This window comes from Mytilus edulis, chromosome 2 (genome assembly GCF_963676685.1).
Source record: "Mytilus edulis chromosome 2, xbMytEdul2.2, whole genome shotgun sequence".
In the NCBI taxonomy this organism is placed as follows: Eukaryota; Metazoa; Mollusca; class Bivalvia; order Mytilida; family Mytilidae; genus Mytilus; species Mytilus edulis.
The window spans coordinates 59,571,813-59,693,708 of NC_092345.1; the positions used below are offsets into that span (position 1 = coordinate 59,571,813).

Genomic DNA, 121,896 nt, shown 5'->3' on the forward strand with positions numbered 1-121,896 from the left:
GTAATTTGACAGGAAAATAATTTAGTAATTTGCCTGGAAAATAATTAACAGGCCTTAACTTCAAAATAGGTTTTCGTATAATGTCACAGCAAACATTTACAACTTGACCTCGACGCCTATATTTAGATGATTTAACTTTCTTAATATGGCCACACTACGTTAATTGTCCAAATCAAAGATGCAATTACGTCCCGTGTGAACTTTTTTTTTGTCAATTATAAGCATGAAAAAAAATTAACATAAAGGGTACAAGTCAAAGAAAAAACAGTCCAGATAATAATTGATAAGTGTATATACGCAATATATCAAATACTTTATATCAGGATTACAAATTTTGGGATTCGATGAAACAAGGAATATTATATATCTGAGAACAACGCTTAACTTCTTTAGTGAAAATAGTTGCCTGATGAAATTGAAAGATACAACAGATATAATTAAGTCCTACCTCCTATCTTGACTTACATCTAGAAATTGATAATTAATGCAGGTTGAAACAAAAGAGATGATTTCAGCTTCCCAATTGTGAACTTTTCATTTCTATGTAGCAACATTCCAGCCTGCATACTGAGTTGATACAATATTACCGGTCTTGTATTTCCTTTCATGATTTCCTTGATAGAGGGTTGCTGCTAACAAGGAAACTATTCTTGTGTGGACAAAATGCACTTCTGGCGTATTAAAATTTTGAACTTGTTGCCTTTTGTTGGCTGTTGCTTGTGTGTTTCTTTGCCGATTGTGTTCTCCAATTTATTTATATTGTATTCCTGTGGTGTTGAGTTTTCATCTTAATGTTATATTTCACATGGCTATAAAAGAGGGAGGTTTGGCATGCCACAAAACCAGGTTCAACCCACCATTTTTTCCTGTTAAAAATGTCCTGTACCAAGTCAGGAATATGGCAATTGTTATATTATAGTTCGTTTCTGTGTGTGTTACATTTTAACGTTGCGTCGTTTGTTTTCTCTTATTTTTGAGTGTAAATTCACATTGCGATAAGACGTGTCACGGTACTTGTCTATCCCAAATTCACGTATTTGGTTTTGATGTTATATTTGTTATTCTCGGGGGATTTTTTCTGATGCTTGGTCCGTTTCTATGTGTGTTACATTGTAGTATTGTGTCGTTGTTCTTCTCTTATATTTAATACGTTTTCCTCAGTTTTAGTTTGTTACCCCGATTTTGTTTTTTGTCCATGGATTTATGAGTTTGAACAGCGGTATACTACTGTTGCCTTTATTTAAACCAAGAGTTCCAAATGGTGAAGTTGATATATAACCTTCGTATATTTTACCGTAGGTAAACAGAATCAATATGTGAAATAACGTGGGACCAAGGGTCCTATTACAGCGACATAAGCTTCCTTCTGCATATTTTACGGACGACATCACCAGTTGGTTGACCGTTATGAAATAACCGTTTCACAGATGATATCTGAAATGTTCCTTAATTTGTAAGTACAATTCCCTTCACTTTTAACGAATGTGACCTACCCAATTAGACTCTTTACAAGATTTGTTATAACATGAGACGACGGGTGCCACATGTGGAGCAGGATCTGCTTACCCTTCCGGAGCACCTGATATCACTACCAGTTTTTGGTGGGGTTCGTGTTGCTAAGTCTTCAGTTTTCTATGGTGTGTCTTGTGTACTAGGAGCCTCGGTGACCGAGTGGTCTACGTAGCTACTACTGTAAACACTAGCCAGTCAACACTGAGGTCCAATCTAAATTGACTAGGATTGTCAGTTTTCCTATTGAAGGTCGGTGGTTTTCTCTGGGCACTTCCTCCACCAATAAAAACTGGCCGCCGCGGAATAGCGTAAATGCGGTGCTTAAAAGAAGCGTTAAAACACAAAAAAATCAAATCAATAAAATCAATCTTGTGTACTATTATTTGTCTGTTTGTCTCTTTTTTCTTTTTTAGCCATGGCGATGTCAGTATGTTTTCGATCTATGAGTTTGACTGTCCCTTTGGTATCTTTCTTCTAAATTGTCAGTTTTCATTTAATTTTATAAACAAAGTCTAAAATCTATCAAACAAATAGAAAACAACTGTCATATTCCTGCCTTGGTACAGACATTTTCTTACGTAGAAAATATATGGCTTAAACCTAGTTGTATAGCTAGCTAAACTTTTCACTTGTATGACAGTCGCATAAAATTGCATTATGTTGACAACGATGTGTTCATAGATGAACAGATATAATAGGTAAAAAGTCGAAATAGGAGTACAGGCTACAGCAGTCAACATTGTGTTACAATCTTTATCACTATAAAAACAAACAAATACATCAACAAAAAAAAACAAAAAGGCATATAGACAAGCCACATTAGCAAAAACGAAAGACAAGAATACAAAAATTTACCATAGCCTAAAAACACAATGACGGGATGGATTAGTTTGGAGCCAGGTCGAGTGTATATTACCAAAAAAAAAACTAAACAGTAAAAGTAATAATTCATCAAGACAAATAAAGAATCTTGAATTAAAACAACAATAACAAATATACACCAGTTTAACATTCATAGTATTTTTTCTATGTTTTTTTATGTGCGTTTGACCGTATTGACATTTTAAATTAATCTTGAAGGTATACAAAAGTTTATGGAGACATCTTACTTCCTTTTAAAGTGAATTAATATGCCTCGCAGATCTACATATCTTTTTTACATGATTTTTTGTCATATTCATTACTTCCTTAAAATTGATTATTTTTTTATAATCAAAGTACTTTTTATCACTATACTTTTTCTTCTATAGCCATAGATTTACACATGATTAGATAAAGACAACAGTAGTATACATGTGTTCAAAACTTATAAATTGATTGAGAGAAAACACATCAAGGTTACAAACCAAAACTGAGAGAAACACATCAACTATAAGAGGAAAACAAAGAAACGACAGGAGCACCGAAGTACAACAAAAACAAACGTCAACATACAAGGAAATGAAGTATTTAATCACAACTGCCATATACTTGACTTGATACAGGACATTATAAAAAAAGGGTTGAGTTGAATCTGGTTTAATGGGAAGCCATTATTAGAAATTTTCCTTTATGTCAAATTGTTAGCATAATCTGTTATATCTCTGAATAGTTTTTCCACCTTTGTTCCTATTGGTTACATATGGTTAATCAGTCTGAACTGACAGAACTACTATTAACATTATTTCTACCATGTCTATAACTCTCTATATACCCTTAAGCGTTTGATCACATTCGTTCTATGATTCTGATCACATCCTTAACTAGCTACTATTCTACTATTCTGATCACACCTTTTTCTAGCTATTATGAACATTTTTGCTGTTACTTTTGTCAAACTCTTTTACAAGCTATTATTAACATTCTTTTTATGATTCCATTCCCCTCTTTTTTACTAGCGTTGTATTACATTCTTTCTATAATTTTGATAACACTTCCTACCATTCTATGATTCTTATCATACCCCGTACTATGTTTTATTATAGGATTCTGATCACACTTTTTTAATAGCTTTTATTATCATTCTTTCAGCAATTCTGATTACATCCTTTTACTAGCTTTTATAAATATTCTTTCAGTATTTTTGATTACTTCATTTAACTAGTTAATATTAAAATTATTTCTATGATTCTGTTTACGTCCTTTTAGTAGCTACATTGTACTATTGACATTCGTTCCATTATAGTATCACACCCTTAAAAAGCTATTTTTCAAAGTCTTTCTATAATTCTGATTACACCCTTTTACTAGCGTTTGATAACATTCCATCTACGAACCTGATCACTCCCTTTTAAGCTATTATTCTATGAATAAAGGTAACAGTAGCATACCGCTGTTCGAAACTCATTAATCGATTTAGAAAAAAACAAATCCGGGTTAAAAACTAAAACTGCTGGAAACGCATCAAATATAAGAAGAGAAAAACGACACAACAGAAACACAACATTAAAATGTAACACACATTATTATCATTCTTTGTATGATTCTGTTAACAACCTTTAACTAGCTATTTATTGTGATTCTGATTAAATTCCTTTTGCTAGCTATTCCGGTTACTGAGTAGGTGCTATTTCCTCTGCTTAAAATGTTAACGTTTAGTGTAGTGATATTAACATTACCAACTGTTTACCAATTCATGTTGCAACCTGTACATTAATTGTAAAAAATGTAAACAATATAATAATTCTGACTGACTTCAAGATGTATTTGAAATCAACAAACCCATACTACATGTAGTTTGATTAACATATTACTTTCCCTGTGTGACGTTATACAATACTGTTATAATGACGATCTTTGATGGTTCATTCGTCTTTCAATGAGCTCATAATATCGTATTATATGTATACACATTATTTTACCATTGTCTGTCAGTGACTTCTTACGTAAATTAAAAGCACAGTTCGGTAAACAAACGTCTAAACATGTTGTGGTGATGATTATGTTTTTTACATCAAAAGGAAATACGTTATTGAAATAAACTTACCACACATCATGTAAACGTTATATACGTAAAATGAATAATAGTCATCTTGTTATTGACATCCGCATATGGTAGATTTACAAGAAATAATATGAAAAAACACGAGTGATTGTGTAAGCATGTATACTGTATCTTCGGACATTGACACTTCTGTTGCTATACAGTATCTCTCGTCTTAATGTCTTGAGCCATTAATGATGTCTCAATCATCAGCATGTCAAAACTATTCTACAACGGGGCCTATATAAGACACATCAGTAAATTTCCAATGTTCAAATTTGATAACCCATTAAGAACATTTAAATTAGGTGGACAACTGAAAGAAACGCGTGAACATCAACATGAGCATAGCCGGGTACGTCGATACGATGTACATCTCCTGCTATTCATGCATCACCCGCCATTAGATTCCACGTTCTTCAACAAAATATATTACTTTTCGGGAGTGTCACATAATAGGTAAATTATCAGATCAGACAACTGTTATCCAAAACTGTATCTTAATATCAAAGCCTGCGATCACCTGTTGCTAGTTAACTTTGTTTCGGGGGAAGGAGAGCTTAATAAACTTATTGACATATTCATTTGTCAAATCATCACAACTGGTATTTTGGGGGTTTGAATGGTAGAAAATGTGTAAAACTTGACATACTGCATAAAAATTATTTGTTTATATTTGATGTTTCTGTAAAAGATATAGTAAACGAACTAATGTTCACATGAGATTTATTTTGCGATTTTAGCGAGTAAAACAAGTACATTTAAATTGGCCCAAAAGTGTAAAACGTGGATCTTCCCTTATACAACTACATAAAATAAATAAGAAAATAGCGATTCTAAATGCTGCAAATTTGCAGGAAAGGGTTTAACTCGAAACAAAGTATCCAAGAAAATAAATTGGTTTAAAGTAATTAAGACCATGTATAACCTGCATGTGTACAAAAATATTGGAAATCACATTAGCCTCCAACCACCAAATTCTACAGAAAAAGAACAAATTGTTTTACATTTATCATTATAGAGCCTATGCGGTTTGGGTTTTACTTATTGTTGAAGGTCGTACAGTGACCCATAAATGTCAATTTCTGTGTCGTCTTGTTTCTTGTCGAGAGTTGTAATCATACCGCATCTTCTTATGTGTATATTAGCAAACAACAATGAACAACGCATTGTCAAGATATCCTTACTAGGTACATGCTAAATATATATATGTTGGCGTTAACCAGTTGTATTTTATGGGATGGATTTCTATGTTTTTTATATTTTTTTTGATATACCGAGCAATGGAAGAGCAATTGTAATGTTGTGATTCATATTAAAGTCTTGTTGAGACCTGCAACATAAAAAAAAAGATCAAATGTTCATACGTTGGCTTGCTTTTTTCTCATAATTATTCATCACCGAATTAAAAGGGAGAAATTAAAGTCCTTAAACAAGCTTTTAAAACGTGACGTTCATGAACATTTCCCTTGTCACGAACGGTTTAGGGATAGTCTTCATTTATATTCGAAAGTTTTTATCATGAAACTTTTTACCAACAGCATTGAATAAAATGAGAATGCAACGGAATACTCTTATCTTGATGGCTATTTTTTATATGGACAATAACGAACTTACATATAATAATGGACAGACTTTCAAAACTGGTTGACAGATATAATTTGACATTCAACAAGGGTATGTTGTTTTTATAAAACTTACTGAATTTTTCTTACTGTCATTTTCAATCACAGTATTTAAGATTCAACACAGTGCCATTATTATCTGATCCGTACAAAAAGTAAAATAACAAAAATATGGAACTCCAAGAAAAATTCTAAACGGAAAGTTTCTTCAAAAGCTCAAACAAAGGGAAAATAAAACAACTGGGATATTCCTCACTTGGTACATGCATAATGCTTTGGAGAAAATGGTAGATCAATCTGGTTTTATAGCTAGCCAAATATCACACTTGTATTACAGCCACATAAACGTCCATTTCATTGACAACAATGTGTAATTTGAAGAAAAAAAACAGATGTAATATGTTAAAATGTCTTAATTAGAGGTACAGGAATAACATGTGTTATAATCTTATTTTTAATCACTATAAACACACACAATTAGTTCAATAAAGAGATAGCACAATTTCTGAATGTATACCAAGAAATGACACTTGTTTTTCGCGAATACATACACATATATACAACTTTGCATTAGTGATTTTACTTTTAATAGCAACTATGATTTTGAATTGAAATTATGATTTTAGTTTAGATTTTGATTATAGATAAATGGATATACAAGCAGCCTTTGATAGTGATGATACAGAAAGCCATTGTTGGCATTCAAAAGGAACAAGCGCATGGAATAGAATTATCACTGAAGTTTATATTTTGTCATACATAAATAGTAGAGTTTATCTATTTATGGCACTAAAATAAATAATGGCATTGATCAATGAAATTGTCGGAAATAGCCTCTTTAATTTTCACAGAAAACAAATACATGAAATATATGATATATTGTATCATTATCATTATGGAGAGTTTTTTATTTGTAATTGCTGAAAAATGATATTTTCTCATATTATTTTCATGGATCTGTCATCGATACTAAACTGTTAATATAACTAACAGGAAATGGGTAATTGGTATAAAAATGGCGACTGTTATCAGATTTTAGTTATTATACTAACGAGTAAGATTCGTTTAATTAAAATAATTCCAGATTTATGTAAACTCGATATTTTCATTGTCAATATTTCTCTTTGAAAAGAATGTAATTCAAATCTGATGGACGTAATAAAACAGATGAACGAGCCTTAATTACTTGAATTATTTAAATTAAACTGCTCATTGTTGTAATAAAACCTTAATAACGTAAGTTTCTAATGAATATTTGTTTCGTTTTTATGACTATGTTGGGTAGTATCTGTTTTTCCAAGTCCAAATATTAACCTGCTTATTCATTCTGATGTCATCACCATTTAATAATTACATCACAATTCAAACCATACTTAAACTGAGATAATAAAACATGTACTTTGGTTTTATTTATTTGTTATTTTATATTTGAACCGTCAAGAGAACTAATGTCTAAGCACCTGCCAATGTACCCCTTTTTCGTCACAAGCAAAGAGAAAATAGAAGTTTTCAAGACGATTCAAATAGATAATTATTATAGATCTTATTTGACTTTACTGTGGGATATATTAAATTAAATATAGCCTTGTATTGTAAAAGTACATGATATAAAAGCAACTATATTACCTTTGTACTGTATGAAATATTGGAGGCTGTTAGTAACGTATTGTTAAAGGGAGGGACTAATTGGGATGTTTTGTTTTAATTTTCTGATGTTCCCCTTTTGAAATTTTGTTTGAAAATAGAACTTATTAATCAAGAGTTATATAGCAGGGTGAATTGTTTTGGGAAGGGAACAAATTGTGATGATGTAATATGCAATCCAATTTGAACTTTCATGTTCTGAACTGTTCATTCGAATAAACTACATAAAAACCAATGTTATCCTGTTTTAGATGTAAATGTAAATGAACATTTCCTAACTCGTAAAACTAATACGTTTTTGGCATATTAATCTACCAACTTTAAAAGTAAAGTTAATAAAGTCTAAACAAAGTTAAGTAATTGTTGGTGCCCTTTATAGGTTGAGATTAGTCTCTGTGTTGAAGACCATACTTTGGCCTATAATGGTTTGCCTTTACAAGTTATTGCTTGGATGAAAAATTGAATCATTGGCACTCATACCACATCATTTTCATATATCCAATTAAGCCATAAATTACGGATATGGCGTTACAATACTTCAATCTGAAAGCTCTTTGTTGCAGGCAGCAATAATGAATTACGGAGGTGAAAAACAAACAGAAGAAAACTTGTAAAAGAACAAAGGATAATACCTAAAATGGTTTATAATGAAATATGATAATTTTCTGTGTGAACTTACTTTTCTTTTTATTTCCTGCTATATTTAAAATATCTCAGAAACCTGTATCTTTCAGTTTACATTTTTGTGTTTGCCTGCTAAATAATCTTTATGAAATAATAATGTTGAATTACCTGAATATATTTTGGAAAATATGGTCGGTTATCTTTTCTTAATAGTGTGATAAAAGCTACATTTTGACAACTTACAAATAAACATAAATTTCTGTCATTTTTTAAACCCGCCACTGATGAGTCTTATGTAGACGAAACGCGCGTCTGGCACACTAAATTATAATCCTTTGACAACTATCTACTTATAACTTAATATACTGTTTTCCAGAAATTGAATTAACTGATTTATACCATTGTCTCAATGTCTGACCAGTATTTTTTTCACCACGAGAATGAAAAGCTTTTAACAAGTCTGAAAATTCTTGTTATCATATATGTCAATATGTTTTTAGATCAAAATAGATGTTTGAACCTACCATTGGAAAAAAAGAAATGAAAGTTCTGGTCATATGCTATTTTAATTTATCTTTATAGTACAGCAATAAGTTTATGTGTTGACCCAAATATCCTTTCAAAACAACAGTTTACCGTTTTGACCATCTCTATGAATAAACTAATCATAAATACCAGAATTACAAATTTCCTAGCCAAACAAGTCTACAAACATATCAGTGGCGCTCGAATAAAAAAAGTTTAAAAGTTAAATAAAGTTCAAATTTGAAGAGCATTAAGAACCTGAAATTTCGAGCGGTTTTGACAAATACATTTAACGTATTCTATTCATGGGATAGAATATCGTTTGTATTTCGAAAAATTCTAAGTTTCTAAAACTGTTTTTTATGATTATGGCCATATTAATGAAAATTCATGTCAACACATAAATGCTGAATACTCGGTTGGAGATTGGATAGAACATACTTAGTACTTCTAAAAATTCAAAGTTTCGAAAACTGTTTATTTATAATTATTACCAATTATAATTAATGCCATATCTTATTCACTTCAACACCGATAGATTGACTACTGTTGAGACCATCAGGTTGGAAGCCTGATAGAGGGTTAAATCCATTAGTTGTAATATTCATTAATCATGTTAATTAAGGTCTAGAGCTGGCATGTCAATGCTCTGTTTTTTTATTTATCTACGTTGGTGTAAGGTATAGGGGCTGTGGTAGATCTCATTAAACACGTTTATATCCCGCGTTTTTTGTGTGTAGAAGACCAATTAGTTGATTTCGGCTGTCAAAGACAAATCGATATTAAGCCATTGAAATGCATGTTGAACTATTTACATAGGAGCCGAGTTGTTCGCATAAAGCAAATTCTTTTTAATTATTTTTTCAGTCAGTCTTATAATCAAGTTTCAAAATATTTTTTTGAAACCAAAGAAATTGCAGTAAAAACAGTCAGAATACAAAGACTTGTTTTTTCTCTTTAAAATACATTAGTGATGATCGCTCTTTCGGTTGCGTCAAACTTACGAAGCCTTGAAAGACAAACGGTTAAATATATTCAAGTTAAATATTAAAAAGAAAATGTGGTATGATTGCCATTGAGACGACTGTCCACAAGAGACCAAAATGACACAGACATTAACAACTGAAGGTCACCGTATGGCCTTCAACAATGAGCAAAGGCCATACCGCGTAGTCAGCTATAAAAGGCCCCGATATGACAATGTAAAACAATTCAATTCAGAAAACTAACCGGTTTTTTTTATATGAAAATGAACGAAAACCAAATATGCAACACATAAACAAACGACAACCACATAATTACAGGCTCCTGACTTTGGACTGGCACATACATAAATAATGAGGTGGGGTTAAACATGTTAGCGGGATTCCAATCCTCCCCTTCTAGTGAATTTGTTATTAAATTGTGATCTTTCATCAGTTCTGATAAGCAGAGCTCTTTCCTGTTGATTTGTACCATTTGTTTTTGTGTTGTGTTGTTAACAACGGTTACAGGGTAGCAGAGATTTGCATGCTATAATCCAACCGTATTCTTTGTGTTCCTCTCCAAAGTTATTTAACATTCCTTAAAGTCTATTTTATAATGAGAACATGTATCTGAATACACATAGTGCCACATAGTTTGGTTCATTGATGTTGCCAGTCATCTTAGAAAAGAACTCAGATTTGAGGATATAGATAGGGCCTAAGATTAAAGTGTTATGACGTCAAGGGCAATATATTTGAAAAAAAATAAACAGATTTAGGAATGAACATTTATTTGTCTCTTACATATATATAATATATATATTGATTTAATAATATGTTTTATGTCTTTCATATAACCGTGTTGCCTGTTTTCCTCACAAAGTAAGTTCAAAGAATAATTATATTTTTTTTAATATATTTATTCGTCGAGTTTTGAAGTATCAATAATCAATAAACTCAACGGACTATAGGTATGACTGTCATCATTACTTACTAGTCAAATTCAAACATTATGTGCATTATGACTAGCAGCTTATAATCTGTAAGTGAACCTAAGTTTTTTTACATAATAACACGAAAATGATATGAGATATATATTCCTGCCACAATAAATCCAAAAATTAAGGAACTGTGCTTTCATTAATGTTCATATAAAATTTACAGTGAAGCCTTCATCATGGGGCAATATCTCGCACCTATCAGCAAGTGTACTACTACCACTTTGAGCGAAACCCTTTATATGTTTGCATATAAATTAATTCAAGACCGTAAAATTGGTACTCATAAATAGTTATAAAGTAATTAAAAAAAGTTTTCAAAATGCATTTGAAGATGTTTAACTTGAACATAAAAGGCGATTTCTACATAAGGAAAAGCCTGTGCAAGGTCAGGAATATGACAGTTGTTTTCTATTCGTGTGATGTATTATTACAATGGTAAAGTACCTTTGCGACTTTTGGTCCTGTGACTTTTTGTCAATCATCCATTATAAACACACATTTAGCTACCAACTTTAAGGAGCAAAATGAAATCTAGTTAATTTCAAAAAATATAAAGCTATAAAGACGAAACTTCCGTCACAATACTCTAACCTGGAAAGTCTTTGTCAAAGGAAAACATACTGAGAAACCGAGAATTAAAAAAAAAACACGTCTAGACTTAATTAGGACAGAACAATATAACTTTAAGCGCATAATGTTTTATCAGACTTTTCAAATAACTTGTATTATTGTTCTGTCCTTGAAATTGCAGAACTTTATAAGTCTTCTTTTTAAAGATAAGATTTTCAACTGAAATTTCCTCTTTGCTAATGATCCGACCAGATATTGAATAGCTCTGATTCGCTGTCCGGGTTTAGCTTTACTTTTAGTACTTTTTGGGTTCATGAGCTCTTTTATAAAATTTTGCATTATGTTTAAAAATGTTTAGCCTTGACATTATTTGCCGAATTTGATGCAATGTAGTTGCTAATGCTAATTAAACAAGACAAGACAAGACAATTTATTACAACTTAAGCACACGTATGGTGCTACAAGAGGATGAAAATTATACATTAAAAATTACTTATATAACTATACATTTGCAAGCAAGACACAATAAATCAATTAGTGATACATGTATCATATAATGAATTGAAATATACAATATTTGGTTCATTTGTTTGCAAAAAGTAAAATCACAAAAATACTGAACTTAGAGGAAATACAAATAGGAAAGTCCCTAATCACTTGGCAAAATCAAATGCCAAAGCACATCAAAAACGAATGGACAACAACTGTCATATTCCTGACTTGGTCAGGCATATTCAAATGTTGAAAATGGTGGATTTAACCTGGTTTTATAGCGCTAAACCTCTCACTATGTACGACGGTCTCATCAAATTACGTTGTATTTACAATGATGCGTGAACTTAACAGACATAATAAATAAAATAGTCAAAATATGGGTAGTACAGCAGTCATCATCATGTAATATTCGTAATTGAAAGATGGATAAAAAAATATTTTAACGCTACACTGTAATATAATATGAATTATGAATAAACTGATCATTGATACCAGGATTAAATTTTGTATTTAAGCCAGACGCGGGTTTCGTCTACAAAAGACTCATCAGTGACGCTCGAATCAAAAAAAAAGTTAAAAAGGCCAAATAAAGTACGAAGTTGAAGTACATTGATGACCAAAATTCCTAAAAGTTTTATTATTATTTTTCTAAATGTCTTAGAAACGTGCACACTTAATAGAATGTGCCAATACTGAGGAGACGATAAAGATATGAAGAAGATATTCTAGTTCCGGTAGTATCCTTAATCTCAATTTTACTGGAATGTATGAAATGCAAACACTCACTTGCATGTTGACTATCGAGTGACAAGACATTCTCAATATGCTTTAAATGAAATTAAAGAACTGATGCTTTCTGGGCCGCTGTTTTTTTTATTGAAATGATCCTGCTTCATATGAGTAAAGTACAAATCGGCAAGTAGGGGTGCATTATTAGTATTATAAATACCGACAATGTGTTAGCATACTGTGGATTCATTTATTTTTGTGGGCTTGTATGGACAGTTTTTTATTCGTTTAACATTTAAATTCGTGATTCTGCTGTACCCACGAAATCAACAAAAATTGGTACCCAACGAAAAACAATGAATCTACAGTATCAAACAACCAACTCAACATATATATCGTCGACCAAAAAGTCCAGAATTTTGTTATATCATCTTCTGTGTAATTTGTTTAATTATTGTTGTTATTTACAAAGTAGGATTTGTCATGAAACATGTACAGAAACATTGCAATTTATACTGCATATCTTCTACGGTAGCTGAAAATATACTAATATGTTAGAGATATTAGCCATACAATACTTACAGGCGTGTATTATTTTGAGAGGTTCAATACTGCATTGTTATTCTTCATTTTAAATTGATTTTAAACAGAGACTAATTTATGGAACAGCTTGAAAATAGTGTTACATTCATTAAGAATATGTACAATTTATTGTGTTTTGTAAATACACTAGATACCAGTAATTGAATTTTATACGTTGGTTGTGCGTTGCGTCTATATAAGACTATTTCGTGACACTGCGTCTATACAAGACTATTTCGTGACGCTGCGTCTATATAAGACTATCTAGTGACGCTGCGTCTATGTAAGACTATTTAGTGACGCTGGAATCAAAACAATGACAAAGTCCCAAAGGTATTGCAAAATATAGCAAACCCTTATCATTTCGAAAATTTCAATGTAAACAGTTCATTAATATATATGACCATATCAATGATAATTCACGTCAACACATAAATGCATACTACTCGTTTGGTTTCTATAATATGTATTGAATTTTTAAAAAAGGTTTATTGTTTTCTTTTATTACGTATGTCATCAAACATCATTAATTATGTGTTGGCATCAAGTCCCGTAGCATCCATTGACAATAAACACAGTAGTCGTATAATATTGCTTTCCTCGTAACTTAATACTCATATTCAAAAATTATGGAAACTGTGATTAGCAGCTTATAATCAAAATCTTTAATTGAAAAACAATGGATATTGGGTGTTATTATCCTTGACAAAACATCAATACATGAACAGCAACAAATCAAAGGATCAGCGTTTTTATAGCTGCCTTTTAATCTTATCTTTTTCGTGAAAGGTAACCTACGATTGAGGTTTGATTTGTTTTTACATGCTTAAATATGCAGTTCATAAGGGTTTAAACAGTGCATTGAACATGTTTAACTTGAAAATTTCAAGACGATGCACGTTCCGATCCTTCAAGTTACATTAGTCGTCGTCAAAGTCTCTAATGATTTGTTTATATTGAGAAATTATCTTTTCAAGAAACCATTGTTGTTATAACAAGAGTAACCGTATTTGATTTTAATTTTTAAATCATCGTTTGAAATTCATGTAACTATTGTTGATGTGTTGCTGATTTATTATAGTCCAGTCAATTTGTGCAGATTTTTGACAAAATTGCTCAGATTGTAGCAAAAGCATGAAATTTGGCATAGCAGTAGTATATATCATGAACATTTTAAGCTATGGACGCTCTATGAAAGTCGAAATTGGCGGAAGAGGTGGCCATTTTTAAAATGGCGGACGTTTGATCTCTTCAAATTAGTTTTAGAAAATCATGAAAGTTATCTTAGAGAAGATATTGACATGAAACCTGGTGGAATAACAGTGCTGATTTCAATTGCCTTGTTGAACAAAAATGAAATATACAAATGCATTGTATGAGCTATAAAAACAGGACAAAAGCGAATTTTATTTTACAAGCACAAATAAAAAAAAAAACATTTTTGTATACCTGTCATTTATAACAGTTTGCTGATTACATGATAATTCGTTTTGTTGATATTGTTCATTTGAAAAAATCTCTGTCTATCATATTCTATCACATTGTCCTCCACATTTACACAGAATAGTACAACTTAAAATACTGCCTTTACATTGTTAACCGTGTTCACTTTGACTAATTAGTTAAGCGCTTGCTGCATGAAAGTTCGCATATAGTCATATGGTATAGTCATCACAGATGACAAGAACTGTCATCTGAGGACTTCAGATATTGAGTTTTTGGTAGCCATCTTATATGATGATCATTTTGAAAATATGAATTCCCAATATATCATTATTCGCCATTTTTATTAATTTACTGTTTGCATCTATACATTTTTGCTAATTTATATTGGATATGCACAAAGTGGTCAGATAAGGCATGCACATGTTTACGAAATAAAGATATCAGTATCAGAATTTCTGTAACTTACTCGTTTGCCTAAGTATCTTTTTAAAATATGATATAAATTATGACCGAAAGTTGTTGTTGGAAAGGATCAAAATTGTAGATTTTGAAAACACTGGAGCCAGATATCAAACGAACATAATGGACGAATAGACTGGGTGGAATGTATGATACGGCAAGAGAGGATATGTAAGGGTTCGCAAGGCCAAGCAGATACAAACAGAACAGACAAAGACATTTGAGCTGACAATCACTCCTTTGATGCAAGCATACGAAGATTTTGGGGTTTGCATTGATTTTCCTTTCGCTCAAATTGAAACAGTGGAATGAAGGCTACGGAACTGTAGAAGCACTCCAAAAGCACAAGGCAAAATGGCACAAATCCTGTCAAACAAATTTTCAAATCTCAAAATATTTCATTAGTAAAAGCGAAAAAATACTTCTGATGTTGAAGATAAGTTGCCAATTGAAAGATAACAATAAGTAACCAGATACTGTAAAGTGGTACTGGATCAACAAAAACATAGACTGCAGTGTATTTTTTCTGTGGTGATGTATCTGAAGATCTCCATGATGCATCAACAGTGTTATATAGGACAATGACTGTGCGCCTGTACTACAAGACAATGTTTTCTTAGCCAAAGTAAGTGCTGGAGAAGTCAAAACACTAGTATCTTGCTTAATGAGTGATTAAACTTGACAACATAGCAAATAGGCAGGATAAAAGATACAGAAAGAAAGCAAGGAATCTTTTATTGTGCTTTCCAAATAATAAAATACATTGACAGCACACGGTCTGAAAGAGATATTGTACCAATCTCCCAGCTTGCAAGTCACGCAAAATTGTACAGTTAACGCATTGGACAACTTAGAGCTATCATGGAAGGAAGAACTGATACAACGCATCTAACAAAATTGGAATGTAGCTGCTATAGCATCTGCAAGCATACAAGCAAGGTAAATTAGTTCTCTTGATTTTCACCAAAGGTATTCGTGAAGCACTGAAACAGACCTCATAATATAAGGGTGGAAATGAAGGCATCGGCATAGCCATAGCAGGCAAAATATATATGCTTATATTAAGAATAGCTTTACAGGGACGCTAAATGACACCTGTTTACATGAATCAGTTCAACAGACATAAGTTTTCCTTCGTAAAAATGACACTGGATAGCCAAACATCGAGACAGTCCAGTATTATCGTTGATTGACAGACAACACTTATCCTTTAATAGCTATAATAGTTCAATTGTGCATCTCGTTGTCGAAAGGATACAACTACAACTTATCAGTCCTCAGATAAAGAGTAACATGACTCAATGTTTGTGAAACTGATTCAATTTGAAAGCCTACATTGAATGTTCCTACAAATCTTTTAATAGTCGCAAGCCTAACTCTTCAAACTATTCTAGTTACTTTTACTATGATGAGCCCTTCGCCATCAAGACTATAAGACATGGCCTGTTTCAGTACTTCACCAACCTATTTGTTGAAAATCAGGAGAAAGACCAACCTTTCAGGTGTGCTTGCGTATCATCTATGGCAGCTAGTATTCAATTTTTCAGAAGTGTTGTATTAATCATTTCTTCCATGACAACTCATATTTACTAAGAACGTTTACTGTACAATTAACCGATATCAGCAATTTCAAATATTACAACAATATCTGTTCCAGAGTGTGAGCCGTCACTGTTTTCTATCATTTTGGCAAGCCCCATTTCATGGATAACAGACTCGACTTTCCTTCTGTGTCTTTGAATTGTCTTATTACCTTGTCGTGCAGTTTTAACAAACATTTAGCATGCTATCTACTCCTGAAATATTAATCTCCAGTACTGAGTCTGGCTAAAAGAACAATGGTTAGTAGTTCAAGTGACAGTCACGTACTCTATTGCCGATCATAATTGTCGATGCTTCATGGTGATAGTCAGATACTTCATCACAAAAAAAAAGAAAAAAAATCCCTGCAATCATTGTTCTTGTTGATTCATCACAACTGTGTCTGGTTATTTTACTGGTATTTTCAATCAGTGACTCATCTTACACTTTTTTAGTTTTTCCTGACAAAATATATCTCGATCTGAAGATTTGTTTTAACAGTACCTTTTTCCTTGTGATTCTGGAGTGTTTTCCCAATTACATGGCCTTCATCAACTTGGAACACTTGTATGCTTACAAAAAAATGACTGATTACCAGCTCAAATGTCTACATCTGCTCTTTTTCTATTTGTTTGTTAAGTTTGTCAGCTTCATTGATTTCAATACCTAACTATTTTTCCTTTTCGACATAGAGTGGTCATAGCTCATAATGTATACACGCATTTTTTTTGTGGTAAAAACTATATGAGCCTTACATGCTAAACTGCAAGTAAAAGAAATTATGTAATCTTTAGATATATTCATTTTGTCAACATATGCATGCCTTGTTTTAGCACTTGGTGAATATATCCTATATAAATAGTAACAGTCATAAATAAATGATTAGCAAAACTAGTTGTAAATGCATAAAAAAACTTAGTATAAATTCAAATAACAATTTTACGTTTTCAAAATGACCACCATTCAATATGGCCACTAATACTTCAATAGTTCGCAGTTGATAGTCTTTGTCATAAGAATATACGAAAGGTTATCAAAATCGGTAAAGTAATATATTTTTCATATTTTTTTTTAATAATATTTTGGAGATGATTTCAAAATGGTCGCCGAGAGCCGCCATTTCGATTTTTTGAATTGGAACCATAGCTATAAATGTTAGTTATGACCTCAACTAACACTCTGCCAAGTTTGATGCTTTTACCACAATCTGAACAATTGTTTCACAAATCGACCGGACTATTACAGCCAACATACACCTGTTTTCAAAAAAAAAGAGACTGGCTAATAATTTGATAATATTATCAATTACCTTGCACAATTTCTAAAATTGTCCGTTTGTAACTAAGGTTAAAACTCCCTCAGGCAAAGTTGGCCTTACATGGATTTGGCCATTTTATTACGTTATTTTTGGTCATATAGCTCTTAAATTGTTTCGGTTCTTAGAAATCTTTGTCTTTAAAATTTTTGGATTTTTTCCTGATCAATGTAAATACAGAAAAGCACTTCGGATGCATGAAATTAATCAAACGTGTTGTTTTTATTTTTTCATTTTTTATTTTTTGCAGTGATTTTAAATTCAATAGTTTTCGTTTCATCTGGATTTGATCAATACGAGTGTTAATACTCTATTGTGTTTATTTTCATCGAGAACATGAAATACTGGTTCAATTTATTCATACAAAAAGAAAATGACCACTTGACAACCCAATCAAAATCTTTTGAAATATCTGGCGACTCTGGTATTTACACAATAGATATGATTGTCAAATATCTAGTCTCGGTTTAATCGTTTTAATTGTCCTCGATGACAAACGAGATGAACGTTATGTATTAAACTACTTCTTTGTTATTGGCGCTAAGTCAAATAATTTGACGGAATATGATATATCTAAGGTCAGGTTATTCTACACTTATCACAAGACAGCAATTATTTCGTTCTATGACAAATGACGTCAGAACGAAAAGAAATGGATTATGCTGGGATTTTATTCAACGTTGTCCGATTACGGATGTCTTCAGCAGATCTTTTTGTTAGATGTGTCTAGCTGACGCTTTAGGAAATGGTTTAACGAGTTCAAATCTATAAGATAGTAGAATTCTTTCTTTCCTTTACATATTAACCATAATGGTATAAATGTCTTCCGTGAATCATTACTTTTTTTTTTAATTTGTACCATTGTTACATGTTAAACTTGCAAATGAGATAAGGACTTGATATATAGTGTAAAAGAAATATATATAAACGATTATACAAATGTATATAAATCGTCTGTCTGATAATATGTCTTATTGATTATTTTTTTTTTATTTCAAACTAATGATCTGTTTCACTACATGCGTTCATTTTTACCAATATTTCAAATGCCATGTAAATTGGAAGACAGCTTTAAATCATTGGAAGCAAACTGTACATACATCTTTCAAAAATGTTGAAGTTAAATTCTTAGATTATGTATCAAATAACATTAACGGTACCAATTTTCCTGCACCAGATGCGCATTTCGACAATACATGTCTCTTCAGTGATGCTCGTGGCCAAAATATTTGAAATCCAAAGCTTATATAAAAGATGAAGAGCTATAATCCAAAAGGTCCAAAAAGTATAGCCAAAATCCAAAACTACATTCTGTTAATGTGTCAATGAACAAACCATGTAGCATTTTGAAATGAAAAACTGAAAACGTTTATCGCTGCAAAGTGATATGGAAATTCATAAATGGTCAGTTCTATGCTTTCATATAGTATTAAAACATTAAATTTTACTCATCAGAAAACACATTTCTTTTTCTAAATTCTATTTTTTAGGAATCGTCCTGTAGATTACACCGAAGGACGTTGACAAAGATATGTTTACAAATGATACACTACCAAGAATCTTCAAAAAATAAAAGTAAATTGAAAGTGAACATAAAAGTTACGTAAATAATATAGATAATGATTTTCGTCACATAGAAAATAAAACATCATATAGTCATAATGGTCTAATAAACAGGAATATGCAATACCTTACAGAGTCAGAGTCAATGGTTCACTATATTGTTGACACACTTTTTTGTCATAGGTGAAAACAAATTATGTTTGCCAGAGAAAGGAACAGTAATGTTTTAGCACACGAATAATCATCCAACCTCTATTCGGTAACACAAGAAAAGTGTATTACCAATGTACAATCCATTTCATCCCGAACGATTTTGGTTGGAATCAGTGATATTCGAATGTTTGTATTGAAGGAAAGGTGAATCATGAATAAACTCTAGAAATATTTTGGCCGTAAAATTTTACCACTTACAAAATAAAATGAATTACAAAGGTTTCTTGTAGGTTAAAGTTGCATAAATTATCATTCAATGTGTCTTTTTATATCATACATTTACTTTCTATAGGTTGATTACTTCTACAATCTTTCTTCTATTTAGTTTTTATTTAACTGCATACTTGTTTGTTCATTTTTTTTAATCTTTTGCTATATTTATCAGTCTACAGGATCTGTCTGTTGACTTTATTTTGCAAAGTAAAAAAAGCATAGTTCAGTACTTCGGCACATGCTTCTTCAGTAGCTAAATAATTTAAAGGTTTGGGAACATTAAACGCAAAAAAAATCAAATTAGTGAAATCGGCAAATTTAATTTGCCTAGGTCATTTAAAGCTGAGATTTGTTAAAAAAAAAGTTCTTATAAATATATTTTGGACTAGAAAATATACGTATTTATTTATAAGAAGATATGACAATATTAGAATAATTGATTAAGGTTACAGGAAAAATATGAACGGCGTTTTATCCTAGTTTCATCCCTCGTCATCAGTCAGTGTCCATTGATGATTTAGACATTTGGGATTTGACTGTCGGATAGCATTGTCATCAGCAGATCCAAAGTAAATTAGGTTCTCTCAAATCGATGTTTCTCTGATGGAAGCATTTGACAGAAGTTCAATTTCGTCAAAGTTTACATACGAGTCTATTTTATTAGAATATCTACACAACACTTTGTAATGAATTAGCTTATTTCATTCTCAAATTGCAATAGTGCTACTTAAAAGTAGATACAATGCTGATGCACATTTTTTGAAATTTCGGTAGGTTGTTGTATTCATGGATGAAATGTTAAAGATCTACTTAAATACCACTATCTTTTTAAACGAAGTAAAATAATTTGAATTTACATGTATATTATATCGATTAAGTAATGTTATTTTATCGGGATAAAATTTCAAAAGATAAAAAGACTTCATTCAGAAGGAGCAGTGGATTTTAATAAAGACAAATATATGAAAAGTGGGGATTTAAATGCTTTATTTGTTTTCAAATTTTTCAAATGAAGCTTTCGCTTATTTAAACTAAAAAGCAACATAATGAATTTTTGACACATTCCTTCGTGTTGAAATCGTATGCAATCAACAACATCTAATAATCTATCAAATTTGCTATTTTTGGTTAGTACACCAAATATCACCAAATCATATGACATTATCAATATAAAGTAATATAAATCAATCCCATACTATTCAAAATTTATATTCTGTTGCGATGAGGATGGCTTTTATTAAACGTATTAAAAGGATATGGTATCATAAGTACTATAAGTAGGCTGCTGATGTTGCAAAATTGAAAACAGCATTTTGTTGCAAAATTGAAATTGAAGCATTTTATTGCGTTTTATGCATTTCCATGAAAAGAATATTGAATTATAAGTCCTTATAAGCAGTACATTTAGGGGTTTTTTTTATAGAAAATAAACTCAAAAACTTCGCTGACATAATTTGTTTTTATTTATAATTTTGAACAAATCACATCGTTATCTTACAAATAGTAAAGTTCACCGTGATTGCTTTGCTTTTAGGATTTGTATGTGCGTGTAGTGTATTTGTGTTATGGATTGATACACTATATCTTTCTTTTTCATTTAACAATATCAAATAACGTTTCAATCACACCGGCCGGGAAGAAAATATATTTTTCTTTTTAAAAATTCCCAGTTTTACATGACAGCCTAATGTAAAGTATATTTGTGATTGAGGTACTATATTAACGAACCAACAAATACCAGATGGCAAATCAAGACGACGATTTCAATAAACCTAGGATGCATGATGCAAACTATGAAGTAAATAAAATCATACATTCAGATTTTTTCAATTTTGTTGCGACTGACGACTGAAACCAGTCGGGGAATTTCTCAAAAGACCGTCGACATATGTATGAAAAAAGGCACTTGCAATATTTTTTCAACAATTTTCTTTTCATATCTATTAGTTAATTTATGAGTATACATTAATGATTCTTTCAAGCATCATATAGATTTTTGTCATTCTATCTCTCCCTCAATGTCAAACATTGAATATTCAATATGAGAACTAATACATGATAATTTATTATTCTCTTTATTGCTTTTTCTCTAGAAAGTGAACAATAGTTTGCAACGTTTAAGCTTAAAATTCGGGATACATGTTCAAAACTTTCAAATGTAGATAATTTGTTGTCATTCAATAAAGTTTAGAACGTGTCTACGTTACCTTACTGAAGTTGAAACTGTTTACGTCAGTAGTATACTGATGCTCTTAAGTCGTAAATCGATTCAGATAAAAACAAAAAACAAAAAAAAACACGGAGGGGGTCGTATACATTCCTAAATGGTAGGCGTCTCCTGGTATACGTTCATACAATGCCATAAGAATCAAAACTCTGTAAAAATGTCACAATGATTTTTCAACTCGAGTGGTATGAAGCAAAGAATAACCCCAATATCACTTTTCTTATATAAATAAATTATTGTAATCGTGAATTTTGTGAGCTATTTTAGTAATGTTTTAAAAGAGTTTTTTATAATTAAAACCTGCAGTGTCAGCATCTTGACAGTGATGTTTTGTAATGTTGAGCACCATTTGTAACTAACAGATTACTACGTCCTGTTGTTATCGATATTTTTGCATTTTCAATATTATGTTTTTTTACCATATTCTTTCAAATTGCTGCAAAGCTGATTCAGCCTGTATTGTTCTGATGTTTCCATTCAAAATTCGATCAGTCTTTTTTTTCCACTACATTACTGTATCGACTGCAACTGAAGTTTCGGAAGCGTGCGGAATTTACTTCAAGAGAAATATCTGAAATATTACTTATAATGTTTACAAGACTTAAATTTACTATATTTTGACGTTTCAGATCCAATTGAGATTAAAATTGACATTTCGAGATAAATTGGTGTCCTTTCATGGATTAAGATACTATTAACAGTTCGTAAAGCTCAATTTAAAAGAATGAAAAGACGATAAAAGAGGGACGAAAGATACCAAAGGGACAGTCAAACTCATAAATCTAAAACAAACTGACAACGCCATGGCTAAAAATGAAAAAGACAAACAGAAAAACAATAGTACACATGACACAACATAGAAAACTAAAGAATAAACAACACGAACCCCACCAAAAACTAGGGGTGATCTCAGGTGCTCCGGAAGGGTAAGCAGATCCTGCTCCACATGTGGCACCCGTCGTGTTGCTTATGTGATTACAAATCCGGTAAATAGTCTAATTCGGTAGGTCACATTCATGAAAGGGAAGGGGATTGTTGTTACGACGTAAGGAACATATCCGATATCATTTGTGAAACGGTTATTCCATAATGGTCAACCAACTCGTGATTGCGTCCGTAAAATTTACGAAGGTATGATTTCAACTTCATCATTTGGAACTTTTGGTTTAATAGCTTCCTTGTGAGCAGTAACCCTCTATCAAGAAAATTATGATAGGAAATGCAAGCACGGGAATATCGTATCAATTGGGAGATATATACCCCGTATGCAGGTGCTGCTGGAATGTTGCTACTTAGAAATGGAAAGTTCACAATTGGAAAGCTGAAATCATCTCTTTTGTCGTAAAGTTTTGTTTTCAACCGACCCTCATTGTCAATTTCTAGATGTAAGTCAAGATATGAAGCCGACTTAACTGTATCTGTAGTATCCTTTATCTCCAATTCGATGGGATAGATGCGTTCCACATAGTCACCAAATTTTGAATTGTTTAGTGGAAGAACTTCATCTATATAGCGGAAAGTAGAGTTAAAGGATATTGCTAACTTCTTATCTTTCTTCCTAAGAAGTTCCTGCATGAAGTCAGCCTCATAATAATAAAGAAACAAGTCGGCAAGTAGAGGGGCACAGTTTGTTCCCATTGGGATGCCGACAGTCTGTTGAAAAACACGTCCTCTGAACGTTACAAATATGTTGTCAATCAAGAAATCAAGCATCTTGATAATATCGGTTTCAGAGAATTTTTTGTTTGAATCAGAGTGATTCTTTACAAAGTATGATTTATCCCTCCCTAAGACAAGATACTTGTATCTACGTTGGCCATTCTTTTTTATGAAGCAAAGTAATACCAACTCTTTCAATTTGTCTTTTAGTTTGGAATGTGGAATACTTGTGTAAGGAGTAGAAAAGTCAAATGTTTTAATACTTATACAAGATGAAAGAGAGTTAGATTGTATGTACTCTAAAAGATCTTTGGAATTTTTAAGTATCCACTTCTATATTTAGATGTTGTTCTACATTTGTATTACAGATTTATCAAAAAAAGTAATGGTGAAAGAGTCAACCCAGTATTTTATGTCTTTCATTTAGACATTAATAAAGAGATAATGTTTCGAATTATAAATTAATACAAAAGTGTTTACTTCATTATCTAGGAAAGTTAAACGTCGGTATCATGATTCTATTGATCATTATTGGACATTAGCTTATGTGACCTGGCCTACTCTTAGTTCCTGCTCCAAAATATACAGTGATCGCGTTGATGCTTATTTTAATTTTACAATCGAACATGGTTTGTTTGTTAATCGTTAGTAGTAACTTATACTTATGTGCACAAGGCATGTACATATAAGTTGGTGTCCAAGGACCTATTTCTGTTGGCTTGAAATTCATGTCATTACTATCGTTAAAGAAACTCACCATCAATACCAGAATTGAAATTTATATTTGCGCCAGACTCGAGTTTCATCTATAAAAGACTCATCAGTGACCGTCGAATCAAAAAATGTTTTTCGAAGTTGAAGAGCATTGAGGACCAAAAATTCTTTAAAAAAATGTGCCAAATACAATTTAGACTTTTTTTCTTTTTTCGATGAAATCTGAAGTTCATCCGGTCCATCATTAGTTCGACCTTTTTATATATAAGGTTTCCACAAACCATTAGAACAACGAATACTGAAATCTAGAGGCAATGACTATTCATTGTACTAACTTACTATCCTATTTGAGTCATAATGTAATTCCTTGGAAATATACATAGAAAGATTCATTTGGAAAATCTGAAAATTCTCAAGAGAACATCTCTTCAACAAGATTCAGGTAAACAAGTCTATATCAAAATAATGATATTAATCTGGTTTGATTTTTGCTTCTCTTCCTTGTAATTCATTTATACAGTTAAATCCTGACGATACCCTTGACAAATCAACGTATCATAAGTCTTATACATAATTCATCACAACAAAAATGTTTAATTGTTGCTGACATCTTGACGGATAATATAGTCTATCTGATCCGAAATTTAATTATACAGTCGTAAAACAAGTGTGTATTTTAACGATTAAACTAAACAATTCAGGAGGGAATGTTATAATATCTGGTTACATTTGTAAGTAAAAGAGATTGCATGAACCTGATATTGTCTCGTGGGATTTGCCATTGCGTCCAGAATTACACGTGTTTACAATCAAACAATAAATAATTGTGTTTTGCGTAAATACAATAGTGTATCGACAGACAGATTCCATTATGTTATCATAAATCATTATTACATTATCGAGTTTAAATAAATATGTTTTAGGAAATGTTAACGTACATTTGAATAAAATTGTACTTCAGATTACTTGATTGACCTATCACAGAATGCAACTAGATATTTTGTAAAGCATTGCTAAATTAGTGAGTGTATTTTTTAATTTTTACCTCACCGTCTATATTAGGATTTTCATTTGAAAGCTAAAATACATTCTATGCATCGGTAGTTTATAATCTAGTAACACTAGAAAACATATTTTGAACAGAACTTTTATGTGAACTGAAATAAAATGACCAAATATTTATCCGTAAAGTCGTGTTTATTCTACCAGTCAATTTTGTAGACAAATCTTATGTTCTAGATGGTTGCAATATTTGTGTTCAATGAATTATTTCATCAACTAACTTTAATTCTCCCAAGAGTTCTCCCAAGAGTTCTCGATATTGTCATTTTGTCCAATCAGAGAACAATGATGTTCCCGTCAAGTAAAACTACTTCTGAAATGGTCACACAGAAATTAATCACTTGATTTCAGAAAATTCATATGTATTGCCTGGATTTCAGAGTAAGATTAGAAGTTTTGTTGATTTATATTATAACTGTATCGCAGATGAGAGAAGGGTTGAGGACAAACACGTTAGCCACCGACACACAAGTTAGAAACCTAGAAAGCAGTTGTTGTCGTTTGTTGATTATATCATATTTATGTTTTGTTTATTATTTTGTACATATCCAAGCTGTTCTTTTTCTCGTTTGAATTGTTTTACATTTGTCTTGCAGATCCTTAATAAGATATTTATCCTAGATTTAAAAAAGGGAAGGTCAGGATCCCCGAAACTATACAGTGGAGTGGAATATGTAAATAGTCTATCATGAATTAACCATAATTGAAGCTCCCTGTTGTCTATTTTCCCTTCTTAAATCTTTCTTAAAGCAATTTTATTATTTAAACCAGGTGACAATACAATGAAAGTTGTCGTTATTTCGCAAAACTACTCTTTAAAGTTAATAAGATTACAGCTCAATTCATTTATTAATATCGCTTATGGTGGAAAAAATAATTTAAAATTAACACATCTTAACATGGGCTGAATGGTGCTGTTATCACTGTTTGAGAAATTTTACATAAAGTGTATTTTTTCTACTGGTATATCAATTTAGTAGAATTATTAATGCGTAGAATGTTTATAGGACAACCGAAGTCTCAAATGAGCTGCTTGGAGTTTGTTTTTTTTTAAATCCCATGATTCTTCTTGTGTATACACACAAACACGTACATCAATATACATGAAACACACTTCGAACACACTTTTACACACATAAGGGAACTTTTAGATACATTTATTTATCGAACACGATTCAAATTACTAAAATCCTTAAAATTTAGCAAAATAACACTAGAAAAACATATTCAATAATTGTAGCATATATTTATTATAAACTTTAATTACTCATCCCTTTTCAACAGAATTGAATTGTCAAACATTTACTGTTTAAGTACAATTTCGTATAAAGCAGCCATTTGTTTATATCAGTATCCTATATCTGGTTAAACAATGTATGAAATAATCCTTTTAACCGATTTTTTTTTTGTCTTATAGACATCGATAAAGATTTTATTTTTTTATTAAATTATTACAAGTCATACTTTAGGGAATGATGTCGATTTGATTACATAAAGTTAGAAACGTGACTAAAATATATCAGACATTTTCTTTCTTACATGTGTAGTTGAAGTTTTGACAAAACATTAAATATCCGTATGAATACTATCGAAAACACAGACGAAAATATCTGAGTACATAAATACTGATTTCCATATCAACAGATGAAACTTAATTTTTGCTTGTAGTGAATGCACGCAATCGTTTGCAGTAACTATGCAGTGAATTTTACATCTAATATTGACACACTGTACGTCTGGTGTATTAATTTATAAAACTGGTATCTTTAGTGAGTTTTTACATTGTACCAGTGTAACAACTGGTGTATTGCGGATAGGCATATTAAAAGTAAAAAAGTCAAAATCTTCAGTAATCGGGTTATATTTTGCTTGGTTGTAGTTTCTCAATGGTGTAGTTCCCGAAAATATGCAAGCAACGTGATCCTACATTCATCTTCAGAAATCTTTTTTTTTATAAAATGTAAAGGTGTCAAGTTAAAAATATATAATTCTTAATTCCATGATATGTTTGATTATAATTCGTTCATTTATTTTGGCAATGTTCGTTACATATCGAGCTGTTGTTAGTGGTTTCTTTTTGTTCACTTATATATTTTTGAATATATTTACAAAGAAACCCCTCTTAGGCAAAATTTACCTTAGGTCGATTAGAATATATTATTATGCACGTTGTGGTCATATAGCTATTTAATTGTTTCTTTTCTTGTACATCATTGGCTTTCAAATATATATTCGACTCTATTAATTTTTGATAGAGGTATATCCCGGAAAGCTTCGAACACCTGAACGTTATAACGTGTTATGTTCAATTTGTTCTAATCGCCTCTTTTTATATTTTTCACAGCTACATTTTCATACCAAACATAGGAAAAGGAAGAAGAGTCAAGAAAACTAAAGGGTCAAATCCAACCTCCGAAATTAACAGACAGGCATAATACCAAGTTTCGGTCTTATAAGACTATACCTTAATTTCCAAGGAGTTTGAATTCATTTGCAGTGAATTAAATAACTATTTGCGACAAAGGTCATTCATTCAAACATACCATAAAATCATAATATTCTGTATTATATAATCAAATATGCAATTTATGCAATAAATCCAAATCTGAATAAATGACAAAAAAATTAGCAAAGGTGGCGAATAAAAACTTCCAGTATAAAGAATACAATATGTTACACAATAAGAAAAAAACAACAACAAAATATAAACATTTGCTAAAACAATATTTTAAAGGTGTGGGAGGGTGGGTTAACAGAATTGGCTGTTTCTCTTGAAATCACAAAATGGCGTCTAGCAGCTTTCAAAACGAAATCGTAAAAGACCAAGCGTCCCCTCATATGCAATAGTGCTATCATGTGCGGTTTCCTGATTGGTCACTCTAATTATAATTAGCCAATTGCAACTAATATATACCATGATCATGAGATGACCATGTTGACCTTGACTGCATTTGATTAAGAATTGCATAATACATAGACAGTGGCTATGGAATGTTCCCAGTTTCATATTACGATATTGAAAAGGGGTTACGCAGTGTGATGATAAGATTTACAAGAGAACTCAAATTTACTTCCAAAAATCCTTTTCCTTACAATAAAATTATTTTTTGATTAAAACGTTAAAATAGATAGATTTTATTGCCTATTGTAAAATTGTTTGGTTTTATGATTGCGTATTTATTCATATTGCATCATCAAACAAACACCGACACTAATTTCCTGCTTCGTCGTAACAGTTTTATTATTTTGTGTAATGATTTGTATTATTCACAAAAAAATGGTAGATATGTTTCAACCATACAAGATAATGCCAGCATTTTTTGAATTTATCGCATTTTATTGTGTTTTAAGTAATGTTTAACGCTCTAATCGAATTTTATAAAAATATCATTAGAAGTTGTCTTAGTATTTACTTATGGGCATCAGCATTGATATTTTTCGAATGAAAACAGAATAAAACACAACAATTTGCCAGTGTCTGATACCTCGAAATGTTCATTCAGACTTCTTTCAATAATATTCTCTTAAAATAAACGTGAAATAGAACCAGAAATGTTTCCGTCATTATTTGAACTATTACGCATTATCCTATATAAACGTGCAGATACAGGCAGACTGAAACCTTCCATGTGCACATAATCCCGTTAACGTTGATATACGACGATAGATTTACTTCATCGAACCTGTTCTGCATCGTGAAATTTACTTTATATATTAATCTCTTATGACAAGGGCGCATGGCAAAACTATCTTTAATCGAATTATGTTGTTTTTGTTCATAATATCTCCTTAAACAATTACTGTTATAGATCCAGTTACATTACTGAAGATGTTTTAGACAAAAATTGTATGTATTCTACTAAGTTTCACCATAACTGTCAATACTTTTAGTAGATTTTCTTTACTGCCACAATTAAATGTCACGTTTTTATCCTAATATGTACTTTTGTAAATTAACAAGCCGTTTCCTAAGGCTTACACTTTTAGACAAAGTTTGAAATGAACATCTTGAGACCGTAATTAATGGTTAGACAAGAGCTGTGTTATATATTTATTTGCAGTTTAGAGCCATCAAAGAACCATTAAAACATCTTAAGAAAACAGTTTCCTTTTGAAAATATTGCGAAAAACGAATTTATCAGATTGTATGTTACCACGCATATTGTCTTTTTCAATGTAGGTAATGTTTGTTGTTAACTTTTTGCAAAATGGCTAGAGCTCTAAAATATTATGCTTTTAAAGGAGTTTGGATTCTTTTATCAATCTATTATTGAATATTGTCTCTTGTTTTATATTTTAAATCGTTAATACAAAAAGAAGATGCATAACTAATTTGACAACTCTCCACCAGAGACAAATTGATGTCGAAATTTGCAATACTAGTACACAGCATTCATCAATTAGCGAGACCCCCCAAGTACAGTAAGCTATAAAAATAAATGGTCATAAATGACAAAATGTAAAACCGTTCAAATGAACATACATGGAATCCCGCTAACATGTTTAACCCCGCCACATTATTAATGTATGTGCCTGTCCCAAGTCAGGAGCCTGTAATACAGTGGTTGTCGTTTGTTTATGTGTTACATATTTGTTTTTCGTTCATTTTTTACATAAATAAGGCCGTTAGTTTTCTCGTTTGAATTGTTTTACGTTGTCTTATCGGGGCCTTTTATAGCTCACTATGCGGTATTGGATTTGCTCATTGTTGAAGGCCGTACGGTGACCTGTAGTTGTTAATGTCTGTGTCATTTTTGGTCTTTTGTTGATAGTTGTCTCATTGACAATCATACCACATCTTCTTTTTTACATACAAACGACCTGATTATTGTAGAAAAGAATTACGAAACACAATAATTATAAACAACTATATACGACCACAACTGTATTACATGTTCATAATGAATATAGTGTTACAGACGGGAAATGCCTTTTACGAGATTGAGAGCACAACCAATTGAAAAACATACCCCAAATTTAAATTGTTTTTACTACGTATTGTTATTCTGGCTTTGCAGTTTTGCTTAAAATGACTCTTTGAAATCACAACAAAATTGTCACGTTGCAATTATGCAGCGGTACTGATAAAAAATATCAAAATACTAATAAAATTACATAATATCATATTGACAAATATTTCAGCTCAAATGGCCTTCGTAAGTTTTTAATTTGCTTCATAACAATTTGAAAATCCTTTGTGTGTTATTATTTCAGCACAATTCTTAAATAATTTGCTTTTGTCATAGCATCTGCACAAATATTTAGACACGTTCTATTTTTTTCTGTTTGTGCAGTGGTAAATTCTAGACATTCACAAACTCACTTGAGTGTAACATCAAATCTGTAAAAAAAAAAAATCAATCTCAATCTATCGTTCTGTAAGAAAAGAAAACAGTCCTTTAAATTCAAGAATTCAATTTATTAATATGAGATATTTTCAATAGATAAACAAGACGACACATTTTATTTTAAAAAATCTTATTTTGTTAAAACGTATTTAAATCCAAAACGAAGCCAAATTTGTTTTTCTTTAAAACAAAATGAGATTTCATTGTGTTATTTTATTTTCCTCTTATATCCGATATCGTTTTATATACACATGAAGCAGAATTAAAGTTGTTACGCCAGACTATCATTTCGTCCAACGACTCACCAATGGCACTCGAATCAAAACATTTTAAAGGCGAAAATCAAACTGAAGTTACATAGCATTGAAAACTGAAAATTCCGTAAACATTGTTCCAACTACATATAAGTCAATAAATGCATGAGAATTACAAAATCCGTAGTTTTTCGAGCAATTTATATCATAACATTAACTGTCAACTTTAAATGTTTTGATTTATCAATGCTTTTTCGTGTCAGTAGAACAGTGTCGTCTATTGGGATGGTGGTACTCTAGATCTCGATACCGAAACGTTCACCACCAGTGGCATCTACCCATTGGTTTTTAAACTCAAAGAAGATACCAGGTGTATATTTTGTTACGCAAGACTCATACAACGTCTTCATAACACTCGTCAGTGACACTCAAATCAAAACAGTCGGTAGGCCATATCAAACCGAGGTATAGGACCATTAAAACCGAAAAATTCCGAAAGTTATATAGAATGCTTCTTATGCATTATATGCCTTTGTGTAGAATGACCTTAGCAGTATTTCAAGTATACATAAATATAATTATTATTTGAATATACATAAAGTAAACATAACCAACTATGTATTGGCTTCCGAAGCTACACAAAACCCCTTACAAATATAGATTTATTTCGTCTTCAAGCCATTGTTCAACTACTAAATTGTCTATTCTTCTTACCAGCACACTTGGTACAATTAAAAACCTGAAAATAAATTGTTCAAATAAGGCCTTCGAAAATAGTGGAATAAATTACTTTTGGAGTGTCAAGAACTCGTTGGAAGTACTTGATAAATTGCATGCTTATATTGGTGATTTTGAATCTGTTCAAAGTTTTGATTTTTCTACTCTGTATACCACATTGCCTCACATTCTCATTAAGAAAAAATTCACACACCTAATTAAATGGGCATTCAAAAAATCAGAATGTGAATATATATGTTCAAACTCTTTTAGGTCATTTTTTAATAGCAATAAACAAAAAAACTATGTTAATTGGACATGCTTTGATACTATATATGCCCTTGAATTTTTACTAGATAACATTTTTGTTCGCTTTGGGGATTCCGTATATCGTCAGGTCATCGGAATTCCAATGGGGACTAACTGTGCACCACTTATTGCGGACCTGTTTTTGTATTGTTATGAGTTACAATTTATGACAAAAATAAGCAAAGACCCATCGAAACAACATCTGATAAACAAATTTAATAATACTTTTAGATATTTGGATGATATTTTGGCTCTCAATAATGACGACTTCAGTATGTATATTAATGAAATTTATCCTGTTGAACTTACTTTAAATAAAGCTAATACTAACAATGACCACTGCCCTTTTCTCGGTCTTGATATCTATATCACTAATGGAAAGCTGAATACTAAAATTTATGATAAAAGGGATGATTTTTCATTTCCTATCGTTAATTATCCGTTTTTAGATGGTGACGTTCCCTTGTCACCATCTTACGGTGTTTATATATCTCAACTTGTACGATTCGCTCGTGTATGTAACAATGTTTTAGATTTTAACGAGAGAAATTTATGTATTACTGAAAAATTATTACACCAGGGTTTTCGATATCACAAACTAGTCAAAACATTTACTAAATTTTATCATCGGTATAAAGACATCATTCGTAAATATAGCTCAACATGCAGACTTCTAATACGTTCAGGTATTTCACATCCAATTTTTTATGGTAATATTCTTTATAAAGCACAAAGGTGTCAGTATTCACCTCAGAAACTTACAAAACCTTTGAATAGACTTATTAAGAAGGGATATGATTACGATACTGTTGTCAAGTCATTAAAGATTGCATATTTTAGCGTTAATATTGAGTCACTGATAAGGTCTTTGCATCGGAACTAAACACATTTATTCTAAAAACAGTTGTTGGCATGACACGGGTTATGTTCTTCTCATATATGTTATGATGGTATGATACTAAACCCCTAACGGGAAGGATTGTGCCTGCTGTTCATATGATAAAATCATAATCTTTCAGTCAGTTTAATTGAAGTCTGGAGCTGGCATGTCAGTTAACTGCTAGTAGTCTGTTGTTATTTATGTATTATTGTCATTTTGTTTATTTTCTTTGGTTACATCTTCTGACATCAGACTCGGATTTCTCTTGAACTGAATTTTAATGTGCGTATTGTTATGCGTTTACTTTACGACATTGGTTAGAGGTATAGGGGGAGGGTTGAGATCTCACAAACATGTTTAACCCCGCCGCATTTTTGCGCCTGTCCCAAGTCAGGAGCCTCTGGCCTTTGTTAGTCTTGTATTATTTTAATTTTAGTTTCTTGTGTACAATTTGGAAATTAGTATGGCGTTCATTATCACTGGACTAGTATATATTTGTTTAGGGGCCAGCTGAAGGACGCCTCCGGGTGCGGGAATTTCTCGCTACATTGAAGACCTGTTGGTGACCCTCTGCTGTTGTTTTTTTATTTGGTCGGGTTGTTGTCTCTTTGACACATTCCCCATTTCCATTCTCAATTTTATATCAATAATATTCATTATAAAACCTAAAATACAGACAACTGGGCTTGTGACATTGAAATATCTTGATTAATTCATTCGCACTGGCATGTTCACGTTAGACTGGTTTTATTATAAACCAGGTTTGTTTTCAACTTCACAGGTTATTTTTAAGGAGAACTACTCAGATTAGCATACCGTCAATCTTTGTGGTTACTGTCATGCATCAGTGGACCGATATGATAAACTAGTGTTTATCAGATCATGTGAAATGATATATTGCATGCAAAATTCTTATTACATCAAAGAAGTTGTTGGTTCTGAAAGTTCCTTATTCTATCCTATTGTCACATTTATTTATTTTTGTATGACAAATTATTGTGTATAATAGGAGACATTTAACTTGTTTGCGAACTCTGCCTCTTACTACTCAGATTTTAAGATATTCTAATAATTTTCTTTTTCTATAAACGGTTTCACATTCTATTACCGACTATCGATACGGCAGATGCAATAGGTATAATTGATGAATTTATGATTAACACGATTGCAAAATTCATTGTTCCGCAAAGGAAATAGTAAGCAAAAACAGACAACAATTTGCAAAACATGATAGCCAAAACAATTTTTGATAGCAGTATGGAACACAGATCCTTCTGTATCTAGTTCAGCCGTACGGATAGCCGGTAGTATGGTGTTATCTAACCCGCATTTTGCGAAGGACAATTTCTGTGTCAAATTATGAATTTGACGATTCTTTTCTATTTCTAAAATAAACAAATGAGATGCTTATTAAGGTTCATTTTGAACATTGAAATGAAGTTACATCTAGTATTTGTGGCGTAAAGACTAATTCAAGAAACCAAAAAATATTAATTTAGTTACCTCGTTATTGCGTTGAAATAAAGGCTCTATTTCACGTAAACGGGAAATACAGATTTGTAATATGCAGATGTCTACTCACTTTCATTTGCTATAAACAATACTTACAACTAACTGCACAATAGTTCGAGGAAGCTTTTTTAAAGCTATTTACATCATCTCATCAAGTTTTCAGGTTGTTATAATGGAATGAACATATAAAACAAAATATTGTCCCAAATTGATGAAAAATTACAATAATACAAGAATAATCAAGACATTTACAAATTATACATTTGTTTTTAATTTGTTGCCATGGTAGCTAATCATGTGTGAAATTTTTTTAAATCTTTTTTTCATACTGGGCCAAACGTGGGTCTTATTGTCCCTTCTAAGGCAGAATTATTTATAATTAGTAGACGCAATAATATTGGATATATTTATTTAATACTAAACCAATATAGAACATCTAAAATTTCTGCATTCACAACGTATTTTCTAGCAAGCAGGAAAACTAGTTTATTTTAAATACAAGCTATTATTAGAATTGTATGCGACTGTCATACAAGTGAGAGGTTTAGCCAGTTATAAAACCTGGTTAAAACCACCATTTTCTTCATAAGGACATTCTGGTACCTGTCAGACATATGATAGGTGTTTTCAATTCGTTTGATGTGCTCGAGCTCTTGATTTTGCCATTTGATAAGGGAATTTCCCATTTGAGTTTTCCTTGTAATTCGGGTTTTTAATATTTTACATATTTTACTTTTTCTATTTTCTCATGTTATATTTCAAATTTCAACATGTTTTTTTTTTTTTGGTTTTTTTTCCTTTTTGTGTTTGTTTTCATTAAACAGGTTGTTTTCAGTATTTAATTATTATACAATAAATGACCTGCTTTACAAACATTTGAAATTTCAAGATATTGTTTATTTATTATACCTTTAATGATATTCTTTTAAACTGCCTACTAACATTTTTTTAATTTCAAATAAAAATTACATTAATCATCAACTATCACAATGCATATCAACATTCTTTTATTCTTTAGGAACATCTTCTTTTACATTCAGAAACACTATCCAATATTCGTTAATAGTTAAGAAACATTAGCTAATAATATTTCAAGTTTATTATGTGGTTTGGGTTTCTGCTTTTATCTACTTTAAATGCTTCCAGAGGTTCCAACCGTCCAACACATGTACAACTTTGTTTATCTGTTAAGCGCCTGTACATTGTACGAAAATGAAACTAATTGCATAATTTCCCTTATTTTTTTGTCATGTGAAGCAGAGTACATACTCAAATATAGTGTCTTATTGTTCTGTGAGACATTTAAGTACTGTACTCAGAAAGTATGTAATCGTTCTTGATTATTGAAAAGAAATTTACATTTATGATGTTATTGACATGACCAAGTTTCAACAGAAATTGCTCAGAAACCAATGAAGACGTTGTAACGTATGTGATGAAATGTTTTTGATGTTCGATAGGAATCTATTATTTAATTGTGCTGCCTTCATCTTTTTGTAAAGTTGTAATTCCACGTACTAATGGTCCGTAAATCATATATGATTCTATGTTTACTAAAGGGGCTAAACGTAAATTGGCAGAGAAGATGATATCGTCTAATGTTTCGAGGGTATAAAGGATGGTTTAATGCATATATCAAGAAGGACATTTTAACAATATCACTCATTAAGTAATTAGTTTGCAAATTGTTTTTTAAAGTGAATTAGTGTTAGTTTTCCAGTATAATTAGCCACCATTGTGCAATTTTGTTCTATTCTGCTTTTAATTAATGCATTGGTTACTTCAGTTTATGATTCCGTTGGGATCACTAAGAGAGAAATGACTGTTTAAGGAATTGGATTAAGCTTAACAGCAGAAGTCAGTTTACTCTTTAACAGAAAGAGAAGTATGGGGTAATGTAATTCTGAAAAGATTAGCAGAGTGAATGATTGTTAATTTCAGTAATGGAAATCAGTAAAATAAACCATAAATGTAATCAAACTGGAGACATAGAATGCAAATAACATTGTCAGAAAGGGAATATAAAATCAAATGAATAATTAGCATATTAGAAAATGTGCATATGTAACCACAAGCACGTATACTCTTTGTATAAACTAATATGAAAATAATGTGGTGTTCTTGTAAAATCTATCCCAGACCAAAGGAAAAGAGTGAAAATATCAGTAGGCCAATGTTCGGCCTTCAACAAAGTGAAAAGATTCAATGCCATTAAGTAGGTTTTATAAGGCTTTGAGGGAAAAAAACAAAGTTATAACAGCTGATTTACACTTTCACAATTCAATTAAAACAATCATGGCAGATGGAAAATACCAAAAGCCACTAGACTATACACTAAAAATGGTAACAGGTGCATACAAAAATATGGCGGATTTAACTTTGGTATATTATAAAACATAATAAGATTTCTGATGAAATTTTAAAGGCGTGATTTTTTTTTTCATAATTCCATACAAATTTCTTAATAATCTGAAGCAATTTTTGTTAATATTGATCTTTATTTTTCTTTTTTTTTCTTTTTTTTTTTGTCCCGCGTTCAACGCAGCTGCTGAAGCGAGACTTATATCTAGTATTTGTGGCGTAAACACTAGTTTTATGACTATACTAGTTTTGCGGAACAGCTAAGAGAAATGAAGACAATGCTATTTGGTATGCGATTGTATAATCATTGTCATTATTGATTGCCAGGGAAATTATCTAACCCCATCCTCTCAGTCATAGACCATTAAAATTGTTGATTTTATATATTTTACATATTAACGCCTTTGCATATTTTAGTTTAAGGAATAGAACGGCTAGTAAGTCAATGATATTTGGGAAGCAGATATAAAAGTATAAGTTTCTTATTTCAATTAAGATAATAGGACCCAATTCTTTCAACATGTTAAATCATGATCAATTAAATTTGAAACCTTTTACGGACGCAATCACGAGTTGGTTGACCGGTATGGAATAACCGTTTCACAAATGATATCGGATATGTCTCTTACGTCGTAACTACAATCCCCTTCCCTTTCATGAATGTGACCTACCGAATTAGACTATTTACCGGATTTGTTCTAATATAAGCAACACGACGGGTGCCATATGTAGAGTAGTGTTCTCCCCAGGCCCTTAAAGGACCGCGGGCCCGAGATGTATAATTTTCTACCGTGGTGGTATCGTTCTTACCGCGATGTATAATTTTTCACCGTGGTGCTAAAATTTTCGGTAAAAAAAAATCGTAAATCGGTAAACCTTTCCGTGGGGTATTAAATTTCAGAAAATGATTTTACTATAACTAAACGATTGAAAATTTGTGAAACAATTTTAAAATTGCATCATCATCTTAAAAATCAAGTACTTTTCAGATCAAAACGACCATTTCTCTTCAAAGTACATTTATAGTGGATGTCAGAAACGGCATCCCGATTACTGTGACAATTTTTGTGCAGGAACTTCTTTATCCTAGTTTTGTTCCAAAACAGAGCAGTGAATTTTTCCTATAACATACACAGGTAGAAGAAAAGCTAATTAAGTTGAGGTTGGTTCCTCCGGAAAATTCAAATTGTTCCCTCAACTTTTCCATTTGTGATATTAAACTAAAAATTCTAAATATTTTTATAACCAGACATCAGGATTTTTTTATAGTATCGTCATTGCAGCTAGCTTGTCAAACATTGAAGAGTTTTATTTGGAAGGGTGATAATGTGTTTCACCCCTATCCCTATTGGTCATATTTGATAAGAATCAAGCAACATTTCTTATATCGATCGAGTCATTTTGTTTCATTTATGACTTTATCTAATTTCATGTTTACTTGAACATCGAGGAAGTAGCTTATACCACAAAATATCATTTCTCTGCAAAATATCAGGTAAATTGAATCATTCTCCATAAAATGAGAAAATCTTAGTTGATATTGAAATTGCTACCGCCTCTTCCATAAAATCGTTTTCTACAATGTTTTATATTCATGAAGAGTGAAAACAAATTATATAGTGTCCATGTACAACTGATTGCTTATAAGAAAGACGTTTTGTTATTATCGGGCTGAAAACTAGATTTATATATAGAAATGGGTTTAAAATTTAATCAAATCCTACTGGTTTATCTCACAAATCGTTTATACATGTAATGAAATATGTATAGCTTACATTAGAGATAGTTATTTGTACTTTTCTTTATAAGGTTCAATAGGACATAGACTTGTCGTGAATATTAATGTATGAACTATTGAAAACAGTTATGTAATTTCAAAGTAAATGCTAATGTAAAATCAACTGATAGGTTCTTTACAGGTTCTGTTTGAAAACTATTCGAAGTTGAAATCACCTGAAAGCTACTACAAATTTAAGATTCGTTAAATCTAGACCTAAATTTAATGTTAGCACAAAAACTACCTTTGCTGATGATTTCGAAATAGTTCATAATATTATGATATTTGATTGCCATGAATAGCCATGACATATTTTTTTCCAGAAAATTAAGTTAAGAAAAAACAAACATTATCAATCTGAAGATGACAGCGTCACAATAAAGTGTATTAAACATCTTGAAGATTATATTTCCTCCTAGACAGTTTGAATCAGAGTAGACTAGTTGTACTAATTTCAGATTGGGCGTTTTAGAATTTGAACATCCGAATATTCTGCAATTTGAAACACAGATATAATATAGTTCATGTCAAATAATTTAGGTGTTAAAAGTTATCCGATTGTGCAAAATACTTTAACGGGATCCCTCTTGTCTGAATATGCATTAAATAGGAAATTTCACCAGAATTTTATTCAAAAATATTAATTACATCTATATTTTAATTATAATGAGCGGTTTTTATTACAGTAGCTTATTTTCGTTATTTCTTTATGTTAATATGAATTTGATGATTTTACTTCTGGCACTAACTTTTGCAACTAGGTTGTAAATTTTCAAATAAAAGTGTATTAAAAAATAACTTTTGATTCTTTCTACAGTTATACAGCTTAACAAACTAGTCTCAAAAGGGTAGTAACTACAATCATAATTTGCGCGTAAAATGAAGATTTGTATCAGGACTTGATTAATAGCAGAGCTATCGAAGATTTAATGCATAATTGTAAATATAATTTATTAAATAGGTTGCAATAAAATACCGTAATTTCAGTCAAAAAAGAACTGATAATTTGATTTTTTTAAATCAAACCGTTTCCACTCTTTAAAATATAAAAAAATATGTTTTCTGTCAACTTGAAACTTAGCACACATGTTCCCTTTGATATGATCTTTCTAATTTTAATTTCAAATTAAAGTTTTGACCCCAATTTCACGGTCCACTGAACATGGAAACTTATAGTGCGAGCGGGGCATCCGTGTACTATGGACACATTCTTGTTTTATATCTTTTCCCCATTTAAAGGCCATAGGTAATGACACCACACTATGATTCAAAGCACCATTGGTTTTATGTTAAATTCGGCAATTTCAAGCATGTATGGCTACTGTGTCTTAAGTTCAAATAAAGTTTCATTTTAAATTGATGTCAATATTATACCGTATCTCGACGTAAAAACCAACATACCTATAATTCACACTAGAGCGCACCAGTTACCGAAGGTTTGGTAGTACAGAAACAGGTACTAGTACTTCTGAACAGAACAAAAGGGAAAATGTGCCCTTCTATTAAAATTTCATATACTTCTTTATTTTTCGAAAGAAACTTTAAACAACTGTCCTACAGTTATCCCAAGTTCTTAAGCTTTCATTTCATAACATATTTCACATTTTGACAAAGTTACAACTGAGCATAGGAACTATTCTGTTAAAAGTATATGTACTGCTTTTTGTATGTTCTTTCTGATTGAGACCGATTTAGTGGTTCTATACATTAACGACCTTTTAATTGATCTGACAAAAATCCAAGAACTTGAATATTGGTTACAGAGTTATTCAAATGCCAACCGGGATCGCAAAAAGAATCATGTTTAGATAGCGTGACATATACTGTATGTACTACTAACTACAAACGCTTTTTGTTAGTGTCTATCATATTTACTTTTAAATACAAACACTTTTTATAGGCGTCTTAGTCAAATCTACTATTCAATACACCAAATATTCTATTTGCGTCTTTTGTGGATTCATGTATGTTAAGTTAGGATCTTTGTTTAGGTTGTTCCCCCAATTTGTCAGTATAACTAAACTATTAAAAACTGTTATAGCAGTGGGGTTAATGTTAAAATGGGTTGTACAGGTAGTCACTGTGTATGTTAAATGTGAATAATTGTATGTCACCAGGTTGCAAATGAGATACTTTCGTTCCAATGCATATAATTTATATATGTCGTATGCATAATTATGAATGGTGCACACACAAAACATGACAGTCATTTATAATATCACATTTGAATTAACTTCACATTGCGAATATATGTGCAGGAACATACTTTGTGTTGTAAACAGAATCAAAGTCATCATTGTTCTTCAGGTACATCCATGAATGATGATCTTTATAAAAGTATAACATGAATATTGAAACATAAGAAGGACGAAGGTATGTTGAATGAAATACAAATGTATATTAATCATGTACCATCCTTCTGGTTTGCATAATCTGATCATGTTTATACCCGCGTCACACTGTCCCGATTTTTATATACGATGGACACCCGAATGCGAAAATTGTAAGTTCGTACGAAGTTGGTCCTGATCTCGATAAAATACCAAAAAGTGACCGAACTAAGTACGATGAATAACAAAGTCTATACGATGGTGCCAAAATTATATACGATAGCAAAAGATGGATATACGAAGGTTAACCGAAGACGGGTATTTAAGCTTCATATCTCAGCCAAAGCCTACACGATGGATCACGAAGGGTACACGATGGATTACGATGATGTCGTGATGGCCATATGATGTCTAAAAGACGTCGTGTACAGCTTACGATGCATTTTAATTATATGCCGAAGGCATCAAGCGTTTTAAATTGTTTGATCAATATTGAATATATATTATATTGTACATTTACTTTCTGGTTTAATCATAAGACGGGAGACAGTGGGCTTGAAGGGTAAAACTTGACTCTGAGTCTCTGCATATAATGCCAATCAGGGAGAGGGAGAGGAAGAGGAAGAGGGAGGGGTATGAGTCTAGCAGGAAAGTACCAAAAGACCAAAAATAAAATAGATATAGCAGTGGAAAGTTCGGAATCGGATACCCATAGCACAGAGAAAAAGAGACAAAGAACTGGAAGTCCGATTGCAACTGAACAAGAAATCCATAAACAGGACCAAGAGCCCCAAAAGATGGAACAACAAGCGTCGACGCCTCCCCTAACTGATAGAAAACAATCTGATTCTTCTTCTAATGAAAATGGAGGTAAATATATGTTTTCCCCTATTCTCTTTATAAACAAACCAAAACAGAAATGTCGTATTTTTAATGATACATATACATGTTAATTTTACACATTATGAATATGCCTGTCAAAGTTTTGTCTCTTCAAAGATAATAAATTACACGTTGCTCTTTCAGATGGTGAAGTTGTCATCGATCCTTCGACAACAAAAGCTAAAACTAAACCATAGATTGGAAAAGGAAAAGGAAAAAAAGCAAACATCCGGAAGAACTTATAATACAGTGCAGTTTTACAGGGCGGAGGAACAGGAAATAGCTAAGTGGCTGGAAACGAAAAAATTGTTGTATGACATAGAGGATAAAGATTACAAGCAAAGGGCGCTGAAGAGACAATTATGGGAAACAAAAGCCGCAGAGTATGGAGTGAATTGTAAGTCAATAGATTAAATTTTTCCCACTGAAACTAGAATATTTTTGTCAATGGTTATCTCACAAATATTGTATTATCATATAGTTGTCAGGTTTAAAATGTGTATTTAAATATAATTTGCTCCCTTAAGGGGATTTTATTCACAAATTGTTCATTTAAAGATATTCGTTTATATTCAGTATTCGTGACATAATAATATATTCTTTGTAGATGCCGCTATTCAGAAATGGTATCAAACACAGAGAACTCGATTCTCAAAACTACGTGAGGGTCAACCAAAACACAAATCTACAAAACGGTCCGATGATGGTTTTTCGAGTTGTGACGATGAAGATCCAATTCCTCAAGGAGAAGGCAGTGAAAATGATAGTGACCGTGATAAGTTCATTCGACGAATTTTTGCTTTTCTTAGACCACACATCAAGTGAATAAGAAGAATACACCGGCAAGAGTAAGTGTACTTTATAAATATACGTCAAATGGATATGAGGACACTTTTTTCTTGTGTACAGTTATCGCCTAAATTTAACATTTTTAAACCAGATGATCTTTGATTGACCTTAATCACAAAACACACACTGTATCGGTACACACATGTATGATGAAATGCATTTACTATCATTGCAAATGTTCTGAAATTGCAGATTATTAACTGCGTCTTTACAGAGAACGGAAGTCTAGAAGTCAAATTTAAGTGTCCGTCCGACCGTTCGTCTGTCCGTCCCTAAAGGTGCCGTGTTAATGAAATAATTTAAATAACTTCGCAAGGCCGCACATATCTCAAATTTATTCAAAAGATTACAAATATGAATACACTATAAGCTTCCAGATTTTTATAGCTAAATTCCGGATTCACACGTAATGCGAAATGTTTCGCAATAGCGAATGCGTATTTACAAAACTCTTAAACATATTTAACGCTTCCATTCACATTGAACGGTCGTGTGAACGCAGAGACGTCGCCAATTTGCACTCGAATGCGAATTCAATACGAATTTTCATTTTCTGCCCGTGTGAACGCGGCATTTAACTTAACTAACATTAAATCAGACACTTCTGAAACTTGGTATAATCATATTATAGTATCATTATTATAGTAAAAAAAACATAGATAAATATATTATTTGGATATATTTTGCAGTTCAAGGACAAGTTAGCTTTAGCTGAGACAGGAGAACTAGCGGGTAGTGATGATAGTACGACAACAGGAGTTCTCGAACTTGAATCAAAACTGCCCTCAAAAAAGTACTCTGGTTATCATACCCCTAGACAACCATCAAGGAGTAGAAATTCCAAAGAAGACCGACCGGAAACACCTATTGTCGGCATATCTACACCCGGAACATCAAACGAGCTTCAGGACAAGCTGGTGGAGTTCATCACAAGAGATCAACGTATTAACAGGTCAACTCCTTTCTGTAAATATCTCGAAACCGAACTTGATCGTTCGCACGATTCATGTCTTGATCCAGCGTATGAAGAGATTACAACGATGCTTAACCAGTAAGTATATAATAATTCAACATATTCACTTCAGAATGGTATAGTAAATCATGTCCAAATCTCAAAATCAAATAGACTTTTTAGAACGTGGCGAATATTATTATTAGCGCATTTTCTTTACCATGGTATCCTATTTTTGCCTCTAATGATAGATTACCATTTTCTTTTATTAATTACGTCGGTATGTAATCCAATCACCTTCATATTCACATGTTAACAAATGTATCAGTAATTTGATGTAATTTAGAGATAAGAAAGGATATGGGGAGACGTATTAAATAAAAAAAAGCACACAAATCATTAAAACATGAAATTACAAACAAACGTTCACCTAATCTGTCCCAGTCAATGGGATAATTAAGGTCGTCAATCAATGGCCACAACCACACTGTTTTGAATATGATTCTATATAACGCATAACCTTTGTTTTTTGTCTGAGCGTCAATGATGGGTCTTGTGTATACGCAACGCGTCTGGCGTATTAAATTATAAGCCTGGTAGATTTTGATAGCTATTATTTGTGCTTTTCTCTGTCCTGTATGTTCTCCCATTTAATTATATTGTATTCCTGTCATGTAATGTTGTCATTTTGATGTTATATTTAACATTGCATTAAAAGTGGGAGGTTTGGCTAGCCACAAAACCAGGTTAAACCCACCATCTTTTCTTAAAATGTCCTGTACCAAGTCAGGAAATGACCATTGTTATATTATAGTTCGTTTCTGTGTGTGTTGCATTTTAGTGTTGTGATTCTGTTGTGTCGTTGTTTTCCTGTTATATTTGATGTATTTCTATCAGTTTTAGTTTGTAACCCGGATTTGTTTTTGTTTTTTTTTTCTCAATCGGATTATGAATTTTGAACAGCGGTATACTACTTGTGCCTTTATTTATAGGACACTGATTGACGAATTTCAATTACTATTGTAATGATTTAAAGAAGATTAACAAGTTAATTTTAAAAACGTTTGAAAATTTGCAGAAAGATCATATGTAAAAACGTTGTCGAAAATACAACAACAAAAGCTAATAAATACAACAGGTTGTAAATTTCATGTGTCCGATTTGCTTTTCTGAATGTATCCTCTTCAGGAACGCTCAAAGCCGAACATTTGAAAGCCAATGATGTATAAGATTCAAATCATTTGAAGAGCTACATGAACAATATAGGCAACAACAAATACATCAAAGACGCTTATGCAATTTCCAATTTGTTTTACTTTTTGAAAGAGTTTTGTGATTTTCTTAATTGTTTTAGATATTTTTAAAATCAGCTATATTCTTGCATTTTGTACAATTGAGGACAATTTTTAAGACCTGAATTGTGTAAAGAATACAATTGCTGTTCTTACTTTTATTGGATATCTTATTTTAAAGAAAAAAATGATTACAAAACATATTATAATTAATGTACAATTCCTCAAGAGGATTCTCCATAAATATATCATAAGTTAAGTTTGAAAATCATTATCATACAGAATGATTAAATAATGAAAAGTTCATTTCTTTCATTCTAATATGATATTATTGAATGTATTCTAATTAAAATAATTTAACATTCTGTTAATTGGACGGTGCTGTCTGACACCAGATTAAAAGATGATTTAACCTAGATTTAGTGATTGATGGTTATAGTTGGATTTATTTAATGGATGTTTGAAGTTCATCAACGTTATGATTATGTGATATGATGATAAATCATCGTTAGATGTGCATCATTAAGATTTATATAAATTAGAAACAAATGATGTTTTGTCCCTTGACGTTCCTTTAACGTGACATGGTTTTTCTTAATTTTCGTAGAATCAAACGACTTGTAAATGCTCTGTTGTAGTGATAAATATGTTGATGACTAGTTGTGCTATTGATAATCGTATCATATTACAATTCTTTCAAATAATTAGAAAACGACTACTTTAAAAATCCTTTCAAGCGTTCAGAATGTAAGGCGCGACATTTTTCTCAGTGCAAAAAGAAGAGTTACAACAATCGTAAATCATTACAAGATACGATATAAAGATACAGAAAATTAAAAAAAAATAAAAAAGAAGTTATAACGTCTTTCTAAACTGGTGGCTGCTAAATAGTTATCAAAGGTACCAGGATTATAATTTATTACGCCAGACGCGCGTTTCGTCTACATATGACTCATCAGTGACGCTCAGATCAAAATAATTATAGAGCCAAAAAGGTAAAAAGTTGAAGAGCATTAAGGACCCAAAATTCCAAAAAGTTGTACTAAAACAGGACAATATCAGTCATGTTTCGCTCATTATCAAATCCGGAATATGACAGTTGTTGTCCATTCGTTTGATGTGTTTCATTATTTGATTTTACCATTTGATTAGGGACTTTCCGTTTTAAATTTTCCTCGGAGTTCAGTATGTTTGTGATTTTACTTTTTGAATTATGGAAGTCAACTGCCTGCATTGATTGGTTTCACGTCCATATCAATCATTTTTTGAACTACCTCGGTGGGAGTCGAATGCCATGGCTAAGAGTCTCGAAAGACGTTTTTATTAATTAGATATTTGAAGTTATATTTAAGCATACAACTGGTTGTTGTTTAGAAGTATTAAAAACAATTGTTTTTGTATTGAGTCCCACGAGATGCATGTAAAATAAACGACACTTGGCCCGCATATAGCAATAGCTCAAATATAAAATGTATAGTAAAATGATTAACGCAAAAATTAACATCCAAGTTCCTTGACATGACGTTATCTCATTCGCTAGGATTAAGTCATTTGGTAATAAACAGGATTGATGTAATTTATTCTTTTTTGTTTCAATTCAACAAAATTCTTAAAATGTTTTACCAATGACGTAAGATTATACTTTATTGTTTCCTGAATAAAAGAGATGCACAGGCTAAAATCTAAAATGTCATAAAAGAAAATTATTTTGTCATATACAAACAGCAAAATTGTTAAATGTCACATTGCATAATCACATTGTCAATATTTTCTGAAGAGAATTTATTTTATAACATTCCTGAAGGAAATCAAAGACAATTTTAATGTTGTTAAACTAGAGCTTAAGACATCTTCGTTTATGATACTCGGTCTTCGCTGAAAACTATAAAACTGAGTAGGAGTTTTAACATGAAATAAAAACATGCTGAAAGTATACATACTGCTCTGGGTTAATTTTAAATCTGACAGTTACATAGAATGTCATTTCATAATCCTACTTAAACCAATATAATGTCATTTTAAATATAAATCTTAAGGTGCGCCAACAATCCATAGCATATGCTTAGTACATAAAACATTTCAACTCAGTATATGATATGATTGAAAGCACAATGGTATCTCAAAAAACAAAACAATAATGTTGCAATCTGATCTCATTGAACACAACTTAAAAGCACAAGAATTTGCTTTGGGATATATGTACAAAACTCTTAATTTTAAAATAAATGTTGAATAACTGTATGCGTTTCCCACTGCAAATCGTGAAATTGGTCATATCTATAAACGAGGAGAAGATGAACTTGTGCTATCTGCTTAGATTTTTTCTGCTCAGATTTGTAGTCTACATTCTCATCACAAGTTCCAAAGAAATTGCACTCAGAACAAAAAGTAACAAACATATTTGCTTCCTGTAAACTAACTGAATTATATGAAAAAGGAACTTCGTTTCCCATTGCGAACTTGCTTTTTGATGATACACCCATCTTCTTGTGAAAATAACATAATAAATGTTTTGGAAATATTACGGGGGTTGTACAGGAAGTCATGCTCATAAATAAAATTGAGAATGAAAATGGGGAATGTGCCAAAGAGACAACAACCCGACCATAGAAAAAAACAACAGCAGAAGCTCACCAACAGGTCTTCAATGTAGCGAGAAATTCCCGCACCCGGAGGCGTCCTTCAGCTGGCCCCTAAACAAATATATACTAGTTCAGTGATAATGAACGCCATACTAATTTCCAAATTGTACACAAGAAACTAAAATTAAAATAATACAAGACTAACAAAGGCCAGTTAAGTATATCCTGACTCATTCCTTATTCCGGCTGAATAGGAATTTGTTGTTAGAGACAGAAAAAAATGCTAACACAATGTTTTATATGTTTTTTACCAAAAAGCTCAAGAAAAAACTCAAAAATAAAATAAAGAATCATCATGAAAAGTATACAGATCCTCAGATTAATATAACTAACAAGTATCTTAAGTTTTATGCAATAATCATAGACCGTTTCTGAGATACGGCGCGATATGTGAACACCCCCTCCCCCTTTTATTTTACAAAAAAAACTCAATTACTCTAAAATAAAATTTGAATCAACTCCAAAATATATACAGATCTTCAGATTAATATAACTAAGAAGTGTTTAAAGTTTTAAGCAATAATCATAAATCATTTTTGAGATACGGCGCGACATGTGAAAAAAACACCACCCCTGTTTTAGTTACAAAGTCACGTAACTTAAAAAGTTTAAATCTTATTTACACCAAAAAGTATACAGATCGTTTGAACATCATAAGAAACAACTATGTTAAGTTTCATGAAATTTGAATAAGTCGTTCTCAAATTACAGTGCGGCATGTTTACGCCGGACAGACAGACGAACGGATAGACGGACAGACGGACGCTGGACATTTGTACTTGTTTGGCCTTATAACTATTTTGATATGAGCGTCACTGATGAGTCCTATGTAGACGAAACGCGCGTCTGGCGTACTAAATTACTAGTATAATCCTGGTACTTTTGATAACTATTGTATACCATAATATGTCGGGTCAAAATGTTGATGGCCGTATAAAAATTCATATGATTTTGAGATAGATTATGAAAGGTCTCTTTTAACTAAATATCGATTTCTAATATTTCAATTTTAAGTAATGCATTATTAATTTTAATTGTATATTAAACAGAGGAACAAAATTTCCGAAAGACAAAAAAAAAAACAATGTCCATTGCCATACTTCCTTCTTTTTCACTCACAGTTTACCTCATAAATATAGCGATGGGATAAGTTGTACAAATTTATCTTATGAAAAACTATACTTATTAAATATTTCAAAACAATATGTGTATAAGTCATAACCCTTTTATTCATATATCATAACTTGTTACCAGACTATTCGTTAAGCAAAATCCTAGTTTTTTAATGCAACTGTATACGATGCATATCTTGCTGACATATGAAATAACGTTCTTCGTTGCATTTATGATCGTTCCAACCATTATTTTCTAGAATTAAACAGTTTTCGTTGTCCCCTCCATTTGGTTCTCCTGGGTTCCATTTAGTGAAATTCATAGTTGCTCCGGATGACCATATCCAAATACTTTCAATAACATCATCTCTTGCTCCAAGCCAATATACTAAAGAAGACCAAACAAAAGAATATGCTCAATACGGTACATTCACGACTTAGAAGGTTCAGATTAAACTCAGTCAGGTGGTGCTGAAAGGGTGACGTAAAATCCTGACTTTTGAAAAAAACACATAAAAAGTTTAAAAAATAAAAAGGTTCCTCTAGATCTATCGGTAAAACTGTCATTATAAAGATGCTTAATTTCTTGATTGACACCATATTTGTAACGTCTGGGGATTTTTTTTAAAAATTAATCGACATTCGGGAACTCACTGTGCTCCTCTTTTTTCTTTCATTCATGTGTGAACGCTTTCATACAGGAGTTTCTCAGGGAGAATTAAAAGAAGATAGCATATAGACGGTGCTTTTTCACTATATAATCCAAAGTAAAGTGAATACGTTGAATGCATCAAACCCATCGAACTTGACATTTAGTATATCACAGATACAATTAAGTCTGTTTACAACAGAATAGATAGTCTTAAGCCTCATAATTGTGGACACTTAATATGATATTCCGGAGCTTACGTTTCCTACCTTGATTTTCTTGATAGAGGGTTGATACTTGAAATTATTAAAAAAAAAAGGTCATAAGTGGTAAAATTGAAGTCAAAACTCCAAAAGTTTGGACCGGTTTATCTATTCATAGATGACGACGGTATAATTTTTAATTGTAGTAACTACTATCAAATCTTCTTTCCAGCGAATTCGGCATTACCAAATGAGATATATCATGTTTAAGTTACATGACATATATGGAGCAGAATCTTTCTACCCTTCAAAAACACATCTGCTGATTTTTGTTGGGTTCGTATTACCAAGTTGTCGTATTGAGTTTTTGTGCTATAAAATATTGTTTGACCTTTCGTTATTTTTTTTCTTTCTTTTACATGGCGTTGTCTGTTTGTCTTCAACTTATGAGTTTAAATGTCCCTTTATGTAATTTTTTTATCTCTTTATCTCAAAATATAACTCATAATTCAGTACATGATTATCTGATGGATCATATGACTATTGTGAGTAAAACTAAAACAAAAATGTCAAGATTAACATGAAATAACATTATAACGTTTGTACCTTCCTTATTGTATTACATAAATGCACATATATATCGGAAAAAAGTGTCCGAGCATCCCCAAAACACGTGTGCGTGTGATTAAAAAGTACCATTAACCAATGTTTGACATACTTGATTCCTTTTTTCTAGCACCCCATTGGTATCTGTTTGATGACCTGTAGATGTCTTTGGATGTCATTTTATTACCCCTTATACAATTTTTTATAAATATGAAGTGCGGATAGAGATAAAAAAAAAAAGAAAAACACACAATCTTGTTTGAGTTTAGTTGGAAACTAATTCATTGTATATTTTAATGGTAACGAATGTAACTATGATGATGTATATGATGATGTAGTTAGACGTTAAATAGTTATCAAAAAGGACCAGGCTTATAAATTGGTACGTCGGTCACGCGTTTCGTCTAAATAAAACTCATCAGTGACGCTCAGATCAAAATAGTTAGACAGACAAACAGGTATAAAGTTGAAGAGCATTGAGGACCAAAAATTCCAAATAAATTGTACTAAATAGGGCTGAGGAAATCTATACCTTGGATAAGAAAACCTTAGTATTTCGTATAATTCATACTTTTGCATCCACTTGATTTATGAAATAACTTTATAATTGATATTCATGTCAACACCCAAGTGCTGACTACTGGACTGGTGATACCCTAGGTGACGAAACGTCTACCAGCAATGGCATCGACCCGGTGGTATAGATAGTTATCAAATGTACCAGGCTTGTAATTTGATACGCCAGATGCGCGTTTCCTCTCCATAAGACTCATCAGTGACGCTCAGATCAAAATAGTTAGTAAGCCAAACAAGTATAAAGTTGACTAGCAATCACAATATGTTTAGGAGGATCAATGGTTTCAGATTTAAACTGAAATTAAAACAAAACTTTCGTGTTTTACACGTACCTTTATTCGGATTTAGGGATGAATGTTCTAAAGCTTTTTCTTCCAAAGTTGATTTTATTTCTAGGAGACGAGCATCATGTTCTCTACATGAAACCTGTAAATATAGAATAAATATTCAATATGGTTACATCTTAAATCAAAATTACAGACAGTTATCGAACTTTACTTGATTTTTATGTGGAATATGGATCGCAAAGCTCTAACTGACTGGACCGCCCTTCGGAATTTATAGATTAGGGCTGTTTTGATCTATTGTAAACATTGATGCTTTCGCAGACTATTAGTTTCGATTTGATAACACGAAACTTGTTCTCAAATTGTCACCCATTACATCAATACTGTTGATTTATACAACCAGAGCCATGTGTATACTTACCTGGTTCAACTATTTGCGAGACAGGTGTTTTAAACGATCATGAAATTAGAGAAAATACCCGACATGCAAATATTCCACAAATTAAATTTTATTGAACCAAAATATTCAATAAGAAGTATTACCACTGAACATTTCTAAAACATCTTTATCAGTCTGTGTGAGCTGAAAATTGCATTTCGTCGATCAAAGCGCGATAACTGACACTTCATAAGTTTATTAAAATGTTAGTGTGAGGAGGCAAGACCGTGCGTCTAAGTTCCTAAAAGGGAAAAGAAAGGAACAAAATTCTGATCTTTTGATAGCTAGAAGCGGGATATCCACGGTTCGATTCCTGTCCTAGTCAATCCCTTGCCTTGTCATTGTATATAAAATTCTATTGTATTCGATTTGATCGACAACAAGAAATTTTGTTTTCTCGTTTTAGAAATATAACTAAATAACTCACCGCTGATTCAAACCAATCTAATTTTGATCTGCTTACAAAATAGCAGGCATTGCTACTGCGAAACCAGCCAGCATTGCATTTATAAATACTAACTTCTTTAACTCCGACTTCTGTCACTGAAAAAAGAACAATCTTCCGTTTATCACCAGCAGCTCATCGATTGGTTTCCAGTTTGAATGTACATGTCATTCCAGTTTAACATAGTGAAAAACAAGATAACTTATACTTAAATGTTTTAAGTGGACTAAATTTTGGATCAATTGGACAACACACAAGCGAGGAAAATAAGAATCAAAAGCCAGTTGTATTGTCTTCATTTAACCCACATATACAATACAAAACGGAAGTTTAGGGCAATACATACACTTATTAATACTGGAGTCATATTATTGCCAGGAGGATGAATAGTTTTGTTTCCTAGACGGCAGCTTACCGTATAACTTTAAACACTTCAAACGATAAAAACTAACGACCTAATGCATAACAAAACAAAAACGGTGGACGGCAACAAACGAAAGCCGAGTTACAGGCTCCTGACTTTGGACAGGAAAACAAAGAATATGTCGGGGTTATAGTAGAGCGCCTAGAACCCCTTTTCATTCACTAAATATATGCAAGATCTTTTCCTGTACAGTTTTTATTGAATGTTTATGTGTACCTTATGTAAATCTTATTTTAAGATTCTAAAGGTAAACGGAGGTATATAAGTATCATAGTCATCTGAACTCCTCCTGCCCGACTGTAAAACTGTAGAATATGTGTGGAATATATATTTATCTCCTCACTCACAAACATACACACAGTCACAGACTCACAAACGTTAAATCGTAATGAGGATGTTAAATCAAATCCTCGTGTAGAGAGATTACGATGTTCCCTACACAATAAAGAATTCCCATGTATAAAAGAATCGTGACGGTATATGGCTTTTGCAAGGAGTACTTCTGGTCTTATCAAATATACCCTCTTTTTCTTTCGGATCTTCCAAGTTTGCCGAACTTGCTTATTGAACTAATTCATAATCCTAAAAGTCACTGAAATAAACCTACAATACCCAAAATTATCCAATATGTAAGTTTCTCACTATCACATACATGACTAAATGTGAAAATACAAGTACATACCTTTACCAATGTGTTGATCCGGTTTAACACTACTTGGTTCCGGTTTAACACTTATTTGTTCCGATTTAACACTTATTTTTTCCGGTTTAATACTTTGTTGATTCAGTTTATCTCCATATTCATGGACGTTTTTACTATTTTTCGTAATTGCTATAATAGACAAGGTTAAAGATAAAATTGTTAAAGCGCACATAATTTTGAAAATATGCTTTTCCACATATGATGCAACATCCCGGCAATGTGTGCCGGGTAGGCATTTAATCCAGTGAGTATGTTTTCTTTGTGTATTGTGGTATTCCTCTTCGAACTCAGCAGCTGAAGAGAAATTATTGTTATCTTCAAGTGTAAGCATTATACTTCCCATTGATTACTCCAAGTTTTTATATGAGAAAAGTAACGTATACTTGTAAGACTGTGTCGCAGAAACAAGTTAAAGATGAATTTAAATCTGTAATAAAAAGAATATTGTAATTCATATTTTTTCAGCTACAAAAGAAAAACAATTCCAAAGCGAATGATTAGAGGCCTTGGGGACGAAACGACCTATTTAAAAAGCATATTTATTTAAACATAAAAAAATAGTTTCATTCATGTACTTGTTATCACTCACTTCTGGTGTATGTCTACAAATAATTATGCTTAGTACACAATAGCAAAATCTAAATTTTCAAATAAGGAACTTCATTTATTACAATTTGTGATAACAAGATAAAGTGAGGATAGACCTAAAATATAGGAGCAAGATATTTTCGTTTTTCTTCTTTCTTATCATACCATCATTTTCTAAAGCGGGTATTGTATAGTGATTGTGGGTGTCTGTCTATCTGATTGTTCGTCACTCTGTTCAACTTTTTGTTTGTATCCAAAACTGCTTATGAATCGTGTTTTTAAGATTTTTATGAAATTTTCACAGAATCTCTTATATTTCAATTCTCTTTATCTGGATGCTTTCTAGTTGACTTTTGGATGACATTGCAAAATACTTTGTCATATCTGCACACTGTAATACATATTTGATGTCGGTCCTTCTGCATACTCCTGATCATTATTTAATGATATTTCCCAGAACCTCACCATATCATAATGAATACCATTGTGCACGTCCTACCTTATGTTGGTCCGAATTGGGTTATTTTTTTCTAAGCCAAATATGGACTTCGGACGGAGTGGTTGTTTCCTTTTGTTAGCTTTACTCAACAACCTCTAGCTTTTTGGGAGTGTTTTTTGTATAAATAACAGATCTTAAAACTTTTTTTAAAATTGTACTTTTACAACTTAGGCCGCATTTCTTTCTAACCAAACTTTTGTAAACGTTGTGTCGCGTTTGTTGTTGTTTTCTAAACGCTACAAAAGTAGAAACAAATACATCGTTTAATAAGTCTTTATCGACCCTGTTTGAATTTTCAATAATGCATGCACATGTTGTTGGTAAACAGACTTTTTACAAACGTAGAAACAAATACTTCGTTTAATCAGGTTGAAATTGGAAATAAGTGTAGCGTTTGTACGAACAAACGACAAGCGACAAACTGCAGACGCATTTGTAGCGTTTGTATTGCTTGTCAAAGTTTATGTAAACTTTGCAAACTTATGTTAGAAACAAATGATTAAAACATGTGCGCGCTTAGCCGTTTGCATCGTTTGTGTTAGGAAGAAATGCTCCTTTAATTTAAATTGTATGTGTATTTCTGGTCATCAGTTATCGGTAGTTCAAATTCTGATTTATATATTTACATGTATGCTTACCATTGATTCAGATTAATGTCTATATCCTAAATCATACAGTTGAAATCATGACTCATATCAATATGGATAATACACATTTTTATCTCTATCAACATTTCAAGAATTTATTGTGTAGAATGTTTACAGATGATAAAAAAAGATTACTTTTGTTCATTTGATAGTATGTCAAACAACTGCACTTATTTAGATGTGTATTGTTGACTATCTGATAGTATAAAAGGTGAACGGTTATTTTAAGCTTATTTTTTATAAGAACACTTGCTATACAACTAAAATTACGTGACTGCTTATGAACCTATCCGTTTCATTCGATCTCACTTTTGCTAGAGGGAAAACGGTACTTTTTATTCTGTCATAGGCGACAGTACTAACATTTTCTAAATTTACCACTTTTATAATAAAAACCAAGATAAAACAGTTATGTGTGGTGTTAGTACTTTATGATTCTGTTTTAAAAATTGAAGCCAAATAGTATCATAACCAACTTCCAACGGAGGTTGCATATGTTATCCATGCCCGCCGTTATTTTACACCAAAATTATGAACTTATTGAAATCTTTTCAAATAATTCTTTAGAAAATATTTCAATATTTTCAAAATTTATATTGTAAATATACACACTGTAGTTATTCATAGTTATATAAAAACTAGTGTACACAAAAGGCCAACCTAATGCTGGTAACATGTAATAATACCATTTTCCCTATAGAAAGCTCATGAGATTTTTAGTATTTCACTTTTGCGTGGATTGATGTTCGGTAGAACTTGTTACTTGAATATCATAACGAGAACATGAAAAAGTGATTAAAATAGGAACCATGTCTTGCACTTGACAGAAACATCTAGCAGGATTTTGAACTTGCTAGTTTACAAATGTGGCATAAGTGAATGCAGGTGGACAGGTTATGGGTCAGTTATAGCAACAAATGGACAAAAGATAGTTTACTTTGGGAGAAAAGATAATATCCATAGAGGTGTAGCCATCATATTGAATACTAGCAAGAAAGCAAGTAAAGCTTTTATAGAATGGAAACCTATAGATGAGAGAATAATAACTGCATTCCTTTCAAAATATGTTAAACTTACTCTAATTCAATGATATGCACCAGCTATTAAACGAAGTAGACATTGAAACTAAAACCGACTTCTTTGAAAAGCTAAGAAGTGAGATGGAAGGAGTGCTAACCCATGATGTTGTACTGGTTAATGGAGATTTGGATGCAAAAGCAGGTAGTGACAACATCGGAGTGGAGAGAATAATGGGTAACAACGGATGTGGAACTTGTAAGGAAAACGGAAATCTACTGATAGAATTTTGCGGACTAAATGATCTGGTTATTGGTGGTACAATGTTCCAGCACAACGATATACATAAACTTACATGGACATCGCCAAACAGGAGAGGCAAAAATCAAATTGACCATCTAATGATAAATGGCAGATGGTGGCATTCACTAAAAGATGTATCTGTAAAAAGAGGGACATACTGTGGAAGTGACCGATACCTGATTATTGGCAAAATAAAATTGAAGCCCAAGAAAGCTCCGAAGATGAACGAGCTGAGCAGGAAAACATTTGATCTGCAGATACTGAAGGACAACAAAATAAGACAAAAATTTAATACTGAAGTAAAAAAAAAGATACCAAGTACTTCGTGAAATTGATGATAACAATGAATCATGGGTGAAAACATAACTGAAATTTAGGATTATATCAAGGACATTTATACTAAGACAGCTGAGAAAGTATTTGGTTTGTGGAACAGAAAAAGAAAACAATGGCTGTCAGACAAGACCTGGGAAAACATCAAAGAAAGGAGAGCCATAAAAATAAAACTTAATGCAGCTAAATCTAACAGATTGAAAACCAAATTGCAATCAGAATATAGAGATAAAGAAAAAAAAGTTAAAAAAAGGTGCAAAACATGATAGGAGAAACTATGTTGAAGAACTTGCAAATGAAGCTGAAGAAGCGTCAAACTGAGGAGAGCTCAGTGTAGTATACAAAATCACTAGGCAGCTCTGAGGAAAGTCTAGGAATAATGTTGCACCAGTACTATCCAAAGAGGGGAAGCTACTAACTACAGACAAGGAAAAGTTAGATCGTTGGGTAGAACACTTCAAAAATATCCTGAATAGGGCTGAAACAAACGATGATATACCTGGCATTCAACTGTTGGTGGATGAACTTAAAATAGACACAGACGCTGTATGCAAAAACGAAATCCAAAAGGCAATAAGACAACTAAAAAATGACAAAGCACCAGGCATAGATAACATCAGTGCAGAACTACTAAAATCAGACAGAGTCAACAAGCGAGTTACTACATTATATATTTACCAACATATGGATAGATGACGTAATACCAACTGAATGGGACAAAGGCATTATTATAAAACTGCAAAAGAAGAGATACCTGAAACTTTGCAACAACTGGCGAGGAATATCACTACTTTCAATCCCTAGTAAAGTATTCCTCAGAGTCATGAAGAATATAATTACTATTCCATCAACAATAAGCTGCGTGAAGAACAGGCAGGTTTTAGAAATATCAGAGGCTGCATTGACCATCTATTTGACCATTCTACGACAAGTATAAATGTAGTGTATTGCACAATGGACAGCTTTCTGATTGGTTCTCAGTGAATACAGGCGTCAGACAAGGATGACTAATCTCTCCTCTTCTCTTCCAAATAGTTCTTGACTGGTGTATGAGATCAACCATAGGAAATGGAAACACTGGAATAAGATGGACACTTTCTTAATGATTTAGACTTTGCAGCTGACATTTGCTTACTATCCAGCAACAGAACACTAATACAAAAGAAAACTCCTAGAATCAATACTATGTCAAACAAACTTAGGCTCAAAATAATCATCGAAAAAACGAAAGTCATGTCAATCAAAGACCAATCAAATAAAATCCCCAAAAAAGATTGGATCCTAAAACATCGAGGACATAGAAGACTTTACATACCTAGGCAGTGTAATACGCAGTGACATCAAAGCAAGAATGAGTAAAGCTAGGACATCCTTCTGTCAACTCATACCAATCTGGAAATTGTCATCCCTTGCCAGAAACACTAAACTTAAAATTTACAACAGCAGTGTCAAATCTGTACTGCTTTACGGCTCAGAATGTTGGAGAATTATAAAAACTGACTTCAACATATTGGCTGCATTCCACAATACCTGCTCGAGAAGAATATGTAAAATCTTTTGGCCCAACAAAATAACCAATCAGGAACTATTCAAACTGACAGCACAAAGAGACATAAGAGAGGACATAAAAACAAGAAGATGGAAATGGATAGACCATGTCTTAAGGAAAGAACCAGCAAACATCGCTAAAGTGCCACTGAGATGGACTCCAACTGGCTAGAGGAAAAGGGTAGACCGAAAGAAACATAGTGGAAAGCGAGATGAAGGAGGTTGGGATGTCATGGCGAGAAGTAGAGAAAAAGCACATGACAGAGGGTTATGGAGAGAGCTAGTGTCGGCCTTATGTGCATCAAAGCACGAAAAGGATTAAGTAAGTTAAGTAAGTTTACAATTGTAACCGTTTGCAAGATTAGTCACCCTAACAGGACACATAATGTTGACCCCGAGCCTAACGTTCTTTGCTCTTACTTCTAAGTGCTGGGTACTCAGCTGAGAAGCAGAAAAATCCGATTTTTAAATCTTTGGTTTGACATGGTCGGCGAACTCCCAATCTCACTAGATCACTTAGGCGGTTCGTGTGTGTCTTTGTTAATAATGTTCCTGTTTAGCTAACTCAAAGAGCTTTTCTCATCACTTGGCGTCCGTCGTCCGTCGTTAACTTTTACAAAAATAATCTCCTCTGAAACTACTGGGCCAAATTTGATAAAACTTGGCCACAATCATCATTGGGGTATCTTGTTTGAAAAATGTGTCCGGTGACCCGACCAACAAACCAATATGGCTGCCATGGCTAAAAATAGAACATAGAAGTAAAATTAAGATTTTGGCTTATATCTCTGAAACCAAAGCATTTAGAGCAAATCTGATTGGTATAAAATTGTTTATCATGTCAAGATCTATCTGCCCTGAAATATTCAGATGAATCGGAGAACCCGTTGTTGGGTTGCTGTCCCTTAATTGGTAATTTTAAGGAAATTTGCCGTTTTGGTTATTATCTTGAATATTATTATAGATAGAGATAAATTGTAAACAGCAATAATGGTTAGCAAAGTATGATCTACAAATAAGTTAACATGACCAAAATGGTCAGTTGACCCCTTAAGGAGTAATTGTCCTTTATAGTCAATTTTTAACAATTTTTTGTATTTTTTTGTAATCTATTACTAAAACCTTCTCCTCTGCAACTACTGAGACAGATTTAACCAAACTTGTCCACAATCATCATTAGGGTATGTAGTTTAAAAAATGTGTCCGATGACCCTGCCCACGAACCAAGATGGCCAACATGGCTAAATATAGTACATAGGGTAAAATGCAGTTTTTGGCTCATATCTCTGAGACCAAAGCATTTAGAGCAAAGCTGCTGTAGATAATATTGTTAATTAGATCAATCTGCCCTGAAATTTTCAGACCAATCGGGCAACTTGTTGTTGGGTTGCTGTCCCTGAATTGGTAATTTTAAGAAAATTTTGCAGCTTTTGGTTATCATCTTGAATATTGTTACAGATAGAGATAAACTGTAAACAGCAATAATGTACAGCAAAAAAAGAGCTACAAATAAATCTGCATGACCAAATTGGTCAATAGACCCCTTGAGGAGTTATTGTCCTTTATAGTCAAATTTAAAAAATTTCATAAATTTTGTAAATTTTGTAAATTTTTACAAAATATTTTCCATCGTCAAAAATTTCGTAAATTTTTGTAAATTTTTACAAAATATTTTCTACGGTTAAGTTCGTAACCGATAGAGTTATTGTAAGCAGCAAGATTGTTCAGTAAAGTAAGATCTACAAACACATCACCAACACCAAAACACAATTTTGTCATGAATCCATCTGTGTCCTTTGTTTAATATGCACATAGACCAAGGTGAGCGACACAGGCTCTTTAGAGCCTCCAGTTTATATTGTCTTAGACCTGCACAAATATTAAAATAATCAGAACGTGTTTGAAAAAGGGTTGCTGTGTCAGTAGAATAGATATTTAGGTTATCCTAAGCAATTGTGATATATAGTATTGATGTTGCTTTTGTTCTTGTTGGCTGTAATACTGAATTATACAGTTGAAGACTTTTCCCCAGCAGTTTTTTTGTTTTACTTTCGCGTATAATACTGAATATCTCGCCTTGAATATTTGCATAACATTGATACAATGCAACATGAATATGTTGAATGGAAACGGTGTAAGCAAAAATCTTTGTCTTCCTGGGCATTTTTCTGCACCAAGTTTAAGAATACCCACTATAGCTAATTTATAAGCAAAACTAAAGGGTTAAACTTGTGATTTAGGGACAACAAATATTGAGAGAAGCTTAAGTCGAGTGACACATCCGTTATACAGTTATATATGTAGTTGACATTTTACTAGATATAGTGCTGCTGAACATTTTTGCTGTACAATGTTCTAATCTATGCATTGCGTAGCTTTAGAGATAAATCGCAAAACGTTTAAATGGGTAAAACATAATCAATAAAGGGCAAATACTCATAGAATGAGTCGATGGAAGAGTTAAGTCACTATCAAGTATTTTGGTGATATTTTTACAATGTATAGTGTCTCTTTACTATAGTTTCAGTTAAAACAAAAACAATGGCAAAAATAATCATTCAAGAGCAACAACTCCTGTCCTGCCTGTAAAGAGTTAACTAAAGATTTTTTCTATGATGACGGATCCGTAAATTTTGTGCAGCTGATAATTTTCCAGTTCCAAGTATATCTGTTTTTCAATTTTAAAAATTATAGCCAACAAAACACAAAAAAAATGGTAAAAATTGTCATTCAAGGGTCATACATTTGTAACTCCTATAAAGAAAACCATGACGATTTCGGCCAACTGACTTGTATAAATATAATTGTGTTTATTCTTTTTGTTATAAACTTTTTCTCTCCATCCTCTTTAGTTTCTTAAAAACCTACTTAAATTCTTGACTATTGGATACCCTCAAAAGTACTGACTAAAACTTGTCAACTTCATAATTTTATTCAAACATTAAATATAAATTTTCGTTTGTGATTATGATGATAGCGCCATATTATGTAGCCATCTCATTTAATCGTTATTTTCCGACAACAGGAGCATTGGTTGCAAGTTCCTCAGGATATCTGCAGTAAATAGAAGTAAGCAATTGACAAATATTGGCAAAATTTTCAGTGTCATTAGATTTAACCATAAAAGTACGTGACACGCATACTGTACCAAGTCAGGAATATGACAGTTGTTGTCCATTCGTTTGATGTATTTTATCATTTTGCTATTTGATTATAGGGACTTTCCGTTTTGAATTTTCCTCTGATTTTAAATTTTACACAACAATTTGTTAAGTATACTTTGTTACATGTATTACTTATCATTTACTATTTTAATTGTTCAGTATATATGTTAAGATGGAGTGAAAATAATGTTTTATACTTTTTTGCAAGATGTAACACCACCGCCAAATCGTGCAGGTGTGCATGGAAGAGGAAATAAAATGCCATGACTGCATCTGATAAGAGGAGATACGTTGACCTCAGAGGATTTGTTGCTGATCATACATATAAAAAAGTAATTATTTAGGAGGGATCACATTTTCTTTTAAAGTCAATAACTTTATTGCATTTCAATGTCGAATATTTAGTTTAATTTATTTTAACAAGAAAAACTAAAATATCATTTTCTAACTTACTCTTTTTCGCATACATAATTATTTTTTACGTCACATGACTGGTCAGTCCATCCTCCATCAGTGAATACACAATCTTCTGATCCTGCTGGACCACCGTTATTTGGTTCTCCAGGATGCCAGTTTGTATATATAAAGGGTGTTCCGGATGACCATTCAAATGTACCTTCGACAACGTCGTCTCTTGCACCTAACCAGAAAACTGAAAAAGCCATTCTAGCAAATTATTAAGAAAATAGATTAACCATAATCCGCTTACCTCAAACTGAAGAACAAATCATCCAACACTATTATAACTTTAGATGGTAAATAGATAAATGATATGATTGCAATGGGTAGGATCCTGTAGTCTATGCTCTTTTGTGCAGAGACTCCAGCATATTAAAAATGAAATAGTTTTCAATTTCGTTACAAATTATTTCAATTACGTTATAAGCAAAAGACTGATAACTTTGATAGTTTATTTGGATAAGACATAGGATGACAAAATTTTATTTTAAGTAAGGCTGTTGTTCATATTATGATATAAACTGTAAGTGAAAGAACAAATACGATATTTGTGTTGCTCATTGTTGAAGGCCTGTCAAAGACCTATATATAGTCCTTTTCGTCCGCGTCTTTTGGTCTTAGTCTCGGAAGTTATTTATATGAATAAAGACTATAAACAAAATCTAAATGTTTTTATAAGAGTCAAAGTGGAGCTGTTAATCCACTACAGATAACTACTGACGAGGTTGATAACTTAGGGCGTAATTTAACAGTTGCCGAAATAAATCCATTTTTTGTTTTGCCATTATATGTCTTCACCTTTTAATCATGATCAGTGGACAATCAACAATTATTCTAATTTATTCGAATTTCTAATACTATCCATTCATTTCATTGAACACGTAGTATTCTGGGGTTTTTTCCACTAACATTTCATAAGCCCTATGGACTGTGGACAAGCTAGTACTACAAGATAAATTATTTTGATCACTTGCAACCATAAGATTTTAAGGCATTTCCTAAACTTATTTGCTTGAATAAAATTACCAGACTTTATTTTGGCGTTGTTCTGTTGTGTAACACAATCAGAAGTAAATATAAAACAATGTATCTTTAAATCATTATTTTGGCGTTGTTCTGTTGTGTAACACAATCAGAAGTAAATATAAAACAATGTATCTTTAAATCATCAGGGAATAAAAACCGTTAATTGCTGAATCAGCATCGGGCATCATTTGCGCGAAGCAGTTCCACCTCCCGAAAAGGGAAATAACCTGCATCAAATAACAATTTTAAAGTAAAATTAATAACTCCGGAAATGAGTTTCTGTTAAATGTACTCATACATGATCTTAAAGTTTGTGCAATATTCGTAATATATCTATCCTCAGCTTGTGTCTCTATTTCTGCTAGTTGAGCGCCATGCTCTCGACATGAACTCTAAAACATAAAAAAAAATTTGGTATATAAATAATCATAATGAATAAAAGGATTTAGCTGGTACATTTTAATTAAACAAAGCAACCCAACTTAGCAGCAAAACGAAATACATGCATCTAAAGGTTAATGGTAGGATTGGCAATCGCATCCTACTATCAACAATCGGAACTGCGGTAGAAACAGGTAACACAGATGCTCCAAATGCAAAATTTATCTCGGTCCATGAGAGATTCTTCTGCCTTCATTCACACCTTTTAAGTCCATTTGAAGATACATATAGTTCAGTATTTCTCGCAATAACATTTGAATTGACCAATTTAATAAACCAACATACATGTACCACACAAATACTGTCTGACAGTTCATTGCCTAATTATTTCGTTAAAATCTGTTCAAATTGAATCAGCATTGCTGTCAAATCATTTTCAGTGGAAAGTAGAAAAACAAAAATACCGAACTCTATGGAAAATTCAATTCGAAAGTCTCGTATTAAATGTTAAAACCAAACAATTATTCACATAAAACGCATGAAAAACAACTGTCATATTTTTTACTTGATACACAGACATTTTCTTATTTAGAAAATGGTGGATTAAACCTGGTTTTATGGCTAGCTTAACCTCTCACTTATATGGCAGTCACATAAAATTCTATTATATTGACAGCAATGTGCGAATAAAACAAGGTAAAAATGTGAAGAAAAAAAATAGGGTTCAACTTTGTGAAATAATCTAATTCACTATGAAAGCAAACAAATATGTCAACAAAGAAAAACTAATTGGCATATAATAAACAAAGCTCATAAGCAAAAATGACTGACAAGAATACACAAATGACCACAATACAACAACACATTGGCGGGATGCATAAGTACTGAGCCACGCCAAAAGGATAATACCAAAAAATTACTCAACAGTACAGGTTAATCATTTACAAAGACAAATAAAAGAAAATATAGCATGTAATTAACAGGATCAACACTGTCAGTACCAAGAATCTATACTGAAAAACAATCATTATCTGTGAATTTGGTGCTGAATATTTATCAACAAGGTCATGGTATCTTCCGTTGAACTTTTGTAGAAAAACGACGAGATGTTCTTAGACATAGCCCTAGCTGGTTCATCAAAGTTTAAAAAAGTCCGAAAAGCAGCTGAAAGCTCTGAAATAACGAAAGAGTTGAGAAATGTATATTCCATATGCAGGTGACGTTTGAATATTGCTACTAAGATGGGGGCAATTTGATAATTTCAAAATTTAAATCATCTCATTTGTCATAGATTCTGGTTCTGAGATAACCACTCATGTCAAATTATCGGTATAAGTCTAAGAATGAGGCGGATTAGCCGTGTCTGTTGTTTCTTTAAGTTGTAGTTCTGGAGGCTATATTAATGGAACCAATCAGAAATGTCTGGATTTTTGATGGAAAGAACATCGTCAATATATATATATATATCTGAATGTGAAATTAAATGATCTGGCTTCTTTGATCTTTTTCTTTTTTACTAGTGTCTGAATGAACTTCGACTCATTTGAAAATAAGAAGAGGTCAGCAAGGCGAAACGCACGAGACTTCGTTCTTGTAGTCTCAAGTCTACCTCCAAATTCAACGTATATGTTGCTAATAAAAAAAACTCTTGTATACTGATCACTTGTTGCTCTGACTGTGTAGCATGTTTTCCCGTTTTGTTAAATTTTAACAAAATATGCCGTATGGTATCTTTAGGTAATAAATTTATAGCTTATGCTACTATATTTATATTGAAAAACATTGTGGTTTAATTCTCGGTTTAGACGATTTAATTTTCAATTTCACATGTATGTTGAATGATGTTATAGGTAGCGTTGAAAAAAGGAGAAAGATCGAGATTTAAAATTATTATATCCAGAAGTTTCAAAGTATTTATATAGACCCTCTTTCACTGCTGCCAGAATATTTGTCGCTCTAATGGACGAGTCTGTTAAAGAACAAGTTGATGAGGTGGTAATGTACCGTTGTTTATGGATTATGATATTTCTTTTAGACGATTTTTCAATTTCTCATGGGGGAATGGTGTTCAACAGTGTTGACCGTTCAAAGCCTCGCTAATTTATACCGGTTTCTTATTAACTTTATATGCCTTATTTTTGTCCTTCTGATGAGTTAAGCCTTTTTCAACTGATTTTTATAGTTCGTTCTTTATATGTTGTACTGTTATACCACTGTCCCAGGTTAGGGGAGGGTTGGGATCCCGCTAACATGTTTTTCAACTGATTTTTATAGTTCGTTCTTATGTTGTACTGTTATACCACTGTCCCAGGTTAGGGGAAGGGTTGAGATCCCGCTAACATGTTTAACCCCGCCACATTATTTACATGTATGTATGTGCCTGTCCCAAGTCAGGAGCCTGTAATTCAGTGGTTGTCGTTTGTTTATGTGTTACATATTTGTTTTTCGTTCATTTTTTTGTACATAAATAAGGCCGTTAGTTTTCTCGTTTGAATTGTTATACATTGTCTTATCGGGGCCTTTTATAGCTGACTATGCGGTATGGGCTTTGCTCATTGTTGAAGGCCGTACGGTGACCTATATTTGTTAATTTCTGTGTCATTTTGGTCTTTTGTGGATAGTTGTCTCATTGGCAATCATACCACATCTTCTTTTTTTTATATATTCTTAGCCTTGTACATATAACATTCATATTTCGAGACAATGTATGGTTAGTCTATATGTATTATATTGTTATCTTATATTGAAGTGAAATATCACGGATAATCCTGCAATTTGTTATGTTAACTTGACAGGTTTGAGAGCTCATATCTCATGTGAACAAGAAAACAAAGATCACACAATGTTAAGCATTTTTTTAAGCTTGGACACTCCATTTAAATATAATTGTTATTCTGACTGCACGTGGGATATTCATATTTCCTGCAGTGACGAAACCTACTGAGCATTGCGGTGCAGTGGATACAAAACACCGACGGAGCATGACTTTAAGCCCATAATAACTTATAATACTTCAGGTATATAAATTAACATTTAAATATGTATGTGTTACATTATCAGTCATATTAAATTATCGAGGATCAGAGCTTAAAATAACGACAAAAATGCTTAAAAAGTCATAATCCAGCAGTATAGGACAACGACTGTCATTATAAAACACCAGAGGCGGATTTAGGGGGGAGGGGCAGGGAGCCCGCCCCCCCCCCCTTTTTAGGAAAAAATTTGGTTGCTTATATAGGAAATCAATGAAGCGTGACTGGAGCGGGCCCCCTCTTAGGTCACTCAGTGGGCCCCCACTAATGAAAATTTCTGGATCCGCCACTGAACACGGATACACTAGCTTTGATAATTGAAATACAAAACATTATGGGAAATAAAATGAATAAAAATTCTTACTGCTGCGTTATACCAGCTCATCTTTGTGGAACTGAAAAGGTAACAAGAGTTTCCATAATGCAACCATCCTATGTGACATTCTGTCTTAACTGCATCTAACAAAACATAAAAACAATACATAATTACTTGTTATGATTAGTTATCATTGACGATTGATGAATACTACAGCTATGTCAAAGCATTGCATTTAAAAAGGCTAAAAATCGAAGAAAAAATTGAAAGCCCCGGAACACATTTTTATACCCCACCTACGATAGTAGAGGGGCATTATGTTTTCTGGTCTGTGCCTCCGTTCGTCCGTCCGTCCGTTCGTCTGTGCCTCCGTTCGTCCGTCCGTCCGTTCGTCTGTGCCTCCGTTCGTCCGTCCGGTTAAAGTTTTTGGTCGAGGTAGTTATTGATGAAGCTGAAGTCCAATCAACTTGAAACTTAATACACATGTTCCCCATGATATGATCTTTCATATTTCTTTTAATGCCAAAAATGATAGTGCAAAGTTCAGGTTAAAGTTTTTGGTCAAGGTAGTTTTTGATGAAGTTAAATTTACATCAACTTGAAACTTTTACACATGTTCCCTATGATATGATCTTTCTAATTTTAATTCCAAATTAAAGTTTTGACCCCAATTTCACGGTCAACTGAACATAGAAAATGATAGTGGGAGTGGGGCATCCGTGTACTATGGACACATTCTTGTTGAATTTAACTCAGACGAGGATATACTTTCGTATATGTTTGACTACGAAAACTTACCTAGAAACAGTATACCATGACACAGAGTTACACGTTGTTATTGTGCACCAAATAATTATGGACACAAACTTTAAAATGTATGTAAAAGAAATAACATGTATATAGCAAACTCAAGAGTAGGTAATGATAGAGGTATTGGTAAACAAACTTGTAATGACACAAGTGTTATTGACTATTTATTATTGTCATCTAATTTATTTCCAGTTGTTAAAGAGTTCGATATTATGGAATTTGGTCCATTGGTCTCAGATGTCCATTGTCAATTACATTTAGTTATTCAAGCTCCAGTGATTTTATATGATAGTAATGACGAACTCTCACAATTTTGTAGTGAAAAATATGTCAAGTGGAGAAAAGAATTTTTAGATAATGTTAAAAGTTATCATGATTGTCAGAACAAATACTGTTAGAATTAGATAATTTAGAGGTACAACAAGGGATTCATCAAAATGAGATGAACAAAGTTGTAGAGAGAATTAGTAACTTTTTTCAATCAGTTGCTACAAAAACTTTTGGTAAATACAAGCCGTTTAAAAATCGCAAACCAAAAAGCGACAATAAACCATGGTTTAACAAGCAATGTTTTCATAGTAGAAAAAAATTTCATAAAGCGCGGAAAAGGTACAGTTTTATAAACAATGCTGAAAATCGAAAACATATAAAAAATGCAAGCAAAAGCTATAAAATGGAAATTTCTAAAGCATATGAACTGTACCAAAGAAATATTGGAAATAAATTACGCCAGACCAAAAAATCAGATAGTAAAAAGTTTTGGAATATTTTGAATAGTATTGGGTCAAATAAAAAACAAGGCGTAGACCTTGAAATTTCTATTGAAGCTCTCTATGACTATTTCAAAGATATGAATAGATGTGACTCAAATACTGAGGAACCAGAAGTTAATTTTAATGTACATAATTTACCAGATGAATTGTATAACTTATTGAATGGTGCTGTAACCGAAGATGAGATTTTAAAAAGTGTAAAAAAGTTAAAAAATGATAAAGCTAGTGGATGTGACAAAATAATTAATGAATATATTAAATGTACTGTATATGATCTTATGCCAATGTATGTTAAACTTTTTAATTTAGTATTAGGTACAGAAATAGTTCCAGAGTTATGGTCTCTTGGTATTATGATTCCTATTTTTAAGAATAAAGGTTCCAAAGCAGAGCCTGCAAATTATAGAGGTGTAACATTAAACTCTTGTTTAGGAAAGACTTTTTCATCCATAATAAATGAGAGATTAAATAGTTTCTCAGACGAAGTTGAACTTATATCAGAATCTCAGGCTGGATTTAGAAAAGGATTTTCAACTACCGATAATATTTTTGTACTTCATTCAATTTTATCTATATTTTTTTCGATGGGCAAAAAATTATTCTGCACATTTGTGGATTTTAAGAGAGCATTTGACACTGTTTGGAGAACAGGGTTATGGCAAAAGTTACAAAAATCTCACATTACTGGGAAAATATTTACAGTTATTTATAATATGTATCAAAATATAAAGACATGTGTACGATATTGTCACCAAAGTTCAACTTTCTTCAACTGTGGTGTTGGTGTTAGGCAGGGTGAAAATTTTCACCGTTTTTGTTTTCGGTGTTTTAGAATGATTTAGAAAACTTTTTTGTGGAAAATAATGTAAAAGATTTAGAATATATTTCTAGAAACTGTGAAGAATTGTTACAAGTATTAGTTAAAATCTTTGTAATTTTGTACGCAGATGACACTGTTATTATGTCTGATAGTAAGGAAGAACTACAACATGCACTCGATGTTTTTGAACAATATTGTAACATATGGAAACTCCAAGTTAATATAGATAAAACAAAAATTATTGTGTTTAGTAAAAAAAAAAAGGTACGAGACAACTTTGATTTTCATGTATATGGTAATGCTATAGAAGTTGTAGATTCTTACAATTATTTAGGAATAACTTTTAATTATAACGGTAATTTTTGTACTGCTAGAAAAAGGATTTTTGATCAAGCACAAAAAGCAATGTTTGCTCTCTACAGGAAGATAAAACATATATCATTGCCTATTGATATTCAGTTACAACTCTTCGATGCTGTAATCGCACCTATATTATTATATTCATCAGAGGTTTGGGGGTTTGAAAATAAACAGAATATTGAGAAAATGCATTTGCAATTCTGTAAAAATATTCTTGGTGTTCGGAATAGTACACCAAATGTTATGGTTTACGGGGAATTAGGTCGGGTTCCGTTAGATATCTCTATAAAACTTAGGATGGCATCATTTTGGCGCAGAACTATTAAAACAGAGAGCAAACTGTCAAATATCCTTCTAAGACTTATGATTAAACTACATGAAACTAATCCTACCAAATTTAAATGGATTCAATATGTAAAATCTATATTTGATGATACAGGTCTTAGTTTTATATGGAACGATCAATTAGTTGTAAATATTGATTGGTTAAAAAGTATGGTTAAACAGCGATTAACAGATCAGTACTATCAGCATTGGTTCTCGCAGATACATAATGCATCTAGGGGTGAATTCTATTCTTTATTCAAACTCGAGTTTGGTTTGGAACCGTATCTATTGCGATTATTACCCAAGGACAGTTATTACATATCTAAACTTCGATGCTCGAGTTTGAAGTTACCTATTGAGACGGGTAGATGGGCGGGGATCGCAAGGGAAAATAGAAAATGTACATTATGTAATGAGGGAATAGGGGATGAGTTTCATATAGTGTTTACCTGTAAAAATGCTGATGTTTCTGCTCTTAGATCAAAGTTTATACCAAATTACTATGTAATGATTCCAAGCAAGAACAAATTCACTGGCTTGTTGTCTATATGTAACGTACAAGTTCAAAGGAAATATCAATTTTCGTGAAGAAAATCATAAAATACTTAATCTAATTATACCAATTGTCTTTTAAAATATACTATGTATTTGTGTTTCGTTTGTCCTGTCTCGCTATGTATTATCTTAATATGTTTGTATATATTGTCCTCTTGTACACAAGTATGTGTCTGAGGTTATGAATAAAATCTTGAAAATCTTGAATCTTGACAACTAAAGATTGTGAGACATTAACCTGGAAAAAAAACAAGAGATTATTTCTTAATTTACTGGAAGGATTGTTAACAGTTTCTATACTATAATGTATTCACCGGCCGCTTTGTCCATGACTAATAAAAAGGTCATAAATGAAAATGGGCATGTGGCTGCTTTAATCAGAACATATATGTGGTCAACTGTGAGATAGGTTTTCTAACATCATGAACCAAATGATATTGCTAGTTAGCATCCATGACATGTTCGAACAAATTGATTATGATTTATAATTACCTATGTTCGGTAGCTCCCTCGTATGAACATAACTTTTTATGTGACCGGGATCATGAAATTAAACAGGCATAATACCATTGTCGTATATGTATACAGACAAACTGCTCAGATGGTCTAAGGTACGAATATAATTTGCGGGTTGTAGTTATGATTTTGTATAGATTGAGGCTTAATTTCAATGACGGTCAAATAATTTTCATACAGGACTTCTTCCTGACTTTTCAAATTAAAAAAAAATGCGTGCAGTGACTTTTTTTTTGTTTAATTTGTGATCCCCCCCCCCCCCCTTTGAATCTTATATTTTTTTTTATTACCAAATATCCTTCTATCTATTTTTAAATGTCCTAGTTTAAAGACAAATGTCAGAGAATTAGTGTTTTAAGTAATACTTATGATTGTTTTACTAGTCTCAGGTATGGTGACTTCTGAAAGTATTTTATAAAAAAAAAAATCAAAATAATCTTACCTATGAAGCATAGAGTTAATATACTGAAGTACACCAAATTAAACATAGTACAAGTGTTCCTGCTGTTAAAGATACTTTATGTGGTCGCATTATAGATATATGCCTTATCTTTTATCTTTAAATTGATAGTAAATAATCATTAACTTTTTGACGTCTTACTTATACCTGACGGAAATGAGTGACCTCAAGATTTTCCTATTTCTTTTCAAGTTTAAATAGTTTATATAAAAGAGGGACGAAAGATACCAAAGGGACAGTCAAACTCATAAATCTAAAACAAACTGACAACGCCATGGCTAAAAATGAAAAAGACAAACAAACAACAGCACACACGACACAACAGAGAAAACTAAAGAATAAACAACACGAACCCCACCAAAAAACTAGGGGTGATCTCAGGTGCTCCGGAAGGGTAAGCAGATCCTGCTCCACATGCGGCACCCGTCGTGTTGCTTATGTGATAACAAATCCGGTAAATAGTCTAATTCGGTAGGTCATTATATAATTTGCATATCATATTCTGTGACTTTTGGTAAATGCTGCTCCTTTAATTTGCAGGTTTTTGAAATGGTAAATTTCAAAAATGATAAGCCAAGAAAGATCTAAACATAAGTAAAACGGCTATATAAAGAAGTGCCATTGAATGACGATTTTTATTCATTTTTGTATAACTAATAGAGTGACTAAAAATTAACTGAAATTACCAGAAAAAAAGTAAGTCAGGATGGTCGTTCTAAAAAATAATTGAAAGGCTCGAACTTATCTGCATTTGATAAATAAAGCGTATAAAGAAAAGGATGATATGTGATTAACAGTACCATAATTATAACTGTTGTGTGACTGTTCAAAATGTTTATGTTTGGATTATGTGTTAATGTTTGTTTGTTTTTATTATTTAGACTAGGGTTGAACACGCAGGCGCGGATACGAAGGACATTTTAAAATATATATAGTTAAAAGCAGAGAACCACATCACAGTGATTTTGATGGGATGTCTGGTTGTAAAAACAAAAATTAAGGTTTCCTGATGTTTTTTTTCTGATTTCAGTTTGAATGAACTTGACATTCATGATTTCAAAGAGCACTTCGTTAGTATTACAGAACTTCGGTACGGTATAATATACTGGTATTGTATGCATTTAAACTCGGAGATCCATATTTCAAGGAAACAACAACCCATCAATATAAAAAAGATGCCGTTAGTAACCTCTTTTTAGTTGAACAATTTACTGCAGTGTGTTACAGATATATTTATAAAAAAAAGATAAAATACAAGTTCTGCCATATCGGTAAACCTCCATCTTCAAAAATGTGTTGCAGCATACACTAACCCATTAATTCCAACGTAGAACTGTTTTAATTGATTTTGAACCCATCCATATTGCTCCTATTGCTGAGCATGTAGAAATTCCATATATTGCTGTCGGAAATCCTTTAAGAAGGAGAGAAAACTACAGATGTAAAAAAAAAAAAATGAAATTATTTAACCATCAATATTTGTGTAACTTTATGTGTAGGATCATATAGGGTGTGTGTACATTTTGATAAACGGTTTTGAGCCGTAGCTGCTTTACATCTTGTAAATAACAAAACATATGGTATATGCAACCCCGAACATTTAATAAGCATTAAAATTAATAAATAAAAACATAAAGAGAATTCCCTTAGAATTGAATTCGTAATATAGATTCTATTCCTTTTCCTATAGATACATTAGAGTGTACTCGAACCTTCATCGATCTTGTTAAAGGGGCATTAGCTACGACTTAAGACTAAAAATAAAAATAAATCATTTATTAAAACGATATATATTTAAAAATACCGTATTAGCTATTCGCTGTCATTTTGTTTCATTTATATCAAACGAGCTGAGCTAAATACATCACAAACGGTATTATTGGCTGGCAATTCAATAATTTAATTTCAGAGACATACATACATGACTGTCTCTATTTTACCTCATTTGAATCCATCAACATGATACTAATGGTTACACAGTGTGTAATTGTCCTAATACGAGAATTTATCGGGTCAATAAAATTCATATCGGGTGAGGCGAAGCCAAACCCGATATGAATTTTATTGACCCGATAAATTCAGTATTTTAATTTAGGACAATTGAACACTACATGTAACGAATTTATCCTGATTTTGTTATATAACATATAATTATATTTCAATTCAATATAAGGACAATATCAACCAAATATATTTTAGATATTTAATCTAAAACTGTGAAAAATTAAAATATAAGGACTATGAAGCAACCTATTTTTTATTTTATTTTTAATAGGTCAATGGTATAAGGGAGATAATCTCAATTGACGTAATAAATAAGGGAGATACTTCCTATTGATTTACTTTTTGGTAATCATGAGTGAACACGCCGGTAAACATATGCGTAGGCCTTGGTCAAATAAAAGTTTTTATCCTTATTTAGAGTAATTTTCGCAATTTGATTGGCTGATATTGTCCTAATAAATTTCAGTACATTTTTTTATTATGTCAATAGGAATTATCTCCCTTATTTATTACGATTTTTATATTTATGATTAATAATTACATATCCATAGTATTTACGCAGATGCCCGGGATCAACGTACCATTATTTTAGCAATTGTGATCACTAAAATATCAACATCCGGTTGGCAAATTATTGTATTTTGGTTTTGCAGAACGGACTCCTGATTTCAGTAATTTATGCCTTGTAAAGGTTTGCACTTAAGTGTATGTATTGCATATATCTGCTAATATATTTGTTTAATGCCTAATGATGTTATGATAGAAAAATGTCCTAAAACACATGGAATATCTGAATGAATATTTCAGCGATCTTTACCGATCGATTATTGTACAAATCATTACAAGGAAAAATAATAACTGTATACATGTAATTAAATATATGTATAGACAATACATTCAGTGAAATAAGGAAAGATATGAAATGAGCATTATGTACATATGTGTATAGGTAGAGGCAGGGGTGTCCTGCTTTCTATTGTATAAAGCACCTTAAATTTTTAGTAGATTTTAGTTGTGTACAGTAAATCTTATAAACAAATATTGATAGGGCCTAGATATTTTTACCTTTTAATTGCGTAAATTATTTTATCTGTCCTTAAATATTTTAGATTTTCATCCGTGTACAGTGAATCTAAATTTTTTTAGTTATTTGGGGAAAATTTTTAATGTATAAGTTTTAATTAACTCTTGTCTGGATAATATCCGTTGAGGAGGTGTTCCATTTGATTGATGTTGGGTAATATTGTCCGGCTATCTTGATATATATTGCGGACTGCAACAACCTATTCTTGCAGTGTTGGATCTGCTGTTCTTTTCCCTTTCATCTTGGATTGACCTGTTGGTTGAGGTAGGTACGAAATGTCTGGCCGTTCGTGTAAGGCAAAGCTAAGGCAGTAGTCTTGATCAGGTTGGGAACAAACCCCCTGTATGGTGATTATACCTGTATAGAGGAATAATCCTTCTATAGAGGACTGGATTTAAATCAAAATAGGGCAGTAGGACATTTTCTACTTATTATGGCAGTAACCTGGAACAGTTGATGCACCAATTCATGTACTTAATTTAATATGCACATGCCCAGTTTGCTGCTTATCTGACTAAATATACAATCTATTGTTCACCATGATTGAAACCTGTGATGATCAGGTAAATTCCACTCACTTATGCCTCACTGAACAGAATTTCTATTGTTAGATTTAACATGAAATTTAAAGGTCAACTATTCCTTTTGTTGTTGATCAGGTGTTCAGATAGGTATACAATAGATTGCAAGTTTTGTCACTTTAGCAGAAAACTGGTCACCCCAATTTGTAGCAAAGTGCATATGTTGATGCAAATAATGCTAGAGATTATAGCCAATATAACTAGAAAATGCCATTCTGCCCTAATTTGCTTTAAATCCAGAGTAAACAAAAATACTCCTCTATAGAGGGATAATTTTATCCCTCTAAAGAAGGATTATCCCTCTATACAGGTATAATCACCATACAGGGGGTTTGTTCCCAACCTGTTGATGTGGCATGGATGTTTGCGCAGTATTCAATTGTGTGCGAAGTAGGTCGGGGCCATCAATGTCAAAACCCTCTGTGAAGTCTATCCTACAATGCTTACTTCTAGGTTTGCACGGCATATAGAAGTATAGTCTGTGGGATGGCCCGAGCTTGTCTGGCAAAACAGCCTTTGGACATCAGAGTAATCTTGAACTAATAGAAGTAATGGCAATGGCATGCCTTCTGGGAGTTTTATGGACTAGTGACAATGTCTTCTTGATGTTGACTACCTCTGGTTCTCCACAATATTTGGTTGGTGTAAGTGGTTTACTAATAACTGTATCCCTAGCTTGCGTCTGACAGATGTTATCTACATTGTATGTTTGTACTGGTGGCTGTTACAGGAGAAGCAGTGGAAGCATCCACTGGGTGAAATGCTCAGCATTTTGTCTCCTTGTAGATGGAGGCTTGTGTTTCTTTTGAAGGGCCGGCTTATAGGGATCATTTAGTGGCTGGTCATTAGCCTCGATCAAGGTGACTTAAAATCATATAATGTTCACATGTTTGAGGTGTCAAGATGGACAATTTCAATTCAGGGACAAACGGAAAAAATTAGTCTGTAATTTCAATGACCACTCATATTGTTTATCTCATATTCTGAAAATAGGTGCAAGTCATTAAGGTGCCAAACAACTTGCAAGCCTGAAAAACAACAGATATGGATAGCAACAAAAATATACAATCTTTGAAGACAACCATAGGCTTATTTTCATTTTGTTCATTTGTATACATGTATATACTGAGCCAAAAAAGTTTAGCAACACATTGGTTCAATTTTGTTTGTTGTTTCTGCCAAAAAAATTGATTTCAACACCATTGATATAATCCTAAGGTCTACCTGTAATTTTAAACAGTCATACTTTTTCTGGGTGATTGATTTCAACACAAAAATGTTAGAAAAAATTGCATGGGGTTCAACCAGGCCTGCCTGAAATTGACCGTCAGAAAGCTCTTGGAATGGTTGATGCAGAAATCAGTATTGCAGACATCGCAGCTCAATTTAATGTGCATATGTCAACAGTTTAGAGGCAAACAAACAGATATCAACAAATTGCAACTGCACAGGATATGTCGGGATCTGGTATACCCCAAAAACCTATCGTCAAGGGAGGAGCGCTACCTTAGCTTTACATCAACACAAGACAAGTTTATTCTGGCCACAAAAGTTGTGCATTGACTAAGGACAGCTACTGAAGTGCTTGCCAATCCTTCATTGATGCACATGTGACATGGAGCATGGACAGGAAATTGATTTTGAATAACACTATACTCAATTCCACATTTTGACCCTACTGCTCTCCACACAGAAAACAACTCTAGTGAATTCGAGTGATAAACATGAATGTCATAATTCCATTTTATTATTGTATTATAAATTGTTATGATTTTGTAATTAAATAAAATTTTATAATTTTGTTGCAAACTTTTTTGGCTCAGTATATAAATTCATGACAGTTGCCAACTGCCTCAGTGTATGGCAGCTTGTCTCAGTTTGCTTTTCTCAAGTGTTGATGGTTGTTCTTTGTTCCCCATAAAAAAAATAAGAATTACAATTTAGTGTTTACTGCTTCACCATTTGGCAAGTGATATTAAGTAGTAAGAGTAAAGACTGATCTACTGTGAAAAATATGCCCAAATAGCATTAATAGTGTGACATGTCTTCCTTCAGACTGTTGTCTTGTGAATTACAACCATAAAAATACAACTTAACATGTCAATGTAGAAGTACAAATCAGGGTTAATTTTCATATCACATTTAAAAATATGATTCGCATGTTTACATTTTTTTTCTAAAACATTTACTCACTTTTGGATATATGTAGTTTAGAATTTGAGATATATTTTTGGGGTTTGTGTTCTTAATGACTTACCTAAGTTTGCAACATTTTATTTTGCTTGAACAGAGGCGGATTTAGAGGGTTTCTCAGCCCCCCCCCCCTTTTGTTGGAAAAATTTGGTTGATTATATAGGAAATCAATGAAGTATGACTTGAGCAGGCCCCTCTTCGGCAGTCAGTTGGACCCCTTATGAAAATTTCTGGATCCGCCACTGTTTAATGTACAAAAATAATTAAGGAGTAAGTTAAAAAGACCAAAACTCAATTCACACACCCTTGATTTACTCTTAGATTGCTTAGTTTCATATTGTATGTTGATAAATAAAAGCAACAGTAGTATACCAGTGTTTAAAGTCATATGAAACGAGTGACTGGTGAAAAATAATGTTTATCCAATTCTTGAACCAATGCATGTATATACATGTACATTTATCATAAACTTAATAGTCTTCTGTTTAAGATTTTATAATTTTTAACGCAAACATATCTTATAATCGTCAATTTTTTTTCTCTCTGTCTGATATGAAGTAAAAATATGGCAACGACTTAATTGTCGTGATTTGATGCCGTAGTATACCATGTTTACCGATTGTCACCTTATAACAATCAATAAAGAAGCATGGATATTGAGCATGTGTATAACATGTACAATCAGATAATAGTTTAATTTAATGACAGATCCACGCGTATGCGATCACTGGATTTTTACGCTAAGGTCACTTGCATATAAGGAAAATATGTCGGCGAATTGCTTCCTGGAAGTAAGCAATTAAAAAAAAGCAAACTTCTTTTAAATGTAGACAAATTAACATGCTGATAACAGTTAACACAGTGGATTGAAAACATTTAACAGTTTAGATTTATCTCAGATAACAGTAAAAAAAACACCTTATGAAAGGTCAAAACAGGTAAACATCATAAAAAGGTATTGCCCCCGACCACCCCCCCCCCCCCCCCCCCCCCATTAACGTTAATCATGATATTCTTTTTTAGTTTAAGAATATTATGATCATTAAATTGATTTCAATTAAATGTATGCACATTTAAATTCCTTTCTTTAAATATATTATTCTGTTAATCACTGACCCTGCCAAATAAAGTTGTTGTTATGTTATGAATGAAAAAGAACAGATAATTGATGAAATCAACGTCAACCAATCAGGTCGAAATTTCAAGAAATGCGGAACAACTTGTGCCAGAGACAAGTCAGACCAATTGTTATTATAGATTTGCTTAGGGTCTCATAAAATTTTAGACTAACACATTAATTATTTTTTTAATTATATCTGGGCCTTTAAACTTTTTCCTTTATGGCTCATTTTAAAGAAAACATAAATCTTTCAAGCAGTGTAAAGCCCAAGATTTTTTTACCAACTGTTTTATAATCACAGGTCATTTTATTCCAAATTTGGTTTGGAGTAGGGTGAAGGTTTGGGTCATTTACATTTACTACATGTATAGGCAGGTCAATAACACCTAACTTTTGGTCCCTGTAGTAGTAAACATTTGTGTCTCATAACTTTTGTACTGTAGAACCTATTCTCAGTGTTCCTTCCAGGGAAGCAAGTCAATTCATACTATTACTCGTACTACGTCAACTTGTACCACTAAAAGTAAACTGGTACCAGGCCAACGTTACGTTAACTACCAACTAGAACAACTGCAATCATTGCGAATTTGTACCACTGTAGACTCACCATTAAAAATATACATTGATGTATGCATTGCTATTGAAAACCTCGATAAAATATTAACTAATTTGCCTTAATAATCAATTCACTAAATAAACATAAATGTACAATATACGAATGTTACATGTTTGTTCTTTCAAATCTTAAAAAAAAATTGAAGCAACACTGCCACAGTTTTTAAAAATTATGTTTGCCATGGTTTTTGGTTAACTGCCTACAGTGCTTACAGTGCTTTGATTGTTTATGTAATTTGGTCTGAATCAGATACTTAAAGAAAATGTCAACTTTGGTTGTGTTCATTGACCTTTGATTCCACTTAATACAGGAGTCATTTTTAATGTTCAGTTTTTGTGGTTTGGAATAAATCTCAGATACAAATGTACTATAAACAATAGGGCAACTGTATTTAGTGACAGGTATGATTGTTAGATTATTTATCTGTATAATTATTAAATAAATAGAAATTCTCGGACTTTGACCTTATTTTCATGTTTCATTAGTCGATTTCAGTAAAAACCTTAATCTTAAAAAAAGGAAAACAAACACTTTACAAATTTAATGCATCTGAAATGAACTGTTGTTTCTTGGGTGTGTTAAGTTGTTAAAACAATCAAAATTTGAGTCTAAACTGCTTTGGTAGAAAAAATTTAAAAAATATATAGGTTAAGTAGTTTAGACATTTGTTCATCTTAAATTGGTTTATAGTTTAGATAAACAAATCCACTTGATCGAAATCTGAATGAATTGTGCACCTGCATGTGTCACATAATACATAACACATATTGTATAATTTGTGTAACTAATATATAGTTAGGTTCAGCTGAATAAATGTTTTGGTGTGATGGTTAGGAACATATTGCATGAGTACACAATAAAATAACACAAATACAGAACTTCAAAGAAAATTCAAAACGGAGAGTCCCTTTAAAATGTCAAAATCAAAAGCTCAAACACATTTAACTATGGTTACTCAGCTTGTAGGAGTTATAAGATTTGGATATATATGCGTATTCAGTTCTCTGTTAGGCACTTAATTAGTTAAAGTTGATGTGATAAGGTTGCTGATTGAATGAATAGAAACGTATCTATCTGAAAATACCAGTTATCAGATTTATATTTTTCCTCACTATAGTCAAAGATGCATTAGATATTTGGCAAGTCTATTAATTTTTCAATGAAACAGCGTTAACATGTCCAAAAAATATATACTTGTAATAGGGTATGTATATTTGCTTTCAAAATGTATGAAAAAGGTTTGTTAATCGAAGTCTCAGCTGCTCGTTTCTACCACAAAAAGGGTCGGATAGTTCAAGAAGATTCGGGTTTATGGATTACGGCCTATACTAGTAAATTATTTTTAGTCTGAAGCGGTCATTTTGATCTGGACATCATCTGAAAAGTCTGAGCAATAAATTAATAAGCCATTTGCAGTGTTGCAGTTAATTTTTCCTTCTCCACTGCGGTAAATTTAGTACTGTTCACAAAGTCATTTTTGGTCAATTCAGTTTTACGTAGTAGTGGTAGATAATTCAGTAAATTGTTGATGTGTATTGGTATATAACAACTACTGAACAGTCTGAACATGAACTGAACAGTCAGAACATGGACTGAACATGGACTGAACAGTCTGAACATGGACTGAACAGTCTGAACATGGACTGAAGTCTAACATGGACTGAACAGTCTGAACATGGACTGAACAAATCTTTATTGACTGCTACGGCACTGTCCACTGCAAGGGATAATATAAAAAAAGATGTGGTATGATTGCCAATGAGACAACTGTCCACACGAGACCAAAAATGACACAGAAATTAACAACTGAATACTAATTATAATAAGACTGAAAATTAACTAAATGACGTAAATGTTTATTTTTCAATCTTTTAAGTAGCTGTTCAGCTCTAAGTTAATATTGTTTCAGATCAAAATTGAAACTAATGATGTCGAAGTCTGCACATACGTAAAATTTGTTCTACACAGAAAGAAAAAAGCAAAAAGTAAAATCACAAAAATAATGAAATCCGAGGAAAATTCAAAACTATTAATGGAAACATGCTCCAACCAAATGATACGCCATTTCCTAGCTATTAGATTGTGTGGGAACAGTGATGTTTCTAAGTTTTTTTTTGTGCGTCTTTTTTATGTTCATGATTTTACTTTGACCAGTTTCAAATTACTATTTTGATAATTAAAAAATCAATTGAAACATATCTGCTTGACCATGTTCAATATATTTATCAACTTATTTTGAATGTGGTCTTATTTCGATAATAAAATGAATAAACAAACTGTTTTGATTATAAATATATATGCTAATTAAGGTATTGATGTAAATTCTGGAAATTGGAACTTTCAATTTTTAAGTGTGACGGTCATATATGGTTGTCTTATCTTGTTTATAAACTTTTGATAATCGTATTGTATACAAAAAGGCATTTAGACTCGAATGTAGATGATATGGCAATCTAGCATACTAACAAAATAAGAAAGTATTTGAAATATCTAAATTCATTTCTTAAATCATTAAATGTAAATTAATAACAGGTTTTTATGTAATATTTGTTAAATTTGGTATTTTGGCACAATACCTATAATCCTTTTTTTTTGTTTGTATTCAGGTGTTACCATGTTTTACTGATTGGTGATTGGTTGGTGTTTGAATCGCAGTATTATTACACAATTTGTATCTACGTTGACTATTGAACATCATTGGAAGGTAAGCAGTGATTTGCATTTGATAGCTTTTATTGTTTTGCTTTAATTTTGGTTGAGAATACTTTATTTTTAACTTCTTTGTTTCATTTTCTTTTCATTTGTTGCATGTGTAATTGATATGTGCTTGCGTGATATTATAATTTCAGTATATTTTAGTTTCCCCAATAAAAAGTTTGTAATTTCAGAATAAGATATATCTTTTTTTTTAATTAAATTGCCCCAACATGTTTTGTAAGTATAATAGAATAGACAAAGATTTATCGTTGGCAGTATTACCTTACTTTAATAAACAAATCACTGCATAATGTTCTTATAGTAATTAATACGAGACCATTGTTGAAAATTTTATGTTTTATTGCATGGTCTTTAATGTACTAATATTGACATATTTTCCAGTCTTAATACACGGTACATGAACCTGCACTATATACATCCAATATATCTTTTATTTCAAACAATACAGATTAATACACTGCGCTCTGATTTAAATAAATACAATACAAACTACTTGACTTTATTATTAAAAACTAATTTGTTTATTTTACGAACGTGTTTTTGTCATTCCGATGGTAGCACACTTTGTGGCTATTCTTTCTTGTAGATGTTTACTTTCAATCGTGAAGCAGACTTCGTGCAGGTGTTTTTAATGATGACTGAAAAGGGGTAGAAATACCCTTTAACGTCGGTGTCCGATGACGTCATTTAATAAACGAATTATACCGTGTTTGGTGAGTATCTAATAAATAAAAGGTGTTTAAGAAAATTTACAATTGACAGTAGGACCGTTTGGAATATAGTTTTATGTACTTAATTTACCATTGTAGCAGCAACAGGGTATTGGATATCTAATCTTCAAGTTTATTGATACGATAAATCAGAGTTGTATTTCCAATAAAAAAAAAAGTGTGTCATTATGGTTGTTTTAATTGCTAAGCATAATTTACAACAAAAATCTTTAAAGTAATCTGAATTGCCAACTGCAAATAAAAGGAAATATAATCTCAACTATGAACAATTAAACGGATACAGTATTGCAAGTCAACACCTCTGTATGCGAAAATATCTGTCCCTTTTAAACCAGCATTCCATTGTTTTTTCTGTAGAAGTCCAAATTTCAGGAATTATGAACATTATTGTTTGTGAATTTGTTTGGTTTCTTCAGTTCAAGAGTATGTCACGTTACTAGAGTAATTCTGAGTTAATTGTTTCGTCTATTCGCATTGCATTATTATTGAGCGCAGATTCGTAAAATAACCAAGATAGTAGGGATCAAATACTTATTACTTCAAATACTACAGAATTTTAAAATATTATAATATCCCTGATTTTGCAAGTTACAGAGAGAAAATCAAACATAATAGATATAGGGAGATGTGGTGTGAGTGCCAATGAGACAACTGTCCATCCAAATAACAATTTATAAAAGTAAACCATTATAGGTCAATGTACGGCCTTCATCACGGAGCCTTGGCTCACACCGAAAACAAGATATAAAGGGCCCAAAGTTACTAGTGTAAAACCATTCAAACGGTCTAATAAGCATATATATATATATATATATATATATATATATATATATATATATATATATATATATATATAGAACAGGAGCAATGGGTCTCCCCATTGAGAACAGGTCTCACAAACGCGTCTTTTGTACAGTGGATATTCGTCATTTCTAGGATTTTTAATCTAGCGGCGAAGTCGAATGGTCCTTTAGGTTTGCACTCCGTCTGTCAGTCTGGCGAATCAGTTTTTCCATTTTTTTATCATGCTTAGATATATTTATTTGATATTTGGTTTATTGTTTTACTTTGACATGTTACAGATTAAGTTCAAATTTTGTTCCGGTCTGATGATTATGTGCAGAGTTATGGTCCTTCAAATAATCAGTTTTCCACACTTTTTTCAGCATGTTTGAAGATATTGATTTGGTAATTTGTATATAGTTGCAACATGACTTATTACAGATCAAGTTCGAATGTTATTCCAATACAATAAATTTTTAATCGGAAGGGGACCATGTAATACTCTCAGAATGCTTGTTACTTTTAAGCTAAGTACTTATAACTGCTTATGTGTTATATTGAGAATGATTGTTTATGTCGTGCTTATAATTGCTGAATGTTGTTGTTTGCTTTTTTATATAATAAAGACACTACTAATATATTAATTATATATTTTAGTAGATACAGTCAAATAAAAAAGATATGTCTCTGCTTTATTTTTTACAGAGAACGAAGTATGAAAAGACCCATTTGTGGTACCCAATTTGCTAAATGGTGATTTTACTAATATTAAAATATATTCATAATATTATGTAAAATTAACGGAAGGAAAAATAAGAGGACAGCAAGGGCTAATCACAAATTAGTAGACAAATCAGACAAAAAGAAAACCAGTGTCCACAAAACATTACAAATTAAATAAAGATCTGAGAAACACATATTCTAGCAAAAATGTCAAGTGATATATAGTGGCTATGACAGAAAGCAATTCAATGTCAACTTAGACAAATCTATTTCTCAACGGTCAGCAGTCATGCCATATCTCTTTGTTGATTAACTTTTGTAGAAACAAGTAAGCATATGCGAATGCGTTTGGGTTTATGCAGTTAATCTGTTTATTAATTAATTTGCATGTATGTTTTACAAAGATAAATGTCACCATCTAGTAAAATGTATCCTCGATACACATCTACATAATATTTGTACATTAATCAATGATTTCTTCGATTTTATCTCCATGTGTATCTACGTAACTAGTGTATAAACAATATATGACAAAGGTAAATTCACCTTGTAAGTATCTTATTTAAATAGGCTGGTAATTATGTAGATACTGTACTGAGTATATTAAGTAATGTATGATATATCATACGTTTTTAAAGGCATGAAAGGACTATTGTTTTATCTTTAAAAACTTCATCGTGTGGTAAGTCTTTGAGTGCATTTAAATATGATTAAAATAAACTTATGGATTCATTACTATTGATAATATCAAAGTTCAATGAAAGCATCAATGGAAACCATGTTATTGATGAAAGTTAAAACGATGTGTTTTTCTTAGAAATCCAATATTCTTTAGCAGATTGTAATTTAAAATATATAAATCTATAATTAAGCTGCATGCTCGAACTTGATAATAATGATTCACATATATGTTTCAGGAAATGGATTGTGTGTATGTGTCTGATTTTCTTTCTCTTCCTCTTCTTCAATTGTTATATTGCATTTAAAATTGTGATTATGATATAACGGATGTGACAGTATAATAGCTAGCTAACATTTTTATCGTATTAGGGCATTCCTATTTTATTTTAGCAAAACACACTTCTTGTATAAATATCTTTTTAGAAGATGATTGTGTCTGCATGTCGTTATTTCTTAACCTACCTATACGAGTTAAACTTTTGTGCATTTTCAAAATTTGTATTATTAACTATATAATAAAAAAAAGTAAAATCATAAAAATACTGGACTCAAAGGAAAATTCAAAACGGAAAGCTCAAAATCATGACTGATGGAATAAAGGATATATTCATGTAAAGCATTTATAATACACATACATGCTTTATGATAGACGTAAAGTGAAGCAGACACGCATTATTTTGTTTTGCAAAGTCGAAAATACATTGAGTTCAAGGTTTAGTTTGACCCAAAGTCGTGCATGCTACTTTTTTTCAAATATATGATACCGACTTATAAATAATAGTACCTGTAGCTTTGTTTGGCATGTTTATCATCGCTTTTTGTGAAATTTCGTTGCCTATTTAAATACCATGAAGCGCTAAAAGTGCTTGACCTTTTTTATCATCAGGGTAAATAATCCATGTTCTCGAAACAAGGCGAAAATGGAAAAAGATAAAGAACAGACGGTTTATATCATAAATCAAGGCGATGGAATGGACTCTGTACAAGTTTGGCAGGCCTATGCCATGTGTGCACTGAGCATCATGTTAATGCTGGCAATCAGATCAGTTGTGACAAAGTTTGGTAAACCGAAAACTTTAAAAGATGGTGTGTCCTTTTGGAAATGGAGAAATATTCTTATTTCCTGGATCCATGCTGTCATTGTTGGTACATGGGACTTTTTATGGCAAGTATTAATCTTCATATAAAAATTCGTGCTAAGCTATATTAACCCTGGAAAATTCAAGTGAAATGCTTTTTTCATAATTTGTAACTGATAGAATTGGAATATTTTATATATTCTTTGAAGTCGCAGTTTTTTTTATATTTTATGTAACCTAGCACCTAATTAGATATTTTAGACACATACAATCACATTATACTTACTGTTTGAATGAAATTCAGGGTTCCGTTCAAAGTTAGAGCATTTCGTATACGGTTATATTTACCTTTAAAAAATCGTCTCATTGTGTGCTTTGAATTTTGATATAAATAGCTTACAAGATATTAAAAGTACTTGTTACTTCGCTTTAAACCGCATTTGATTTAGTCTTTTTATTAGTGGTCATTGGCTTTCAACTAGCTATCAGTAACTGCTAGTATTCTCACATCTTTACTTTGTATTTTTTTTGTTGTGTGATGTATAGGTACACTAACACGCCCGGTAGGTGTTTTCGTTGCCTGTTTTCTGCTTTGTATCGATCTGATGAGTTAATCCCTTTCAACTGATTTTCATACGATCGGCGTCGTCCTCGTCCGAAGACATTTGGATTCCAGAAAATAACTTCAGTAAAGGTGTATGGATCTTTATCAAATTGTACCACAAGCTTCTATACCACAAAGGAAGGTTGGTTTGATTTTAGAGGTAATAAGTTTTCCTCTTAAAGTGAGTTAAGTAGATACTATATTTGCAATATCAAAATCAACTATGTTTGATTCATGTAATGAGTGTAAGGCATTGTAAGCTGTGCATTGACGTCTGACAGTGTCCATCTGACCTTGATGTCATTTCTATGTTCATTGATAATGTGAAGTCTTTGTAATGCTACTATTTTATCTTAAGGACTATCAACCATGGTGAATAAAGCAGGCGGGACATTTCAACGTGTGTACTCTTGTAACGATTTTATATCCAAGTAGTAACTGACCTTGGTATCCTATCTTTGTGTTAAGCCAGGTCAATTTTAAACATATTGTGTAATAATTGGTTATATTTTGTTCAAGGACTCCGGAATTTGTTTAGCAACTCTATTGGATACAAGCTTATTCATTCACAGAATTATGATAGATCAGTTCCAATAATTCATTGTTTTGCTGTTTTAGAAACTATAGGAAAAGTAAAATCACAAAAAATATCGAACTCAGGAAAATTCAAAACGGAAAGTCTCTAATCAAATGCCAAAACCGAAAGCTCAAAACACACCAAATACATTAAACGAATGGATAACAACTGTCATATTCCTGACTTGGTACAGACATTTCTTATGTAGAAAACGGTGGATTGGACCTGGTTTATAACATTCAGTATTTATTTTTATTTTTGTTTCATATTTTGTGTTTTCTTTACAGACAATATTTATTATTATTACTATTCGTTTTCTTTCTCATTTGTTGAAAAGGTTAGATCGGTATGTTTGGTTAGAATAAGTTTACCATGTGTTTTCTTTCTTATACGGAACCACTGTTATATGTCGTTTCATGTCTATTGTACGAAATTGCATGAATTGCATTACGATAAAACGACAATGAAAGGACGTTATATTGATTATCTATTATTTATGTTTTCTATACCATTTGAATGACTAATTGATAAATGTAAAGAATTAATTAAATTACATTGAAATTGGTTCTTTTTTTGTGTGTGTGCATAAAACCACCGGTCTATAGGAATATGATATAAGTGGACAAAATCAATCGTAGCTTTTCCCAACATTGTTATGCCATATTTACATGTCTATGTTTTTTTTTGTGTTTAAGTATGTTATGGTTTTTTTCTTTGCAGTTTATGGTGGTATCCTGATCTCTTCCAGGATCCAGTGTTTTATATTAACAACGTTATGTACCTGATGGTACCCTTTTCTATCGGTATTTATTCTTTTTCCTTAAGTTTATAAATAATATTGAACGTCACATTATTTTAAAAACTTATTTATTTTCACAGGCACTGGTCTCCAAAAAAAAATCTAATATAATATAACACAAAGGTATATAGGATTTTGTTAAAAGACAAGTGTTTGTGGTTATTTTGTAATATTTTGTACTACAGTACTGTTGAAATTACACTCAAAATGTACGTGTTAAAATTCTTCGGGGTTCGAGCTTTAGAAATGACCGAGTTTTTATTGGAACATTTTATCAAATAGTTTTTTATTGTTGTTTGCTTAAGGTCCAGTTAAAATATTACACACATAATCAAGACACTAACAGATTTACAAGAAATCAAATAGCATGAAAAAGGTAGAATCGGGAAAGTGTGTCGAATGGTAAATATCAACTGTTACTGAATTTTGAGTGGGACAGAAATTTGCCATAAAGCAGGAAATATATAATATGTGAACACATAATTATTTAGTATGCACAGAGCGTGGAATTGTTTCTTTATGAGGCAATGAATTTAACATTCGAATTTCGATTGACTATACTGTGTTTTTATATGCATATTTCCTGCACAATGAAACAGACAATTAGAGATACTTGGTTCAATTTCCATACCCCATGATTTCCTCGGATCCTTTTGATGAAGCAATTTTCTCTATCAAAAGTTAATCTGTATCCAGGAAGTCTTGATGAAACAAGAATAACAGGCTCCAGTTTTTGAAATCGTTTAACAATTTTTGAATGTTTTTAATTTTTTTGGAGAAAAAACACGAAATTGCTACCAAACGAGTCCTTCTTTTTAATAATTTTATGCTGATATTTAACATACATAAAGAAGTTCTTCTTAATATACTTGTCACGTGATAATATAATACAATAGTAAGTTTTCTATAAATAGTAAAATTACAAAAATGCGGAAATCTGAGGAGAACCAAAACGGAAAGTCCCTAATCAAATGGCAAAATCAAATGGCAAAATCAAAAGCCAAAACACATCAAACGAATGGATAACAACTGTCATATTCCTGACTTCGTACAGGCGTTTTCTTATTAAGAAATTCGTAGATTAAAACTGGTCTTATCTTACTTCAATTGTATGACAGTCCCATAAAAATCCATTATATTGACAACGATATGTGAACAAAACAAATGCACATAATAGGTAAACATGTCAAAATAGGGGTACAACAGTCAACATTGTGTTATAATCTTAATCAATATAAAAACAAACAAATATTAACAAAGAAACAAAACATACCATATAGGCAAAACACTTAAGCACAAAATGAAAGACCATAAAAAAAAATTACCATAGCACAATGACGGGATGTACAAATACCGAGCCACGTCAAATGGAAATCATAAAAAAACTCTAATCAGTAAAATAATACTAGTATTCAAAAGGACATACATATAATAAAGATTACTGTAAGACATTATTTAGATGATAAACCATGTCAGTTACCAGAATCTATACTTCAAAACCATCGTCTATTATTTGTGAAGTTGATATAAAATTTATTAACAAGGTTTTGGTATCTTCGATTGAATTTTTTTTTAGAAAAAGGACGAGACTCTAAAACATCTGATATTAGTGGTGAATGAACAAGATATTTAAGAAATTTATGTACATGTATTTATCTAATCTTTATGTCTGAATTGTTGTAATTTTAAAGTACCTTTTAATAAATGTAAGCTGTTCAGTCGATTTAGGTTTTTAGCTCACCTGGCCCGAAGGGCCAAGTGAGCTTTTCCCATCACTTTGCGTCCGGCGTCCGTCGTCGTCGTCGTCGTCCGTCGTCTGTCGTCCGTCGTCGTTAACTTTTACAAAAATCTTCTCCTCTGAAACTACTGGGCCAAATTGAACCAAACTTGGCCACAATCATCATTGGGGTATCTAGTTTAAAAAATGTGTGGCGTGACCCGGTCAACCAACCAAGATGGCCGCCACGGCTAAAAATAGAACATAGGGGTAAAATGCAGTTTTTGGCTTATAACTCAAAAACCAAAGCATTTAGAGGAAATCTGACATGGGGTAAATATGTTTATCAGGTCAAGATCTATCTGCCCTGAAATTTTCAGATGAATCGGTCAACCCGTTGTTGGGTTGCTGCCCCTGAATTGGTCATTTTGAGGAAATTTTGCTGTTTTTGGTTATTATCTTGAATATTATTATAGATAGAGATAAACTGTAAACAGCAATAATGTTCGGCAAAGTTAGATTTACAAATAAGTCAACATGACCGAAATGGTCAGTTGACCCCTTTAGGAGTTATTGCCCTTTATAGTCAATTTTTAACCATTTTTCATAAATATAAGTAATCTTTTACAAAAATCTTCTCCTCTGAAACTACTGGGCCAAATTAATCCAAACTTGGCCACAATTATCTTTGGGGTATCTAGTTTAAAAAATGTGTGGCGTGACCCGGTCAACCAATCAAGATGGCCGCCACGGCTAAAAATAGAACATAGGGGTAAAATGCAGTTTTTGGCTTACAACTCAAAAACCAAAGCATTTAGAGCAAATCTGGTGTGGGGTAAAAATGTTTTATCAGGTCAAGATCTATCTGCCCTGAAATTTTCAGATGAATCGGTCAACCTGTTGTTGGGTTGCTGCCCCTGAATTGGTAATTTTGAGGAAATTTTTGCCGTTTTTGGTTATTATCTTGAATATTATTATAGATAGAGATAAACTGTAAACAGGAATAATGTTCAGCAAAGTTAGATTTACAAATAAGTCAACATGACCAAAATGGTCAGTTGACCCCTTAAGGAGTTATTGCCTTTTATAGTCAATTTTTAACCATTTTTCATAAATCTAAGTAATCTTTTACAAAAATCTTCTCCTCTGAAACTAATGGGCCAAATTAATCCAAAGTTGGCCACAATTATCTTTGGGGTATCTAGTTTAAAAAATGTGTGGCGTGACCTGGTCAACCAACCAAGATGGCCGCCACGGCTAAAAATAGAACATAGGGGTAAAATGCAGTTTATGGCTTATAACTCAAAAACCAAAACATTTAGAGGAACTCTGACATGGAGTAAAAATGTTTGTCAGGTCAAGATCTATCTGCCCTGAAATTTTCAGATGAATCGGTCAACCTGTTGTTGGGTTGCTGCCCCTGAATTGGTAATTTTGAGGAAATTTTGCTGTTTTTGGTTATTATCTTGAATATTATTATAGATAGAGATCAACTGTAAACAGCAATAATGTTCATCAAAGTAAGATTTACAAATAAGTCAACATGACCGAAATGGTCAGTTGACCCCTTTAGGAGTTATTGCCCTTTATAGTCAATTTTTAATTATTTTTCGTAAATCTTAGTTATCTTTTACAAAAATCTTCTCCTCTGAAACTACTGGGCCAAATTAATTCAAACCTGGCCACAGTCATCTTTGAGGTACCTTGTTTGAAAAATGTGTCCGATGACCTGGCCATCCAACCAAGATGGCCACCACGGCTAAAAATAGAACAGGGGTAAAATGTAGTTTTTTGCCTATAACTCTGAAACCCAAATCATTTAGAGGAAATCTGACAAGGAGTTAAATTGTTAATTAAGTCAATATATATCTGCCCTGAAATATTCAAATGAATAGGACAACTGGTTATTGGGTTGCTGCCCTCCAATTGGTAATTTTTAAAGAAATTTTGCTGTTTTTGGTTATTATCTTGAATACTATTATAGATAGCGATAAACTGTAAACAGCGATAATGTTCATCAAAGTAAGATCTACAAATAAGTCCACATGACCTAAATGGTCAATTGACCCCTTAAGGAGTTATTGCCCTTTATAGTCAATTTTTAACAATTTTCATTAATTTGGTAAATTTATGTAAATTTTTACCAAATATTTTTCTCTGTTACTAATGGGCAAAGTTCATTATAGATATAATTGTAAGAAGCAAGAATGTTCAGTAAAGTAAGAACTTCAAACACATCACCATCACCAAAATACAATTTTGTCATGAATCCATTTGTGTTCTTTGTTTAATATGCACATAGACCAAGGTGAGCGACACAGGCTCTTTAGAGCCTCTAGTTTCTGAATAAACTCTTAAGACTTTCAGACTTGCATACTTCAATACAGTCATTACCTATAATTTTATTATATATTTCAGGCTATTTTCTTTATGATCTTTATGATATGATGACAAATGAACAAAAACTCATTGACTGGGAAATTGTACTACACCATGTACTTGTAAGTTGAAACAAAATATTATTAACTTTTTAGTGAACGCGTGCACATTACTATACAAGCAACACTCAACCACCTAAAGGTTTTTGGACAATATAACTTCTACTTGTGATTTCCGCAGTGTGCCGAAAATTTTAGAAGATATGCAGCGATACTTTCATACATACAACCTTTGGGTAGTTAGCTGCAATCACGTGGTACACATACCTTTAAAACACTGTCAAAACGAGCAGTTTATTCTATTATTTTGTTAATTTCACTGAAGTCATATACAATACACGATGGTGTTCACTGATTTGACTCCGATTGATTCTCTTATTTGATTTATAACACGTATTTTCAAATTATAAAGAGTCTAAAATAAACAATATACGAAGCACGGAATATATCATATGTATCAACATTTTATTTGTATTTTGGGCGACGCAATTTAGGTCAACATCGAGGTGACCTCCGACTGTCAACGGTCATCTAATCCGATATAAACATAAACATCAATAAATAGTGATAAAATTAACGGTACCAATTTTCTTGCACCAGATGCGCATTTCGACAATACATGTCTCTTTAGTGATCACTGGGGTAAAGCTGATGACCGTAACTGCATTCACGGTCATCCCAAGATGTCGGATAAAAAATTAGGTCAGTTTCTGTATTGTTTGTTAAGGTGGTACCTAACACTACAGGGAGATAACTCTGTAAAATCAGCTAAACGTTTTAATGACGTTGTGTTGTAAAGGGAATATTAAGCTTCTCAATGATCAAAATTGTTGTTTGTCAAACTGCTATATAACCAATGTAATTTTTCTGACAAAACGGTTGGTTCAAAATTTTTGAAATTTTTATATACTTGTTTTAGGGTCAAAGTAAATACTTTGTCAAAATTTTATGAAAATTAAACGAGCCAAATTAATTTTAGTGAAAGTGTTGGGTACCACCTTAAAGTGTTTCTATATCATTTTCTTTATAAAGCATACATTGATACGATGTAAATTTTTAAAGATTCACACCGAAATCACTAGTTACTAGCGATAATGTGCGTGAAACGGGATATTCGATTTGAAAAAATCGCTAAGATGACCGTAAATTATAATCAAAATATTTTCAAGATGACCGTAACATATAACAAGGATGACCGTGATTGGTAAACAGATGACCGTAACTTGTAAAGGATGACCGTAATTTGTAAAGGTTGACTGTAATTTGAAACCAGATGCTCCGCAGGGCGCAGCTTTATACGACCGCAGAGGTTGAACCCTGAATGGTTGGGGCAAGTATGGACACAACATTCAAGCTGGATACAGCTCTAAATTTGGATTGTGATTAAATAGTTGACACAGCATAGGTTTCTGACACAGAATGAATGTGGTCTAATGAACTTAAAATTTTTTTTTGCCTTTGAGCAATTCACTATGCTGTTGAATATTAATCCTCTCAAAAAAATGTTTGAAGAAATTTTCTTTTTATTTATGAAATCTGAAATGAGAAAAATTTAACCCCCCCCCCCTTTTTTTTCACATCCCCCTTTCCCTTTTTCCAAAACCGATCTCAATTCAAATTTCTAATGGAGTTTGCAAGAATAACTACTCATTTAAATACATCATAAAATATTAAAATGTAAAATAAAGTGCTTGTTATCACTGAATGGTAAAGATTGTTTTAATTTATCAGTTGGTAGTAAAAGTGAATATACATTGTATATTGTATAAAACAATGATTTAAGTTGATTCAACTACTATTCTGGACAAAGAAAGATAACTCCAATTGAAAATTTCTTGCTATTGCACAATATTGTGCAATTAGATATTTCTTGCTATTGCGCAATACTGTGCAATTGAAAATATTTGCTGTTGCACAATACTGTGCAATTGAAGATTTCTTGCTATTGCGCAATACTGAGCAATTGAAAATTTCTTGCTATTGCACAATACTGTGCAATTGAAGATTTCTTGCTAATGCTGAATACTGTGCAATTGAAAATTTTTTGCTTTTGCACAATACTTAATATAATAATTTTGGATCCTGATTTGAACCAACTTGAAAACTGGGCCCATAAACAAAAATCTAAGTACATGTTTAGATTCAGCATATCAAAAAAGCCCAAGAATTCAATTTTTGTTAAAATCAAATTTAGTTTAATTTTGGACCCTTTGGACTTTAATGTAGACCAATTTGAAAACTGGACCAAAAATTAAGAATCTACATACACAGTTAGATTTTGCATATCAAAGAACCCCAATTATTCAATTTTTGATGAAATCAAACAAAATTTAATTTTGGACCCCGATTTGGACCAACTTGAAAACTGGGCCAATAATCAAAAATCTAAGTACATTTTTAGATTCAACATATTAAAGAACCCCAAGGATTCAATTTTTGTTAAAATCAAACGAAGTTTAATTTTGGACCCTTTGGACCTTAATGTAGACCAATTTGAAAACGGGACCAAAAATTAAGAATCTACATACACAGTTAGATTTAGCATATCAAAGAACCCCAATTATTCAATTTTTGATGAAATCAAACAAAGTTCAATTTTGGACCCTTTGGGCCCTTATTCCCTAAACTGTTGGGACCAAAACTCCCAAAATCAAACCCAACCTTCCTTTTATGGTCATAAACCTTGTGTTTAAATTTCATAGATTTCTATTTACTTATACTTAAGTTATGGTGCGAAAACCAAGAATAATGCTTATTTGGGCCCCTTTTTGGCCCCTAATTCCTAAATTGTTGGGACCTCAACTCCCAAAATCAATCCCAACCTTCCTTTTGTGGTCATAAACCTTGTGTTTAAATTTCACTGATTTTTATTTACTTATACTAAAGTTATTGTGCGAAAACCAAGAATAATGCTTATTTGGGCCCTTTTTTGGCCCCTAATTCCTAAACTGTTGGAACCATAACTCCCAAAATCAATCCCAACCTTCCTTTTGTGGTCATAAACCTTGTGTCAAAATTTCATAGATTTCTATTCACTTAAACTAAAGTTATAGTGAGAAAACCAAGAAAATGCTTATTTGGGCCTTTTTTGGCCCCTAATTCCTAAAATGTTGGGACCAAAACTCCCAAAATCAATCCCAAGCTTCCTTTTGTGGTCATATACCTTGTGTCAAAATTTAATCGATTTCTATTCACTTTTACTAAAGTTAGAGTGCAAAAACTAAAAGTATTCGGACGACGACGACGACGCAAGACGACGACGCAGACGACGACGCCAACGTGATAGCAATATACGACGAAAAATTAAAATTTTTGCGGTCGTATAAAAAGAATGACTGTAACTTTTAAAGGTTGACCGTCAATTCTAAGAAATATCCGTATTTGTAGTCATAGTGTTTGTTGAGTTTGTCTCAATAGGGGCTTGGTTAGCTGATACAGATATGTTTCATAAATTTCTTTTTAACTATTTGCCATATTTTGGGTTCATGACAATGATAGTAAATTGCATATGTCTCGTAAACAATGAAATATTTGTTAAAACGATGTAGAAATTTTAATAAAAATTGACAGCGGTACAACGAAATGTTGAAGAAACAAGGATGTATCCCCAGTACACGGGTGTCTCATCGACACTATCATTGTCTATGTTCAATGGACCGTGAAAATGGGATAACACTGTCATATATCATAGGGAAAATGTGTACTAAGTTTTAAGTTGATTGGACTTCCATGTTATTAAAAACTTCCTCGACCAAAAACTTTAACCTGAAACTGGACAGACGAACGGACGAAGGGACGCACAGACGGACGAACAGACGGACGCACAGAACAGAAAACATTGGTATATCTGATATCTATCGTAGGTGGGACATAAAAAGGTGTATTTAATATATGTCATTAAAAGGAATCCCAGAAATAAAAAAAAATCTTTTGACTTGTAGTTTGAGGCTGTGCACCGCATTTTTTAAATTTTACTTGTAAGGTGTCATGTTATTGCTTTTTTGTTGCATGTTTTCCCCAATTGTTCATGTGCATGTCTTGTGGCAAATTCATTTTAAAAATTAAGCCCTCTACTTTAAAAAAAAATATACATATGGTGAACTATGTATTTGAAGCACGTCTTATTTTCATCTACCTATACGCTCATATAAATACGTTTATACTTACACGATTAATTGTTTGATACAAAAAAGTCTTTATATAAATACGGATATTATTTGTTAGAATTGACGGTCATCCTTTTACAAATTACGGTCATCATTTACAAATTACGGTCATCTTAAAACCAATTACGGTCACCCTTGTTATGAATCACTGATTCTGTTACGGTCATCTCGATTGTGATTTACGGTCATCTGAGCGATTTTTTCAAATCGAAATTCCTGTTTCATGCACATTTCTCGGTAGTAATTAGTAATTTCCGTGTGAATCTTTTATAAATTTACATCGTATCAATGTATGTTTTGTTAAGAAAATGATATAGAACACTTAAACAGGCAATACAGATACTGACCTAATTTTTCATCCGACATCTTGGGATGACCGTGAATGCAGTTACGGTCATCAGCTTTACCCAAGTGAGTAATGCTCGTGGCCAAAATATTTGAAATCCAAAGCTTATATAAAAGATGAAGAGCTATAATCCAAAAGGTCCAAAAAGTATAGCCAAATCCGTGAAAGGAATCAGAGCTTTGCATGAGGGAGATACATTCTTTAATTTATTATAATTTCTATCATTTTGTAACAGCAAATTTTATTAACACTAAAAATCCGTATGTTCATGCCAAGTACCGAAGTACTGGCTACTGGGCTGGTGATACCCTCGGGGACTAATAGTTCACCAGCAGAGGCATCGACCAAGTGGTAGTAATAAAATTAACGGTACCAATTTTCTTTCACCAGATGCGCATTTCGACAATACATGTCTCTTCAGTGATGCTCGTGGCCAAAATACTTGAAATCCAAAGCTTATATAGTGAATTGTTCTAGGTCTGTTTGATTTTAAACATATGTTAATAATTGTTTTGCCTCTATGAGAATGAGATTTTGTAGAAAAAAATCAGTTAACCAAATGAATTGCCCTTGTTTTACTTCAAAATGATGACATTCTTTTCTTAGAAATGCTGAACCCGCTTATTTTCTGCGCAACCCATCTCCAGTTCAGGTGTTTAATTGAAATTCACATAAATGCGAATTTCATGTGGTTGAATTATTCTGTTGCAAGTTTCTTTGCTTATTTTGACAAAATTTAACCAAACTGGCTGTTAAAATCTAATTGCTCCCTTAGTGTGTGTGCGGGTATACTTTATGTTTTAGTATTGAAGAAATACTAAATGGGGAATCATAACATGCATGGTCAATTTAATTCCATTACCATATAAACCACATATAATACTGCACTTATACTTAAGCATCTTTTCTGACTATGATTAATTTATGTTTGAATTCAATGTTAGTAGAAAGAAATGTTTATTTTTTTTTTATCTTTTTCAGCTTAGTACCGTGATGATCTATTCATGGACTAACAAGTTGTGTATTGCTTACAGTGTAATACTACTTACGTCGGAAATAAACAGTATATTCCTTCATCTACGAAAACTTCTACAGTTCACAAAGGTTAACTTCAATTCCTGGCTCTATCAGTTAGTAGCAATGCTGAACTTGTTTACGTTTATAACTTGTCGTCTGTTCCCTCAAAGTCGTCTGATGTTTGGTTTCTACACAGATGGACATCGTATCTCAAAAAGCTACTTTATTCTCTTATTGTTAACTTATCCAATCGGGTTTGTTATAAATATAGTTTTATTTTGGAGAATACTTAAATCAGATGTGTTGAGACGATTGAAAGGTAATGATAAACTACTGAATAAGATGGAGTAGAAATTACTACATAAGGTAATAAAACTTTCTAGTCGCAGTGTGATTTTGTAATAATAATAGTAAACATTACCAACAAGGTCAATATTTACCCATTGAGGAAAGTATGGTAATTTGCATTTAGATATATACATAACATGATTTTTTTTGTTTGATTTATGATGGATTGTTTAATTTGTATATGCCCGTTTACGGGACGTATTATGGTATACCGTTGTCCGTGCGTCCGTCCGTCGTCAACTTGTCGAACAGTAACTCAAAAACGCTTTAACTAACCAATTTGAATGTTTATATCTATTGAGGTGAGCTCCCTTTCATTTTTTATAAATTTTAGATTTGACGTTTCTGAGTTCTTGGGTTTTTCATAACAAAAAGGGGGGTTTTCGTTTTTGGACAATAATTCATAAATGATTTGAGTAGTTTTCCTTCAGCTTTGGTAAATTTTTATATCTATTGACTTGAGCTTCCTTGTTTTCATTTTTATAAATTTCGGATTTTATGTTTCTTACTTATGGAGTTTTTATTCATTAAAATATGATTTTCCAGATCAGGACACTTTGGTGAATTGTTTATATCTATTGATGTAAGCTCCCTATTGATTTTCATAAATTTCGAATATGACGTCGAGATATTATTGAATTTTATTCTTGAAAATGTGACGGGCGTATCATGCGATCATAGCGTAGCTGTTTATAATTGTTTATGTTTTGCTTACGAATATATATGTGTGTAATATATTCGTACCCTGGTCAGTATTTTGAAACGGTATACAATGGTTTTGGATTTCGGGACTCGGAATTGAAACATTAATAAAGAAAAAATATATGAAACTTATAAAATAATTGAAAACAATAGACATTCGTTTGAGACCAATGCACATTTCAGTAAACCTTCAATCTTAAAACAAGTTTATATACTATTAACAATCATTTAATTGCATTCCTAACTTCATCATGGTTATACAGTTATACTTAACTCTAAACAATTACAGTTTAGACAGGAATGGCTAAATAACTACTTAATATGAATTGAGGATAACATAAAAGAGGGACGAAAGATACCAAAGGGACAGTCAAACTCATAAACTGTTGTGAGGTATGCTGAGATCGACAACGAACCTAATTTCAATTACTTCTTATTTGGGAGTTCATCCAAACATTTTGAATTCAAAGAGAAATTGTCCAATTTTCTGACATACGTCACTTTTAGGTTGTTTAAGATGTAGCATCTTCGCTAGCCAAGGATAACAATCCACTACCCTCCTCTTCACCCTTGGCAGATTAAGCAAACATTTGGGATAACAATGTTGTGCCATCTGTCGGTTGATTAAAGCCACTCCGAATACATTATTCTTTGCCAACGGAAACACTTGAACACTCTTCAGTGTGGAGGTGTAAACTATGGTAGCGTCTAGTTTACAAACTTTGTGAAGCAGGAAATAAATATATATATACGTTGACGTTTCAACATTTGTGCAAGAAACATACACAGGAACTTCTATTAGTTGTTTAAAAATATTTAATTCTCACTTAATATTGTCGTATGTTTTGAGGGTAAAGACTTGTTGCACAATCAGCACGTGGTAATCATTTTTACCTTGTTTTTTTAAAGACGCTTTTTATTGGATGCAACTAGTTACTACTGCAGCCTATGAAAATCATTACCCCGTGGATCCTAAATTCTCTTTTATCGCCATGGGCGGAGAGGAGGGGTGGATCGTTACCCTTGGCTTGCAAAGATGAAGATGTCATTTCATCGAATGAGAAGTGTTTTGTGATAACTGATGTTAGTCACTGTTAGTCATCTAACGACCGCCGGCCTAATGGCGAAAACAATTCAGCATCTGGACTTCGTCATAAAACTAAACAATTAGTGCTCAAAACACAACATCCAGTATTTTCATTGGTTGGTTTCTGAGTCGTAGTACGATAATCGTGCTTAGAAGTTTTATAACCGTTGATGCTGGAATATCATGCTGAATGTATGACATCCAATTAAGAATTGAATGCTTCTTTTTGTAAATTTATTTGGGGTGTAAAAGCTTTGACCGTAGTAAAAATGTGCACAAAGTCAACACTTTTACAACCCTTCAAAATTACTAAAGAAGCATTAAATACTTACTGTTTGTCTTTTTCATTTTTGGCCATGGCATTGTCAGTTTATTTTCGATTTATGAGTTTGACTGTGCCTCTGGTATCTTTCGACCCTCTTTTATAATTACATTCTATCAAGTTTTTCTTTATTTAAGAATTGAATGCTTCTTTTTGTAACTTCATTGGGGTGTAAAAGCGTTGACCGAAGTACATTTTGTATGAAGCGCAGAAGCGCTTTATTCTAAAGATGTACGCACGGTCAACGCTTTAACAACCCTATGAAGTTACAAAAAAAAGCATTCAATACTTATAATTACATTTTTTGGCTAGGATCATAAAAACACGATTTTTATAAAGTTTTTTTATTTAATTTACCTTTTTTGTGGGACCTCGTGTCAGCATGAATGATACATTTTATTGTGTAATGCAATCGATTAAGAAATATCGCGATACTGCAGTGTAGCAAATCAGAATAACGTTTTATAATAAAACATACATCTAATGTAATTATTTAACTGTACCTGTGTAGTTTATTGTGGAAGTTCGTGTCATCGTGAATGTTGCATTTCAGATTGACTCGAGAATGCTGTTAGCCAATCAAAATAACGTATTCTAATGAACCATACATGTTATGTATTATTGTCAATTAATCGCAATTGTTCTTGTATTCTGTCAATGTGTAAACAAGCAGATATTATTTTAAATTGAATTACTTACTTTGTAATTTCTGTAAAATAATACGGACGACATTTCTTATAATCTGGTGTATGTATTTTCAAGTTGTTGGTCGTCCTTTGAACAACAATTGCCTACATCCTTTTTATTTGAACTTTCGGTGGATGGTTGTTGCTGTCTATCGTACCACCTCTCTTATATAATGTAATTTAACATTTTCATAGATCTTTGTGAAATGAAGAGTTCATTAAATACTTTTATTGGATATTTCTAGTGTAAAATTACCAATTCCTGCAACATTAATCTTTTACTTGCTTTTAGATTCTAAAAGACGTATAGAATTAAAATTATGTATATGACCATAAAATTGAAATAATTTACATGAAGAAAATAATATAAATACTTCCAGCTTTTGCAAAATCAGAAACAAGTCTATTACATTAAGTTTATAAGCAAAATTGTTTTATTTTACTATTGCCATTATTTGTGTGCTTGTATATATACATTTTCAGTTATAAAATTAACCTGTTGTTAAGAAACAAATGAAAGAACTTTTATTAATATTAGTTAATAATACTGTAAACCAACTTATTTTCGCGGATAATTTATTTCGCGTTATATCAAATCTAGTCCATTTCGTGTTATACCAATTCTAGTCGAATTCGCGGCTTTTAACATTTGCGGTTTTCTTATTTACTTGATGTAGATTAATAAAGATTTACTTATTCGCGACGATTTATGTTCGCGTTATTTTTCTCCTCGCGAAAGTCGCGAAAATAAATCGCTCACGAAAATAAGTTGGTTTACAGTACTTGCAAAATCTTCATAATAAAACATTTGAAATATCACAGAAATCATCCTCTGCAGGCAGAGACGCCTTTCAATCAAAAGTAGGCTTTTATGTCATATATCATTAGGAAATTTCCACCGGAAGTCTCTGTAAGCGTGATCTATAATGAAAATCAATTTTTCTTGGTGTGTATTACTGAAGTTATTTCACTTGACTGGGCGGAGTCTAGCCGGTTAGTTCATAATAAACCAGTCCATCTTAACATAGGTGTTTTAGGATAAACTCATCAATAAAGTGTGCAATCATTGTTTTGTATATTCATTTGATGATACTGATAGTTGATTAGAAATCAGTAATAATTATAACGGCAATCATCCTTATCACACACATCTTCAAATAGACTGTCCTTATGCAAATTAAAACATAAACTCCGCCCGATCAGTTGAAATAACATTGGTAATAACCATATTTTACTTGGCAGTCTATATCTAGACTATAATGAGTTGTGTTAGTATGTCTGAATCATTGTGTTCACCGATATATTTTTGTGCATATTTTTTTATACCTACATGTAACTGTTATTTTGAAATACTTAGTGATGCACTGTTTTTTTTACATCAAGAATTATTGTATATTTATTAATACTAATAAACATTGTTTAACGTCAACTAACTTAATATGTGTATATTCAGAAAAAATAATTCCGGATATACATTTAGGAAAGTGTGTAATTCGCATAACTTTGTTAGCTAACGTATTGTATTTGTAAAATATTTTTTTTCCTGAAATAGGTTTTATGATTAAAAGATTAGAACTTCATTTGTGTTTCGTCTATCGCAAGTTAAAGGATAATTTCTGGTTGCAAACGCAACAGAAACATCGCTTTGTTTACCTAAAGCCGCGTGATTACGACAGAAGCTACATAAATACGTGGCTCTGTATTCATACATCCCGTCATTGTGTAATTTTTTTGTGCTATTGTAAACTTGTGTATTCTTGTCTTTGATTTTTCTAATATGATTGGTCTATATCTTTGTTACATATTCTTTTGTGATTAAGATTATAACACAATGATGACTGCTGTACCCCTATTTTTGACATTTTCACCTGATTGTTTTGTTCACGCATCGTTCTCAATATAATGGAATTTGATGCGACTGTCATACAAGTGAGATATTTAGCTAGCTATTAAACTAGTTTCAATCCGCCATTTTCTACATAAGAAAATGTCTGTACCAAGTCAGGAATATGGCAGTTGTTATCCATTTGTTTGATGTTTTTGAGCGTTTGGTTTTGTCATTTGATTAAAGACTTTCCGTTTTGAATTTTCTTCGGATTTCAGTATTTATTGTGATTTTTTTATATATACCATATTTTAAATGATCTTTAAATCTTTGGTAGTTGGTCGATTTCACTCCTTCCTTTGTTCAGGTGAAATACATGATTGAATTTCCTATTGCAATCCATGACAGTAGAAAATTCAAGTGGATGCCATCCTAGTGCGATCTACTGATGAATTACCCAACGAAGTAAACAAATGTTAATACATTAAATTTACTTCAACTCTCAGTTACCTCTAATTTGCATCTAGTGCACACTAAAAAGCTACTATAACAAAAGACTCATCATGCATAATTTCAGTTTTATTCAAAAATATTAATATAAAAATAAGAATACTTTTAAAAGTTTACTAAAATCAAATAAAAATAGAATATAAAAACTTTGCTTCGGTCATTAAACAATTAAGGCATAGCGTGTCTGTAAAAGGTACATAAGTTCAAGCGAGTCTGTAAAAGTAACTAACTCAAGCGTGTCTTTAAATGATGCATCAATTCTCGCATTATATAAACTTCGGCATGCATATTGAATTCATTTTGCTAAACCACGTTTAATGTGTTCTTTCTAGAGCGTAGCTAAGGGTTGTAGTCTAAGACTGTCGTATAACAGATTATGGCTATAGTTTTTGGTTTTACAGATGTATAATACTCATAGGATAATAGTAATATGTGCACAATACACTACTGTGTTTAGACAAGGACACTTTCTATACTTAGTATAGAAAGCCCCTGGTTAGGTAACGTTACATATCATCCCTTTTAGAATGAGTGTAAAACACGATGTCAAATGAAAATGAAACACTCGGGTTCAAAGATGAGAATCTTGTCAAATAAAATTATTTCTGTTTTGAATGATTTCCTAAACGTTCACCCATAAATCAATCTTCCTTTTTACTGTTTGATTTGTTAGGTATAACCGTTTTATCTGCCTTTAAGGATCTCAGAACATCTGATTTGAATATTCTCCAGAATAGAATCACATTGATTATAAATCCTGGAGGAAATATTATGCTCAATGTTACCATATACATTCGTGGAAGTTTATGACCATCTATGTAGAAACCGTTTAGTATACGACACTGCGGAAGCAAACGACACAATATAAATGAAATAAGATTCAACAAAGATGTAGTTCTGTATATTTTTGTCTCGTATCCAACGGTAGAGAACTGCAGCATTTTCCGAAAATGAAGAAATATGCTGTTTATTTCAGCCATCAATGCTAAAATGCTGTATCCAAGACACACTTTCGCTGTCCAGTTGTATGTAAAACCAATTAAGACCTATGAAAAACAAACAAAAAAAGATAAAATAAGAGTGTAATGAACAGTAGAACAAATTATATATGATTTGTCAAACGTGAAAGTAAAAGTGTTATTTGATTCTCAAGGGAAAAAAAATAAGAAAAATTTGTAAACAATATTTCATTTAACAACTGTTATGAAAAAGTTTATCTAACAAATAGAAACGCATGGAAACATAAAAAAATATGGAATGTGTCCGATTCCCCCGCTTGCATATCATATAAAGTTATAAAGGAACAAAACTAAAGAACATTAATCAAAGTGCTTGTAAGCACCGAAGGGTAAATATTGTTTTAATTTTTCAGTGAACATTACGTGTATAAAGCATTGGTTGTAGTTGATCCAACAACAATTATAGACAAAGGAAGATAACTCCAATTTTCAAAACTAATTTTAACAATTATATCTGATATTTTTAAAGAGATAAGATTCCGATTTTTCAATTTGTAAAGGAGCATAAATCTAGAGCGGTTGAAGTGACACCACCAAAACTCAAACTTGATCTGTATATTGTGATAATAAGCATTATGTATAAGTTTAATTAAATTTGGTTGAGGCGAACTAAAGTTAGAGAACGGAAACAAAAAAGTCAGCAATATTTTCATTTGTAAAGCGGCATATCACTAGAATGGTAAATGTTACACCACAACAATTCAAACTTGATCTGTGTTTTGTGGTAATAAGCATTTTGAATAAGTTTCATTACATTTGATTGAAGCAAACTAAAGTTAGAGAACAGAAACCATCTTTGGGACGGACGGACGTACAGACGGACAAGGGTAAAACTTAATGCCTTCTCCGGTACGGTTGTGTCATAAAAATAAACATCACTCTTTTCTATGTTGACCATCTCACTAATTTATTTCATGTTCCATGATTTTGTGGAAATATTATAGACGAAAACTTCGTAAAATAAGATATGTGCAAACATGAAATGGCGCAATTAGATCTATCTTCTGAAATATAAAGCTTTATACAAAGTTTACATTGCCGCCGCTAGACAGTAATACCCAAGTCTCGCGTAGTCTCATCTGTTTCGTTAAATAATAATAATAATAATAACATCTTTATACAAAGTATACTTACCAATACATGATGCAAAGTAACTTCCCAGTTTGTTAGAAGTGTTCCATTCATCATATTGTCTATGACATCATACAAAAAATAGCCTAAAACGAAATGTTAATAATGTTAATGTTGACAAAATATTTATAAAATATAGAAGTTGTGGTATGCTTGCCAATGAGACAACATTCCGTAAGAGATCAAATGACACAAAAAATAAAACCAATAGGTCACCATACGGACTTCAACAACGAGTAAAACCCATACCGCATAGTTAGCTATAAAGGCTCAGAAATGACAAATGTAAAATATATAAAGTCCATAGTTAAACAAGTGAAATTCAAACAAGAAAACTAATGACCTGATGACGATTATAGGACCTATTAATATTCCCCATTGAATGTGATAGCGATTGTTCCACTGTGACAGTTTGTTGAATGTCGTGAACTCTTTTGATAAAAGATGATAACACACAGATAATTTTATTCAATCAGTTATAGTGTGGAATCGGATGAAAAGAAATGCCACCCTCTCAATATTAAGGTTACCAGGTATAGGAAAATGAAATTTCCAAGAAAGAGATAATATAAAAAAATCAGTAACATATTCAATCTAGACAAAGACATGTACAACTATACTATTAGAGAAGACCTCATTTTGTGTGTCGCTTCTCTTCCTTCCACAATAAACCAATCATCATGCCTCTGTGTCCTATAGGTAGCATGCATAGTCGCATTTGTCATCCATTCTTATGATTATTCAGATTGCGTTATTTTGGGAGAAACACGACAAAAAAGGAGTCCGGATATGATTCCATCATCAGACTGACTATAAGTCATAGATATGATTTCCGGTTTGAGAACATGCATAAATACAACCAATCGTATGATAGATAACAAAAATGAAAAATAAATAAGCCAATCAGAGCGTTCTCCATATAATGGTGTTTAGGTCGCAAGAACCACAACTATTATACCTCCTTATAGAGGACGATTATTTTTCGCGTTTATCTACATGTAAACTACGATTATACTACTTTAATATATAGAGACTCTCTGTATTCTGTCAGGGACTTTCTATGTTAGTATAGAAAGTCCCTGATTCTGTCTAATGTTTCTTTGAAATGTTTACTATTTAAGGGGTCATATTAAGATAAGTAAAACATGTTCAACTTCATCTAAAACTACCTCGACCAAAAAATTTAACCTGAAGCGGGACAGACGGACGGACGGACGGACGACCGAACGCATGGATGCACAGACTAGAAAACATTATGCCCATAAATGGGGCAAAACAAAATATTGTTGAAAGGAAAAAAATAATGATTTGGCAAAAATGAAAGTAAAGTAGAGATCAGAGGGAGGCAGGACCTTTTTCGGGGCGTCGGGATCGGGTGTTTTTAAGCTCGGGATCTTACGGGATCAGGGAATATATTTTTCTATTTCGGGATACGAATTTCTTTAAATTCTGCATCTCGGGATTTCATGGTTATAAGCCCGGGATTTTGGGATCAGGACCCCTCCGACCACCCCTCAAATTAGCCTTAGTCGGTCTTAGTTATTTATACATGATTCATATCCTACCAATGGCATGTTAATAAAGCTCTTAAAAGAAAAAGCACTGATGAGTTGTCCTAGAAGCATATTTTGTTAGACTCCTAATGGTCTATATACAAGCAGTTACATTTATTACATGTTTGAAACGGTTCAAATTTTTAATTTGATTTAACGAAGCATTGTAGCAAAGGAGAAGAATAATTGTGGTCTGAGGTTAGAAACACGAAAATGAATTGAATTTAACAGAAAGGAAACAAATATCGGACTTTGGAAAAAGGGAGAGGGCTTTTGGTGCCTTTTATGAAATTCTTCATACATAATATCTTTTACAAAAAATCATCCTACAACAGTTCACAAGCTGTATGCCCGCGATTTCACGGGTATGTTCTAGTTGTTATAAAAAAGCAATGAAGAAAAAACATATGATATATAATAAAAAAAAAAAAAGAGATGTCGTATAAGTGACGTACACGTATTTATATAAAGCAATTATAGGTAACTTTTGTCTATCTTATCCTGATCAAACTAAACCTTTTATTGGTGTATTCTTAAGGACGTACTTCGGTTAAGATTTGGAAGTTGTGACAGATGATCGGACTTCTTGTTTTTTTTCCTACGATACAGGAAAAAAATATTTTGTCCCATATCACCCATTTTTCGATTCATATAAGACTTCAATAGCTCATCAAAGGTCATTTGCTAAAATGTAAGCAGATTCTATATTTTTTAATTTCGATTTGAGACCCAAAATATGAGGTAAGAGTCAGCCTTTTCCCGCCATTTTTTAAAAGTCAAATATCTCGAAAAAGAGCTGCATAACCTATCAATATTTTAGGCTTAATTTGTTCCTTAAGCCCCAGTCCCACTAGACCACGATCGCACCACGATCTAAAATAAATTCAGATCGTGGTGAGGTCGCAGTATGAGCGGCAAGAAAATCTAAATTTCCATTGCTTTCACGATGGTACTACGTCCTCAGTACGCTTCTACAACGATCCTGCTACAATTATACGACGTTTTCACCGCGCTTATTCTGCGACCTCACTACGCTTATCAAGATCTTTCTACGCTCATCACGTTCTCACTACGTCATACCACGAGTTATCCGATTGCAACACGATCTTACCACGTTTCTACTGCGCTTATAGCACTTCTTACCACGTTTCTACTGCGTTCTCAGCAAAAACGTCAACATCGTGTTCCATATCAATACAGTTCCATTCCTTCTGTTTCTGATTAATACGTAGATTTCTCTGAAACAATACAGTCATGCCACCAAAATCTATTAGAACACGTGGGCGTGGACGTGGTAGGGGTTGATGTAGAGGCAAAGGGAGTTCTAATAGTAACGAATCCTGATCCAGCAGAGATGACGGACCGATCAATGCAACCTAAATTACAACCTATTGCTGGTTCATCAAGCTCAGATGACGATATTTTAGTGAACGATAGCAGAGATGACACACGTGTCAATATTAGTAGATACTAGAACACACCCGTGAAATCGCGGGTCCGTGACTGAATTGAAGTATATAACTATGCGAAAGCCTTATTTTAGTATTAGTACTGTCATCTGATAAAGTCATGCCGATTATAAGATACACAATTTTCTCTGCTTTCAAATCTTTCTGTTTGAACCCGTCGAACTGGAACTTATCAATTATTGGTAATATTAATTATTTGGAAAACAAAAGGTCCTGGAATGGAGTACTTTTTAATCAACAGCATTGTCCTATATTAGTTATAAATAAAGTTGAATTCTTTGATTCGCTGTTTTACGTCATGCCCGCTAACAAATTGAAACTTATTTTTAGTCCAGATTTTTAGTATTCGTATTGTTATCTTAGAAAGTCTTACGGATTAAAATACTACAATAGGTAACAATTTGACAATTTAGTAGTGTCAACCCTGTGATTATGACCCGTGTATATAGCATATTAACCCTGAATACACCGTTTGGTGGTGCGCCTGTCAGATGCGGAACGTACAGATAAGGTAATAGGTAACAGGTGATTATACTATTGGTATCGGTATCGGACTCGACCCGGAACTTCCTAATTATTGGCAATATTAATTATGTGGAAAACAAAAGGGCCTGGAGTGGTGTAATTTTTAATCTACACCTTTGTACTATATTAGTTGTATATTAAAAGTTGAATTCTTTGATTCGTCGTTTTTACGTGATGACGGCTGACAAATTGGACCTCGTAATTTTAGTATTATAGATAGGAAGATGTGGTATGAGTCAACTCTCCATCCAAGTAACAATTTATAAAAGTAAACCATTCTAGGTCAAGGTAGGCCTTCAACACGGAACATTGGCTCACATCGAACAGCAAACTATAAAGGGCCCCAAAATAACTAGTGTAAAATCATTCAAACGGGAAACCCAACGGTCTAATCTATACTATTAAACGAGAAGACCTCATTTTTGGTGTCGCTTCTCTTCTTTCCACAATAAATTAATCAACACGCCTCTGTGTCCTATAGGTACAGTGCATAGTCGCATTTGTCATCCATTCATATGATTATTCAGATTTGAGTTATTTTAGGAGAAAAACGAGAAAAAAGGCATCCGGGTATTGTCCCGTCATTGTACGAAATTTTAAGTCAGATTAGACTTCCGGTTTGTGTTTTTCTGTATACTTTGAACATACATATACTACGAATAAAGTGTATTTTCAGAATTTTATCTGCTATCATTTTCAAGTTTACTATCCACGGCAGTCACAGATTTTATTAAATGGAGAGGGTCTGTATACTATATCAATGATCACCATGGATCGATTAGTAAACTAAGAATTGAAAGTAAATACGCTTTATTTATATAGTAATGACTCTATACTATTAAACGAGAAGACCTAATTTTTGGTGTCGCTTCTCTTCTTTCCACAATAAATTAATCAACACGCCTCTGTGTCCTATAGGTACAGTGCATAGTCGCATTTGTCATCCATTCATATAATAACCTATGACTTATGATACTTTTGCTTCTCCAGTCATTCTGTATTTAACAAAATTCTTCCAACAACACTTTACATACTGATATTTTAAACTACGCTCTGAATGCCCGCGATTTCGCGGGTGTGTTGTCGCATTTGTCATCCATTCTTATGATCATTCAGTTGGGGTTATTTTGGGATAAAAACGAAAAAGAATGCGTCCGGATATTTTCCCGTCATTGGACAAAACTTTAAGTCAAATTAGACTTCCGGTTTGTGTTTTTCTGTTCTTTGAACATACAAAGACTATGAATAAAGTATATAAATTTGCTTTCTGCTGTCCTTTTGAGTTCTAGCATGTATCATCCTTGCTTAACGTGTTTCAGTTTGGGTTATTTTGGGAGGAAAACGAAAATGAATAATATTTGCTATTTACTATCAATTAGTTTACAGTGGCGGATCCAGAACTTTTCATAAGGGAGGGGGGCACTGACTGACCTAAAAAGGGGGGGGCGTTCCTCTCATGCTTCAGTGATTCCCCATATAATCAACAACTTTTTTCAACGAAAACGTTTCTGTACATACTTACATACATTTACTATGAATAACTGTATTTGTTATAATTTACTATAAATTCCTTTTCTGTACCTTGAACATACAAAGACTATGAATAAAGTATATAAATTTGCTTTCTGCTATCATTTTGAGTTCTAGCCTGTATCATACTTGCTTAACATGTTTCAGTTTGGGTTATTTTGGGAGGAAAACGAAAATGAATAATATTTGCTATTTACTATCAATAAGTTTACAGTGGCGGATCCAGAACTTTTCATAAGGGAGGGGGCACTGACTGACAAAAAAAGGGGGGGTGGGCGTTCCTCTCATGCTTCAGTGATTCCCCATATAATCAACAAAAAATTTTCAACGCCCCCCTTGGGATCCGCCTATGGTTTACTATCAACAGCGATCACTGCGGATATATTTCTGTATACATACATTTACTATGAATAACTGCATTTGTTATAATTTACTATAAATTCCAATGGTTATCTTGGGGGGGGGGGGGGGGCTCTTTACTATTCATGGAGTTCACTGATGTATATATATATATATATGTAAGTACCTTTAACTTTAGATACCTCTCCTGATATTTTCTGTATAGTAATTAAAGTATATATGCATGTTGATAGAGTACAGATAAACAGAAGGTATACAAATCGGTATTTGGAAAATAGGGGGAGGGCAAAAAAATGCCCTGTCCCTAAGTACCTTTGACTTTTGATACCTCACCTGCAATTCTCTGTATAGTAATTAAAGTATATATTCATGTTCATAGATTACAGAAAAACAGAAGGTATAAAAATCGGTATTTGGAAAATAGGGGGAGGGCAAAAAATGTGCCCAGTCCCTAAGTACCTTTGACGTTTGATATCTCTCGTGAAATTCTCCAGTCAGTATATTTTTTTTACAGTTTACATACGCTCTATTTCCCCGCGATTTCGCGGGTGTGTTCTAGTCTATATAAAAACGAGAAGCATGGTTGGGAAAATGGAAGTCCTTTTTACAAACAGACAAACAAAACCTTGAGAGATTTCATATATTTTATGTGAAAATGACACTAAGAATGAAAGTCGTAGTATGAACGTAGTGAGGTCGTAAGAAGAGCGTGATGAGGACGGCAAGGGCGAGCTAGAATCTTACTGTGGTCTTGAACAGCGTGGTGTAAACGTGGTATGGTCGTAGTGGAAGCGTAGTTGGGTCGCGTTGAGAACGTGGTGGTCGTAGTGAGGTCGTAATAACGTCGCTGTGAGATCGTACCCCAGTCTTTCCGAATAGAATCACGCTTTCGCTACGCTCTCGCTACGATGGCACAGCGACCTTTGCGATCTTTCCACGACCTTAGTGCGCTCTCACTACGCTTCTACTACGACCTGTTTTCATCACGACCGCACCACGATTGTTTTGAACATGTTCAAAGTTGGCCACGCTCATCACGATCATGAAGACCTCACCACGACCGTGCTACGACCTTACCGCGATCTACACGATCGTACCAAAATTTGCATTTTTTTTCGCAGATCGTAGTGCGATCGTGGCCTCGTGGGACTGGGGTATTAACTAATGCTCTTTCTACTGGAATTATCAATTTTAAATTCTTGAATGACTTTTAAAATTTCACCTAAGTACATCCTTAAACATACTGTAAAACATGTTTAATGGTAACCTCATTGTTTTTCTAATTTTTTTAACACTTTAAATGAACAAAATTAACTGCCCGTCGCTTAAATGTAAATGTAAAATTTTCATGTGTTTATTGAAAAATATACGTTATAGAATCAAAAATGTTCCTCCAAATTATTAACCAGATGCTCCGCAGGGCGCAGCTTTATACGACCGCAGAGGTTGAACCCTGAACGGTTGGGGGCAAGTATGGACACAACAATCAAGCTGGATTCAGCTCTAAATTTGGATTGTGATTAAATAGTTGACACAGCATAGGTTTCTGACACAGAATGAATGTGGTATAATGAACTTAAAATATTTTTTTTGCCTTTGAGCAATTCACTATGCTGTTGAATATTAATCCTCTCAAAAAAATGTTTGAAGAAATTTTCTTTCTATTTATGAAATCTGAAATGAGAAAAATTTAACCCCCCACCCCTATTTTTTTTTTCACATCCCCCTTTCCCTTTTTCCAAAACTGATCTCAATTCAAATTTATAATGGAGTTTGCAAAAATAACTACTCATTTAAATACATCATAAAATATTAAAATGTAAAATAAAGTGCTTGTTATCACTGAATGGTAAAGATTGTTTTAATTTATCAGTTGGTAGTAAAAGTGAATATACATTGTATATTGTATAAAACAATGATTTAAGTTGATTCAACTATTATTCTGGACAAAGAAAGATAACTCCAATTGAAAATTTCTTGCTATTGCACAATATTGTGCAATTAGATATTTCTGGCTATTGTGCAATACTGTGCAATTGAAAATACTTGCTATTGCACAATACTGTGCAATTGAAGATTTCTTGCTATTGTGTAATACTGTGCAGTTGAAAATTTCTTGCTATTGCACAATACTGTGCAATGAAGATTTCTTGCTATTGCTGAATACTGTGCAATTGAAAATTTCTTGCTATTGCACAAAACTTAATATAATAATTTTGGATCCTGATTTGAACCAACTTGAAAACTGGGCCCATAATCAAAAATCTAAGTATATGTTTAGAATTAGCATATCAAAAAAGCCCAAGAATTCAATTTTCGTTAAAATCAAACTTAGTTTAATTTTGGACCCTTTGGACTTTAATGTAGACCAATTTGAAAACGGGACCAAAAATTAAGAATCTACATACACAGTTAGATTTGGCATATCAAAGAACCCCAATAATCTAATTTTTGATGAAATCAAACAAAGTTTAATTTTGGACCCCGATTTGGACCAACTTGAAAACTGGGCCAATAATCAAAAATCTAAGTACATTTTTAGATTCAGCATATCAAAGAACCCCAAGGATTTAATTTTTGTTAAAATCAAACTAAGTTTAATTTTGGACCCTTTGGACCTTAATGTAGACCAATTTGAAAACGGGACCAAAAATTAAGAATCTACATACACAGTTAGATTCGGCATATCAAAGAACCCCAATTATTCATTTTTTTATGAAATCAAACAAAGTTCAATTTTGGACCCTTTGGGCCCTTACTCCTAAACTGTTGGGACCAAAACTCCCAAAATCAAAACCAACCTTCCTTTTATAGTCATAAACCTTGTGTTTAAATTTCATAGATTTCTATTTACTTGTACTAAAGTTATGGTGCGAAAACCAAGAATAATGCTTATTTGGGCCCCTTTTTGGCCCCTAATTCCTAAACTGTTGGGACCTCAACTCCCAAAATCAATCCCAACCTTCCTTTAGTGGTCATAAACATTGTGTTTAAATTTCATTGATTTCTATTTACTTATACTAAAGTTATTGTGCGAAAACCAAGAATAATGCTTATTTGGGCCCTTTTTTTGGCCCCTAATTCCTAAACTGTTGGGACCAAAAATCAATCCCAACCTTCCTTTTGTGGTCATAAACCTTGTGTCAGAATTTCATAGATTTCTATTCACTTTTACTAAAGTTAGAGTGCGAAAACTAAAAGTATTCGGACGACGACGACGACGCCAACGTGATACCAATATACGACCAAAAAATTTTCAATTTTTGCGGTCGTATAAAAATTTAAAGCAAAGGAACACAAGGCAGCATGCAATTAAGGTGTCCTCTTCTTTATGTTCAGAATGATGAGATCTTACTACTGTCCATTCACACCAACACTGATTCTGCCTTTAATTTTGAATATTATAATGGACAAACACTTTAAAAATAAAATATTATCAACAAGAACAGGATTTACAAATACTAGTAAGTTCTTATCATTTTTTGCGTTTTTTTACCATTTTTGACCAATATTTTATGTGTTTGAGTTGACAGATTTTAAGCAAATAGCAACTCTAAAGGGCATATATAAATATAGTATTTAAAAAAAAAAAACATGATCTATTTGGATACATAAAAGCAGCTTTAATAAAAGCTGATATCATTAATTACAGTAAATGTCGAATATAAATAAGTTGCAATGTGTGATAAATAACATTTATCGTGCGCAAAATGCCTCTAAACAAATACTACTAAACTATCAAATTATCTCCTGGACCAGTTCACTGAGCTCCTTTTTAAACGGGTTTTATTTTCTGAAAACGTTAAGAAGTATTGATTGGTTGTTGGTTGGTTTAACGTCCAGTAGCAAATATTTCATGCATATAGAGGACGACAAAAATATAGAAGGTGTGAACACACATATGAATGTAAACCAAATGGCCTTCTAGTTGACAATTATTTTAGATAATTCTAACATTATAAAAAGAAAAATATTGACTAACTATTATGCATTTATATAATCTGAATAAGGTCAATATGTTGTAACTATGAAAGATAATAGATAATATGCACATAACAGACAACTGTTCAAAATCAAAGTAAGTATGACCTAGTTTCGCGGTAAAATATAAGCCTAGAAATACGAATGAAATAAATGCTTGTGTGCTATAACAGAATTACTATCAATAAACGTGGCACAACAACAATGTTGGAGAGTGTTCATGGTGGAAGATGTCCATAGACTTATGTGAGCGACACAGGCTCTTAGCAGCCTTTGATTTTACTTTTTGTAATCAGTGGAAAACTAAATGTGCTGAGAAAACAGTACATTTTACTTCAGAGAAATTAATAGTATCTTTTATTCGAAATTTGCATTTGACCTGCCGTTTCCGATATGCGTCTAAATTGGCAAAAAACTTATTTTTTAGAAACAAGTTTATTTAATACTTTTTATTCTATTCAAATACATTATCTAGCTAGCTTAATAATGAAAAATTCTCCAAATCATAAAAGGAGCGTCACCAACAACAATGAGGCAAGAATATAAAAAAAGAACTATTTTATTTCAAACTATTAAATCGGAATTTTGAAATACTAGATTTCGCTATTAACAGACAGTTTGGATCCATTTTGTCCCCAAAAAAAAGCTTAAAACGTCGTTGATTTATTTTTGACTTGATAATCGTTCAACCTCATTTGAATACGCATTCATAAAACCTTCGATTTGATCCTCAGCTGGAAATGGTTTACGCATAATTTAAGCATGTTCTGCTGTTAGAAAGAACGTCAACACTGAAAAGTGAACCAAAGGAGCCACGAGGAAGAACCATTTTGTTGACTGATTCGGCAGACAAAAAAAAATCATTCTTTATAATAAGTTAAAAATATGATTTATTATGATAATTGTTTTTAATCTATGACATAAAATAAAACGGACATCTGAAAATCATCTTCATACGATTGCACGTGCTAGTCTGAATAATTATAATATGCATTCTTAAATCGGATCATATGCCCATCGGCAGTCTTCGGAGATATAGTCCCGATCGATGTTTTATTAGAATGCGTCTAGTCTAAGCAACACACACAATGCTGATACATTATAACGAGTTGATGTATTGTCAATTGTTTCACTTTGGACATTCGTTTATTTTGTTATGCATGTCGTTGAGTATGTTAAAACAATTATAAGATTTAGAGTTTTATCGGTGATCACACAGTGAGTTTGACGGCGAACGTCCCTTAAATCTAGTATGCATTTATGACTATTTACTATAATATCATAATTCCACTATGTTCAATACAAGAAGGGAGAAAAGCGGAAGACAATAATTTCTTACTTAAATATTTATAATCGGGTTCCACCTAAATAATTATCTAATTTGTCCTAAAGCTTTTATAATCGAATTCATTTTTCTTTTATTATACTCCATGTCAAAATGCCAGATTTTGATTGGCTAATACGAGGGTGTCAATTTACTCTATTACCATTCATGGAGACGCTTGATCAAGTGTGTTCTTTATTAAATACGACTCTATCCTATGACAAATACTCATTACCCTTCACAGAGACGCTTGATCAAGTGTGCGCTTTATTAAATACGACTCTATCCTATGACAAATACTCTATTACCCTTCACAGAGACGCTTGATCAAATGTGCGCTCTATTAAATACAACTCTATCCTATGGCAAATACTCTATTACCCTTCACAGAGACGCTTGATCAAGTGTGCGCTTTATTAAATACGACTCTATCCTATGACAAATACTCTATTACCCTTCACAGAGACGCTTGATCAAGTGTGCGCTCTATTAAATACAACTCTATCCTATGGCAAATACTCTATCACCCTTCACAGAGACGCTTGATCAAGTGTGCACTTTATTAAATACAACTCTATCCTATGGCAAATACTCATTACCCTTCACAGAGACGCTTGATCAAGTGTGCACTTTATTACATACAACTCTATCCTATGGCAAATACTCATTACCCTTCACAGAGACGCTTGATCAAGTGTGCGCTCTATTAAATACAACTCTATCCTATGGCAAATACTCTATCACCCTTCACAGAGACGCTTGATCAAGTGTGCACTTTATTAAATACAACTCTATCCTATGGCAAATACTCATTACCCTTCACAGAGACGCTTGATCAAGTGTGCACTTTATCAAATACAACTCTATCCTATGGCAAATACTCATTACCCTTCACAGAGACGCTTGATCAAGTGTGCACTTTATTAAATACAACTCTATCCTATGGCAAATACTCATTACCCTTCACAGAGACGCTTGATCAAGTGTGCGCTCTATTAAATACAACTCTATCCTATGACAAATACTCTATTACCCTTCACGGAGACGTTTGATCAAGTGTGCACTTTATTAAATACAACTCTATCCTATGGCAAATACTCATTACCCTTCACAGAGACGCTTGATCAAGTGTGCGCTCTATTAAATACAACTCTATCCTATGGCAAATACTCTATTACCCTTCACAGAGACGTTTGATCAAGTGTGCCCTTTATTAAATACGGATGGTTAAGTACAAGATGTCATAGTTTATTACTTTGAATTTTAAATTTAATCGACAGTAATAACAGAACATTCAGTATAATAAATTAAATAACACATATCTGAGAGGGTGATAGAACAGATTGTTACCCCTCGAAAAGATATAGTCAACCTTGGCTTCGCCTCAGTTGACAATGTTTTCTCGGGGTAACAATCTGCTCTATCACCCTCTCAGCTATGTGTTATTTATATATCATCATACCTTTTAGCTATATGTAACACGGTAGTACCAAAGTGCACGATACAAAATATTATTACTTAACAAAATTAGAAGTACATTGCAAATATGTTTTCAGATATGCTTCACCATAAAAATGCAATAACTTTATTTTAAAAATGTCTTGCTTTTCATTGGGATACATTATATTAACTTCATTTGCAGAAATAAATAAGGAAAATATACTTGTATTAATGCCTATACATACCCATTGAAAACGGGATCATGAGATATATGAAATTATTCAGATAGAACACTGGATCTTCCAATAGGTCAGGATACCATAAAACACTACAATATCAATAACAGGTCAGTTTAGAATATTAACATTTATTTTTATAGTTGTGTGCATAGGTTTAAATTTAAATAAGATACAAGACGTGCATATTGAACAATATTTTAAGTAAGCAGTCTCTACGTCTATGGCACGCCGTTATTATATTTATTCAATTTCGAGATATCTTATTTAGTTAAATAAGATATCTTATAAACTAATTGAGATATCTTATATATTAATTGAGATATCTGATTTATTAAATAAGATATCTTATATATTAAATAAGATATCTTATTAAAATGTTTATAAAGATATCTTATTAAATATATAAGATATCTTATTTAAAATATAAGATATCTCTATTAATTTGTAAGATATCTTATTAACTATATAAGATATCTTTTATATAGTTAATAATAGAGATATCTTATTTACTTAATAAGATATCTCCATAAGTTAATAAGATATCTTTATTAGTTTATAAGATATCTCTATTAATTAATAAGATATCTCTATTAGTTTATAAGATATCTCTATTAATTAATAAGATATCTTATAAAGTATGTATTTAAAAGATATCTTTATAAAGAAGATCTTATATACTTTATACGATATATTATTAATTAATAGAGATATCTTATTAACTTATAGAGATATCTTATAAACTAATAGAGATATCTTATAAACTAATAGAGATATCTTATTTACTTTCAAATTAAATAAGATATCTTGTTAAATAAATAAGATATCTTCAAATTTGAATAAATATAAAAAACGGCGTGCCATATACGTCGTATGAATCTTGTTTAAGTCTAATATGTCCACTTTTTGATAAAAAAAAAAAACAAAAACAACAATGAAATATGAAATATCCATGGGCAATGGTCTATCTCTACATACAACTATAACACATAAAAAAAATACTCTATACGAGTTTTGTCAGAACTACACTGTTTGAAATTCATATGAATCCACGAAATACGGAGAAATACACAGCACTCCCAATAACGATCGATCAGACATATAGTCTGAGAGTGACACTCAATATATTTGAATGGGTACCGATTTTATATCCCGAGCTTATTTTAAAATCTAGAAAAATATGCCTCTTTTATGATGGTTGGAGAGGGGCAAGCTGATGAATTACCACACATCTATTTTCGTAAAACAAATATCACAGACACGAACCATCGACAATTAACCACTAAACTACCAGCTACTGGCTTTGGACAGGCACATTAAGAATGTGGCAGGGGTAAGAATTATTCAAAAAGGTCTTAACTTATCAGATCGATGCGAAGCACACAAACTTTTAACTTTTACATGACAGGGTATATATACCTCCATCACAACAACAAAAATACAACGTACAGATCTGAGACTATTCGCAGTTACGGACAGCTGGTTCAAAGCCAAAATAACAACTAATAAAAATTATGTACTAGTATCTAAGACCATGTGTGACATTCTTGTCCCGCGTGTGACTTTGTCAAATGATTCTCTTCTCCTGGGATTACTATTGGTTTGTCTACCAATCATTGGTTAAGGCAGTTCAGAGGAAAATATTTTCATAGTATTGTATCTTCGCTTTCGCCCTCACCGTATACAACGATTTTTGACACTGTCTTGATAATCGCGTTAGTTGGCTCAAAGCATGATAACTTATATTACTATTCCTTTATACGTACCATAAGAAGTTCCATGTCCCTCCTAGTACACCATGGACCCATGAAATGAAGATATTACGCCATTTATAGAATTTAACTTCTGATTTTACGAACTTTGGTTTGCCAATTTTCGTTACTACAGCGCTCATACAAAACCAGAAAATTGTACTAATCAGAAACACGAGGTTAGCAGTTCGTACATTTACTGAATCTCTACCGTCACCAGGGTTGACTATAAAAGATGTGTTGTAGTATGCGTCGTAAGATGCCAGATCCATTATGGAAACAGACTAATTTGAAATCCTACAATATCCAGACTGAACAACGTCTATCTAAAATAAACAGAATTAAAACAATATTATTGTTGTTCAAACAAAGAGACAAATTGAAATATAACTTGTTTAAACATGTTAAACATCTAAATAAATTCAAAACAGAAATTAAATGTTTATATAATTCAAAGCGTGCAAATATAAATTTCAATAGAGCTGATATGACAATCCACCTCAATGTGACATGTTATCGACTCTCAGTTTAAAAAGCTCATAACACACTAAACAAATATATACAAAAAGTATTTGTGAATAATTATATATTAAATTCTGAATTAACTCTTTTCAATAAAGAAGTTCGCAAATAAAAAGTGCAGTCAGTGGGTATGCCTACATAGTAAATATTAATCGTTTATTACTTTATAAGACTCCTTGCTTTGGAAACATACAAACAACAAACACTGTTATCAACTAAATTGAATCAGAATAACACAAAGATTTAAAACAATCAATTAACATTCTAAATTTCTACTTTACAAACTTTCACTCAAGTCCAGTTGTTTCATTATTATTCCTTATTACAAAATGTATATTGTATTTTTTTTTCTTTTTATTTCTAATTTTCGTCTGTAGTATGTATCACATGCATTCTTACTATGTTTTTTCGTCATTATCTAATGTACTTTGTGTTTTTATTTATATTGGGAGAGGACGTCTCTAATGTTGTTATAACTTGTGTCCAGTACCCTTTTGCTACTTTTGCAAATAAAATATGTTGAAACTAAACTAACTAAATTGAGAAACATACCTCCACTTTATATCGAAAAACAATTGGCCATCATGAATAAACATCATGGTTGATATGGTCAAAAAAAAAGAAATGACATAGCTAACTAATATCACAAATTGACTAAACAAACATCTATAAAAGTCACCACACGGGCTACCACAAATTTAGAAAATTTACCTCAACAGCATATGCTGTCCTATATGGAAGAGGTGTATCTTTCAGAGCTCGAATGCTCATCGAAGCGTATATGAAATCCGATGATTGATTGATTTGTGTTTAACGCCACATTCAACACTGTTGTGCTATTTCGTGGCGTTCATTTTATGTTGGTGGAGGAAGCTGGAGAGAACCGACCTTAGGTATGAAAACCGACAACCCTAGTCAAACAATGTCAATTAAGATAAGTCAAGTGCACCTACCATGTGCGGGTTTTGAACTCACAACCTTAGTGTTGAAAGGGTAGTAATGCAGTGGCTCGACTTCTTAGACAACAAGGCCACCGAGGCCCCTATGAAACCATGTGGTCAATATTTTAATTAGATCGTATTTTAATGAAACATTCATTATTTCCCCCTGGATTTAAAATTATATTTTCCTCCTTTGACATAACTTAATTGGGATTGTCTATACCTTTTATTACACAGGAAGTTTACACCAAAAAATAACTTACACGTGTTCCGGTGTGTAACATACAACGAATGTATTTGTTTGAATTGTTTTCGTCTAACATATCAAGTAAGAAAAACCCAGATTTTTGTTTAAGAATGTTGTTAATTTTAATGTCCTTGTAGTATCAATTTCTTAGGCAAAGCAGTAAAATTATTGAAATATTTAAATAGCTTACATGATATATTTAGTAAACATGTAATTGTGTCATGTCAAATATGTGTGTGTAGGTGTATTACAACTAACAGATTAAAAAAAAGGTGTACATGTTAAAGGGAACAAGACTTCATAACTTATAATTCTTTTCAACATACAATTATGTGAATGAATGTAACGGTAAATACCCGTACACAAATCTGACATTTGAATAGAAGGGTAAACAATTATATAATCAAAACCAAGCTACGGTCCACTACATTCTAATTTATCAGCCTTTTCTATCGTGCAATTTTATAAGTTTTTTGGTTGTTTATAGACTGTCTTTAAATGAAGACGTTAAAGATAAGTATGTACACTATGTTACTGTTGTACAGACAGAAGTACCTATCAGTTTATATTCTCATAAACTGTACAAAAATAAACCATGAAATTCAACCAGGTACATTATAGTTGTGATAAAGTATCAACCTTGCTAATTACTGATAAATGTAATAGACTCACCTTGTATGTTAATCAGTACACATATGATACCTGTGATCGATACACGTTTTCTGTCAATACAAACATCCAGATTTTGATGACAACAGTTTCGTAGGCGTGACTCACCGCGAGAAATGAGATAAGAAGTTTCGCCCTTCTAAATTTCGCCTAGCTTTGTATATCATTAGCAACGTACATGGATCAGTGCACCCCTTTATAGTTAGATACCCATCGATTTTCTTACTATTATTTTATTCGTGTGTTCAGAGTGTTTCCTACAGTTGTCAGGCACATAAGTTTACGCATGCATCAACATACACTGTGTCAGATGTATAATTACAACCGCTATATATAGATACCGGTATAGATGCCAATTTTGAACCCAGAAGAAATATAATTTTGGTTTATCCTCGGTTTAAAGCAGAAACAAAACTTGTATGACGGTCTTAATTACGCTATTGAGACCGTCATACAATTAAATTCTCTGCTACGAATTCACAGGCACTTATCTCTGAAAAAACATAATTTTAAAACAGAATAGGTTTTTTTTTTCAAAGAGAAGTTACTGTGTATGAATTGAGTCTCCTAAT

General features: G+C 32.2%; 4 protein-coding genes across 10 annotated transcripts; 2 read left to right on the forward strand and 2 right to left on the reverse strand.

The window, feature by feature from the left end:
* Window positions 1–56,060: 56,060 nt before the first annotated feature.
* On the forward strand, window positions 56,061–56,618 carry LOC139510936 (craniofacial development protein 2-like). The gene has a single exon (XM_071297489.1). It carries the CDS (start codon window positions 56,061–56,063, stop codon window positions 56,616–56,618), a length of 558 nt encoding a protein of 185 aa, XP_071153590.1.
* Window positions 56,619–61,083: 4,465 nt separating this feature from the next.
* Window positions 61,084–72,580, reverse strand: LOC139512542 (CD209 antigen-like protein D). Of its 2 annotated transcripts, none has more exons than XM_071300227.1 (5): window positions 72,483–72,580; window positions 66,597–66,691; window positions 63,118–63,211; window positions 61,788–61,986; window positions 61,084–61,224 (listed from the first exon to the last, which is right to left on the reverse strand). In XM_071300227.1, exons 1-5 carry the CDS (start codon window positions 72,484–72,486, stop codon window positions 61,179–61,181), a joined length of 438 nt encoding a protein of 145 aa, XP_071156328.1. In that variant the 5' UTR covers window positions 72,487–72,580; the 3' UTR covers window positions 61,084–61,178. The 2 variants fall into 2 exon arrangements, with proteins under 2 accessions (XP_071156328.1, XP_071156327.1); XM_071300226.1 differs by lacking the exon at window positions 72,483–72,580 and adding an exon at window positions 71,152–71,238.
* A 1,196-nt stretch (window positions 72,581–73,776) lies between these two features.
* Window positions 73,777–98,665, forward strand: LOC139512543 (TLC domain-containing protein 2-like). 5 transcript variants are annotated; one of them, XM_071300230.1, is made up of 6 exons: window positions 73,788–73,878; window positions 81,374–81,471; window positions 85,290–85,568; window positions 87,384–87,466; window positions 91,598–91,680; window positions 97,111–98,665. In XM_071300230.1, the coding sequence occupies exons 3-6, from the start codon at window positions 85,324–85,326 to the stop codon at window positions 97,495–97,497; spliced, it is 798 nt and encodes a 265-aa protein (XP_071156331.1). In that variant the 5' UTR covers window positions 73,788–73,878; window positions 81,374–81,471; window positions 85,290–85,323; the 3' UTR covers window positions 97,498–98,665. The 5 variants fall into 5 exon arrangements, 3 of the variants coding, with proteins under 3 accessions (XP_071156331.1, XP_071156329.1, XP_071156330.1); XM_071300228.1 differs by lacking the exon at window positions 73,788–73,878 and adding an exon at window positions 79,051–79,168 and having other exon boundaries at window positions 97,111–98,315; XM_071300229.1 differs by lacking the exons at window positions 73,788–73,878; window positions 81,374–81,471 and adding an exon at window positions 84,267–84,404 and having other exon boundaries at window positions 97,111–98,324.
* Window positions 98,666–102,682: 4,017 nt separating this feature from the next.
* On the reverse strand, window positions 102,683–121,657 carry LOC139512544 (TLC domain-containing protein 2-like). 2 transcript variants are annotated; one of them, XM_071300232.1, is made up of 5 exons: window positions 121,328–121,657; window positions 118,961–119,242; window positions 117,204–117,286; window positions 104,780–104,862; window positions 102,683–103,672 (listed from the first exon to the last, which is right to left on the reverse strand). In XM_071300232.1, exons 2-5 carry the CDS (start codon window positions 119,215–119,217, stop codon window positions 103,268–103,270), a joined length of 828 nt encoding a protein of 275 aa, XP_071156333.1. In that variant the 5' UTR covers window positions 119,218–119,242; window positions 121,328–121,657; the 3' UTR covers window positions 102,683–103,267. The 2 variants fall into 2 exon arrangements, with proteins under 2 accessions (XP_071156333.1, XP_071156332.1); XM_071300231.1 differs by having other exon boundaries at window positions 118,961–119,271; window positions 121,328–121,608.
* Between the last annotated feature and the right edge of the window lie 239 nt (window positions 121,658–121,896).

Coding starts and splice junctions, on each gene's coding strand:
- LOC139510936 (XM_071297489.1), top strand. CDS start 56,061: ATGCACCAGCTATTAAACGAAGTAGACATTGAAACTAAAACCGACTTC.
- LOC139512542 (XM_071300226.1), bottom strand. CDS start 71,197: ATGTTTAATTTGGTGTACTTCAGTATATTAACTCTATGCTTCATAG. Junction 63,212..66,596: donor TGAGCTGGTATAACGCAGCA/GTAAGAATTTTT, acceptor TTTATGTTTTAG/AGTTCATGTCGAGAGCATGG. Junction 61,225..61,787: donor AATTATGTATGCGAAAAAGA/GTAAGTTAGAAA, acceptor TATTTACTGCAG/ATATCCTGAGGAACTTGCAA.
- LOC139512543 (XM_071300230.1), top strand. CDS start 85,324: ATGGAAAAAGATAAAGAACAGACGGTTTATATCATAAATCAAGGCGAT. Junction 87,467..91,597: donor GATGGTACCCTTTTCTATCG/GTATTTATTCTT, acceptor TATATATTTCAG/GCTATTTTCTTTATGATCTT. Junction 91,681..97,110: donor TTGTACTACACCATGTACTT/GTAAGTTGAAAC, acceptor TATCTTTTTCAG/CTTAGTACCGTGATGATCTA.
- LOC139512544 (XM_071300232.1), bottom strand. CDS start 119,217: ATGGATCTGGCATCTTACGACGCATACTACAACACATCTTTTATAGTC. Junction 117,287..118,960: donor GGGACATGGAACTTCTTATG/GTACGTATAAAG, acceptor TTGATATTGTAG/TGTTTTATGGTATCCTGACC. Junction 104,863..117,203: donor CATGATCCCGTTTTCAATGG/GTATGTATAGGC, acceptor ATTTCGTTTTAG/GCTATTTTTTGTATGATGTC.